The sequence below is a fragment of the Eptatretus burgeri genome, chromosome 12 (assembly GCF_056783735.1).
Source record: "Eptatretus burgeri isolate ZD-2024b chromosome 12, Ebu_testis_v1, whole genome shotgun sequence".
Taxonomy (NCBI): Eukaryota; Metazoa; Chordata; class Myxini; order Myxiniformes; family Myxinidae; genus Eptatretus; species Eptatretus burgeri.
In genome coordinates, this window is record NC_140972.1 from 31,440,162 (window position 1) to 31,567,544 (window position 127,383).

General features: G+C 43.6%; 2 protein-coding genes and 1 pseudogene across 5 annotated transcripts in view; 1 reads left to right on the forward strand and 2 right to left on the reverse strand.

Moving 5' to 3' along the window:
- The window catches only part of LOC147015359 (ADAMTS-like protein 1), a 317,312-nt gene extending 316,221 nt beyond the window's left edge, over positions 1-1,091 (reverse strand). For all 3 annotated transcript variants that reach the window (XM_085850036.1, XM_085850035.1, XM_085850033.1), the window contains exon 1: positions 895-1,091. The gene's annotated coding sequence lies outside the window, so the exon portion shown is untranslated. The remainder of the gene's footprint in view (positions 1-894) is intronic.
- A 47,001-nt stretch (positions 1,092-48,092) lies between these two features.
- Positions 48,093-49,583, forward strand: LOC147015360 (gap junction Cx32.7 protein pseudogene; annotated as a pseudogene).
- Positions 49,584-57,910: 8,327 nt separating this feature from the next.
- Positions 57,911-120,349, reverse strand: LOC147015361 (endophilin-A3-like). 2 transcript variants are annotated; one of them, XM_085850038.1, is made up of 10 exons: positions 120,142-120,349; positions 90,732-90,800; positions 90,517-90,589; positions 88,743-88,874; positions 82,244-82,377; positions 81,881-82,039; positions 75,489-75,592; positions 74,994-75,100; positions 74,602-74,664; positions 57,911-60,256 (listed from the first exon to the last, which is right to left on the reverse strand). In XM_085850038.1, exons 1-10 carry the CDS (start codon positions 120,184-120,186, stop codon positions 60,072-60,074), a joined length of 1,071 nt encoding a protein of 356 aa, XP_085706164.1. In that variant the 5' UTR covers positions 120,187-120,349; the 3' UTR covers positions 57,911-60,071. The 2 variants fall into 2 exon arrangements, with proteins under 2 accessions (XP_085706164.1, XP_085706165.1); XM_085850039.1 differs by lacking the exon at positions 120,142-120,349 and adding an exon at positions 119,885-120,003.
- Between the last annotated feature and the right edge of the window lie 7,034 nt (positions 120,350-127,383).

Below are 127,383 nucleotides of genomic sequence, written 5' to 3' on the forward strand. Positions count from 1 at the left end.
TATATATATATATATATATATATATATATATATATATATATATATATATATACATTGGAGAGAGGGGGGAGAGAGGGAGGGGGAGATAGGGAGGGGAAGAGAGAGAGGGGAGAGAAAGAGAGGGGAAGAGAGAGAGGGGAAGAGAGAGAGGGGAAGAGAGAGAGGGGAAGAGAGAGAGGGGAAGAGAGAGAGAGGGGAAGAGAGAGAGAGGGGAAGAGAGAGAGGGGAAGAGAGAGAGGGAAGAGAGAGAGAGGGGAAGAGAGAGAGGGGAAGAGAAAGAGGGGAAGAGAGAGAGGGGAAGAGAGAGAGGTGGAGAGAGAGAGGGGAGAGAGAGAGGGGGAGAGAGAGAGGGGAGAGAGAGAGGGGAGAGAGAGAAGGGAGAGAGAGGATGAGAGAGAGAGTGAGACGGAGGGAGGGAGGGAGAGAGTGAGAGGGAGAGAGAGGGGTGACAGAGAGAGGGAGAGATAGGGGAGAGAGAGGGAGGGAGGGAGAGAGAGAGAGGGAGAGAGAGGGGAGAGAGAGAGAGGGAGAGAGAGGGGAGAGAGAGGGAGAGAGGGAGAGAGAGAGAGGACAGAGAGGACAAAGAGGACAGAGAGGACAAAGAGGACAGAGAGGAGAGAGGAGAGAGGAGAGAGGAGAGAGGAGAGAGGAGAGAGGACAGCGCGTGCATTGGGTTCACGTGTCCTTTGCACGGCAAGCAATGTCAGCTGTACAAGGTGGGAAAATTGAAAGTGATGTCACCGTTACTGTGACGCCTTCCGGGCATTGCCCCACGGGCACATTGTCCAAAAGAAATTAACAAAAATCTAAAATCACTTGAAGGGACATTTGATAACCTTTCGACCACTGGTCTCACGGGTTACAGCACTTCCACATCAGACAAATATTACAAACTTTGATCGGAGGTTTTCTGCGGAACGTCTTCGATATTGGAGCGCCGGATGTGCAGGTGAGTCGAGGATGGACCACGGGCGCTCACCACCCCCCGCCGCGCTGCCCGAACTCTAATCAGTGACCGAGAGCTCATGGTGCCTGCAAGGAAAGCCCCGCGGGCGGAGGGGAGCGCGGCACGGGGCGTGGGGGAAGGACCAAGTACGGGCCCACCCCAGCTCAAGCCCGTCGTATCCCACCGGCCCCATCCCTTCCCTTCCCAGCACTAGCCCCTTCTTGCCAATCACGCAATGTCAGCTCCCGTGTTCCCTCCGTCGTTGCCCCACAGCTGATGTCCGTCTTGCGAGCAGATGTTCTCCTCCTGATTAGTGCCGGATGTGCGAATTCCACAAATGGATAAACACCGGCATTAAATGTCCCCTATATCTAGCCAACGGAACAAGAAACCGACGAGATTCGGTTCAATTAGTCCCCAATTAGCGGACAGCGATTAATGAAGCAGTATTTCAGCTCAGTGGATCTCAGATTGCACCAAACACAGAGGAATGATCGAACGATTCCGGGAGGATTCCATGATGGAAGCACGACCGAGATCATTTCGGCATCGGACAATGCACCATGATGACCTCGCAAGGACACGCGAGGGGTCGAAACTCAAAACTTATTGGAAGATCACCAGTTCGGACCTTCCTCCGATTTGAAGATCACCAGTTTGGACCTTCCTCCGATTTGAAGATCACCAGTTCGGACCTTCCTCCGATTTGAAGATCACCAGTTTGGACCTTCCTCCGATTTGAAGATCACCAGTTCGGACCTTCCTCCGATTTGAAGATCACCAGTTTGGACCTTCCTCCGATTTGAAGATCACCAGTTCGGACCTTCCTCCGATTTGAAGATCACCAGTTCGGACCTTCCTCCGATTTGAAGATCACCAGTTCGAACCTTCCTCCGATCATGTTGTTTGTTTATTTGTTTGTTTATTTATTTATTTATTTATTCGTGCATGCCAAACTCCTATTGAGCGCGTTTTGCTTTTCAAACATAACTCAGAGGAGAGCAGGTGAGAAGGGAGGGGGCTGGGCAGTCGGCGAATGTAGGCTTCGGTTGGGAGGTAATTAATAAATGGTGTTGATATTTGCTTTCGATTCATATTTTAAATCCAAATTGTGTTTTCATACTCAGTTGCAAATGTAATATTTTCCTGACTTCTGCAGCGAACACGCTGAACAATTCGGACGAGGCTTGGTGGCCCAAACTAAAGGCTGTCTCCCCCTCGTGGATTAATCCGCAACTGCAGCCACGTGTCAGGAAAAGCGCGGGAAACACGAAGGATTTTTGGGGGGGGTTAACAGGAAGTGGTACTTAACGTGTGCACCACCACAGTAACACATAACAAGTGGTGCCAGGCACAACAAATCCCGCCCATTTAAGGCATAAAGTTATTTTGGGGATCAAATTTAAATTTGATATATCCTTAACCTGAATGTTGATTATAAGGAACAGAATAAGGAATATTTTAGTCTTAGTTTGAAGTCAATTAAACCATTTTGGACGAAGTTATGAGCGAAAAATTTTTTGACCTTTTCGTGACCTGACCTTGACCTTTGACCTAATTGGACCCAAAAGTTAATGGGGTCGTCCGAGGTTCATTACCCACCTGTGGATACAATTTGACAGTGTTTGAGCCAGCCGTTTTCCCATAAAGTTGTATTTTCGTAACCATGTTTTAGTTTTAATGGAAAATTTGTAATTTTGACCGATGGCCATGACCCCCAAAACTTCGGACCCCACCGATCTTCACAAATATGCATTTTTCACTATAGGAATGGGTAGGATTATAAGTGACAAATAGATTAAGGTTCACTATCTTAGTTTGAAGTAAATCAGATCATTTTTGACGAAGTTATGAGCGAAAAACGATTTTGATCTTTTCGTGACCTTGGCCTTTGATCCAATTGGACCCAAAAGTCAATGGGGTCGTCCAAGGTTCATTGCCCACCTGTGGATTAAATTCGATAGTGTTTGCTAAAGCCGTTTTGCCGTAAAGTTGCTAACAGACAGACAAACAAACAAACAGACAAACAAACCGGACGATTACAATATCCCGCTCCCTCCCTCCGGGAGGGGGCGGGATAATAAATATAATCATCATGATTTCGTGTTGCTGGGAGTGGGGCTGTGCTGCTGATGCAGTGCCCCATGCAGTTGAGAGCAAGAATTCGTAGTTTGTTCAAGGGGCTGGCAATAGCTCGCCTACTCTTCGGGAAGGACACTGTGGGATCTTTAACATCCACCAACTCATGCTGCCAGGAGGGCACCTGGCTTAACGTCCGGTCCTAACCTGGATGTTAAGCCAGCCGTTCCACCTGCCAGCATATCACCTATACTGTATCACAAGGACACACAAGGATACTCAAGAAAGTTAGAAGATACACAAGGAATAAAAACAATATGCTGAAACAGAAAATATTCACATCAGAGGAGCTAATAATGAGATGAACAAACTGACGAGGCAATAAGAAATGACTGGTCATCTATAAGTGGCGACCGACCAACAATGCCACAATGGAATGATGGGACATATGTTTGGGATGACATTCCCAGAGTACAAACTCCCAAAGAAAAGAAACAACCATCAGAAGTTACTGGTGCTACACAGAAAATACAACAAAGAGGAAAACTGAAACAGATGAGATTTCAAATTTAATCACAACAGAAACAGAAATTGGGACACAGATAGGATAATTGAATCACCTCTCCTACTGTCCTGGCTGGAGTTCCTCAAGGCAGTATTCTGGACCCTGTTCGTTTTTCAGGTTTTCATCAATGATCTCTTTGACTCTCTGGAACATCCTCTTTATCTCTTTGCTGATGACTCCACCATCTGTCATCCCTCAGATCAGCAATCAGCAGTCTCTTCGCTCTCTGCAGATCTGGATAAAATCACAAGCTGGTCCAACACGTGGAACATGTCTTTCAATCCTGACAATCCACATTCTCACCATGTCTCTCCGAAAGGACTGTCTGGAACCCCCCCTCCCCCACCCTCCCATCTTCTTTCTCAACAATCCTCTTGAAAAAGTCCTTTCATTCAAGCTTCTGGGTTTCACTATCTGCCATGATCTTTCCTCGGAAAGCCACATTTCAGAGCTGGCCTCCGAAGCCAGTCACCAACTGGACATCCTCCGTCATCCAAAGTCCTTCCTCGGCACACCTGACCTCCTGACCACATACAAAGCTTTGGTCCACAGCCTGATGGAGTACTGTTCTCCCCTCTGGGCTGGTGGTCCTGCCTCTCACCTTTCTCGGCTTCACGCTGTGGAAACCAAGGTATTTAGGATCATTGGTATCTCCCGCAATGAGACTGAGTTTTTGGGTCTCTTACTCTGTCACCACGGGGAGGTCGGTTGTCTTTCTGTCTTCTACAGTCTCCTCTCCAGCCTTGTCCCCCCTGCTCTGTCTGAGATATGTCCCCCCCCCCACCCCATATTTTCGCAGGGCGCTCAAGGTCCACCAGCAACCCCCTTCTGATAAAACTATCAAACTCACGAATCACTGCTCACCTTCACTCTTTCATTCGTTTGTTTCCCGCATTTGGAACAAACTCCCACACTCTCCTCAATCCCACTTTTCCCTCCAGGTCTTCAAAACAGCTCTTCACCACCATCTCTTATCTTCCCCCATCCAAAACCACAATCTTTTCTACCCCCGTTAATCTACCCCAAACCCACGTCCTTCAAATTCCAGGCTTTCCTTCACGAAAGTTGCTGTGGTGTCCATCTTGTTTATCCTATGTACCCTTGTTGTTTATCCTATGTTTATCCTATGTACCATCCTATGTTTATTCTATGTATCCTAGAACCCATCCCTCTCCCTTCCACAGATCTCTTCACGTCTTTGTTCCCCACTGTTTTTTTCCTTCCTTCTCCCACCCCTCTTGTCTAATGCCCCCCTCGTGTGTTTCTGTGTGTTAGCTCCAATATGAGCCTCGACAGTGTATACAAAAAAAAGAAACAAAATTAAAAACTCCACAACAGGACCAGAGAATGAAAAAGAGGAAATGCTGCAGTAGCACCCCCAGATAAATATCTCAAAACTAGAAAGGCACTCGGTAGAGCGCATACCTCTACCTCCACCATGCAATGCCTGATCCATGAGAACATATTGGGCCCAATACATTTTAGAAATATCATTCTATATATCGTTTTTGGCCCTATCCCTCAAGGGTGAAGAATCACTTTAAGATTTATCAGATCCAGATCCGGATCCGGATGTTCACAAAAAATTGAAACAATTCTTCCTTGTCACACACCCAACATGTCCACCACGTTTCATCAGAATCTGTCAACAACGTTTTGAGATATCATTCTATATATCATTTTTGGCCCCATCTCTCAATGGTGAAGAATCACTTTCAAAAATTCTCGTACAGTATTTGGATCTGGATCCCAATCTTCACCAAAATCTCATCAGTTCAACTTTGTCACATACCCAACCTGTCGACAAAATTTCTTCCGGATTAGTGGACAACTTTTTGAGATGTCCTGCACACAAAAACAAACAGACAGACAGAAAGGAGTGAAAACATAACTTCCTTCACCTTCGGTAGTGGGGGTAAAAAAAAGGAAAGTTACAAAAAGAAATATCAGCAGATATACTCTGAGAAATGGGAGAATGCCAAAGAGCAGGACAATTTGAAAAAAAAGATCTTGACAGGACAGGGATTGACAAGGAAGGCTCTTTAGAATGGCTAAGAAGAGGTCAAATTAGTTGGGACAAAGAAAGATTCATCATCAATGCCCAAGACTAAGGACACTACACTAATGCCTTTAAGAAAATGGTGGGATTGAGCCAATCGGACATATGCAGGTTTTGTGGAGTTGAAACAGAAAGTCCCAGTCACCTCCTTTTGGGATGTAAAAAAACTCATGTCAGAACAGCTGTACCCAGAAAGACCTGACAGCATGTGCAGAGTAATCCACTGACACATCTGAAAATATTTCAACACCCTGGTCCCAGAACAATCAAGGAAACACAAACCAGAGCTGATCTTTGAAAATGAACAAGTAATGCTGATGTGTGACATGATGATCCCGTCAAGTCCGGACATGGTGCTTAAACACAAAAAGGAAAAGTCAGCATTGTTGATTTAGGTTTCAGTTCCCAATGACTTTGGACGAACTGCTTCCGAAATCAGGAAAATGACCAAATACCAGGATCTAAAAAAATGAAGTCAAGAGGACTTGGAAATTGAAAAAACCTAAAATTGTTCCAGTGATAGAACTACAGGAGTGCGAAGGAAACCCCTCACTGAGGACTTAAAAATAATTCCGGGGAATATCACTCCAAACGAGCTCCAAGTGGAAGCTCTTAGAAGTTCAGTGAAGGTTTTGTAAAGAGTCTTTGGAACAAGGTTGTGAGAATGAAACTTCACAGTTTCGTCCATGAATCATGATCCTTTACAAAAAAATAGGTCTTCCTCTACCCTCTCTACTTCCTTTACTGTTTTCTCAGAGGAAACAATAAGACATCAGATGTGCAGCTACAGAGTAGTCAGCTGTACTAAATTCGTCCAATTGGCACAGCTACGTGCCATGATTGGGCTGAAAAGAGGACCAATCAGCATGAGGTTTTGGGACAGATTTCATAAAGAGAGTAGGTTTGGAGGATGGAGTTGCTTCCAGTTCGGGTGCTTGAGTTATCGGTTTGGTGTCATGCATTTCATATCTGCCCCAGGTTTGGGTATCGGGCTTGACCATCACACCCACAGGTGAGGGGTGTGGGCGATTTCGTAATCCTGGATAGGCAGCATGAAGGTCTACATGATGGCTAATTGATCGTGTGCCCGAAAACCATGCTTCGAGAATCTCCAGGCTGGCCCGGCCGGGTGCCAAGGTTTTAACTACCATGTTTTCCCACGTGAAGTTGTGTTGTAGGTTATAACAAGATGCCACAACGAGCGATAGCTTGTCTCCGCATGCTACTGCTTGCAGGTGCAACGTCAACCGTGTCGCGAGCCGCTTGGACATCTGGTCGACATAATTGGCATCACAGTCTCAACAGGGGATTTCGTAGACGACGTTCATCTTGTGGAATCTATTCACCCTGTCTTTGGGCTTAGAAAGCTGCACGTGGAGTGGTGACTGAGGTTTATGCACGACCTGGATTCTGAATGATTGCAACATTTGGTTGGCCTTCTCCGAAGTATTACAGATGTATGGTAATAATCCTGTTTTGACCGGTTCCTCAGGTCACAATGTGAGTTGAGGGAAATGAGAGCTCTCATTGAGGAAGACCAAAAAGAAAGCTCATTTGGCTGAAAGCTTGTCACGATAAACATCGTCCAGAATCTTCGTCTGTGACTCATTTAATTTCTTCCTGTTATGTACTTTATTCAAATGAGGCAATTTCCATAGCGTTTCCACTCTTTCCATAGAGTTTCTGCCATTTCTCCCCATATATATATATATATGCATATATTACTTAAACTCTCATCTTGTATGTATCTTTGTATGTATGTACCCAAAATACAGCCAAAACGGAACACAATAGCGCAAACATTTTCGGCCCTCCTTACTTACCATTCTCCTGTGGTGTGAAGTATCAAGTTTCGTTAAAATCGGGCAACGAAAAAAATATTACAAAATCAATTCCCGTTTCAGTCAAGTACTCTTCGGGAGAATTTGATGAATGCAAACAACCTCAGCGGTATAGTTCGCTGGAGCTATCTTTTTTGTTTTCTCTTTTTTGAAATGATTTTTTTTTATATCAACCGCTGTCATAACAGGAACCCAACGTGTTCACGGGTCTTCTAAAAAAAATATATATATATATATATATATATATATATATATATATATATATATATATATATATATATATATATATATATATATATATATATATATATATATCTCTTTCTAACCAGTGACTGTTGACTGACAGTAAAGATCGGTGCCTTCCATGTTTGAGTCAAAGGGCGGAGGAGCTCCTTGTGAGTCAATGGCCATCCATATCTAGCGCTCAACTGTGTCTGTGCACGTCCTGCATTTGGATTACTTCTTATTTGGACGTTGGTGGCAGGATTTGCACTTCGGCCACCGTAAAACCCTTCATTCCGCAAAACATTCTCGAAGCATAAAAAAATATGAAAAACCAATCCATGGGAATACCTCCTGTGCAGCTTCCCTTTACAGGAGGGAAACCATGGGGTAACATTCCCGGGTCAGATTGCGGGGGTGGGGGGGGGGGTCGCAGTAGTGCTGAGGTGTCATCCACCAGGTGGTGGTTTCCTTGGGTTAACCTGAGAGGGTCCCTTTGGGTAGGTGCCTAGAATTTCCTATCCCTAAGAGAGGATGATCACCTGTCTCTGTTATCATCTGAGCTCAAGCGTTTGGACATTAGTATTGCAGCACTCTCTGAGGTTCGGAGACCGGATTGCGGCGAGATCATGGTGGGTCGTTACACCTACCATTGGTCTGGTTGCTCTGATGGTTACCATGCCCAAGGAGTTGCTGTAGCTGTGTCCAATAAGCTGACTCCAATGATAATTGAGGTAACACCAGTCAACGAGCGTATTATGAAACGAAGCATTCATCACTCCTTGGGTGTCATTTCCCTGGTCTCTGTTTATGCTCCGACTGAGGCGAGTGATCTCACCGTGAAGGATGCATTCTATGCCGCGCTCGAGTTTGTGGTTGATCAGTGCCCCAGACGAGATACATTTCCAGTCTTGGGGGATTTCAATGCATCGAATGGAACTGATGGTTATGGTTCTGGATGGTTATGAGATGTGTGTTGATCCCCATGGGTCTGGAACTGTGAACCAGAATAGCACTAAGTTCCTTGACTTTGCAAGAAGTCATGGACTGAGGGTGGCCGGTTCATGGTTTAAGCGCCCACAACGTCATCGCTGGACTTGGTATTCCAACGCTGGCGGTGTGGCAAAGGAGATTGACCATGTCCTCGTTGATGTTCGCTGGAGGATGATCCAGAACTGCAGGGTCTACCGGAGTGCTCAGTTCCTCAATACTGGCCACCGGCTTGTTGTAGCAACTCGTAAGTTGCACCTTAAATCCAGGAGAATGGTACCATCCTAGCCTAGGCTGGATGTTGGCAAGCTCAAGGATGAGAGGGTAGCTGAGGAGTTTGCGAACAAGCTGAGTGGAGATTTGGGGGGTCTGGGTGCTTTGGGAGATCCTGAGGAGTTGTAGATTGCCTTTTAGACCATCATCCTTGATGTTGCCGGTGGGTGTCGTGGAGCTCACCGCAGGGCGAAGAAGAATTTTATCTCTCAAGCGACACGGGATACCATTGACCAGAGTCGCAGGGCCAGACTGAATGGCAGAGCTGAGCTGTTCAGGGAGCTGAGGCGTAAAACTGTACGTGCGCTGAGGGTGGACAAGAGGGCTTATGAGCGAGGAATCTGTGAGGGGGTGGAGCATCACCTGTGTTCAAGTGAATCTCGTCCTGCTGACAAGGGAATTTGCACATTGCATTCATCCAAGCCCATCCCTGGTGTACTGCAGTTAGAGCAGAGGGTGGTAGGCTCTTGACAGAGGAGTCTGAAGTGAAGGCCCGCTGGTCCGGTTACTTTGAGTGGTTGTACCAGGCTGATCCACCAGTTGTCGAGTTGGATGTCAGCGGTGTTACAATCAGTTGCTGACCCTCCAATCAACTGTGGTCCACCTTCGTTTGTGGAAACAGGCTGCGGTGAACCGATTGAAACGGGGTAAAGCTCCAGGGATCTGTGGCATCCATGCTGAACTTCTCAAGGCTGGTGGAAATGCTGCACTCGTGTCGTTGCATGCAGTTTTGTGCTCTGCCTGGAACACAGGCATCATCCCAACTGACTGGAAGAGGGGCCTTGTTGTCCCGCTCTGGAAAGGGAAGGGTGATCACCAAGACTGCAACAACTACTGAGGGGTGACTCTGCTCTCAGTGCCGGGCAAGGTCTTTGCTCAGATAATTCTTAATAGGGTTCGCCACCTTCTGCTTGAACACCAGCATCCAGTGCAGTCAGGCTTTACACCAAAGAGGTCAACGATTGACCGTATCCTTGCTCTTTGGGTCCTCACCGAAAGCAGACGAGAATTTCAGCAGGGGCTGCTTGCAGCCTATGTTGATCTCTGCAAAGTGTTTGATTCAGTGAATCGGGATTCCCTCTGGAGGATCCTTCATCTTCGTGGGGTGCCACCAAAACTGAACGATCTGTTGTCTGAAGTATACTCTGGTACTGAGAGTGCTGTGAGATGTGGTGGTACCATCTCTGACTTTTTTTCAGTTGTTACTGGAGTTTGTCAGGGGTGTGTGCTGGCCCCCGTACTTTTCAGCACTTGTATGGACTGGATTCTGGGGAGGATGTCAGAGAGATCAACCTGTGGTGCATCATTTGGGAAAGTCAAGGTCTGACCTTGATTTCGCAGATGATGCAGTCATCTTTGCAGAGACTTTGGATATTCTTTTGGGGGCCCTAGAGGTGCTGAATGTGGAGTCGGAGCTGCTGGGATTATGGGTTTCCTGGGTCAAAACTAAGATCCAGGCTTTCAATAATATCTTGGATGCTGCCGTCCTGTCTGTGTCTGTTTGTGGTGAGAATGTTGAGGTCGTGGAGAGATTCACTTACCTTGGTAGTGATATTCATGTCTCTGCCGGCTGTGAGTCAGAGGTCAATAGACCTCTGGGTCGGGACTGGGGAGTCATGGATTCACTGGATAATGGGGTGTGGCGCTGCCGGTACCTGTGCGGGAGGATGAAAGTTTGAGTCTTCAGATCCTTGGTGCTTCCAGTCTTGTTCTATGGATGTGAGACTTGGACTCTGACCAGGGATCTGAGATGGAGACTTAATTCCTTTGGTACCAGATCTCTTCGGAGAATCCTGGGCTATCGCTGATCGGAATTTGTGTCCAACGAGCGGTTGCTGAGAGAGACTCGGATGAGATTTATTACCTGCATTGTCCGTGAAAGTCAGCTGCGGCTATATGGGTGTGTGTCTCGTTTTCCTGACGCTGATCCTGCTAACCATATTCTCTCAAAGAGAGAGCCCCGTGAGTGGAGGAGGCCAATGGGCTGACCAAGTGCCTCGTGGTTGCAGCAGGTTGATCGGCATCTCAAGGAGATGGGGATAGGCCAGGCATCTGCCTGGGGGATGGCCAGACGGAGCCCCCTGGAGTACTGGCAGAAAGTGGACGCAGCGATGCGCTGCTCTGGTGTATGCTTCCATACCTGACCTGACTTGACCTTCCAGCTAACGTAGAAAGCTAAAATGTGGCATGCCGACGGACATTGAAGCCGATACACCAGGAAAAATCACAGAAATGTCGGAAAGGATCCGTAAATGAAAATAGAAATATAAATAAATACATAAAAAAAGAAAAAACGAATGCAGGTGAGTGACCTGAGACAATGGGGAAGCACAGTTTGTATATTTACAGAATGTGTAAGCACACCCCGTGAGTATATAGATATATATGTGCATAAACCTATATATATATATATATATATATATATATATATATATATATATATATATATATATATATATATATATATATATATATATATATATATATATATATATATATATATATATATATATATATACACATTTCAACAATAACAGAGACATGCCAAAGCTTTTCGATCTGCTCTCATCAGGGACAAAAACGCAAACAGAATGAATCGGGAACATAATACGTTTTATACACACAGAGTGATAAGGTCAATGCCCATTGATTGATATAATCAACCCAACAGGATAGGAGGATGTTCACCAATATTTGTCCACAGAGTTGGCATGGTCAAAACAGATACAATGGCCGCTCAAAATTCCTTTTGTCGACAAAGTACAGGATCTTTTGACATGATAAATGTTTCCTCCATTATCCAGAAGTGTGAGACACTGCGTGCCTTGCTCAGGGTTCGGAACCAGCTTACATTTCATTCATCTGCACACTGAGGATTACTCAATACATGAGATTCAATTGCCGAAACACAGGGACACAGCAGCCATACTTTGTGCATTGCTGCATGTCCATCGTGGTTGTCTTTGTCCGGTTAGTAAATGTTGTCGGACAGTCAAAGGGACATGCTGTTTAATGCATTCCGTCAATCCTAAAGATGTACAGCTCACGTACCGAGCTCCACATCGGCACTTAAACTCATAAACAACATTGCTAGATTGAATGGGAGGCAGTACATCCTTACGGATAGACAGAAGCAGCCTGCGAGTGGTGAAAATTACTCGTGGTTGAACAGCATATAGTGTAGTAGATAGTAGAAAAATCGTGCAAATTATGATACAAGCATCAAATTTGGCATTTCTGTTCTGCAGGGGTTTCTGATCAAATCTGCCTGAACGGCCATTTGGAAATCCAAATTTTGAAAAATTTGGATTTTCAAATGGTAAATCAGGCAGATTTGATTAGAATCCCCTGGAGAACAAATGTGCCAAATTTGATGCTTGTATCATTTGCACAATTCCTCTCAAAAATTGCTGTCATCTGCCCCACTAATGGTAGGAATTGCACACAGTATGCTCAATTAGATTCTCAAAACATCGAGACATTTTTCCTTTCCAGGGTAGCTGCAGGTACACCGGACAGATTCTATCAGGTCCTACTGTTCTTTTATTTTTGACGGACTCAGGAACTTGTGTATCTGTTATTGACTTGCTCGGGATATCCATTATCAAGGAGGATCATCCTAATGGCCAGGACTTCATTAAGGAGTTTGCCTGCTGAGCAAATCTTCATTGCTCTGTTGACCAGATTACAAATCAGTCCATTCTTGTAGTTGGTGGAACTGTAAGAGTCCCATCTCGTGTACTGCCCTGTAAATATTGGTTTGTGGTCGACTGTTGGCTTGAACGTGCACGACGACTTCTTCACCAGCACATCCAGAATTGGAGTAAACATGAGGGTTCCATCTCTGAGCTGAATTGCAATGATGGATGGAGGGTATCCAAGTGAACATCTTCGTCGACCATCATGAAAAACGTACTTTTACCAATTTACATTCTGCAATTTCAGAATCAATCCATGATGTGAACTGTCCCCAATGGATCTCAACGGTGTCGCCACCACACCACTCTCAACGCTTCTGAGGAAGAGAACTAGTTTGTTCTTGAAATGTCAACCTTTTAAAATATAATATTAATTTTAATTATTTTATTGCTCAGTGTGCTACTTCTTTCTTTTACCAATATTCACTCAGTGTACAAAACATTAGGAATACCTCCTCTTTCCATAAAATAGACTGATCAGGTGAATTCAGGTGAACGCTATGATCCATTATTGGCTGCACCTGTTAAATCCACTTCAATCAGTGTAGATGAAGGGAAGGAGACAGGTTAAAGAAGTAATTTTTAAGCCTTGAGACGATTGAGACATGGATTGCATATGTGTGCTATTTAGAGAGTACAGTAAATGGGCAAGACAAAAGATTTAAGTGCCTATGAACGGGGGATGGTAGTAGGGGCCATGTGCACCGGTTTGAGTGTGTCAAGAACTGCAGTGCTGCTGTGTTTTTCACACTCAACAGTTTCCCGTGTATATCAAGAATGGTCCACAACCCAAAGGTCTCGAGAAAAGAAAGAAAGAAAGAAAGAAATAAACCATCCCCTCGAGGAAAGAAAAACGAAACCTCTTTATGATGTTAATATTCGCTAAATAAACTCGTTTGACAGCAAAGTGGTGCAAGTATGATTTGAAACTTGTGCCATGATGTCATAATGGCCTGAACTTCAAGCACTACCTGCAACGTACTGAAGCTACTGCCTTACCTTCCCACATGGGCTGTTTGCCTCAGATATTTGCAGGAAATGACACGATTGCACATCCGAGGGTTGATCAGCAAGTCCGTGGCCTAACACACAAATAGAAAAGAAAACTGTTGCAAACCAGAAGGGCACTCGGTGGAGCGCATACCTCCGCCACGTCATGCCTGATCCACAAGAACATATCGAGCCCAATACGATTTTGAAATTTCATGCTATACAGTACTCTATCGTTTTTGAGCCTTATCTCTGAATGGTGAAGACTCACTTGAAAAAGGAATATCCAGATCCGGATAGTCATCAAAATGTAATAATTTCATCCTCGTCGCACACCCAACCCGTCCACAACATTTCATCCGGATCGGTCCACAACTTTTTGAGATATCCTGCACACAGACAGACAGACAGACAAATAGACAGAAAAAGAGGGGTGAAAACATAACCTGTTTCACCTTCACCTTTCAATTATGGTGGAGAAATAACTTTCTTCTGGACAAATATAGTGGAATGGGACGGACCCTCGACATTAAGGCACCAGGTGAATAACACATTAAATCCATAATGTTTCTGGCATTTATGCAAAACAAACCTACAAACCAGTGTGTAACAATTTGTCGGAGTTAACCTTCATCAATGTAGTTCTTTTTATGAGGAATTCCCTCGAATACAAGTTTGTGACTCCTTGCACCAACTGGTCTGGTTTTGTGCTGGACACTAAAATGTTGGTTATAATGAAAAGGTCAACACCATTCAACATCTCCATCAGCAAATTAATGAACGTCATCTCAACTGAGAGCGATGGACAGACAAGATAGGTTAGAGTTACGCACACTCACCTTTGAGTTGTCTCGCCTGGGTTCGAATCCTGACCCAGTTATAAACTGACACCCGAGTGTTTCCAATGCAGAGCGATTGGGACATCGATGTGTGGGCAGTCTATTGGAAAGGTGTTAAGCCGGATGGCCAGTCTGCCAGCACTGCTCGTTGGTGGACGTTAGAGATCTCACGGGGTCTTTCACGAAGAGTACCGCAGGAGAGTTTGCATTACAGTAGCGCACACTCTTCAGTCGTGATCAGGTCATCAATAAGCTAGCAACTTAATTGCCAAATGGAAACCAGGGATGTGTTCCATTACTAATCAACTTGTAGAGTGCTCACCAAGTGGCTTAAGCACTCCAACGAAACGGTTGCATGGGAACGGCTAGCTTGGCAAGCGAGATCAAGCTGATTGGTAATGGAACACATCCCAGGTCAAACAACACAAGTGGAAATGAATTGATCATTACAGTATATATCAACCCACATATACAGGGTGTCTGTCTCAAAAGTCTGGACTCAGAGGGAAACACAGGCTTTATATTCATAAAGTTAAACAAACATTTGTAATGTCGGTTTTACTTATTTCAGGAATAAACACACCTTGATGGATCACTATACCTAAACGATCAAAAGAAGGTGGAACTGCTGTTATTACAAGTTTCCGGAGGAAGCCAGAGGAAGGCATGTGAGTTATCCCGAGAAGTCAAAGCCAGTTCAACGATCCGTTGGGAAAGTGTTCCAACGATTAAAAGATCCTGGAATTGTTGCTGATAGAACTGGTACTGGTCGTCCTTGCTTCTCTACAGATGAAACACACAGTGAAAATGTTCACTTCTGCAAGGTGGTTGCTATGAGTTCTTCCCTGTGAGTCCAGACGTCTCAGAAGACACCCTGGATATGCACGTCACCCCATTGATTGTTGGATGTAATTGGTGGTGAATGTACAGTAACTATTGCTGTTAGTGGTTAAACAGCCCATGCAGGTTGCAAAGATAATTTTGTTTTCTGATCACCTGCTTTCCCACACGTCAACCCACTCCCACTCCAAAGGTCACACACATTCATCGACCGACCAACCTACGTATTCCTTCTTCACCTCCGAAAAAAAATTTAAAACTTCTGCTTACCTTTACTTTCTTGCTCATCATCTCGAACTCACCCTTTTTGAGTTCATCTCTGATGTCTACCTGCAATCTTCCATCTATTCTCAACAGTGCACGTCCACCTATTTTACCCTCCGTTCAAATTTCGAGAAACAAACTTTCCATCAGTATCCTTAAACTATTCCAAGAACCTGGGCTATCGCAGTGACAAATAATTATATAAACATACGACTTGGCTCTCGCCCAAAGAAAAAAACTCAAATAAAACTCCGAGTAGAATATTTCAGAATGTTGGATTCCAAAAGTGATTTTTTTTTCCCCAGCAATTTCTGTCGCCCGTATCTGGAGCATTGCATCTGACAGCATTTCAAAGTGATTTGGGGTATTTAATTTTTTTGTGATCTTCATGGTGAGCGAGAAAGATAGATTTGAAAAGTGCGTCTCCCCCCCACCTCCACGACAAACCACAAAGGATTTTGAAAGTCCCTTTGATCAGCAGTTTTGTAAGAGGAAAAACCCATGGCTTAGCGATCCATGTCTTGATGTCACTTCCAGAAGGATCATTACTGTGCTGGGTCGATGATGCTTCGAGAGGAGAAGAGTGCGATGTTTGGTGTGAAAATAAAAATCGTCCTTCCCATTACAACGATTGTCACGTCTCAGGTCAACATGGCAAATTGAAGCCGACAAGGGTCTGCAGAAAAGCGACTCCAGATGAAGTGGGAAGCTTTTAATCAGGAAATTTTAGAGCTGTTGAGTTCTCAACATGAATCTTTGAGCAACAACACTGAAACCGTCATTTTTTGTTTCATTCATCTTAAATAGATGAACGTTTGCACTATTTCAGCAATTCCGAGTTGTCCCGCAAGTGTTGAAAAGTCAACCACCAAGTGTGGACTTGGACGACGTTTTGGTTACGTCATGTGGAGCAGGCCAGGTGGGTTTTTAATCCCAAGTCGAACATCGACGTGAGAATTCCAATGCTCTGAACAGAAACAACTTTACATTCCCCCAATTCGAAAACAAGAAGATATTGATCTCTTAAACAAAGGTCTGATCATTGTTCAATCGAGTTAATTTTGGGTTCTGCATCAAGACCCTCAGTGGTCTAAACTGAACCTTCCCTAAACTTGGCAGCTATCCTGGAGATGGTGAAAGTGTCTTAAATTTTTAATATCAGATAATTTAGTATATCAGACACACATGGTCTACCAATAACCCTCTTCTTGTTAAACTCCCCAAATCCAGGTTCACTGCTCACCTCCACTCATTTGATTCTTTTTTCTCCCACCTGTGAAACAAACTTCCCGAACATGTTCAGTCCCATTCTTCCCTCAAGGGTTTCAATGCAGCTGCTCACCACTACCATAGGTCATTTTTTTCTTAACAGGATCTAAGGCTCATAGTGGAGTACACACACACACACACACACACACACACACACACACACACACACACACACACACACACACACACACACACACACACACACCTGTACAAGATGAGACAAACAGCCACTGAGTTTGGGGGGGAAGTGCCGACACTTCCAGGGCATTCTGGGTACCAACGACACCACAACAATGACACCGCATTTCTCACCGCACTCAGCAGGGCATTTCTTGAGGAGGAATTTCCTCCTCCCCTTGGATGCCAACCTCCGGGATTGTCCATACTCTTATCCTTTTAAGTCCTCATCCCTATGGATGCTAACCTTGATGTGCACTTATCCATCAAGCAAGGAAGCAGCACATGCCATTTTTGAAGTTTTTGGTATGACAGCTGGGATTCGAACATCCAACATCCCAGACTTGAAGCAGAAGCTCTCACCATCACACCACCACATCTGGGTTTCAATCCAGGTAATTTGGATTTTCCCTCCACCTCCCTCTCCCTCACCCCTTTTCATTTGTTAGTTACCAGGTTGGTTTGCTTCTTTTATGTTTCATCCCTACAGGCGCTGTCACACCTTGACGAATTATCCAGCAATGGCAACGTATAAAAATGTATGTCAAACGTTGGCGTATGCTGAAATGTTGATGTTTTTTAAAGTTTTGGTCATATTCATAACGGGTTGGTCGTATGCATAACATATTAGTAACGGGCACAGAAATTTTCGTTGTCTTATAGACAACTTATACCAACGAATGCTTAGCCTGTTGTCGGCGTTCACAACCTATGCCCAACGATAGTTTAACTTAGGCATAGCGCGCTGCACGTATCGCCGACGAACTCGTGGCGTAGCCTGTTAAAAACCTGCCACACGCCGATTTAAATCATAACCGCCTGAAAATTGAAAGTGTCAACCACACAGTCACACCTTGACGAGTTAGCCAGCGTTTGCCGACCTATGAAAAATTTGCCGAACCAAGCTGGCACACGTCGAATACGTTATGGGTAAGTTGTGTATACGTTAGGGGCACGCTGAAAAACGATGAAGTACGCTGTCATATTTCGTGGTACGTCTCGTACGTCGTGAAATTTCAAGCATGCTGAAAATTTTACGACGTAGTCACCGTATGGCTCACAAGTTCTGCATACGCTGGGAATAAGTTGTAGGCACGATATGCGATCGTTGACACATGTCGAGGTAATGTTTAGCGTACCCGAAACTTATTTTCTCCGTCAAGGCACATTTTCTTTTTTTCTCCTTGGCTCCGTGAAGGCACGTGACGAAATATCTGAAGTTGTTGTGTTGTTGTTGTTGTTGTTTTTTTTTATTAGTCTATCACGAATTTTAAAATATAATCGGACATTTGCTTTTAAGTTTCGACATCGACGTGACAATATCCTCAAACAGAAAATATTCAGAGGAGGAACTAAGAATAAGACATGAGCAAACTGAAGAGGCAATCGGTCATGACGTAACGGCACGTGACGAAATATCGGAAGTTATTGTCGTTTGTTTATTTTTTTTTAAACGCTGCCAATACGCCATTATATGGGAGCTGTAAATTAGAAACACGTTCAGTAAGTTCTGTGGTCGTCCGGAAGACGTCAATCAAATACGTCCACATACGTCAATATGCGTTGGAGGTACGTTACACATAGGTTCAAAGCACGTTACTCATAGGTTAGAAATAAGTTTTGGGTACACTAAGCATTACCTCGACGCATTTCGACTTATGAGTAACTTACAAGTAACGTGCCTCGACGTGTGTCAACGATCGCATAACGTGCCGCCACGTGTGTCAACGATCGTGTAACGTGCCGACAACACGTTACTCATAGGTTAGAAATAAGTTTTGGGTACGCTAATCATTACCTCGACGTGTTTCGACTTATGAGTAACTTACAAGTAACGTGTGTCGACATGTGTCAATGATCGCATAACGTGCCTACAACTTATGGCCAGCATAGCGGAACTTGTGAGTCATACGCTGGCATACGTCGTAAAATTTCAAGCATGCTAAAATTTGAGGACAACCGCAAAGTACAATGATGAAAGCCAGCGTACTACGACATATGGCAGTGTTTTTCAGCATGCTCTTAATGTATACAAAACTTACCCATAATGTATTCGATGTGTGCCGGCGTTTTAGACAAATTTTTCTTCAGTCGGCATACGCTGGCTAAATCGTCAAGGTGTGACAGCGCCTTACCTTCCCCTTCTAGCTGTGTTTCATTCAGCTTGTCTGCAGCTTGGACGCTCCCATGTGTCATCCTTCTCACCCTCCCCTGGATTTAACTCTCAGTTCTACTCTGCTGTTGACGTTACCCCCTTTCCATTTTGTTCCCTTCCACTCTACTCCAGCTCTTCCATGAGTCTCGATAAATGCATACAATAAAGTGAAGAACAGTAAACAGTTTCTGATGTCATTGTTGAAGGCCCTGTCACACCTTGACGTTTAAGCCAGCATATGCCGACGTATGAAAAATTTGTCTAAAACGCTGGCGTACGTTGAATACGTTATGGGTAAGTTTGGTATACGTTAAGAGCACGCTGAAGCACGCTGAAATACGTCGTAGTACGCCGAGCTCGTCGACAAATTTTAAGCTTGCTCAAAAATTTTCGACGTATGCCAGCGTATGACTCACACGTTCAGCATACACTGGCCATAATTTGTAGGCGCGTTATGCGATCGTTGACACACGTTACTTGTAAGTTACTCATAAGTCGAAACACGTCGAGGTAATGTTTAGCGTACCCGAAACTTATTTCTAACATATGAGTAACGTGCTTTGAACCTATGTGTAACGTATCTCCAACGCATATTGACGTATATAGACGTATTTGATTGACGTCTTCCGGATGACCACAGAACTTACTGAACATGTTTCTAACTCACAGCTACCATATAATGGCGTATTGACAGCGTTTAGGGGAATTGGTATATAAAAATGGGCTTCACAGGAGGAACCCGTCAGCGTTTCAGACTCCATGTTGAGTCGATGTCCATGTCAGTAGTATCAGTTGTAGTAGGTGAGCATGTCAGTAGTAGTAGTAGTAGGTCCATGTCAGTAGTAGTAGGTGAGCATGATGGGGAGGGTGTGGGTGATGATGGATCCTCCTCGCACCCACGTCCACCTCCACGGCCAGGAGACTTCTTTGTAGCATTCTTCAAAGTTTTCTTCGGCATTTTTTTTATGTTTTTCTACGCTGAACTATTAATGTTTTTCAGTTTTGGGCGTATTCACAACGAGTTGGACGTATGCATAACGTATTAGGAACGTACACAGAACAATTCGATAACTCATAGATAACTTATACCAACGAATGCTTAGCGTGTTGTCGGCGTTCACAAAGTATGGCCAACGATAGTCTAACGCAGGGGTCGGGAATGTGTGGCTCTTTTGATGATTGCATCTGGCTCGCAGATAAAATTGGAGTTTGAAACTTTGAAAGCCCAATATTTCTCGCAGAAGCTTTACCTATAGTTTGAATGGTGTCGTGCTTCATTCACGTGCAGGGGTGAACTTGGCAGAAGGAGAGAAGAAAAAAACACCTCCGAATTGGCTGAAGCGGTTTTTGTTTCATCCAGTCATGCGGCCGAGGTGACTAGTGATTTTGGTTCCTCCAATGACGTGCCAACGCCGAGACGCGTCACAGAATTCATCTCGACCAATCACGCGCCACCGCTGAGGCGACAGCATCCCAGAGTCGGCCGGCCGTGCCACACCTCTCGAGTATATAAGCCCGTGCGCAGGCCAGCCAGACTCGCTATTTGCCAAGCCTAAGTTGGGTCAACATCTCCCTCTCTCTCATTTTCTCAAAGCTAACCCTTCGACGAAGAAGATGGCGAAAAGAAAAAAAAGATGAGGAGTATCGTACATTTCAGGACGAATGGGCCGAAGAATTCACCTTTGTGGAGAGAGCAGGTTCTGTGGTGTGTCTAATTTGCAATGACAAAATTGCATCGATGAAACGGTCGAATATAAAGCGGCACTTCAACACATGCCATGCGAACTTTGCATCAAAATACCCTGCGGGAGACAGCAGAAAGAAAGCGTGCCAAGAGCTACTGAGCAGGGTGCAAGCCAGCCAGCAGGAACTCCGCGTATGGACCCGGCAAGGTGACTATAATTCCGCTCGCTTTGCTGGATCTTTAGCAATAGTGAGGAATGGAAAACCATTCAGAGATGGCGAGTATGCTGAAACGTTCATGCTGGATGGAGCCAATGAACTTTTTGATGATCTTCCAAACAAAGACAAGATAATCAAACGGATACAAGACATGCCTCTGTCGGCAAGAACTGTTCATGATCGTACCATCATGATGGCAAACCAAGTGGAGGAAACGCAAGTGAAGGACATAAATACAGCGCCGTTCTTTTCCCTGGCTTTGGATGAGTCAACAGACATAAGCCATTTGTCACAGTTCAGTGTGATTGCAAGATATGCTGCTGGTGATACACTGCGCGAAGAAAGTCTTGCTGTTCTGCCAATAAAAGGGTCCACAAGAGGCGAGTATTTATTCAAGTCTTTCATGGAGTTCGCTCAAGAAAAAATCTACCTATGGATAAACTTATCTCAGTGTGTACTGATGGTGCTCCATGTATGGTGGGGAAAAATAAAGGATTTGTGGGGCTTCTCCGTGAACATGAAAATAGACCCATCCTAAGTTTCCATTGCATTCTATATGAGGAGGCACTTTGTGCTCAGATGTGTGATTGGCAGCTTGGCGAAGTGATGTCACTGGTCATTCGTGTGATCAACTTTATTGTTGCCCGAGCCTTAAATGGTCGCTAGTTTAAAACGCTACTGGATGAAGTTGGAAATAACTATCACGGTCTGCTTTTGCACAGCAATGTGCGTTGGTTGTCAAGAGGGAAGGTGCTTCGCCGTTTTGCGGCTTGCCTGAACGAAATCCGGACTTTCCTTGGAATGAAAGGGATTGAGCATCCTGAGCTAGCCGAAACTGAGTGGCTCCTCAAGTTTTACTATCTCGTGGATATAACTGAACATCTGAACGAGCTCAACGTGAAAATGCAAGGCATTGGAAATACAGTGTTATCCCTTCAACAAGCCGTGTTTGCTTTTGAAAACAAGCTGGAGCTCTTTATCATGGATCTTGAAACAGGTCGTTTACTACATTTTGAAAAACTGAGACAATTTAAAGATGCATGCACAGCAAGTGAGCCCACTCAAAACTTTGATCTCCACCAATTAGCTGGCTTCACATCCAGTCTCCTACAGTCATTCAAAGCATGCTTTGGAGAATTTCGTGTGCACACTCGTCTTTTTAAGTTCATCACCCATCCAAACGAGTGTTCACTGAACACAGCCGACCTGAGTTACATTCCTGGTGTCTCTGTCAGAGATTTTGAAGGAGAAGTGGCTGACCTGAAGGCCTCAGACATGTGGGTGAATAAATTCAAGTAACTGAATGAAGATTTGGAAAGAATCGCACGACAGAAAGCGGAGTTGGCGAGCAAGCACATGTGGACAGAAATGAAAAAACTTCAACCCGAAGACCAGCTGATTATCAAAACTTGGAACGCGCTTCCTGTCACATACCACACACTGCAGCGTGTGAGTATTGCTGTATTGACCTTGTTTGGATCTACGTATGCATGTGAGCAGTCATTCTCACATCTTAAAAACATCAAGTCCAACCTACGATCACGTCTAACGGATGAAAGCCTCAACGCTTGCATGAAGCTTAACCTCACCAAGTACCAACCAGACGACAAAGCCATCAACAAATCCATGCAGCACCAGAAGTCCCATTAATGGTGAGTATTATAACAACATTATTTAAAATAATAAATTCAGAGGCTTATTATACTCACATTTAGTTGAATTCAGTCTTAAAATATATTATATGGCTCTCACTGAAATAGATTTCCAAATATTTTGCTTTCATGGCAGAGTCAAAAACGTTCCCGACCCCTGGTCTTACGTATGCATCGCACGCGGCAGCGTATCGCCGACGATCACGTGGCGAAGCCTATTTATAGGCTGTCGCTCAACGATTTAAATCAGAACCAAGCTAGACATCGAAGTGTCAACATGCCGAGGAAACATTCGAAGAATGCTGCCAAGAAGTCTCCTGGCCGTGGACGCGGACACAAGGAGGATCCATCATCACCCACACCCTCCCCATCACGCTCACCTACGACTACCGACATGGACCGACGACTACTACTGCAACTGCTACTACCACTACTACGACTACTGATAGTACTGACATGGACATCTACTCAACATGGAGTCTGAAACACTGACTGGTTCCTCCTGTGAAGCCCATTTTTATATACAAATTCCCCTAAACGCTGCCAATATGCCATTATACGGAAGCTGAAAGTTAGAAACACGTTCAGTAAGTTCTGTGGTCGTCCGGAAGACGTCAATCAAATACATCTACATAAGTCAATATGCGTTGGAGATACGTTATACATAGGTTCAAAGCACGTTACTCGTAGGTTAGAAATAAGTTTCGGGTACGCTAAACATTACCTCGACGTGTTTCGACTTATGAATAACTTACAAGTAACGTGTGTCGATGTGCGTCAACGATCGCATAACGTGCCTACAACTTATGGCCAGCGTATGCGGAACGTGTGAGTCATACGCTGGCATACGTCAAAACATTTTGACCATGCTTAAAATTTGTCAACGAGCTCAGCGTACTACGACGTATGCCAGCGTGCTTCAGCGTGCTCTTCACGTATACAAAACTTACCCATAACGTATTCGAAGTGTGCCAGCGTATTCGGCAAATTTTTCATACGTCGGCATACGCTGGCTAAAACGTCAAGGTGTGACAGGGCCTGACGGTGATGTTGACACTTCGATGTCTAGTGCGGTTCTGATTTGAATCGTCGAGCGGCAGCCTTTTAATAGGCTACGCCACGTGATCGTCGGCGATACGCTGCCGTGCGCTATGCATAAGTTAGACTATCGTTGGGCATAAGTTGTGAACGCCGACAACACGCTAAGCATTTGTTGGTATATGTTATCTTTAAGTTATCGAAACGTTCTGTGTACGTTACTAATACATTATGCATACGTCCAACTCGTTATGAATATGCCCAAAACTGAAAAAAAACATCAATAGTTCAGCGTATGCCAGCGTTTTACATACATTTTGATACGTTGCCATACGCTGGCTAAAACGTCAAGGTGTGACAGGGGCCTAAGCCATGGAGGCTTCTTCTCTGCAGAACAAACACACCAAAGCTGACATCCACGTTCATTTACAAAGGAAAAACTGGCATTGCCTCGTCAAAAGATAGTACTTGAAGTACTACACATCTTTCTTTGAAGGTCCTCAACATTGTGATACTATTGGCCTTTCAAAGAAAGAAAAGGTCACGTGATGTCGGATCAGGTGAACATGGAGGATCATCGACATTTGCATCCCGGCTCTTTACGATCATCTTAAGCAGTGATGCAGATGCTCAAAATACTCTACTGGCCTTGTATTTGTACATTTGAGGGTCACGTGTGTATACGATTCTCACAACATTGGGGGGAGGAGGCGGGGGGGGGGAGAGAGAAAGAAAGAGAGAGAAAGAAAGAGAGAGAAAGAAAGAAAGAGAGAGAAAGAAAGAGAGAGAAAGAAAGAGAGAGAAAGAAAGAAAGAGAAAGAAAGAGAGAGAAAGAAAGAAAGAGAAAGAAAGAGAGAGAAAGAAAGAGAGAGAAAGAAAGAGAGAGAAAGAAAGAGAGAGAAAGAAAGAGAGAGAAAGAAAGAGAGAGAGAAAGAAAGAGAGAGAAAGAAAGAGAGAGAAAGAAAGAGAGAGAAAGAAAGAGAGACTTGTCCTTTTATTAAAAAAAAGTATAAAGGATAAAAATTCAACACAACAAAGCAAAGGATTATATACAAGAGTGGGAAAAAAAGAAGAGAAGAAACCAATTCAATTTTCAAGTAATCGATAAAGCATTGATAACAGTTTATACACAAGGAACACCCCCAAAAAATACATTAGAGAGAGGAGAAGAAGATGATAAGAAGAGAGAAAGCAACACAGGCTCCACACGTACCGCTTGGGACTGAGCAACAGCCCTTTGCGTTTGCACGTGCGTGCCGAGAGAGCGAGAGCGAGACTTCTCCCCTTTGTTACGAGAAAATTCAAGTTTCACATGGTGAAGTATGTTAGTACAAGCATCAAAATAAATAACCAGGAGAGGAAGGGGTAACAAAGAGGTAATATTAAATTTATAAATTGATTCTTGGAGCACCAACAACCATGCAACATAAGGATTGTTTCACACACCACCGGTTTTTAAATAAAGCAGGATCTTGAGTTTCAAACTCAAAAAGAACACGCGACTTAACCAATGCTTTAAAAATCGTGAAGACGTCATCAGCTAAAACATCAGTGTTTTGGAATTTTCGCTTGCTCGATAAATAAATGGTAGGTTTTGCTTCAGAACACAAAAAGTTTGCTAAAAGACATTCATTTTTACATTGATACAAGATATTAAAACCAAATATAAAAACACAATGTGTAAAACACAAACGGAGCCCCCGGATCACACGTGACATGATTCCAAAAAGCGAGGCCAACCTTTAACATTCAATGAAAATGTGAAAAATGGTCTCCAGGGTGTCGCAAAAGGGCCACAATTCCGAGTTTTCAGTACATATATGGTGGGACAGGACGTTGCAAGGCAGGATGCTGTGCGCCAGCCGCCACTGCAGATCGCCCGAGCGCTTGACAATAGGTTCTCTGTACAACACCTGCCATTTTATTGTAGTGGAACGGTAAGCTTGAAGCAGCGCTCGCCAATGAGCTTGTGGCTCTGCAGGTTTGTCAGGAAAAAGGGTGAGAACACATAGATTGTACACTGAGGATTTCTCCATCCGGTTAAAGGGCATAAAACTTTGAAATAAAATTAACAGATTTGGGAAAGGACATTGGGAAAGATGGAGGGCATCTTCAATGTCTGGGTCCCATATTAACCCGGTTTGCTTAAAGGTCCGTAGGATCACAGAGAAAATTCTGCCAATAACTCTGATGGACCTCACACTGGTGGCCACGGCAATGTCAGCAGCTGGCTTCCATCCATGTACAAGGGGGTTCCTGAGGTGTTCAACTCTGGTAACGCCGACATCAATAAACTTTTGCATGAAAGATCTGTCACTACAGACCCCATTAAAAAAGGATTTAAAAATATTGGTTCCTTTAAAAACATCTGAAGGGAGTAAGCACTGGTATCACGGTGAAAAGAAAACGCCTGCCATGCTTTCAGCATTCTTCGGTAAAAAGGGGGACCGATGTCATAGCCACGTGCTTCGTGTTGAGAAGAAAGAGCTCGTCGCCATAGCCAAGTTTCCCAGCTTGCTTAAGCAAGCAATGGGCAAAGGCTTTCCATGGGACGTCGGAGTATAGAAGCCTTCGTGCTGAGAGGAGGCAGAAAGCCATCACTTTGCTCGTTACCTCCATTTGCCCCTGTCCACCTTCTGTAGTTGGTAGGCTTAGTATTCCTGGCCGGAGCCAGTGCTTCCCCCCCCCCCCCAGAAAAAGTCCACAAAAAGACTTTGAAGATTTTAGGATAAAAGCTGGGGCCTGCAGTGCCTTAAAAACATGCCATAGCATTGATGCCACAAGATAATTATTAATGACTAGAGTAAGACCCCGGTAGGAAAGCTGCTTAAATAGTCAGCTCCATTTTGTTAACCGCTGCTCGGTTTTGGTAATCAGCGATTCCCAGTTTTTTGAAATAAAAACTGGAATTCCAAGAAAGACACTGAGGTAGTGTATTCCTTCATTGGTCCATTCAAGCTGCCCTGGCAGGGTTGGAAGGGGAGTCTCATTCTGTGGACCTAAATAAAAAGCTTTGCTCTTTTCCATATTAACTTAAGTCGAGCAAGCCAGGCTAAATTCCTTGACAGACTCAACCAAAGCACGGACATCGTCATCTGAGTGCACAATTGCACAGAGATCATCCGCAAAAGCAATGGTTTTTATGGGATTTTCGAACAGCAGAGGATAAAACCCTTGTAGCCGTGTGTGTAAATGATGCAGTGAAGGTTCAATTGATAGGGAGTATAGAAGGCCAGACAGGGAGCACCCTTGACAGATACCTCTGGTAACAGGGAAAGGCTGACAAGATGTTATTTACTTTAAGCACACTAAAATATTATTATACAATAGTTTGACATAGCAGTATCCCTGTGTCGTAAGAGGCGACCAGGGTTGCGTCAGGAAGGGCATCCGGCGTAAAACATGTGCCAAATCACTATGCGGATCATACGAATGATCCGCTGTGGCGACCCCTAATGGGAGCAGCCGAAAGAAGAAGAAGAGAAGTTTGACATAGCAAGTAAAATTTTCCTTAAAACCAAACCCCCGTAAAACAGCAAAGAGATAAGAATGATCAATTGTGTCGAAAGCTTTTTCTTGGTCTAAAAACACCAGACCAACATTTCTATGTTCAGCAATACAAATATCGATCATGTCACAGACAATAAAATACTATCGTGTATTGCCCTTTTAGGAATGCAATAAGATTGATCGGGTGTACAATCTCCTCAATCAAAGGTTTGAGGCGGTTGGCAAGAACTTTCGAGAAAATCTTGTAGTCCGTGCAGAGGAGCGAAATGGGACGCCAATTTTTTAAGTTGCTGGAGGTCTCCTTTCTTAGGTATGAGAGTGAGTGTGGCTCTGTGACAGCTAAGTGGTAACAAGCCTGACCGTAGGCTATCAACCAGGAGGTCAAGCAGCTCAGGTCCCAACAAATCCCAGAAGGCTTTGTAAAACTCTGCAGGGATTCCATCAAGTCCAGAAGCTTTACCTGTGGGCAAAGTTTGCAAAGCAATAGAAAGTTCGTCAAGAGTCACTTCCTTGTCAAGTTTTTTACATGCAGATTCAGACAAGATGGGCAAAGAGGTGGTTAAGGAACGAATCATGTCTTCCTTAGTGTTTCTGGCACAATACAAGTCAGAGAAGTATTGTTTGGTCAAGCTCCTAATGTCTTTTGGATCGTGTATTGCTCGGCCTCCTGGTGCCCGCAGCGAAGTTATTTGCTGGTTTCTCTTTTTTTGCGCTTCTAACGCAAAAAAAAAACTTGGAAGGAGTATCGATAAAGCTGTAGTTCTCCATTCGCAGCCTTATTAGAGCCCTTCTGGCTTGTTTTGTACAGAGTTGAGTGAGGAGGGCTTTCTTCGTTGTTAGTAGAAAACTAACTAGTCCTTTCAGCACTGGGAGTTTGAAGGCTTGACTGGAGAGACAATATTTCTTTCGCAATTAGAGATTGCAGCGCAGATTCATTCTTGGTACAAAAGGAGCTATATTGCTGGCAAAAGGTCCTGATATGGGTTTTCGCATTGTCCCACAATTGTGCGAGGCAGGAGTAGGAAGGATTCCGTAGTCATAAACCTTCTCAAAAGGCTTGGAAGGCGACAGGAAAAGCGTCATCTTGCAGAAGACTCGCATTGAAGGTCCAATGGGCAGTGCCACGATTTCGAACCGGGGAAAGTATACGAAGAACAACCATGTGATGGTCCGAAAAGCCACTTGGGGTGATGTCAACATGGTCGATGACATTTAAAGAGTCATTATTGATGTAAAATCTGTCTATCCTTGCAAGAGATAGCCGGCCATTTGCACATCGTCACCACGTGTATTGTCGTGCAGATGGGTTCTGGAGTCTCCATACATCCATAAGGGAGAATTTGGACAATGCCCTCTTTAAGGGTGCCGTACTTGGTGGGTGGGGCTTTTCTCCATTACGCTCAAGGGTGGGATACAATGTGCAATTAAAGTCCCCACACAGACAAACAAGACCATCAAAAACAAGGTGTGTGAGGAACATTTCGAACTGTGTAAAGAAAACTAGTCTTTCTGTGCTTGTACTCGGTGAATATACATTTATTAAAGTGTGTTTATAAACATTATAAAGGAAATTAACTGAAACTAAATGCCCTTTAATAAACTCCATGAAAGTGACATTTTCAGGACAGAAAGAAGGATTTAAATAAATAGCCACTCCAGCACTCGGACAGGTCAAGCTACTAAAGAACCATTGTCCTTTCATGCTGCGAGTCCATTCGCTCGAGCACGAAGAGCTACATCTTGTCTCTTGCAAAAGAACAACATCAACATGTTTTTGCTCGACAAGCAACTTTACCTGAGCTTTGCGCAGGGGTGAACGTCCTCCATTTATATTTAAAGTTACAATAGAGAAGATCATAGTGTAGGTAGGGAAGGTTTGTCAGGTAAAGGGAAGTTGGGTTGTGCTTGTAGCTCTTTCCAAGCTTTCAATATACACTTCCTAAGGCGAAATACTTGTGACTCAGTCACACCAAGGTGTTCGGCCTTGAGGAGGAGACGTCTTGAAGAGGTTATAAAGCCAGACAGGTTCGGGAAGAAGGTGATAATCTTAACGTTTTTCTTTCGAAAAATGTCCTGAAGAAACTGGAGAATTTCCATGGGTGATAAACCATCATCACCCTCCAGTTCCTTGGCTATTGCTGGGTCATTCCAGACCTCGCTACCAGCACTAGAGGCAAGCGAGGCCCCATCTGAGTCGTAATCCGAATGGTTTTTATTTTTCTCCTCACACACTGAAGTCGATGCTCTCACAACGGGAAAATCGTCTTCTGCTAAAGGTGTAGCTGTTTCCACAGCGGGAGTTTTAAAGACCGTAACAGGGATTGACGTTTTTGTATCGGAGGCTTCGCACTCTCCCTCTGGGGCTGTTACTTCTTCCTCCTCCATTACCTCAGACACTCCGTCCTCAGCAGGACGCGCAACGAGAGCAGGTTTGTGGTTCTTGATTTTAATGTCAGTGACTGGGGTGGTGACCACAACATCTTGGGGCGTTGCGCTCGGTCCTTGTTCGTGAGAGGAATGAACGGAAACGTCTCCTCCCTTTTTAGCGAACACACTGAACCTATTCTGCAGCAGAGGACCAGCTGGAGGAGCTTGTTTCTAGGATAGAAACATTGCGTTCATTCGACGACGCTATCTTTTCCGAACAGTTCGCCTGTGTGTTCTCACTTCCGCTTCCTCTTTTATAATTCCTCTTGGAGGACACGATGATAAAACCCGCGTCATCAGCCGGGGAATTATCGGTTTCCGCGCTCGAATGTGAAGGTCGATCTCCCGTTGCAGACGCGCCATTATTATTACTAATATCGACTCTAGATGTGCCACTAGGATCGGCGCTTGTTCCTAACTGTCTAGATGTGCCACCGGATATATACTTCGGGCAAGCACCTTTTAAATGTCCTAAGGCACCACACGTGAAACACGTCATTGTCTCTGTTGCGATGTACATTCGATAATTTCGATTTTTAACTCCCAACGTAGCTGAAGCATTGAGCGATTGAGCGTTGTTTTTTACCACCATGTAACAGTGCCGCCGGAAGGTCATGATATGGCGGACTGTGGAATCCGAACGCAAACCAAAAGGAATCATGGAGATTTTTGACACCACCGTGCCAAACTGTTTTAAAACGGACAAGATCTGCTCGCTTTTAACGAAAGGCGGCAAATTTGATAAAGTGATTTTCACCGCCGGTGAGTCCAACATACTAACGCTGACGAAAATATCTGGCGGTAAAGACAAACCGGTTTCAACCGCCTGAGCGACGTCGCGCTCCTCGGAAAGGAAAACAACAACTCGCTGGTTCATCTTTGAAGCTGCGAACACATTTTCGAAACCAACGAGTTCTCCCAAACCCATCACGACGTCATCGACCCGAACCCCGTCGGGTGGACTAACTATCACCACATTTTTGCGAGTAAGTGACTCGTAAACGCCATTCTGTAAACGACTGTTCGCCAGAGCTGAAAACAAAGGAAGCAAAGACCTGTCACGAGCAGAATTCGCAGGCGAAGGTAAAATAAAATAAAAAAAATGAAAATACAAGGAAAAAGAAGAAGAATAGAAGGAAGAAGTTAAATCACCGATAAACGGTAGGCCTATGAAAAGTAAGCCCGGAAACCGAAGGTTTCAAGGAAAACCCACAAAGCACCTACCGTGCGTGCTCTCCCTATCTCTCGTCTCAGCAGGAAGGGAAACAGTGGGGGGGAGGGAAACAGTGGGGGGAGGGAAACAGTGGGGGGGAGGGAAACAGTGGGGGGAGGGAAACAGTGGGGGGAGGGAAACAGTGGGGGAGGGAAACAGTGGGGGAGGGAAACAGTGGGGGGAGGGAAACAGTGGGGGGGGGGGAGGGAAACAGTGGGGGGAGGGAAACAGTGGGGGAGGGAAACAGTAGGGGGGAACCTCCACAAACACGAACAGTTATACAGAGGAAAGCGAAACGGGGATAGGAACGACAACACAACACAGTACTCACAGCTGCACACACGAAGCCGCCATGACACAACACCCACGCACGACTCACCAACGACCAGGAAAAAGAGAGAGAGAGAGAGAGAGAGAGAGAGAGAGAGAGAGAGAGAGAGAGAGAGAGAGAGAGAGAGAGAGAGAGAGAGAGAGAGAGAGAGAGAGAGAGAGAGTCAGATAGAGAGAGAGAGAGAGAGAGAGAGTCAGAGAGCGTCAGAGAGAGCACAGAGCCACTGGCTCATAATGCAGATGAACCCAGGCTCAAATCCCACATACCACTTGTTTGTTCATTGCCTACTAATTAATGTCCTTGTAATTCATGTGAATGAGTACGGAACCTGCAGGGTGATTGCATCACCCCCTCCCCTCCTCGAACAGTGACACATAACCTATTTTACCACACTTACTGTTAAACCCACACAGGCAATTCTGACAACTCAACAAAAAAGCCTCAACCTCCCCCTCCCAAACTCTGTCCCATCTTTGCTCTACCCTACCACCCCACCCACGCCAACCCTAAGTTCTCAGCCTTCCCCTCCCAACCCTTACCTTTTGATCCCCGACCCACACTCAAGCCTTTACCAGCTCCATCAGCATGGTAAACATGAGTGGGCTGCCCTGCCTCAAACCGATGTTCACGCTGAACTCCTGACATCCCATGACCAACCAAAACTCTTCCCTTCGTTCCCTTGTACATGCCTTCCACTAACCGGACTTCTACTTCTGGCACTCCCATCCATCTCAGTGTTGCCATCACCATCTCTCTCGGGACAGTGTCGTAGACCTTCTTCAGGCCCGCAAATCCCAATGCCATCCCACCTTGCACCTCCAACCTCTTCTCCACCAGCTGTCTCAGGGTGAACATCCCATCTGCCATCCCCTTTCAAAACCCCTCCTGCTCTTCTTCGATTTCCATCTCCACACCCTTATCCTCCTGTCCAGAATCCTCTCCAGCACCTTCATTACATGATTTAGGAATGTAATGCCCCTGCACTTCCCAGGATCTTGAACATCACCCTTCCCCTCCGTATCAGCACAATTAACCCTGTCTGCCAATCCTCTGGAATTGAACCCTCGCTCATACATATATTCAACAGCCTCTGTCAGACTGACTCCGACTTCTTCTGCTGTAATTATCTTTCTACACACCTCGCCAATACCTGGAGCTCTTCCCTTCTTTATCCTTTTCAATGACGTCCACACTTCCTCCTCTGTGATCGCCACTTTCCCCTCTACATAACATGGTAGCTCAAGCTCGCTGTTGCTTCCTTTCCGGTTCAACAGCTGTTTGAAATATTCTTCTCACACCTACAACCCTGCCCCCTCTCTGTCACGAGCCCCCACCACCACCCTTAATCACTGCCCCCCTCTCACCCTTCATGTCCTCACCATCCCCATCCTGAGCCAATTTATATTTTATATATCATCTTCCTCCCACCATCCTCTTCCAACTTGTTGTGCACTTCCAATTCCATATTATTTCTCACCTTATCCAGAGCTCTCCTTGTGGCTTTCTTCTTCTGCCCATCCAAGTGCAGCAACCCCACATCTGGCTGCCTCCCCTATCCTTGATCTCCTCTCTCCTCTTCCAAGTCTCCTTCTTTTCATCAACTACCATCGCTACCTCCTCCATCAACCATACATGGTTTCTATCCCCAGACGATAAACACTTTCTTGACGTACTTCCACACAACTTCTGCAATTCCCCTAAACGTCTCTCCATACTTCTTACACCACTCCTCCAAACCTTCCACTTCCCCACCGAGTTGCTCATACCTGGCCCTTATCCTCTCCTTGTATTCTACGAGGACGTTTCCCCTCCACTTCCCACACCTAACAATCTTCCGACCACTGCTCTTCACCTCCCTCTTTTCTACACCCATACCACAAACACCACAGGCTTGTGCTGGGTGGTAACATGCTCTCCTGTCACTGCCTTACAATCCTTACCCCTCCAAAAATGTCACTTCCTTATCACCACCAAATACAATTCTGTTCTATGTTGTACACTCCTTCAAGTAATATAGGTAATTTGAAAGAATGAACCAGCTATGGGCATCCCATTCTTCACCACCAGTTCTCGACCCACTCTACTCCTCGTTCCACACAAAAAGTTACCAACACATTCCTCTTCACCCGGCTCCACTACTCCCACGTGAAAGTCCCTTGCAATGTACAGCATCACCTCCAGCTCAACCACCCCATTATCTTTTCCAATGCGTCCCTGAATTCCTGCTTCTCTGTCCCAGTCCGTCCCGTCGAAAGTTGTCTTTTCCCACTTTCCTCACTCATGTTATCGAATGCCTGTTCATCATAGCTACGAATCGCTGGGTATATTGCAGTGCTTATAAACACCTGGAGATGTCAGCATTCATGGCTTTATTTCATTTGCGTGTATGAATAACCGAGAGAATCTCTTAAACTAAGCATTGTTACAAAATGTAAGCTCCAGATTTGAAAGTATCAGGAGTTCCGACTCTGAAAAAGTGTTGATTTGTCTAATTCGGACATTGCACGGGCGTTTCCAGGTGCAGAGTTTTATCGACGGCAATTGGTAATCGCTTGCCAAGCCAGGCGTTCCGTTGGAGTGTTTGCTTGAGTGCTTAGGCCACTTACCCAGCTGTACAGTTCACGTGAGGTCCAGTTTCGTGTCGAGATCGGGATGTATAGTCGACAGTTACTACAAGGTAGAGGTACGTATACAGCATACATAGACGTGGTACATATGGGAAGATTTGGATCTCCGCGGGTGTGTGGACATGCATTCCAGAAGCCCAGAAGGTTTATTCAAGTGAAAAGCGCCGGAACGTTTGACCTCATGGGCTGATGGGGTCATCCACCGACATCACAAAAATGCATTGCTGCCGGGTCTGACCCATGGCTTTCCCCCCCGAAATCACTCAATTAGTGACGCCATTACCGATAAACCTATTTTGCTCAATATCTGGAAAAATATGCATGATAATATAACGAATAAGGTGTCTACACCTATGTTGTCATGGTCAATCATTACCCTGACACCCGTATTATTGCTAGAAAATGTATAGTTTACCGTGTAAATGTTTAGTTCACCCACTCAGTTAGCAACGCCATTGCGGAAAAACCCATTTTCATTAACATCTGAAAAACACTGCATGATAATATCACATATAAGGTGTCTATACCCATGTTTTTATGGTGAAATATTACAATGCCAACTCAAGTGCTTGAAAATGTTGAGTTCACCCTGAAAGTTGCCTACTGGAGTCGTACCATCTCTGTCTTTTGTTATAATGTGGCAAATAATGCATTGGTCTCTGTCCCTTTTTGTTATTTGCAGATCATGGCAAATGATGCCCCCGTTTGGCAAAGATTTGCAAAGAAAGAGGAGAAAAGAAACGTGCCCTGAAGTGTTTCAATTCCAGGAACTGGGAAACAGCCAAAAATGCTGCAAGACGGTGAAAGGCAATTCAAAGTGAAAATGTTGAACTTTGCTGCAGAGAATGTGAAGCAATCTAAGACCGCAACACGAACAGCGAATGCGGCAGAGAGTGTCAGGGATGTCTTTGGACGAATCTTTGCTGTTGCTGCCAAGACAAGCGATGCACTTGATCTGCATCACATTCTAAGCTACCCGGTTACTGAAGTACCACTTTCTCTTGCTCATAGCGATGGAACTCCCCTGAAGACGGACAAGGCATCTCTCACAAAGAAACTTGAAAGCAGACAGGAAGTGTTTCTCGATGACAACAGTCTTCCCCCAATAACAGCTGCAGTAATTGATGGCGGTATTATCCTCCATGAAACCATGCTGCAGCACAGCAAGTCCACATATGCAACCATGGCAAAGGATCTTTTGGCAAAAGTATGTTTGTAGCGTGGGGAGCAAATCCATTTAGTGCTCGACAAGTACCAATCACCATCAATCAAAGATACCGAGCGAAACCTACATCGTTTAACTACTCCTCAATCATTCATTCATCATTACTGGACCTGACCAGGCTCAGCGACAGAGTGGCACAGAGTTACTCAAAAGTGGATCATTCAAGGAAGAGTTTGCCCAGTTTGTAATGGAGGAATGGAAGAAGCTCCAATATGGTTCAATTCTTGGAAGAAAAACACTATGTTTCACATGGTGGGGTGTGGATGGAGATGAAGAACAACGAGGATGATGTGCTGCAAATAGAGGAACCGAATCACCTCCAATGTCGACATGAAGAAGCTGACACACTCATTGCTTTCCACTGGTAACATTCTAGTAAGGTCCACTGATACGGACGTCTTCATCATTCTGCTTGGGCTTTCTGGAAGGTCGGAAGGGATCAACATCATCATGGACAATGGATCTGACAACCACCGAAGGTACATTGATGTCACTAAACTAGCTGACATTCTTGAGAAGAAACAGACTGGTATCACTGAAGCACTAATCGGCCTTCATGCATTGACTGGCCGTGATTTCACATCGTGTTTCTTCAGAAATGGCGAAGTGAAGCTCTTCCAGCGGATGGAGTCAGATGCAGCTCATGTGATGGCATTGCGATCTCTAACAGCTGAGGAGGTAGACGTCCAAGCTGTTACATCTTTTGTCTGCGTGCTGTATGGCTTCAAAACCTCTGACAAGAATGAAGCCAGATACAAGGCGTCCATGCGAATGGGTGGTGGTGACGAAAAGGAGCCCCTTGCCAGAATAAAGAAGATAAACTGTGCCTCTCTTCCCCCATACGCCAAGGCACTTGGTAATCATATGAAAAGGGCGCACTATGTCGCAAGAATCTGGAGGAGAGCTGATCAGACAGATCCAACTGGTGGGGCGAGTCCAACAGACTATGGATGGAAGTCTCAAAACTGCTTTGAACCAGATTGGTATCCAGGAAGTTCAGTTCCAGAGTCCCTCACAGGCCCACATGAAGATGATGGGGATGGCGTGGAAGATAATTCAGTAGATGAGGAAGAGTCAGATAATGCTTGGAGTGAGGACAGTGATGAGAGTGACGAAAGTGACAGAGAAGACTTGTAATGCCAAGAGGACATCAAGTTAATTATGTGAACTGCACATTTGCAAGTTTTCCATATATCGTCGTTCGGTAATGGCGTCGCTTAATGAGCGGGTGGGCTCCACATTTACATGGTAAACTACACATTTCCCAGTAATAACATAGGTATCAGGGTAATGATTGACCATAACAATATCAGTATAGACACCGTATTTGTGATATTATCACGCACAGTTTTTCAGATAGTGAGGTTTCGGTAATGGCATCATTAATTTAGTGGATGAACCATGCATTTACGTGGTAAACTATACATTTTCTAGCAATATGCATAGCATCAGGGTAATGATTGACCATGAAAACATAGGTATGGGCACCTTCTTCGTTATATTATCATGCATAGTTTGCTAGATATTGAGGAAATTAGGTTTTTCGGTAATGGCGTCACTAATTGAGTGATTTCGGGGGGAAAGCCACAGGTCAGACCCGGCAGCGATGCATTTTTGTGATGTCCGTGGATGACCCCATCCGCCCATGAGGTCAAACGTTCCGGCACTTTTCACTTGAATAAACCTTCTGGCCGCCTGGACGAATGTCATGCCTGTTACGGTGGTGGTAAATCTGATGGAGGTTCTATCAAATTTTCCTTTGTCCTCACACCTGTTTCGAAAGCATTTGGTTATTATCCCCCGCCAACCAACGAAGTTGGCGGGGGATATAGAAATGGGTTCCGTCCGTCCGTCCGTCACATTTTTTTCCGGAGCTTAACTACAAATCCCTTCAATATATATTTATGAAATTTGGTACACATATCAAGCAAGTGGGGAACTGGTGCCTTTTGATATTTAGAGATTTCCTCCAAAAAAATTTCTGTCACTTTCCATGGAAACTTTGTTGTCAGGTCAGGTTCGATCTGTGACCTGCTACAGGTACCATGTAAACCTGTACTAACCTGTTCCATGGTCGGGTTGTCGGCGACTAAACCGTCTCCCCCACCAGGTTTTCTGGTGAGGAGGGTGTTTGGATATGGACACCCAGCAGGATTAAAAACAAAACCTGTCAAAGGGCGGAGGAGCTCCTTGTGAGCCAACGGCCATCCATATCTAGTGCCCAACTGTGTCTGCGGACGTCCTCCTGCAATTTACTTCTTATTAGGAGGTTGGTGGCAGGATTTGCACTCCGGCCACCGTAAAACCCTTCATTCCGCAAAAAAATCTGAAAACCCACTCCGTGGGAGTACCTCCTGTGCAGCTTCCCTTCGCAGGGCAGCTCACCGGATGACGGGATTGGGGCAAAGCCTTCGGGACCCCCAATCTTTGATAGGAGGGAAACCACAGGGTAACATCCCTAGGTCAGATTGCGGGAGAGTGTGTCGGAGTGGTGCTGAGGTGTCGTCCACCAGACGGCGGTCTCCTTGGGTTAACCTGAGGCGGTCCCTTCGGGTGGGTGCCTGGAATGTCCTATTCCTAAGAGAGGATGATCACCTGTCTCTGTTATCATCTGAGCTCAAGCGTTTGGACATCGGGATTGCAGCTCTCTCTGAGGTTCGGAGACCGGATTGCGGCGAGATAATGGTGGGTGGTTACACCTACTATTGGTCTGGTCGCTCTGATGGTTACCATACCCAAGGAGTTGCTGTAGCTGTGTCCAATAAGCTGACCCCAATGATAATTGAGGTAACACCGGTCAACGAGCGTATTATGAGATTAAGGATTCATCACTCCTTAGGTGTCATTTCCCTGGTCTCTGTTTATGCTCCGACTGAGGCGAGTGATCTCACCGTGAAGGATGCATTCTACGCCACACTCGAGTCTGTGGTTGATCAGTGCCCCAGACGAGATACACTTCTAGTCTTGGGGGATTTCAATGCATCGACTGGAACTGATAGGGACGGTTATGAGGTGTGTGTTGGTCCCCATGGGTCAGGAACTATGAACCAGAATAGCACTAAGTTCCTTGACTTTGCAAGAAGTCATGAACTTAGGGTGGCTGGTTCATGGTTTCAGCGCCCACAAGCTCATCGCTGGACTTGGTATTCCAACGCTGGCGGTGTGGCAAAGGAGATTGACCATGTCCTCATTGACGGTCGTTGGAGGATGATCCAGAACTGCAGGGTCTACCGGAGTGCTCAGTTCCTCAATACTGACCACAGGCTTGTTGTAGCAACTCTAAAGCTGCACCTTAAATCCTGGAGAATGGTACCATCCCAGCCGAGGCTGGATGTTGCCAAGCTCAGGGATGAGAGAGTAGCTGAGGAGTTTGCGAACAGGCTGAGTGGACACTTGGGGGTCTGGGTGCTTTGGGGGGTCCTGAAGAGTTGTGGAGCGCCTTCAAGACCACCGTCCTTGATGTTGCCAGTGGATGCCTTGGAGCTCACCGCAGGGCAAAGAAGAATTTTGTCTCTCAAGGGACACTGGATACCATTGACCAGAGTCGCAGGGCCAGGCTGAATGGCAGAGCTGAGCTGTTCAGGGAGCTGAGGCGTAAAACTGTACGTGCACTGAGGGTGGACAAGGAGGCCAATGTGCGAGGAATCTGTGAGGGGGTAGAGCATCACCTGTGGACAGGTGATTCTCGTCCCGCTTACAGGGGAATTCGCGCATTACGTTCATCCAAGCCCATCCCTCGGAGCACTACAGTTTGAGCAGAGAGTGGTAGGCTCTTGACAGAGGAGTCTGAAGTGAAGGCCCGCTGGGCCGGTTACTTTGAGCGGTTGTACCAGGCTGATCCCCCAACTGTCGAGTTGGACGTCAAGGGTGTTACAATCCCTGTTGCTGACCCTCGAATCAACTGTGGTCCACCTACGCTTGTGGAAACACGGGCTGCGGTGAACCAGTTGAAACGGGGCAAAGCTCCAGGGATCTGTGGCATCCATGCCGAACTTCTCAAGGCTGGTGGAAATGCTGCACTCGTGTCGTTGCATGCAGTTTTGTGCTCTGCCTGGAACACAGGCATCATCGCAACTGACTGGAAGAGGGGCCTTGTTGTCCCTCTCTGGAAAGGGAAGGGTGATCGCCAAGACTGCAACAACTACCGAGGGGTGACGCTGCTCTCAGTGCCGGGCAAGGTCTTTGCTCGGATAATTCTCGATAGGGTTCGTCACCATCTGCTTGAGCACCAGCATCCAGGGCAGTCAGGCTTTACACCAAAGAGGTCAACGATTGACCGTATCCTTGCACTTCGTGTCCTCACCGAACGCAGACGAGAGTTTCGGCAGGGGCTGCTGGCAGCCTATGTTGATCTCTGTAAAGCGTTCGATTCAGTGAATCGGGATGTCCTCTGGAGGATTCTTGGTCTTCGTGGGGTGCCACCAAAACTGATCGATCTGATGTCTGAACTCTACTCTGGTACTGAGAGTGCTGTGAAGTGTGGTGGTACCATCTCTGACTTGTTTCCAGTTGTTACTGGAGTTCGTCAGGGATGTGTACTTGCCCCCACACTTTTCAGCACTTGTATGGACTGGATTCTAGGGAGGATGTCGGAGAGATCAAGTTGCGGTGCGTCATTTGGGAATGTCAAGATCTCGGACCTTGACTTTGCAGATGATGCAGTCATCTTTGCGGAGACTTTAGACATCCTCTTGGGGGCCCTCGAGGTGCTGAATGAGGAGTCGGAGCCGTTGGGATTACGGGTTTCTTGGGTCAAAACTAAGATCCAGGCTTTCGGTGACATCTTGGATGCTGCTATCCTGTCTGTGTCTGTTTGTGGTGAGGATGTTGAGGTCGTGGAGAGATTCACTTACCTTGGCAGTGATATTCATGTCTCTGCTGGCTGCGAGTCAGAGGTCAATAGACGTCTGGGTCGGGCCTGGGGAGTCATGGATTCACTGGATCACGGGGTGTGGCGCTGCCGGTACCTGTGCGGGAGGACGAAAGTCCGAGTCTTCAGGTCCCTGGTACTTCCAGTCTTGCTCTATGGGTGCGAGACTTGGACTCTGACCAAGGATCTGAGATGGAGACTTAATTCCTTTGGTACCAGGTCTCTTCGGAGAATCCTTGGCTATCGCTGGTCGGATTTTGTGTCCAACGAGCGGTTGCTGAGAGAGACTCGGATGAGATTTGTTACCTGCATAGTCCGTGAGCGTCAGTTGCGGCTGTATGGACATGTGGCTCGTTTTCCTGACTCTGTTCCTGCTCACCAGATTCTCTCAGCGAGGGAGTCTCATGAGTGGAGGAGGCCAGTGGGTCGACCACGTGCCTCATGGTTGCAACAGGTTGACCATCATCTCAAGGAGATGGGGATGGGCCTGGCATCTGCCTGGGGGATGGCCAGACGGAGGCCCCTGGAGTACCGGCGGAAAGTGGACGCAGCGACGTGCTGTTCTGGCACATGCTCCCATACCTGACCTGACCTAAGTTGGGTATTAAGAAATAATTGAGGTTAACCTTTGTTTCCAGACCATAGTTGCAAAACTCTGAACTATTTCTTCATGAAATTTGGGACACACATCAAGAATAAATTGAACTGGTGCCTTTTGCTACTTGTCCTCATTTACTATGGCGGGGGATATCGAAGACTTTGTCTTCAACGGATGTTAGTTGGAATTGCTTTAAAAAAGGTTAAATGTTTCTCTTTATGAGTTTCAAAGCAAAATATATTTGATACACCCGATTTCCGAGACGTTTGCGTATAAACATATTTTCTAAATTACCGAGTCAATTTTTTTTCCACCTATCGCAGGCAGCTGTTTATAAAGATTCATGTTTGTGATCATCTCCCTGAAACGGCGATGTAAATGTGACGTTGTTTTTCGTTGAAAGATACTCAAGGTTTCTGGGTTGTATACAGTAAGTACTGTGGTCAATAATCACACTTACTCCAACCTGCTGATTCCCGAAAAATTGCCGATATCAGCCGTGTGTGTGTGTGTGTGTGTGTGTGTGTGTGTGTGTGTGTGTGTGTGTGTGTGTGTGTGTGTGTGTGTGTGTGTGTGTGTGTGTCGGGGGGGGGGGGAGGGTGCACTCGACACATTTGCCCAAGGGCAAATCAGACCTATATGGGTGTGGTTAACAATGGAATATTATCAGGGTTGTGTCTATAAAGTACATACTATGAAGACATGCACGACAAATAAGTTAGGTACATACAAATAATACACATGGATGAACTATTGGGGATGCCTCTGTGTGTTGGTTGTACCCCCCCCCCCCCCGAAAGGAAGTCGGCAGCCAAATCGTCCCTGCTGCCCAGATTCATCAGGGAAGTGCGGTCACAATCAATGCACCGACTGGTCCCCATGAACTGAGTCATTTCCTCCACCCACTCTTCATCCTCTTTTCCCCCCACCCTCCCCCATTTCACTTTCTCTCTCCGCCATCGCACCTCCTCTTTCTTTCTCCCACCACCCTGCCCCACTCCTCGTCCTCTCTCTCCCCCATCCCCCCCCCCCCAAAAAAAAAATTCCGTGCAAAAGCAATGCCATTCTCCAGCATGTAAACTTATTTCGAAAACTAGAAGGGCAGTCGGTGGAGCGCATACCTCCGCCTGATCCACGAGAACATATCAGGTGCAATACATTTTTGAGATATTGTGCTATATATCGTTTTTGGCCCCATCGCTCAATGGTGAAGAATCACTTATGAGAATTAAATAATTCTCGTATCCGGATCCGGATTCGGACCTTGACCAAAGTAGAATCAATTCGTTCTTGAGAAACACCCAACGTGGCCACCAAGTTTCGTCCGAATCCATACACAACTTTTTGAGCTATCATGTTATCTATCGGTTTAGCCCAATCTCTCAATGGCGAGGAATCACTTAAAAATTCAAGTCGTCGGATCCGGATCCGGATCTTCACCAACATCTAATCAGTTCGTCCTTGTCACACACCCGAACCTATCCACAAAATTTCATCTGGATCCGTCCACAACTTTTTGAGATATCCTGCACACAAAACAAATATACAAACAAGAAGAAGACGTCATGCAGAGCACGATACTTGCAAAATCTATAAAACAAATTTGACCTCAAAAGTAATTGGTGGTTGAATTAAATGACCAAATATGCAACTCCCCTTCAAATTTCAAGTCAATCGGATAAAAAAAGACAATTTTAGAAATTCGGCCTGTATTGACCTAAAAAAAAACAATTGGCTGGTTGAATTCAACGACCTGAAATATAAATAGTCTTCAAATTTCAAGCCAATCGGATGAAAATTGAGGATTTTAGACATCTCACCGAAGTTGTTGACCTTTGGCCTATGTTGACGTTTTGGTCTATGGTGACCTCAAAAAAATACTTGGCTAGTTGAATTCAGTGACCTGAAATATAAATCCTCTTCAAATTTCAAGTCAATTAGATGAATATTGACAATTTTAAAAATCCAGTCTATGTTGACCTTTTGGCCGATTGTACCTCAAAAATAATTGGTGGTTTAATTCAACGACCTGAAATATAAATAGTCTTCAAATTTCAAGCCAATCGGATGAAAAATGAGGATTTTAGAAATCTCACCGAAGTTGTTGACCTTTGGCCTATGTTGACCTTTTGGTCGATGGTGACCTCCAAATAATGCTTAGCTAGTTGAATTCAGTGACCTGAAATATAAATCGTCTTCAAATTTCAATTCAAACGTATGGAAATTGAGGATTTTAGAAAAACCACCTTTCGTTGTTGACCTTGGGCCGATGTTGACCTTTTCATCTGGAAAACAATAGGCTTCTTCCTTATGACAAACTCTACCATGTGGTGAAGTTCAGTGAAGCTCGGTATAAAATTGTGACCTTTCGGAGATGAACATAGACAGACAGACAGACAAACAGACAAACAAAATCGACAAACCAATATACTTCAAAAATCTTCGATTTTTCAAGTAACAAAGAAGCAGAGAGGGGTGAAAACATAACCTTCACCTTCAGGTGGTGGAGGCAATAAGTTCACTCTTTCTCATTTAAAATGCATCCCACATAATTAACCCTCAGGTGTCACCAGGACCTTTTATCCACGCAAACCAAAATGAATGTTTCATCCTTGGCTGTGGCAGACCTCACCTGGCATTTAAAAGGACGTTGCAAATTGTACCAATTCCACAACACCCTACATTTAACTCTATCTTAATTGCAAACCTCAAAATATTTTTTTTTTTAACAGAAAGTAAGAACCATATTCAATTGGAATTCATTGATTTTCCGAAAGCCCGGGACATCAGCTGGGCTTTATTTCCCCCTCCCCCCCCCCAAGAGGTTTCTACCCTTTCAGCCCAGAAACTCTCCAAACGGTGGGTCAACATCAGAAAATCCATGACCTCAGTTGTACCCAGTCAACCCCGGCAATGCAACCTCGCTGTTCAAACCTTCTACTGGCGCGTGCCCACGGAGAGGCATATCCGGAAATAAAATAAAAATTGGTTCATTTATTTTATTCCTGATTATATATATATCTACACTGAGATATTGAAAAATAAGAACGTTGGTGTCTTGGAATATTGCATTTGTTTGTAGAACCTTTTGAACACCCTTCAATGACTTGTGCGAGAGGTTTCCAACTTAGAACGACTACCTTAGCTGGAACGGGCAATATTATCAATGGCTGCTCTCAGTGCTTTTCCAGCACCAAACAGCCCTTAGTTTACAACCACTGTTAAGTCATTGCCAATCATTTTCTTATCCAATAAAACCTCACAAGATCAAGCCAGATACAAAGGATAACTCTATCCAGCAGAGATTTTCTTTTGAGGAAACCCCTTGGGGTCAGAACCATACCTCATTTCCAGGTAACTTTGCCATTGGAATTTTTGCCTCACGTCCTAAAGCTCTTCCAAGAAATACAGTTTAAAGAGGTTTAAATCGATTCATCTGTGCAAGCTTTCCAACACTTAAACAAAACTACTTCACTCCAAGGTGAAAACTTACACAGCAACAACTGGAACCATATGTCGGACAATAAGTTTAACACGCGCGACCATAAGGTAAGGGAGAAATTACATTTTTTTTCCAGCAGTAAACACTTCCTTATTCACAACTATAAAACACATTACTAGCCATAAAAGGCTTTCTCTTCATTATAACTTTAAAGAACATAAAATCAGTTAAAGTTTAAAATCATTGCAAGGTGAAACCTGCAGCTTATTCAGAAATTAATCTGTTTGATTTGTTTTGGAAAAAGTCTGTGTTTGAAGGATTTCATTACAAACTCTGTTTCTTTGTTATGTTGTCCTGAACATACTGTTTTGCCACTGCCCATCAATCGACCACGTAAGCACCCTCTTGATCACAAAATACTGGGTTTTCTTCACCAAATAACTCTGAACAGCTCTTTTAGCCACTGCCAGCGGGGGTCTGCCTTGCCAAATCAAGGTAAGTGAATTTGAAGACAACTTGGTAATTTCTTGGAAAAAAACGTTTCACATTACACGTCATGTAATTCAGACATTTCTCCCCTCAACAGACAGAAGTTGCACAATGACGTCATGGTCAGCAGTTGCACAATAATGGCATCACCTCCCACACCAATGGTCCAACTTCCAACTCCAACACCAATGGACACACACACACACACAACCTTTTCTTCAACAAGAATAGCAATGTTCTGGAACAGTTTACCTATGTATGTTGTTTTACAAAAACTTTTTTCATCGTTTAAATGTGCAGTTGATGCATTGCAGTCTTTTGCACACCCCACCCCTGCCCCCAACCAATAACTACTTGTGACCAGTCATTCTAGTGATCTGCAGTACTCCAGGAAGGGGTTTGAAAGAATTAAAAGCAAAAATATAAGATTCCAATGTGCAAAGCTCCTTCACCTCCAAGCTTCAGAACACGAAGATGAGACGATTCTTCAACTTGGATCGCCACCAGTTACCATCGCTCAAAGCGCATCGTTGGGCAAGGACCACGGCCATGAAGAATTGCACTCAGAAAGGACATGAAATTCTTTAGATATAGAAATGTCAAAAGACCACCAAGACTACAATGTGGGTTCAATTTCCTTTCGAAAGATCCACGAGTCCCCAAAACGGCACCGAGTTGATGCTCCAGCAGATTCACAGGACGGGTGTCACAATATCATCCAACAAAGGCTTTTGAAAGCAAAAGGCACAGATGGTTAAAAAGACAAAGTTATTCTTCTTCAACCTCCCTCTGCGCTTTGGTACACTTTGAAAATAGCTGAGCTCGTTTAAGGATTATGAAATGTGATCCATGAAGTGTGCACCCAACACAGTAATCCCACCTTACATCACTGAAAAGTGCCACTTTTAATATATAGTTCTGTCATAGGGATGGGAAATGCTTTTGTTCATCACCCTGGGTGTTTCATTCCCCCCTCCCCATGCATATCACTTCCAGCAGATGGCACAGAGCGCAAGACTATACCATTAGTTTAGTTTGTTGTTCATGTGGGAAAACCCCGAACGGCCGCAAAATATTTGTATCATATGTGAGTGAGGTTCAAAGTTGATATGCACTTTTTGTTGGACATCATGCAAAGGTAATGGAGTTATATGCTGAACTTTTGTGCTGACATCACCTACTGTGAGCAAGTTAAACAGAAAGTTATCATCACTGGGTTAAATTAGCCAGAATACAAGTGAAACCAAGACGGCGGCCAACATCGTTGCGTGTATTGTGGAACAAAGAGCATCATAAACATATTATCCCAGCACAAGTATTGACATCAAGTTCCTCGTAAAAAAAAAAAGAACACCCAATCAACTAAAATTGACAGGGCACTGTCTGTACAATTTGGTGATGCATGTCCTATTGTCCTTCATGGTGGAGTGCATTTAAACGGTGCAGCCAGTTCAAAGATGAATGCAAATTGGCAAGGGATCTTCAGCATCTCACAAAATTGACAGCCTCCTGTGAATTCACAGCTGAGTGATTATTCCAGCAACCCTTTCCAAGTTAAACTTCCAAAATCGAGGCAATCATCTCCTGGTTAAAGTCTTCAAATCCAGGTGAATTGCCCATTTACACTTTTTTGTTCCTCACTTCTCCAGTACAGTGTGTAGAACATTCTTCAAGAGACTGTTCAGTCTTTTTTTTTCCCCCTTCAGGGCTTCAAGCATTCAGAACACCCTCATCTCATGTAGACCACCCCCATCTTCAGATCTTCAAGCATGAAGACCACCCTTCCCATCTGTACCTGGAATATTATCTACCTCGAGTAACCTTACCGAATCAAACCCGCTCACTTGCAGGTTACTCCCTAATTTACAAAAGGGGAAAAAGAGGAAAGTATGGGAGGAAATGAAATTTCAGGTAACCATTTCCTCCCTTCCTCTCTCCTTTTTGTTCATTTCTTTGTTCTGTTTAATCGTGGCTTCCCCACAGAATCTTCAACGTCCACAAACCTTTCTAGGTTTTCGCCCTGTACTCTTTCCGTGCTTTGTACAAACCCCCACCCCCAGGTTTCAGCAGGTCTCACACGGTCCACCATCAACCCCCTTCTGGTCAAACTCCCAAAATCCAGAAGCACTGCTCAACTCCACTCAAGCTTTTCTCTTTTTTTCCCCCCACCTGTGAAACCAACTTCCACATCCTCTTTAAAGTTATCCTTCTCTCCAGCTCTCAAGACAGCTGTTCACGACTATCTCAGAGTGTTCCAAATCTAAAACCATGCTCTTTTCTATCCCCATTAACCCTCCCCAAGCCTATGTCTTTCCAAATTTCTTGTCTTTCCTTCCTGAGTTTGCTTCTGTATCCATCTTGTCCACCTCGTGCATCCTCACCTACCTCTCATTCTTCCGCAAATCCATTATTTGTCCAAGTCTCCCTCTATTTTGTCCCTGAACCCTGCTGTTGGTGTTTTGCCACCTATTTTTCTGCTATTCCTTTTGTTCTATTACATCCCGATCTTTTTTATGTTCTTGCTCCCCATGAGCCGCGACAATATACAATTTTTTTTTAAACCCCCAAAAACCCCTTAATGCTGACAGTTGGGTCTTCTGGCTTAATGCGACCATTTATAGCTGGGCCCAGATTCAAAACCAGGCTCGGCAGCTCAAAGACGAGTGCACACACTTTTAAGCTATCCTGGCAGCCCCAGAACTATATAAATGACAAATAAAGTCATTTTACAAGTAAATCGTCATTGCATTGAAGGGCAAATTAAATGAGCCTTGAAGCCACGTGATAGTCAGGAAGCCCGGTTGAATCAACTCAGGTGTGACCAATGCACGATTGTACAAAACTGGGCAAATATAAACAAAGAAATGTCGCCAAAAAGAAGAAATACCGGATTTTAAAAAGAGGAATTTGAACTAGAATTACACAGGTACCAGAGGCATTGCAGATATTGGCAAGATGGGTCCTCCAATGGCCTCCTGCGTTGAAGTCCCTTATGAGGATGTCATTAAATGTAGAGTGTGAGAAAGCAGCAAAAAAGCTTTCAACCGAAACAAAAAAAAAAAAAATTTTTTTAACAAGATATCATTTCTTTTCCTTTTATTTATTAATTTTTTTTAAACCTTGGCCATCCTTTAAGAACAATCTTATAAGTCATGGTATTGTGATCAACAAAGTAATAAAATGATAATTTTAAAAGTTTGTTTTGCCAGAGTGACATTCAGTATAAATATTTTTTTCCACTATTTATTATAAGATTTGTGATATCATTTTCAGGTATGCACAAGGCCTCCATGGTATAATATACTGGCCGTGTAGGGTCAACCTTCAGAGTATCATTCTGTTTCTGGAATACCTCACACAAATGTTATCTCTTCTCCTTTTAAGAGAGAGATATAAAGTACTGCTCGCTGCTGAACCTCTCTGCTGCAAGTAAACGAGCAGTTAGCTCAAAGAGGGTCAAGTGGTTGTGCATTAAACAGATCCTACTAAAAGGGACTAATAGGAGATGGGAATGTGGTGTGCTTTGAGAGAGGCAGCGGTGGCTGGCATGCTCATGTCACCCAATAAGGGCAAGGAAACTGGCATGGTGGCAGTGGAACTGCTACTGTGTCTGCAACAAGGACACGTTTATAGCACTATGAGCGAGTGGGGACTCTTCAAACGACTCCTCGATGCCGTTTACCAACACTCCACACTCCCTGGTCGTGTCTGGCTCACAGTCATGCTCGTCTTTCGGCTTCTCCTGCTTGCGGTTGCCAGTGAAGGGGTATATCAGGATGAGCAATCGAGCTTCATCTGCAACACAATGCAGCCGGGATGCACAACAGTGTGCTATGACCGTTTCGCACCGGTCTCTCACCCGCGCTTTTGGGTCTTTCAGATAATCCTCGTTTCAGCTCCGTCGCTTGCCTTCCTCGTTTATATCTGGCATCAGCTACCGACCAGCAGCGTTGTTGAGAGCCAAGAGGTCCAATCCTGCAACAGCACTGATGGTCCAGCACATAATATGGGAGACCAGCAAGGGCATTTTCAAACTGAAGATGTTTTGGCATTCTGCAAGGATGGGCTGAAGATGGTTCCAACGATGGAGAAAATCAAGCAAGCTGGTGATGACGAACGACCGGTGCATAAGCTACCACCTTCCGTCTGGAATTGTTACGTCTTTCACGCAGTCTGCAGGTTACTCTTGGAGGTCGTGTTTTTGTTGGGTCAGTGGTGGCTGTACGGTTTCAGTGTGCCGTTTCGATATGTATGCCATGCTTTCCCATGTCCTCACGTTGTCGACTGCTTTATATCACGCCCGACGGAAAAAAGCATCTTCCTCATGTTCATGTTTAGTGTCGGCGCATTTTGTGTGCTCCTCAACATCGTGGAACTGAGCCATTTGTGTTGGAATAAGTTTATGGTGGTTGCAATCCACGTCGGAACACACAAGCTGAGAAGGAACACGTCTCGATTTTCTCATGACTCGTCCCAAGCTTTGGTAGCGATAGATGCCGAAAATAAAACAGAAACAAGAAGCAGCATTTCAAACTTCTCAAAAAAACATTATGACGACAATGATGTGGTGATCAGCTTGAACAAGGATTTGTCATATTTTAAAAAGGAAGGCAATGAACGGAAAAATGCAAGAGTTATCAGTTGTAAAATGCAGCACATTGGCAATGGGAAGCGATCGTCACAAAATTATACCAAAAACACAGATCTGTGGGTATAGAATACACCTTTGTTTCAAAATGTAGGTGTAAAAAGTTTTGCATTGATAACATGTCAAACTAAAATGTGATGTAAATATATCCAGTAAATCTTTCAGTTGCTGTGGATTGTGTTTAATAACCACGTTCATGAGTGAAAACACTACTTACGACCTTTATCATACAGTATGTACTTTGATGTGGTGAAAACTATTCACATTATTGTGTTTGTTCATCATCATTCTAACCACAAGCTATCACATAATCTACGATATCATTGTTTTTTTTTTATTATATTTTGCATTATGTCACAAAAACGGAAATCAACAAAATTATGTTCACAAACAAAACATTTAAATAAAGGATTGCACAGTTATGTCTTGGAGTTGCCACAATACATGCACTATAACAACAGAGATTAATTACCTTTTCATGAGCAACATAAAAAGGAAATACTCATATTGGAGTATTTATTGTTGACGAAAAAAATAAACATTCAAAGAGATGAAACAGACACAAATATGAAACCTTTCTGGAAGAACTCCATTTATCAAAAACAATTTTTATCATGGTTTTACAATATATATATATATATATATATATATATATATATATATATATATATATATATATATATATATATATATATATATATATATATATATATATATATATATATATATTACACCGAGCATCAGGTGTGCTTGTATCTTCTTTATTAATGACATATCACACAAATGTAAATGAACACTCATTTTACTCTGTGTGCATTACACATCACATGAAGTAAATTTCACCTCCCTGCGCCTTGTATTTATTGTTGTTGTTTTTTAAAGCACTTCTGTACACCGCCATTGAGGCCCAGTTGCAAGTCATCTCGTCTCCATTTCCAAAAGAAGAGAGACATAATTACTCATTAATGGAGAATGTTTTTCAAGTTTTTTTTATCCTGAAAATAATATATACCGTAGTGATCACACAGTCATGTTAAAAGATTGGCCAATGAAACCCTTCATAAATCATCCTTTTGAAAGGGCACATACATCACACAAACAAATGAGGTGCCACGAGGAGGAGTGATGTAAGGGCCACATCGGCCATTTTGGAGTTAATAAAATATAGCACTATTTTAACCCTTCCCCTATCATCTGAGCCTATCATCATCATATTAAAAAATGTCGCTTGCATCACTCCTCATCGCCGGGCCTCAAATACAGTGTTTTATATGGTATATATAGATACATATATATATATATATATATATATATATATATATATATATATATATATATATATACTGGGCGTAGTGGTACCGGGCGGAGAGCCGTGCGCCTGTAATCCGGCTACTCAGAGGCTTGGGTTGGAGGATCGCTTGATGACAGGCGCTCTGCGCTGGGCCACGCTATGAGAGGGTGAAGGGCAGCCCGGAATCATTGCGAAACCCAATCCTTATCCCTGTGTCGTAAGAGGCGACCAGGGTTGCGTCAGGAAGGGCATCAGGCGTAAAACCTATGCCAAATCAGTATGCGGATCATAACGGATAATCTGCTGTGGCGACGCCTAATGGGAGCAGCCTAAAGAAGAAGAAGAAGAAGAAGAAGAAGAAGAAGAAGAAGAAGAAGAAGAAGATACTGGGCGTAGTGGCATGTGCCTGTAATCCGGCTACTCGGGGGCTTGGGTTGGAGGATCGCTTGAGGATGGGGGCTCTTCACTGGGCCACGCTATGAGAGGGTGTAGGGCATCCCAGAATCATGGCGAAACCCAATCCTAATCCCTGTGTCGTAAGAGGCGACCAGGGTTGCGTCAGGAAGGGCATCCGGCATAAAACCTATGCCAAATTAGTATGCGGATCATAACGGATGATCCGGTGTGGCGACCCCTAACAGGAGCAGCTGAAAGACGAACAACATATATACATATACATATATATATATATATATATATATATATATATATATATATATATATATATATATATACACACAAGCTCAATTGAGCTAAGATCCTCGTCCTCTTAATGATGACGTCATAAAAACGAATATGACGTCATTGTGATGTATCAGGTTTGCGATACATTATCTGTGCTAATGCCCGGCTTGATTCCCGCAAACAAAATTTAAACAGCTTTCCTAGTTTCGGCGATAATGGTATTGGAGATTTCCATTAGCGGCGATATTATGACATCAACTTTTTTTCTAGGAAGAATTTCCAAAATCGGAGATGGTTACTGCCTGCGTGTGGGATTTCTGCATATACATGGCAAGTTTCACGAAGATCCGATGAAACCTCTGGGTTGTGAAACAAAAAATGTCAAAAAATAGGAATGACGTCATAAAAATTGATATGACGCATCATATGTGCGGTAATTCATCTCTGCTAATACCCTGTTCGATTCCCGCAAACAGAATTCAAAAAGCTTGCAGAGTTTCGGAGATAATTTTTTAGGTGATTTCTATTAGTGGAGATATTTTGATGTCATAACTTTTTTTCTAGGAGGAATTTTCAAAATCTGGGATGGTTACTGTCTGCGCAGGGTATATTTACATACACAGGGTGAGTCAAAAGTAGCGCTCAATTTCTGTTTTTTCGGCTGTCAGATTCTTTCTGGGAAGTCATGTTGTTAATAATTGTCTTTCAGATTATTAATTTTCGTAATTTATATATTTTTGATTTTGTTTTGCAGGTTATTGCTGCGAGTTTAGAAAGTTACTGAGTTTGCACCAAATTGAACCATGAATTACCTTTCAATGAATCAACGCATTGCGGCCGTGAAACATTACTACAAATGTAATCAACAACCAACGATGGCGGCATGCCGTTTGGCACAGGAATTCAATATTAACCCACCTCAGGGAAGAAACATACGATTGATTGTCGAGAAATTTGAAGCAACAGGGTCGGTAGCCACTGCAAAGAAGTCCGGTCATCCGAAAACGGCGACAAATGTAGCTAAGGCTGAAGAAGCCATCAGAAGACTGGAACAAAGTCCGCAAAAGTCAACTCGCCGTTTATCTGCAGAGTTGGAAGTGAGCCAATCAAGTGTTATCCATATCCTCCACCAGAAAAAATGGAAAGCTTCAATTCCATGCTTACTGCATTCCCTTCATGATGGAGATGACGACGGCAGTCTTCAATTTTGCGTAGAGTTCTTAGCTAAAATTCACGAAGAGGACAATGCGAGCCAACATCTGGTGGTCAGATGAGGCATGTTTTAAGCTTAATGGCACAATTAGCAGACACAATTGTGTCTACTGGGCTGCGAATTACCCAAGAGTGACAGTTGAGGAGGAGGTAAATTTACCTGGAGTGACAGTTTGGGCAGCCATATCTCCATTCGGGATAATTGGACCCTTCTTCTTTGAGGGATCTGTCACTGCAGAAATTTTACCTGGTTATGCTGCAAACCTTCTTTTGGCCCAGGGTACAAGATCAGGACTGTTATTTCCAGCATGATACAGCTCCACCTCAGTATGGACGTTATGTTCGTCAGTGGCTTGATGAAAACTTTCCCAGAAAGTGGATCAGCCGCCACGGTCCGATCGAGTGGCCGGCACACTCCTCAGACCTTACACCTCCAGATTTCTTTATTTGGGGGCTCATGAAAGACCTTGTTTATCGTGAAAAGCCTCGTACCATTCAGGAATTGAAGGCTCAAATCACTGAAAAGTTTGAGGAAATTGATATCGAAATCTGCAGACGTGTGTGCCGCTCTGTGCCTGCTCGGCTGAAATTGTGCAGGCAGGGAAAGTGAAATTGTGCATGAAACAAGGCAGGGCACTTTGAAAATTGCAAGTAAAACAGCTTGGTACAGCTCTGTTATAATTTTTTCTTGAATAAATGGTTAGATAAACATGTCATTCATTTATTTCTACCTTCTTGTACACTGTAATACAAATGGCAAACAAACAATCAACTGACAGAAATTGGGCACGACTTCTGACTCACCCTGTATATGCCAAGTTTCAGGAAGTTTCGATGAAAACTGTAGGCTGTGAAACAAAAAAGTCCACAAGAAGAAGATGAAGAACAACAACGTGAGTAAGACTTAGAGATCCTCCACGAGGACCTACAAACAGATGTACCTGTACCTTGTGCAGAAGGAATTTAAAGTTTAGAAAAAGAGTGCCAGGTACTACATGTATAATTCCAAATAATTCATCACATATAAATTTTGTGGACAATACTATAATAGTAATAATATGATTAATACAATATTTCAAATAAAATAACAGGCCAAAATACAATACAATAAGGCAACACGACACAATAATGACTACTGCAGTGACTCTGGATAGACAACATTTTGAGTCTGGTTGTTGGGTGCCAGAAATGTGAGCTCGGCGATACTGTATTGGCAAGACGATTTGTAATACTGCCAACCACCAGGTGGCGCTATACAATACATATTACCATAGAGAGAATTGAGGTCTTCTCCCCACCCTGATCCCCCTACTCTGAAGGTTTGAAAATGTGTTCTTGCATCTCCATTTGTCAGATGATTCCAAAGGTATGCAATATGATGTGATGGGGTTACTACCGGTGGGGCCGATTCTATCAATGGACAGACAGACAGACAGAAAATACAACTTGATATATACAGTATATTGATTTTTATCTGCTTGGTGACAGCATTTGACCTTGACATATTTGCACTGCTAGTTTTGCAATCATGAAGTCGACAAGACGGGATCATCACGGCGTTTTCTCCAGGTTGGAGAACTTCAATAATCATATTTGTAGAACTCCCGACTGCTAAAAAGAACAGTGATGCCACCTGGTTGTAATTGGTGGGGCACAAGACTGTGTCCAGGTGGCAGATGGCACTTGTTGATTCCAGATACGATCTGGTGTCCTCACCAATCACAATTAGAAGTGCATCATTAACCAAAGATGTGTATATATATATATATATATATATATATATATATATATATATATATATATATATATATATATATATATATATATATATATATATATATATATATATATATATAATCTGCAAAATGGTGCAAATTTTACACTCCCCTCCCTACCCATAAACATCTACACTACCATCACTTTGCATCACACTTGCCCTCCCCCCCCCAAAAAAAAAAAAATCCTCGATCCTCCAAATTTCTCCACAAAATAATATGCTTGTCATGTCTGTCTGCTCTTTCTCAATCACATAGATTCTGTCATCTCACGAGATTGTTAATTAACGTCATTATATAATTTCAACGTTGCATTTATGAATCACCAGTCTCAGTGGCATAATGGTTGGAGCATCCGCTCTTCATCTGGGTGGTCGGTGGTTCAAATCCTGGTCGAGTCATACCAGATGAAAAAAAAAGGTGTGTGTTGGAACCTTGCTTAAGGAGAGGAGATTGGGACCATACTCTGTGCAGAGTGTTGGTGCTGCTTAAGCAGTCTCCTTGGCTATTGGGCACAATCCTGGACAGGTCACCACTCCGACACAGGATACCAGCATGCTGGCACTCATTTTGCTGACCTTGGAAGGATGACAGGTCGAGTTAACCCCTCCTGGTATTAATTGAACAGCTAAGGTGGATTTGAACTCAGGACCCTAGGCCCACCACCCTAACCATTAAGCCAACACCAGACATGTTCAACATTGCTTAAGGTTCAGCATTTAAAAGGATAGAGCAGATAAACAATGCTGGGAAGGCAATGGCAAACCTTTGCCAAAAAAAGTATAACCTTTGCCAAGAGTGCTTTGGCAGCACCAACACTGTGAAGAGTATGGCACAATGTGTCATGAAGAAGGTAATTAATTTTGGATAATTTATTAACACAATTAAGCCAATCACTTGAAAGTGGCAATTCCATGGAATTTCCAAGCGACATATCTGGCGAGCTTGGGAATGGGGACCTGAAAGTAGTTTGGATCATCTGGCCCAAAATACTTGGTGCACATGCAGACAAACCCCAGGAAACTGAAGGATTTGTGGCAAAATAAAATGTATTATGTGTTCAGGATAAAACTGTGACATGGAATGGCTCACCAAGCTTCTGAAAGAAGTAAAAAATACTTGGAAAAGTACCTGAGAGAAAGTGTTGTGCCTCCACACAACGAAAGACTTGGACAACTTTCTCACCTCGCCAAACGGGCAGGTGCAAATATTGCAAACTCCTGAGCATGTGGAATACTACAAAACCCAAGTGGATGGGCGTTTTCTACACAAACCCTTGAGGAATTGCGACCAGTGAATGTAGTCTAACTGGATTTGGTTTTTCTGAACACGAATGGGAATGACATGTCTGGAGCTTGTACATGTACAGGGAAAGTTTAAAATGATATTTACTATTAATCATGTTTGGAAAGGGGGTGGGGTGGGACTGCATCTACTGTATTGCTAAAAGCTGAAGTGTGTGTGTGTGTGTGTGTGTGTGTGTGTGTGTGTGTGTGTGTGTGTGTGTGTGTGTGTGTGTGTGTGTGTGTGTGTGTGTGTGTGTGTGTGTGTGTGTGTGTGTGTACCGCCACCAATGGTAGTCATCTCCACTCGTGAGTCTCCGAGACTGAATGGAGCCTTCCCTGGTGCTGAAGCATCCATCTTCAACCCGACAAGGAACCACCACTCATGGGCCAAGATGTCTCCTTATCCATGCTCCATTTCTCTCTGTTCCAGAAGAGGCAATGATGTAGTGCGACCTCCCGCGTGGCCTCCGGGGTACGCTTAGTCTCGGTCTCATCTCGGTCTTGATCTTCCTTGACGGGATAGAGTTGGCAGAACTCAAAAAGCCACAAGGCAAGGCCACGGCACACCAGGCTGCATCCCAAATGCATGTCAAGCGGCACAACTTCGGGCGTTTTTTTGTGTGGCCATCGGCCTCACCAAAGCTGGTTCTCACTCCCATCAAGGCCGCAATATTTGGCGTGGCCGTTCCCACAAAACTCGGCCTCTCGCCCTCAAAGGGCGTAACTTTGCAAGAGGGTGTCACCAAAGCTTGGGCCTTCTCTACTGGCAGCATGGGGTCAAAAAATCCTGCCCAGCTGCAGGGCCATGGCATGTCACAAACACGTCGAACGGCATGATACCGGGTGTCTCATGCGTGGTTCTCGTTCCCATTGAAGCTGTCGTTTTCAGCTTGGTCTTCACTGCCTTCAAAACCGTTATATTTGACGTGATTCTTGGTCCTTTCCGTCCAGGTGAGAGCGAGGTGGCATAGCATGGGTTAGGGTGGGAGGGGGGGAAGAGAGGGGACAGAAAGGTTGAGGTTTAGTGGGAGGTGAGGGCTTATGGTGGGGGGGTGCAGGTTTTGGGATGGGGAGGGGGTCTGAAGACAGAGTGGGGAGGGAATTAAAGCCTTGAGGTTGGGAAGGGGTGAGGACTTCAGGTTATTTGGGAAGGAGGGTGAGGACTTCAGTTTAGTTGGGAAGGAGAGTGTGGACTTGCGGATGGGAGGAGGGGGCTGAGGATTTGGGTTGGTTGGGAAGGAGGGCAAGGACTTGGAGTTGGGAGGGAGGTGAGGGCTGTGGGTTGGGGAGGTGGGGGTGAGTCCATGGGTGTGGAGTGAGGGGCTGGGGACCTGAGGTTGGGAGCATGGGTGAGGACATGGGGGCGGGAGGGGGCGTGAGAAGGGGGGGTGAGGATTTGGGGTTGTTTCGGAAGGAGGGTGAGGACTTTGGGTTGAGAGCAGAGGTTAAGGACTTCGGATTGGAAAGGGGGTGGGGGGGGTTGAAATCTTGAAGTCACATTTAGGAATTTCTATGGGTACCTGCGAGTTATTAATATTTCCCCACACACCAAAGTCCTCCTTGGGAAACAAAGTAAATATACAGGGTGTATGATAAGTCAATAGCCAATTTTAAATTGTTGTAGCAGCTTTATTTATGAACCGATTTTAATGAAACAAAATGTAAATGATGGAGTGGCCAATAGCATGAAGCCAAAAAGCCTTGATGCAGTGGAGGAGAGAATAGAGAGAATAACCAATGTTCTCACCAACATTCCTGAAATCATGCTGCAATCAGCAGTAGTGAATGTGCTAGTCCGATTAAGGAAATGTGTTGACAGTGCTGGAGCATATGTGGAGATTTAAAGAATTGTGCATAAAGCATCACTTTTTATTTTCAGTTTGACTCTTGAATTTACATTTTGTTTCATTAAAATCAGTTCATAAATAAAACTGCTGCAACAATTTAAATTTTGGTATTGATTTATCACATACACTTTGCTTGTATGTCCAACATAATGGATACTTAGCTGAGCCATCTTCTGGGTTTGATTCCCAACCCGACTATTTATCAGATTGGTGCTTCACAGGAAAGGCATGGCATCACAAAGAGTGCTGTCCCTCGGAATTACGTAAGCTGGCTGTTCCATTTACTAGCTCGAGTTGGTGGACGTCAAATATCTCAATGTGAATTATTGCCTGCACAGTGAACGAATTGCAAACTTCAGCTCCAACTGAACATTAGGCCTGACCAGCTGGTTTGTCGAAGACTTGCCAAGCACACACTCGACTGATCCCAAAAGAAAGGCGAGATTACTTTTTAAAAGTAGTACTCATAAAAGATGTTGCTTGCATGCAATCATAGAATCAGAGAGTGAACAGATGTACCTCTCAAAGTGAAGTAATTAATCAACCACCACCACATTGCTCTCACAATGGCAACTAACATTTGCTCCCCCACTGTATAACGAACAACAGTCAAATACGAGAACGGGGAAAACAAAATTTGTGACACTTGAAATGCAAACAGTTTATTTTATGCATAACCATTCAAAAAACAAAGTGTTACTGTTTTTTTACTTTACCTTTTATACTTTCACCGAATAGTGCAGAAAAGGTTATTGATGCAATCCCATGTAAGCCAAAAGAGGAAAACAAACAAAGAATGCGATCTTCTTTTTCTTGCATATGACAGCAGCTTAACTGCCGGGTAGCTGTCATTTTGTTGGGGCGTGACTATGCCGCTGATGCTGTGCCCCTATACCAGTACAATGGTACTCATTTCACCGACCTTGGAAGGATGACAGGCTGAGTGAACCACATCTTCATGTTAACTCCGTGGCCAACAAGGCTCGAACTCAGCAACCGAAGATCCCAAGCCATCCACCCTAACCACTAAGCCAACACCAGGCTAAAGAATGTGATGAAAACATAGAACTTCAAACAAAAAATAACTTTCAAAATAATCATCAGAACCTTGTTTGATCGTAAACCGATACATAAGTTATAAATCATCACATTTTGACGAACAGTTTGAGACAGTGCATCAAACCTACACAATTTTAACGGAATCACCTCAACCAAACACAAAAAGGAGAAGCTAACATGAGGAAATGTAATTTTATGATAGCCAGGCATTTCCATACCATCTAAAATAGTACAATACAAACTACAGCGAAGTAATCAGGTAGAAGACAAGAGCATTGCAGTTCAAGGTTAAAACAATAAAACTAACCACAGTTCGTGATTTTTCCCTGCGGTAAATATCCAACAAACAATAAAATAATTGTTACGTCGAGGATTCATGAATTTAGTGAATAATCTTTCATCAGAAAAAACAAGTAATTGTGAATTTCAAATGTTATACATGTGTCGAATCATAACATAATAATAGTGAAAGCTAAGCTACCTTATGTCATGCAGAAATACTGTCCATCTGTATAATACACAGCCAACAAAGCTATGATCTAATATTTATTTTGTTCATTTCAGAAATTATGAAAATCAAGAAAAAGCTATCAGGTTCAAAGTTCACTTGTACAACTACTACCTGTTCTTCTTTTGTATGGCGGTAGAACTTTAATGGCCCCAATTATTCATACCTTCTGGTGGCATCAGCCAGGCAATGTTTTTGGTCCAAGTTTTTGGGCCCAAGACACCGTTTTCGGCCCAAATTACCCACATTCGCACACCAGGTAGCCAGGTCTGACATTCAACTGAGGGTGCAGGGATTTGCAACTTGTTCAGGGTGCAGGCAATAACTCACCGACTCTTCATGAAAGACACCATAGGGTCTTTAATGTCCACTAATATCACAGTGTCATCAGACAGAGCCTTTGGGCTCCCGTCCTTCCGATGCACGGCGCATATACTGATATACCACCCCACATGTGAAACAGAATGAGAGTTTAGAGCTGCGTTGTGGTTCGAACCCAGGCTCAGCAGCTCAAAAGTGAGTGTGCATATCTCAAAGCTATCCTGCGAGCCCAGTTTCTAGTTGTACCGAACAAAATGGAATTATACACAGTGAGATAAACTTTGCACTACATTACAGCATTAAACGTAATGGTGATTGCGTTCTAAATAAATCGGGAAAAAGACCAGTGCAGAAAGATGTTTTTAGCTGACATACACGCACAAGCATGGCACTGAGTCTGAACACAATCACTGCTATTATCAGAATGTGAAACAATGAAGCAAAGAAACCGATAAGCATGGAATTTGCAAGGAAATTATTCAAAAAGGCATAGCAGTATGAGAGTATTGGAAGACTAAAAAAAAATTTGGATAAATTTATTCAACAACAACAAAAAGTAAAAAATAGTTACACAAAAAAAAAAAACAACCTTTAAATTTCAAGGTAAATCATGAGGTATAAACATGAATAAAGAGATACAAGACCGTACTTAAGCAAGACATTTCAGCTGAAAACGGAGAAGTTGATGAAAATAAATTAATATGATGCACAATAAATTTTATCAAGAAGTTATGTGATCACACCACCAGAATCAGTTTCAAAGAAAGAACAAAATACTGAAGCACGAAACCTTCACATTTCCAACATCAACAATAGGCTTTAAATATACACGAAGAGACTGATGAAGCAGAAATTGCGAACCAAGCCAATGTCCAACGATTTTTGAGGTTGAGCGTGACCAAACATCACTTAATGTGGAAGAGGTTTCTGGACCTCCACGTAATTGCAGGGGAAGAGGCCCTTCTGTCCACCTAATGATCCCTCAAACCAGTTCTCGTCCACTTTCCGTATCAACGTGATTACGTCATCCTCTTTGAAAGTGAGCTCACCATTATTCTCCGCATCAAAATCGTAAAGGGCACAGCATGTGCCCACTTGGAAGGAGAAAGAATGTGAGGGTTGGGTAGAGAATTGGGAATGGATGGGTTAGTAAGAAGGCAGTGGAGGAAGAAGTTTGGACAAAACAGTGTGAAGGAAAGATACAACATTCAAAATACAGGGTGTCCCTAAAAAAAATGACATTATTTTGTAGTCTAATAACATAGCTAATTCTCACTCAAATGATCTCAAATTTTAACAAAATGTATAAAAACTAACGAAGTTGAATGTTTAATTCTTATCTCAATGAGAATCTACCAGGAAGATGGATTGGTCATGCCAGTGATAATGACAATGTGCTGTTGAAATGGCCACCACGTTCACCTGACTTGACACCTTGTGATTTTTTTCTATGGGGATATGTGAAAGGACTGGTCTATATCCCCCATCTTCCTACAAGCCTAGAGGAACTTAAGCAGAGAATCACTGAGGTGCTGGAGAATGTTACGCAAGACATGCTACAGCGTGTTTGGCAGGAGCTGGACCACTGACTTGACATGTGTCGTGTCACAGGCGGTGTGCATATTGAACGTTTGTGAAGTTTTGAGAAAACGGTTATAAAATCTACATCCCTCTGAATCTCTTGTTCAAATTTTGATAATTAAATCTTTTATTGTTCAACATGAAGCCGATTTACTTTCGTTTGTCCTGGGACATGTAGTTACTTAGATATTCAAGTTTCAAATGATGTCATGTTTTTTAGGGACACCCTGTACATTTACGACATTCCTGATAGCGTTGCCCAAACAAGTGGTTCGTATTTCATTTTGACAAATTACAGAAATATATTAGAAAATTAAAGTTGTGAGCAAAAATTGAAAAAAATAATGAATTACATTATATATAATTAGTTTATCATAATAGATATTCACCTCGAGAGAGGAGTTAAAACATGATATATCAAAGACAATCACACTCACCTGTAATTGGAGGGAACAACCATTATCCTCAGTTGCAGCTCGGTCGGTGATTGGTATATATCTTGCGTGTATCGGCTCGCTACGCTTGCCTCTCCACACATCGTGCCAGATTTGCTGTGTTGTCATGATTTACACCAAACATTTCTTTTGTACAAATTGATTTGTAATATTGGTGATATTATATTTATTTGTAATATAAAATGGTTCAAGTGGTCTAAAACTTTAAATGATCAAGGGACAAAGCTGTCTAATCTGTCTTAATGGTGTTGAGGTCGAAGGGGTCGAAAGGGACTTGAAGGGCTGTAAAGGTCTCAAGCATATAAAAGGTCTAAACGGTGAAGGGCTCTAAAGTTGTCAATTGTTGAAAGGGTCAGAAAGGTAAAAGGTGTCTAAAGGGTCTTAAAGGGTTTTTGGGGTCTTGAGTCCTTGGGAACTTTTGGGTCTTTGGATCTGAGGCATGTTTTGGGTCTCAGGGGTCTTACAGGGTCTTCAATGGTCAAAGGGTGCATTCAAATAGTACGTAATTAATAGGTGTACATGTGTGACGCCACAGTGAAACTGACGGACAAACAGTACATAATAGACAGAGTCACAAGGCTTTACCATGAAAGGTACATTCCAATCGTACAAAATTAACAGACATACGTGAAGGATGCAATCAACGTTCAAACAGTATATAATTAATAAACATATCGTCACACGGCTTAATGGACGACTTCCCAGCTTTACAGATCGTGTGTGCATGTATGTATGTATGTATGTATGTATGTATGTATGCATACACACACACATATACATATACATACATATATATATATATATATACATATACATACATACACATACACACACACACACACACACACACACACACACACACACACACACACACACACACACACACACACACACACACACACACACACACACACACACACACACACACAAACACAAACACACACACTGGCACTCCTCACTTAACGACCAAGTTCCGTTCCTACGACGAGGTCGTTAAGCGAATATATATTTTTAAATGTTTATACAGTAGTGTACTGTATACTGTAATAAACAGAATAGAGGAAATCAGCTCCAACATACATTACTTTGGTTTGCATAAAATACAGGTAATAGTTTTTATTTATTCTGAATAAAGAAAATGTCTAAAGGAAACTCCAACTTGAAAACTGTTTTAATTTGCATAACTCTTACATATTACAGAACATAAAAATACATTCAGCAAAAATTATAAAAAATGATGTACCAAAAAAACATTAAAGTTATAAAAAAAAAAGACATTCAGATTACCATTTTAGTCATTGAATCCTTCAGTGTGGTAGTGGTAGTGAAATGGAAGGACTTGAGATGGCGAGGAAATGACGCTAAGACGCCGCGCTGCTGTTTCCACAACCAAAGTTCTCGTACAGCATACAATACGAACTGGTCGGAGAGCTGATCGTAAGTCCGAGTGGTCGATAACAGGTAGGTCGTTAAGTGAGGAGTGCCTGTATATATATATATATATATATATATATATATATATATATATATATATATATATATATATATATATATATATATATATATATATATATATATATATATATATATATATATATATATATATATACATATAGATATTCGAGGCACCGCGAGAAGGAGTGATGTAAGGGCCACATCGGGCATTTTGGAGTTAATGCCATTTTGCACTATTTTAACCCTTCCCCTATCATCCGAACCTATCATCACCATATCATTAAAAATATGTCGCTTACATCACTCCTCCTTGCCGGACCTCATATATCTATCTATAATTCCAGCAATCTCTGTGTGTCTGTCTGTCTGTCTGTCTGCGACCGCCGTTTCTCGACGACCGCCGGTCCGATCTCATTGAAACTTGCCAGGAATATTGCTGGGGACCTGCGGATGTGCCTTTTCAAGGTTTGATATCGATCGGATGAGCGGTTCCCAAATTACGGCCATTTTACTGCTTTTTTAGTGTTGAAAAGGTGTATATATGGCAGCTGAAGGTGTTCTGTCAGGTCAGGTTCAATCTGTGACCTGCTACAGGTACCATGTAAACCTGTACTAACCTGTTCCATGGTCGGGTTGTCGGCGACTAAACCGTCTCCCCCACCAGGTTTTCTGGTGAGGAGGGTGTTTGGATATGCACACCCAGCAGGATTAAAAACAAAACCTGTCAAAGGGAGGAGGAGCTCCTTGTGAGCCAACGGCCATCCATATCTAGTGCCCAACTGTGTCTGCGGACGTCCTCCTGCAGTTGGGTCACTTCTTATTAGGAGGTTGGTGGCAGGATTTGCACTCTGGCCACCGTAAAACCCTTCATTCCGCAAAAAGCAAAAACGCAAAAAAAATCTGAAAACCCACTCCATGGGAGTACCTCCTGTGCAGCTTCCCTTCGCAGGGCAGCTCACCGGATGACGGGATTGGGGCAAAGCCTTCGGGACCTCCAATCTTTGATGATAGGAGGGAAACCATGGGGTAACATCCCTGGGTCAGATTGCGGGAGAGTGTGTCGGAGTGGTGCTGAGGTGTCGTCCACCAGACGGCGGTCTCCTTGGGTTAACCTGAGGCGGTCCCTTCGGGTGGGTGCCTGGAATGTCCTATCCCTAAGAGAGGATGATCACCTGTCTCTGTTATCATCTGAGCTCAAGCGTTTGGACTTTGGGATTGCAGCTCTCTCTGAGGTTCGGAGACCGGATTGCGGTGGGATAATGGTGGGTGGTTACACCTACTATTGGTCTGGTCGCTCTGATGGTTACCATACCCAAGGAGTTGCTGTAGCTGTGTCCAATAAGCTGACCCCAATGATAATTGAGGTAACACCGGTCAACGAGCGTATTATGAGATTAAGGATTCATCACTCCTTAGGTGTCATTTCCCTGGTCTCTGTTTATGCTCCGACTGAGGCGAGTGATCTCACCGTGAAGGATGCATTCTACGTCGCACTCGAGTCTGTGGTTGATCAGTGCCCCAGACGAGATACACTTCTAGTCTTGGGGGATTTCAATGCATCGACTGGAACTGATAGGGATGGTTATGAGGTGTGTGTTGGTCCCCATGGGTCAGGAACTATGAACCAGAATAGCACTAAGTTCCTTGACTTTGCAAGAAGTCATGGACTTAGGGTGGCTGGTTCATGGTTTCAGCGCCCATAAGCTCATCGCTGGACTTGGTATTCCAACGCTGGCGGTGTGGCAAAGGAGATTGACCATGTCCTCATTGACGGTCGTTGGAGGATGATCCAGAACTGCAGGGTCTACCGGAGTGCTCAGTTCCTCAATACTGACCACAGGCTTGTTGTAGCAACTCTAAAGCTGCACCTTAAATCCTGGAGAATGGTACCATCCCAGCCTAGGCTGGATGTTGCCAAGCTCAGGGATGAGAGAGTAGCTGAGGAGTTTGCGAACAGGCTGAGTGGACACTTGGGGGGTCTGGGTGCTTTGGGGGGTTCTGAAGAGTTGTGGAGCGCCTTCAAGACCACCGTCCTTGATGTTGCCGGTGGATGCCTTGGAGCTCACCGCAGGGCAAAGAAGAATTTTGTCTCTCAAGGGACACTGGATACCATTGACCAGAGTCGCAGGGCCAGGCTGAATGGCAGAGCTGACCTGTTCAGGGAGCTGAGGCGTAAAACTGTACGTGCACTGAGGGTGGACAAGGAGGCCTATGTGCGAGGAATCTGTGAGGGGGTAGAGCATCACCTGTGGACAGGTGATTCTCGTCCCGCTTACAGGGGAATTCGCGCATTACGTTCATCCAAGCCCATCCCTCGGAGCACTGCAGTTCGAGCAGAGAGTGGTAGGCTCATGACAGAGGAGTCTGAAGTGAAGGCCCGCTGGGTCGGTTACTTTGAGCGGTTGTACCAGGCTGATCCCCCAGCTGTCGAGTTGGACGTCAAGGGTGTTACAATCCCTGTTGCTGACCCTCGAATCAACTGTGGTCCACCTTCGCTTGTGGAAACACGGGCTGCGGTGCACCAGTTGAAACGGGGCAAAGCTCCAGGGATCTGTGGCATCCATGCCGAACTTCTCAAGGCTGGTGGAAATGCTGCATTCGTGTCGTTGCATGTAATTTTGTGCTCTGCCTGGAACACAGGCATCATCCCAACTGACTGGAAGAGGGGTCTTGTTGTCCCTCTCTGGAAAGGGAAGGGTGATCGCCAAGACTGCAACAACTACCGAGGGGTGACGCTGCTCTCAGTGCCGGGCAAGGTCTTTGCTCGGATAATTCTTGATAGGGTTCTCCACCATCTGCTTGAGCACCAGCGTCCAGAGCAGTCAGGCTTTACACCAAAGAGGTCAACGATTGACCGTATCCTTGCACTTCGTGTCCTCACCGAACGCAGACGAGAGTTTCGGCAGGGGCTGCTTGCAGCCTATGTTGATCTCTGTAAAGCGTTCGATTCAGTGAATCGGGATGTCCTCTGGAGGATTCCTGGTCTTCGTGGGGTGCCACCAAAACTGATCGATCTGATGTCTGAACTCTAATCTGGTACTGAGAGTGCTGTGAAGTGTGGTGGTACCATCTCTGACTTATTTCCAGTTGTTACTGGAGTTCGTCAGGGATGTGTACTTGCCCCCATACTTTTCAGCACTTGTATGGACTGGATTTTAGGGAGGATGTCGGAGAGATCAAGTAGCGGTGCATCATTTGGGAATGTCAAGATCTCGGACCTTGATTTTGCAGATGATGCAGTCATCTTTGAGGAGACTTTAGACATCCTCTTGGGGGCCCTCAAGGTGCTGAATGAGGAGTCGGAGCCGTTGGGATTACGGGTTTCTTGGGTCAAAACTAAGATCCAGGCTTTCGGTGACATCTTGGATGCTGCTGTCCTGTCTGTGTCTGTTTGTGGTGAGGATGTTGAGGTCGTGGAGAGATTCACTTACCTTGGCAGTGATATTCATGTCTCTGCTGGCTGCGAGTCAGAGGTCAATAGACGTCTGGGTCGGGCCTGGGGAGTCATGGATTCACTGGATCATGGGGTGTGGCGCTGCCGGTACCTGTGCGGGAGGACGAAAGTCCGAGTCTTCAGGTCATTGGTACTTCCAGTCTTGCTCTATGGGTGCGAGACTTGGACTCTGACCAAGGATCTGAGACGGAGACTTAATTCCTTTGGTACCAGGTCTCTTCGGAGAATCCTTGGCTATCGCTGGTCGGATTTTGTGTCCAACGAGCGGTTGCTGAGAGAGACTCGGATGAGATTTGTTACCTGCATAGTTCGTGAGCGTCAGTTGCGGCTGTATGGACATGTGGCTCGTTTTCCTGACGCTGATCCTGCTCACCAGATTCTCTCAGCGAGGGAGTCTCATGAGTGGAGGAGGCGAGTGGGCCGACCACGTGCCTCATGGTTGCAACAGGTTGACCATCATCTCAAGGAGATGGGGATGGGCCTGGCATCTGCCTGGGGGATGGCCAGACGGAGGCCCCTGGAGTACCGGTGGAAAGTGGACGCAGCAACGCGCTGTTCTGGCACATGCTCCCATACCTGACCTGACCTGAAGGTGTCGTTCCACCTTCTCACCTTATCATGCCAATTTTTTCCCAAATTATTAATAACCGGACGACCACTGGTCCGATCGGATTGAAACTTGCCAGGAATATTGCCAGGGATCCACGGATGTGCCTTTTCGAGGTTTGATATCGATCGGACGAGCGGTTCCCAAGTTATGGCCACTTATCTGTCGACCAATGACAGGACACGTTGCTATGACATCACGAATGACGTCACAATTAATGTCTATTTATTTATTTATTATTTATTAATTTTTTTTGCACGATTGACGGTCCGATCTGATTAAAACTTGCCAGGAATATTGCTGGGGACCCGTGGATGTGCCTTTTCAAGGTTTGATATTAATCGGATTAGCAGTACCCAAGTTACGGCCATTTATCTGTCTCACCATAAGAGGGGGGACGGGAGAGGGGGGATGAGAGTGGGGGCAAGAGAGAGGGGCGAGAGAGGAGGGGGAGAGAGGCAGGGCGAGACTAGAGGGGTGGGAGTGGGGACGAGAGAGAGAGCGAGAGAGGGTGACGGGAGAGGGGGTGTGAGAGGGGGGGGTGTGAGAGAGGGGCGAGGGAGAAGGGCGAGAGAGAGAGGCGAGAGAGGAGGGGGAGAGAGGAGGGGGAGAGAGGAGGGGGAGAGAGGAGGGGGAGAGAGGAGGGGGAGAGAGGAGGGGGAGAGAGGAGGGGGAGAGAGGAGGGGGAGAGAGGAGGGGAGAGAGAGGAGGGGGAGAGGAGGGGGGAGACTAGGGGTGAGAGAGGGAGGGAGAGAGAGGGGGGGAGAGAGGGGGCGAGAGAGAGGGGGCGAGAGAGGGGGCGAGAGAGGGGGCGAGAGAGGGGAGGGAGAGAGGGGAGGGAGAGAGGGGAGGGAGAGAGGGGAGGGAGAGAGGGCGGAAAGAGGGGGGTGAGAGAGAGGGGGAATCACAATTCAAGAGAGGGGGAGAGAGGAGGGGGCGAGAGAGAGGGGGCGTCACAATTCTTCTTCATTTGATATGACGTCACAATTGACGCTGGAGACCTGAATATGTTTCCCAGGTGTTTCCCAAGTTATGGCCATTTATGATACGGTTGGTCTGATCTAATTGAAATAATGCCCCAATCCAGTCATCGTTTACGCACCTACGGGCCCGTACTAGTATATATAATTACATATATATATATATATATATATATATATATATATATATATATATATATATATATATATATATATTCATATATAAAACGAAAATCCGACGGTGCTCACTTACACTTCCTCACTCATCAGCGGTCTGTCGGCGACTGACAGCTTCTGCAGGCGGGAAAATATTCACGCATATGGATTAGGATCGCCTACATACATGCACCAAACCACGCCTCCCTCGCTTCATTTGTTTACGCACAAAAAATTAAGGTTGGATACTTTTTAAACACACCTCGTATATACATATATATACACATACATACATATATATATATATATATATATATATATATATATATAAATATATACACACACACACACACATACACACACACACACACACACACACACACACACACACACACACACACACACACACACACACACACACACACACACACACACACACACACACACACACACACACACGTTAAAAGTAGCGCCCGATTTCTATTTTTTCGGCTGTCAGATTCTTTCTGGGAAGTCTTGTCGTTAATAATTGTCTTGCAGATTATTCATTTTCGTAATTAATTGATTTTGATTTTGTTTTGCAAGTTATTGCTGCGAGTTTGGAAAGTTACTGAATTTGCACCAAATTGAACCATGAATTATCTTTCAATGAATCAACGCATTGCGGCCGTGAAACATTACTACAAATGTAATGAACAACCAACGATTGTGGCACGCCGTTTGGCACAGGAATTCGATATTAACCCACCTCAGGGAAGAAACATATGATCGATTGTCAAGAAATTTGAAGCAACAGGGTCGGTAGCCACTGCAAAGTAGTCCGGTCGTCCGAAAACGGCAACGAATGTAGCTAAGGCTGAAGAAGCCATCAGAAGACTAGAAGAAAGTCCGCAAAAGTCAACTCGCCGTTTATCTGCAGAGTTGGAAGTGAGCCAATCAAGTGTTATCCATATCCTTCACGAGAAAAAAATGGAAACCTTACATTCCACGCTTACTGCGTGCCCTTCATGATGGAGATGACGACCGCCATCTTCCAATTTTGCATAGGGTTCTTAGCTAAACTTCACGAAGAGGACACAATGCTAGACAACATCTGGTGGTCAGATGAGGCATGTTTTAAGGTTAATGGCACAATTAACAGACACAATTGAATCTACTGGGCTGCGAATAACCCAAGAGTGACAGTTGAGAAGGATGTAAATTTACCTGGAGTGACAGTTTGGGCAGCCATATCTCCATTAGGGATAATTGGACCCTTTTTTTTGAGGGATCTGTCACTGCAGAAATTTACCTGGATATGCTGCAAACCTTCTTTTGGCCCAGGGTACAAGATTAGGACTGTTATTTCCAGCATGATAAAGCTCCACCTCATTATGGACGTTATGTTCATCAGTGGCTTGATGAAAACTTTCCCAGAAAGGGGATCGGTTGCCGCGGTCCGATCGAGTGGTCGGCACACTCCCCAGACCTTACACCTCCAGATTTCTTTCTTTGGGGGCTCATGAAAGAGCTTGTTTATCGTTAAAAGCCTCGTACCATTCAGGAATTGAAGGCTCAAATCACTGCAAAGTTTGAGGAAATTGATATCGAACTCTGCAGACGTGTGTGCAGCTCTGTGCCTGCTCGGCTGCAATTGTGCATCCAGCACGAGGGAGGGCACTTTGAAAATTACAAGTAAAACAGCTTGGTACAGTTCCGTAATAATTTTTTCTTGAATAAATGGTAAGATAAACATGTCATTCATTTATTTCTACCTTCTTGTACACTGTAATACAAATGGCAAACAAACAATCAACTGACAGAAATCGGGCGCTACTTCTGACTCACTATATATATATATATATATATATATATATATATATATATATATATATATATATATATATATATATATATATATATATATATATATATATATATATATATATATATATATATATATATATATATATATATATATATATATATATATATATATATATATATATATATATATATATATATATATATATATATATATATATATATATATATATATATATATATATATATATATACACATATACATACATATATATACACATATACATACATATATATATATATATATATATATATATATATATATATATATATATATATATATATATATATATATATATATATATATATATACACACACACACACACACACATACACACACACATACAAATACATACTACATACTACACACAACACACACACAACACACACACACACACACACACACACACACACACACACACACACAACACACACACACACACACACACACACACACACACACACACACACACACACACACACACACACACACACACACACACCTGATATGATGGCCTAGAGATACATACCATCACCTCGAAGATGTCTAGCCTGAGTTCAAATCCAGTCCCAGTTATAAACTGTCATCCCAGTGTTTCATCAATGAGTGCCGTCCCTCAGATGGACGTTAAACGGGAATGCCCTCTGTCAGCATTAGTTGGTGGATGTTCGAGATCCCATGGTGTCCTTCGCAAAGAGTACATGAGCTATCGCCAGAAAAATGGCAAATTCCAAATTCCTGCCCCGACTCCTTGCATAGGAATGGTGACCCGACCAGGACTAGGACTATTGAAACTGCCGAGGCAGCCCCTATGCACCTGACGGTGCGGTAATGGAACTGCACACATATATATATATATATATATATATATATATATATATATATATATATATATATATATATATATATATATATATATATATATATATATATATATATACATATATATCACTACTTGGCCAAAACTATGTGGACATCCCTTTAAATTAGTGGATTCGGCTATTTCAGCCACACCCATTACTGACAGGTGTATAAGATCAAGTACACAACTGTGCAATCTCCACAGACAAACATTGGCAGGAGAATGGGCAATACTGAAGAGCTCAGTGACTTTCAACATGGCACCGTCACAGGATGCCACCTTTCCCACAAGTCAGTTTGTCAAATCTCTGTCCTGCTGGAGATGCCCCGGTCAACTGTAAGTGCTGTTATTTTGAAGTGGAAACGTCTCGGAGCAACAACAGCTCAGCTGTGAAGTGGTAGGCCACACAAGCTCACAGAATGGGACCGCCGAGTGCTGAAGCATGGAGCATGGATAAAATATCTGTCGTCGGTTGCAACACTCACTACCGAGTTCCAAACTGTCTCTGGAAGTAATGTCAGTACAAGCACTGTTTGTGGAGAGCTTCATGAAATGGGTTTCCATGACCAAGCGGCCACACACAAACCTAAGTTCACCATGCGCAATGTCAAGCGTCGGCTGGAGTCATGTAAAGCTCACGGCAATTGGACTCTGGAGCAATGGAAACTTGTTCAATTGAGTGAGGAATCACGCTTCACCATCTGGCAATCCGACGGACAAATCTTGGTTTGGTAGATGCCAGGAGACGCTACCTGCCTGAATGCATAGTGTCAACTATAAAGTTTGGTGGTGGAGGAATAATGGTCTGGGGCCGTTTTTCATGGTTCGGGATAGGCCCACAACTAAAATGGCCACCAGTCTACCATTCGGCCATCTTTGATCACATTGCAAAATAAAGTGAGGGGCACATGTGTGCCATCATATACTGTGCTTGTGCCTTGTTTGAACAAAAACTGACCATGCATGTCTGAGAAATGGTTGGGGACACATTTAAGTAACAAAATGGCCACAAGTGAACCATCTTGGATCTGATCTCAAAATAAAATGACGTGCTTATGTCAGCCATCATTCTTTATATGTGTGCCAAGTTTGAATAACATCAGTAAACGTATGCCTGAGAAATGGTTGAGGACGTGTTCAACATCGGGTTTTTTACAACGAAAATGTCCGCCAGTCAACCATCTTGGATCTGACCTCGACATAAAATGACATCCATATGTAAGCCATCATTATTTATCTGTGTACCAGGTTTGAACATCATTAGTAAATGCATGTCCAAGAAATGGTTGAGGACGTGTTGGATGTGTTTTTTTTTTTTATACTGAACAACTAAAATGGTTGCCCAGTCGGCCATCTTGGATCTGAGTCAAAAAAAAATGTCGTAATATGTACACCATCATGCGTTGTCCGTGTCAAGTTTGAATAAAATCAGTCCATACATGTCGGAGATATGGTTGCGGACTCACACACGCACGCGCACTCACGAAAATCGAGACCAAATCCATAAACCCTCGTTTCGGACTAAGTCCAACGGGGGCGAACAATAACAAGTGTCATTTTATAGTATCAGTTAATACGTGATGTGTCCACCCTTTGCCTTCTCAAGTGCCATCGCTCTTTTACCCATGCTTCCTGTATATGACTGAAGCACTCTTCGAGGAATATTGTGCCAAATATCCTGTTGGACATTCCACAGTTATGTAAGGTTACGTAGTTGGATTCCTCTTGTTCCTCTCCATTTTCAGGTAATCCCAAATGGCCTCGATAGGACTCATGTCCTGACTCAGGGAAGACCATTCCAACACTTGGAGCATGCCTGCATTTACCTTGTTCTCCAAACATAGTTTTACAATATTGGAAGTGTGTTTTGGAGCATTCGTTTAGTGGAAAAGGAATCCTCTTCCAAAAAGACAATTTCCACTTAGAACTGCTTGATGCTGCAGTACCTGCGTGGGCGTCTCTTCTCTTTTGTTCGTGTCCCATTGATTTTAACAAGTTTTCCTTCACCAAAAGCTGAAAATCAACCCCAGACAGTGACAAAGCCGCGTTTAACAGGAGGCTGAAAACATTGTGTGTCATAGATTCTCCATGTCTTTGGCGTACGAACTGGCATCTCTTCGATCCAAAAGTTCAAACTTAGATTTGTCAAGCCAGCGTACCCAAGATTCAATTGTTCAGTCACCCAAACTTGTTGCATGGTGCCTTGCATATTTAGGTTTTTCACCTTATTGTGGTCTCAGCCTTGGTTTCTTTGTTGCAACTCTGCCCTGGAGACCTGTTGCAATTAGCCTTCTGTACACAGTGCTGGACGAGATGTTAATATTCAAGCTTGCTCTCCTTTTATGTGTCAGATGCTGACTTGATTTTCTTCTATTGCAGAAGCTGACCAACTTCAAGTGTTATTGTGGTTTCATATATGGGCTGGCAGGTTGGCCTAGGAGGTAAACACATTTGCCTCTAAGTTGTCTAGGCTGGGTTTGAATCTCGGACCAGCTATAAACTGTCACCCCAGTATTTCACAGGCAGGGCGATTCATTTATGTGTGCCGTCTTCTCAGGTGGACGTTAAAATGTGCGTCCCGTATGTCGGCATTAGTTGGTGGCCTTAAAGATGCAATATTGTCTTTCGTGAAGAGTAGGCGAGCTATTGCCGGCACCCTGGCCAAATTCCAAATTCCTGCCCTAACCTACAGAGGGCATTGCATCAGCAGCACAGCCATGCCCTCAGCCAATGATGCTACCCTGGAGCCTTGTGGTGCATTCGAAAGAAGTAGAAGAAGAATGTGTTTTTTTTGCAGTGTTTCACAGGCAGCGTGATTCATCAATGTGTGTACAGTCTTTCGGATGGACATTAAACTGGGTGTCCTGTCTGCTGGCATTGGTTGGTGGACGACAAAGACCCCATGGCACGAAAAGTAGGCAAATATTGTCAGCATCCTGAACAAATTACAAATTCCTGCCCTGAGTACCACTATGAAGGCAAGGGAAAACTACCCAGTGTAATCCTTTCTCTGACAAGGACAGGTTGAGGGCTGTATCAAAACTACAGGTTCAATGGTTTCTGGAGTTTTCCTGACTTTCATAATACCTTTTTAGGTTTCAAAGTTCACTATTTGACGCTACAGCTGGAAGTCACTGAAAGCTGAAGTTTAATTGGTCAAAACATTGTGCTGCGTCAGTGATCGTCGTAGACAACTGCACGGTGATGCACGACTGTTGCCGACAACTCGTAAAAGTTGAACAACACTTTCAACATTTACAATGATCACCGATTGATCTGAACACCTCGTTGACGATAGTTGTCAACCACTGCAAATTACATGATTATCAAAGACTTTCATAGACTAAACCGTTTGCAGACGGTATAGTTGCATTGCGTTGGTGTGTGGCTGGCTTTACACCACTCACATTTGACCAAAGCCGTTCCATTGCAATGGAAAGTGAAACATTCACATTGGTAGATAAAGAAACTTCATGCTGTTACAATTTGTTTGCTTGCAAAAGGGTTGATAAATTCAGGCTGTTCTGTTTGCCTTATCCAGTCACGTTTAAAACCTTTCTTTCACAAGCGTTGCATTTCTTAACACTCCAAATTGGAGACAGAAAACCCAAGGCGGGTTAACACAAGTGGTTGAAGACTTTGATTTGATTGAATTTGGTCACTTTTGTTGTGGCAAACAAACAAATTTGAAGCTCCATCAGCAAAGCCGAAGGAAACCAACCCTTGGCTGAGTGGTTTAGCATAATATAAACGGAAGGTCCACAAGTCCAGTCTACAGTACTGCATCTGCTACGTAAGAAAAGAGTCCCAATAAAACTGCACATAAATAACTACTATAAATCACCAATTATTTACTGAGTCCTCAATGATGTGTCAAAAATGCATTTGAAGCACACAATGAATAAACCACCAGGGCAGAAAGCCAGAAATCCACAATTGTTCATTTTTGGAATGCAAGGAAATTTGAAATGGAAGAACTACTGGAACAATGGAGTCTGTTCATCCACCAGATAAAATTACTTACTTGTTTCTTTTGGCTTGAAACTCGTGCCGAAGCCCTGTTGCTTTGAATTGGATGTCTTACAAGCTGTTAACATAGCAGTGAAAACTATATCACAATAAACCCTCAAAATCACAATGTACAAATCAAAGGAAGAATTTCCATGTGAAAATCGGTTTAACATCATTGCAAAGCAGATAATTCTGATCAGAGAATTGCCAAGATTAACAATTCAATTTTTCACCCCTCCAACAACCCTAAAATTTGAAATCTCTAAGGAAAAAAAAGGTCATTTACAATCAACCAGGAAAAAAGAAAGCAAAGATGCAAAAACCGCAAGGCAAAACCATCGACAATTATTGCTGCCAACGATGTGTGTTTGCCCAAACAAAAGACCGCTTCTTGTCGCCCCTTACCAGAAGATCCCCAGGGCCCAAATGAAGCCGGCTCTGTGAAAGTATCCCAGCTGTTTCGATCCTTCACAGTAGTGCGCTTGCTCTTCGATTGTGAAGAGTCTTCAACCCTGGAAACACACATCATTTGGCAGTGATCATCGTAAATATCAACGAGGTTTTGTTGATCTTGACCATGGTGGGATTGGATGTGGTTCGTTCGAATTGATGGCACATTGAAACATCAATCCCCACAAACATGTGAAGGGTTTACTGGGATAGCCTGTATTTATTATGTGGAGTGGAGGGAAGAGGGGCAGGCAGGAGGGAGGGAGCAGGGAGAGTGTAACATTTACACCATTTGCATCAAACCAAATAAAAAGATGGCTCCGGAATAAAAAGATGGCTCTTCAGTTCAAAGGCCTTAGCAAAACGAGTGTTCTATTTTTCTTGAATATTTTGGTTTCTTTCTGGGATATATCCTCTCGACCAAATCATCCTCTTGTATTCAGTGTTTACCTTCTCTGCATGCAACATTGTAGCTCTTGAAGGATCGTGACTGCATTTTGGTGGTACTCCAACTGGGCATCAACCAGTGATCTGAGCTGGGAAACTTGCTCAACCTACATGCAGAAGAATGCACAGAGACAAACGCATAGAAACATTGCCTTTGCATTCTCAATTCAAGATGGTCATATGTTATCATCAAGTAATAAGGTACAAAGTAAGAAAATTTAAAAATAAAAGAAGAAGTTTCAAATGCTTCGAACGTGAAAATTTGGTTGGGTGGAAAGTTTGGTTCCACTTTGAGTTTATGGTTCCAATGGCCATTTCATAATACAAATGCCATTACACACCAGGTTTTTCATCAAACAAACAAACAAACAAACAAACATTACACCGCAATTATAAAACATTCATCTAACTAACTCTTACTCCTACTCCCCACCCCGAGAAGATATTTCGAGTCTAATCAAATGACACCTTTTTAAGGAATACCTTCCATTATCCTTTAATGCCATGAATTTCTGTAATCTTATCTCATATATATATATATATATATATATATATATATATATATATATATATATATATATATATATATATATATATATATATATATATATATATATATAAAACTCTTTATAACCACTGACTCACTGACTGATATTAAAGATCGGAACCTTCCGGGTGACGTAGAAAGCTGAAATGTTGCGTGCCGATGGACATCAAAGCCAGTGGACGCCAGGGAAAAAAATTTAAAAAAAAATTCCAAAAATAAATAAATCACAGAATCCCCGAAAAGTGTCCAGAAATGAAAATATAAGTAAAAGAAAAAATAAATGAAAAATCAAATGCAGGTGAGCGACCTGAGACAATAGGGAGGTATGGTTCGTTATTGCTTACAATGTGTAAGCATAACCCGCTCGTATGTTTATACATTTGTTACAAGCAAGGCTGCTCTTAAAGGTGTGCAGCAAAAAAATGTTTTGCATGGCAACTTTTTTTTAACAGAGTTAGTTTTAAAAGTGCACCTAAAGTGTGTGACAAAAATGTATGAAGACTCCCACCTCCCACCACTTCCTCTTTTTAAAAAAAAAAAATCATAATGGTTGAGAACTGATGCCAAAGAGGGCAAAGTTGAATAAGATGGTAACCAAAGTGAAAACGAAGGCTGTTATGTCTTATTCATAAACCCTTATTACTCGAAACATGAACTGCTGCCAACTACACTAAAAGCCTACACCGGATGGTTCTGAGCAGTTGGAAGGTGGTTGTGTTGTGGGAAGTGAAATCAGAACAGGAATCAAGTCAACTGGCCAATGTAATGCTTTCCTCACTAAAATGCAACATTATGTTTTAGCGATTTTGAGGAAACTTGTCAAAGTTGATTCGTGTTTCTTTTAAAAGCGTTGTAGAATACAAGATATAAATATTAAAAAAGGTTATATTTCCTCCCCTTTATCCACTGGATATATAAATGGCAACCACAACTTAAATACTCTTTTGTACAATGTACTATAAGACGCCACACATCAAGCAAAGTCACCGTAAATTTCAAATCGAAGTTTAAGAAAATGGCATCAATTGTGGGACACATCCAATCTTAAAAACGTGACCATAATGCGCTTTCCAGAAGCACAACGGGAACTTTTAATTATATCCACAAATCAAATTGGATTCCTCGGAAAACCAATGTCCTACACAAAAGACAAAGCAAAAAGCTCTGTGCCCATTCTTTGTGTTGCTATTTTTCCAGTTCACAGACCAAATAACGATTCATATATTATGTATGCACTGGTGGGGAGGTGGGATAGCGAGGCCGGTGTATACTTCGAGAGGTGGAAAAAAAGGGTGAAGGTAGGGTCAATTTCTGCTATATATTTGCAGGTAAATATATGACCCCAAACTGGATCACAAATGACGAGATTGTTTGAAATTTTGTATACTTGCAAAAGTCCAAGCAAACTATAAAACTCCATTATTACCTCCACCACCGACGGTGAAGGTGGTCATATGTTTTCACCCCTTTGTCTGTTTGTTTGTTTATTTGTGTGTTTGTGTGCAGGATATCTCAAAAAGTTGTGGACGGATTCGGATAATATTTTGTGGACAGGTTGGGTGTGTGACAAGGACGAACTGATTAGATTTTGGTGAAGATCCGAATCCAGATCTGAATGCGAGGATTATTTAATTTTTTACTGATTCTTCACCATTGAGGGGCGAAAAACGATATCTCAAAAGGTTATGGCTGGACTCCAAAGAAACTTTGTGGGCAGGTTGGGTGTGTGAAAAGGACCAATTGATTCAATTTTGGTGAAGATCCAAATCCGGATCCAGATTTGAGAATGTTTTAAAGTGATTATTCACCGTTGAGAGATGAGGCAAATAACTATGCGTAGCATGACAACTCTAAGTTGTGGACGACTTGTGACAAAACAAGGTGGAAAAGTTGGTTTGGTGACAAGAACAGGCCGATTCGATTTTGGTTAAGGTCCGGATTCAGAACTGACCCATCAGTGGGATACAAAATTTAAACTGTTGAGCCTGGCGGCATTATGCACTCTTCCGAGTGCCGTTCCGTTTCGCCAATTGTCACTCTACAAGTGATTTTTCATTCTCTGTCTGTCTGTCCGTCTGTTGATCAATCCCCTACAGGTCACAATTTTAAACTGATCTTCACGAAACTTCACCACATGGTATTGTTTGTCATCAGCAAGAAACCTCTTGTTTGAGGTCAAAAAGTCAACAAAGGCAAAAGGTCAACAAATTTGTCGGATTTATAGAATCCTCATTTTTCATCCAATCGACTTGAAATTGGAAGAGGATTGATATTTCAGGTCGCTTAATTCAACCAGACAATTATTTTTAAGGTCAACATCGACCAAAAAGTCAATAACTAAGCGGGTATTTCAAAAATCCTCAATTTTCATCCCGTTGACTTGAAATTTAAAGAGGATTTGCAATGTTGTCACTGAATTCAACTACCAATTCTTTTTGAGGTCAACATAAAACAAATTTCTTGAATTGTCAATTTTCATCCGATTGACTTGATATTTGAAAAGGATTTGCATATTTGGTCATTGAATTCAACCACCAATTATTTTTGAGGTAAAATTTGTTTTATGGATTTTGCAAGTGTCGTGCTCTGCATGACGTCTTTTTCTTGTTACAACTTTACTATTCCCATCCTTTAGTCCTACCCAAACCCACTAAGTCACAAGCATTCTTCCATGATCTGCACCTGGTTGCACTCCACAATTCTGAGCTGAATGCTCACCTCTATGCCTTTGTCCTTCTCTTCTCTCATCTGTGGAACATATTGCCTTAATCTGTTATCTCGTACCCCTCTCTCCATTCCATCAAAAGTCGTGTCCATCATCATCTCCTGCTTTCTCTTGTACCAAAAACTGCAGTCTTCCACATTCAATGGCCACATTCACCCACTATGACTCCCACACCACACACTCCAAGCTCCTTTCCTGTCTATCATTTGTGTGTGATGTTCTTGTGTCCCTGTTACCCTTTGATCCCACTAGTTTGTAAACCCTCTGCTATTTAGCTTTCATGAGCCAACATTTCAGCATGTATAAATAAAAGAACAAACCCAAATACAGTAGTTATTGTAACTTCCACCACCGACGGTGGACAGAGGTTATGTTTTCACCCCTATGTGTCTGTTTGTCTTAAGCAGGATATCTCAAAAAGTTGTGAATGGATTTTGACAAAATCCGGTGGATAGGTTGGGTGTGTGACAAGGATGAATGGATTAGATTTTGGTGAAGATCCAAATCCAGATCAGGATACGAGAATTTTTTTTATGTGTTTCTTCACCATTGAGAGTCACACTTTACATCAAGAACTCCATTTCTCACTCTCCATGCAATGCTCTTACACCTCCCAAATCCCAGGTGTACCTCTGGTTGTGACTTCCCCTCCAGTCCCACCTTCCTATTTGTCTGTGTGCTGTCTCATCCTCCAAACAGTGACAACATCTACATCTCTCAAACGACATTGACAAACTTTTAACCACTCTTCCCAACTCTCTCTTCCTCATATGTGGCGATTTCAATTGTCACCATGTTAACTGACTGTGTGTTGGTACTTCTCTCACTAGCCATGGCACTTCTGTGAACTTTCCCCCCTGGATGTCTCCCAAAGGCAAATTTGCCCTTCTGGATTTTGTGATAACTAACTTCCCTGCCTTTCTCGTGCTCTACTCCAATTGGCTCATCTGATCATGTGTTGGTGAAGGTCAGCATCTCTCTGGCCATTCTCGAAGAACAGCCTCAGTGATAGCGAGTCTGGCAGTTCACTTAGGCAAACTGGCAGGGACTGCAAGCAGCCATCACACTTCAGAACAGGTCTCCTATATCTACCACCCATGATTATTAATTCAGCCTGGGAATTGTACCACAGAAACCTGCTCTCTCTTTTGCAAAGATTCAATCCATCTCATCTTCAGTTATCCTAATCATCCTCCCACCCTTGGTACTCTGAATCCTGTGGTGAGGCAGTTGCCTCAAAAAACAACAACTTGCATTCTTCTCCTGGAAAGCAAATCGAACCAAAGGCATCCTTAGATCATTCCACAAAGCCAACAACAAGTGTATATCTACTGTCAGGAGAGCCAAAAAACAGTTCATCAGCCCAGCCTCAAGCTTGAACATTCAAACTTGTCTCCCTCCTCGAAAACCTGGTGGTGCCTTGTCAAGTCTGTCTCTGGTGTATGCTCCACCGACCTGTCTTCCCTCACTTCAAATGGCACCACAACAGACTCCACTCATGAGAAGGCTGAATGCCTCAATTCTGTGTCTCTCCGTCTCCCTCTGTGTGTGTCTCTCCCACCCCTCCCCCCCCCTCTCCACAGTATTACCAAAAATGCTTCTGGAATCTGTGTCTTGGGAGGAGAAGTTTTTGGGAACCCTGGACTCTGACTCTGCAACTGGACCAGACAGCATCAGCTCACGTGTCTTAAAAACCTGTTCTTCTACTTTTGCACTTCCTCTCTTTGTCCTTTTCACCCTATCATTTACCCTTTCACCAGACTTTTTTCTACATCCATTAAACCATCCCCACTCCTCCCAAAATTTTGATTCTTCATCCATATTGTCCAACCATTGCATTCTCCCCTACCCCTCATTAACCTCCGCCATCGAAGATGGACGGAGGTTACTGTTTTCACCCCTGTCTGTTTGTTTGTTTGTTTGTGAACAGTATTACGGAAAAACACCTGGACGGATTTCGACGAAACTTGGTCGTGGGATTAGGTATTGTCCAAGCATCATGCCATTAGATTTTGGACTTGGTCCAAAGTCCAATATGACCGCTATGACGGCCATTTTGAAAAAATATTTGAATTCTTGTTTTTGCATTTCTACATGTTTTAAGTGATTTCCAACCAAAAATAAATAAATTTGTTAGAGAAAAAAAACAACAAAATTTTGCAACTTTTTTTTCCAAAAAAATTCGATTTTATTTTTTTGCCATTTCTACATGCGCGTCGATCTAGTTTAGTTTATTCAATCGTGGTTCAGTAGAGTCTGATCCGTTTTGACCTACAATGAATAGGATATGAGGTTCACTTCAGTGACCCAGCAGTATTGGCGGCGGAGGTTTTGCACTCTACCGAGTGCTTCCCCTCTAGTTATTACCTGCATCCCTTGTTTGTGCGTCTCCATCTATTTTCTCCCTCCACCCTGCTGTTGGTTTCCCCTTTCTCCTGTTGTTGATGTTGATGTTGTTATTTTGCGTCTTGATCCGTTCTGTGCAATAGCTATTCCATGAGCCTTGACTATGCATACAAAAAACAACATTCTTGTTCTTTCGTATGCATCGCAAGCCTGCAGGGTATGCATAGCAAGGCTGCGGGGTAGCATCATTGGCTGAGGGCATGGCTGTACCGCTGATGCAATACCCTCTGTAGGTTAGGGCAGGAAGTTGGAATTTGGCAAGGGTGCTCGTGATAGCTCGCCTACTCTTCACGAAAGACAATATTGCATCTTTAACGGCCACAAAACGAATGTTGGCAGACGGAACGCACAGTTTAACGTCCATTCGAGAAGACAGCACATATTAATGCATCATCCTGCCTGTGAAACACTGGGATGACAGTTTATAGCTGGGCCGAGATTCAAACCCAGGCGAGATAGCTTCAAGGTGAGTGTGTGTACCTTTAGGCCATCCTGCCAGCCCAACTAACCCATTGTTGGACAGATAGAATACCATAAACAAAATCATAACTACTTATGTATTATTGCAAAGACTGCACAGATGATTGTACTCTATCCACCAAGATGACTTGCATTTAAAAAAAAATATATATATTTCTGCAGGACGTTTTACATTTATAAAATCAGTTAATTAATGCAATCACAGCAGGTATGTCAAATTGCAATCTAAAAGCTCACCTCACTGTCAATCAAGTTGTACAAAGCTTCACTTGTCACCTCGTATGACTCCTTGAACTTGTCCTCAGCTGCAGTAACCTCTTCCTCAGGAACCTTACCCTGGCGCTTCTTCTTAAAGTCAAAATCGAGCCGACGACTTTCAAGCTTTTTCAGATTTTGCTGTATGGGACACAAGAGAGGGAGAGAGGGAGAGGGGAGAGAGAGAGAGAGCTACAAAGGTCAAAAGACAGATGGATGATGATGGTGGGGGAGGCAGCAACTGAGGTTTGACCTCACAAAGTTCAAACTAAGGTCAAACCATCCAGAAATCTCAACCTCCAAAAGGTCAAAAGCTGATCAAAATGGTAAAAATGTTTATTTTACCCCAATATCCTTGAGTTCTTTTTCTTGCAAAGCCTGCAGTGGTTCCAAAACATTGTGCTGCACATTTATATCTAGGGAATCCTTGACTTCAGCCAGCTTCTTCATTCCTTCACCAACCTCAGCCATTGCTTTCCCTTGTGTCACAGAAAATGTGAGGACCAGAGTTCAATGTACATCAACAATACAAGAAACTACATACATGTACACAAAGCAGAAGATAAGCATTCCTCAGCTTATAAATAAAGTTAAACACCAAATAAATATACATACTTCCTTTATACTGTTTATGCTAGCAGGGAATTCACTAAACTGTGCATCATTGTCAGAAATTTAATTAATGTAAGGCATGGAAAGGAGTGGAAAGGGAGGGGGGGCATCATCAATCGATGATTCTGTCAACTTCACTCAAAGAAAATGAAAACAAAACGATTGCACCCTTAAGGAGCATTTCTCAAAATGAAAAAAAAAAATTCATTGGTTATGGTGAACCACTCGGTGAATATCAAACTGTCCAGACGAGTGAAAAGCTTCCAAATGCAGTCGAGCTCTGGCCCGATCAATGTGTGGACTTCACCAAAGCACAGGACCATCGCTATTGAATGATTCGTCACAAAATACCCGATTTTAATTGATTTAATCTGCTATTTTGTGAAAGATCATATAATTTATATGAGACATAAAGGAAATCATCAAGTTTTGTTGAACGATAACAAATGTTCCAAACGTCCTCCTCTAATTTCTGCACAATTACGGATATGTCCGGAATAGCTTGCGACTCCAGACTGAAGTGTTTCATGCGAGAATGGAAAAAAACCCTCGCTAAAGCATCTTTGAGTTCAGGAATGTTCATTGGGTTCTCTTTGAAAACATTTTCCTTAAGAGATCCTTACAGAAAAAAAAAATCTAAAAGGTGCAAGGTCAGGAGATGTTGGAGGCTAAGGAAATGTAGATTGGTGGGAAATTAATCTCCCAGGAAAGTGATTATTGAGCCACTGCATGGCCATTGGACAAGCGAGCAGATGTGCATTTACTCTGTCCTACTGAAACCAAGCACCAGGAGCGTTCCTCACACGACTCCAGGTAAACGTGTTCAACGTGTGTACGTAACGTTCGGCATTCACCTCCCACCCCTTCCCCAGTATCCTGATCTTTGAAAAAGTATGGACCGTAAATCTGATGATGACTGAGACCACACCATATCGTTATTTTGGGGGCAGTGGAGAAGTAACTCAACAAAGTGGGCTGGTTTCTCAATATCCCAAAACCGACAATTCTGTTCATTTACCTAAACCATTCAAGTAAACATGACGTTCGTCACTGAAAATTGTGTCTATTTTGATTCATGCTTGATCAATAATACTACAGAACCAAACAAAATTCATAATGCCGATGCTCGTCATCTGAGGTTAACAATATAATTCGGTAAGAGAAAGCCTTCAGATCAGACTTTAACACTCCAACTCCACTGCTTTGAGACACTCCAATTTCATGTGATACGTGCCTTGTTGATTGTTGAGGGCAACGCGCAATCACTTCGCTAATTTTGTTTACGGTCTCTGACAAACATTATTCTTCTGCTATTATTGTGCTATTATTCTGCTATTATTATTCTGCTAAACTGCTATTATTCTTCACAGAGTCTGCCCCCCTCAACTTTGAAACTGGATGATGTATAGTCTTCACGGTTTGGTGCATTCCGTCTGGGGAATCGTCTTATGAAAGCACGCTGCACCCCTATCGTAGATTTCAGCTCTACTTTCTTCTCAACAATGAAGATTCATTCCTCTAATGTTAGTTGTGTCATGGGTAACCTGCAAAATAAACAAATAAATAATAGCAATGTCAAAATACCTTCGCTACAAACAATTTGAATGCTTACCCAACGTAATTTACGATATTTGACACTTCTACCCACTAAGATTTTGTTTTTAATCACATTTTCAAAATGGGTACATTTTTTGTGACTCACCATGGAATTGCACAATAAAGTACTCCATCCCTCATATAGATGTTAAGATGAATGTCCTGTGTGCTAGCACGAGTTAGTGGATGTTAAAGATATATACTCACAGTGTGTTTCGAGAAGTAGTTGAGATATTACCGATGCCATAAACAAATTACAAATCCCTGACACATTCAGTTGAACATTTCCTGTCGCTGGTTGATAAACGACTTTGGTTATAATCTTTACGCGTCTGACCCCACGAGTAGGTGGGAATAATAGGGGTCATTAAAGAAATAGTAGTTATAATCCAGGGATTTGTTAACGTTTTCAATGACGTATATAAAATATCAATTCAATATAAAAGCAAGCTTTTCATTAGAAGTTGGCTACCACTTGAGTAGGCTACCACTTATACCACTGTATAACTGGTCTGCCACAGACTACTTCCAAAGTGTCAAATATTATGTGAACATAAATTTAAATTTGACGAAGAAATGGTGTCAAAATTACCTTTAATCTAAATGAAACAAGATGAAAATTACCCAATTTTTTTACAAGGTAGCATTTGACTAGCATCTGCGTTCACAGCACAGCAGCCACACGCAATGGGTGCGATGTATTGCTCCATGCAAACTTCTTGCATTGTTTTGCGATAGGCCGCAACAATACCAGAAATTGGCAGTGGTAAATTTCACAGTAGAATGCATTGCTGAATGGAGTTTAAAACACCGATTTGTCAGAACAGTCGTGTTTTTTTGCGAGAGGGAGCTGGTGCTGGGTCTGGATTCATTAAACGAGTCAATGTTGATGGATTGGCTGCATTATTGCACCTGTTTGAATTCTGCGCTCAAATAAACTTGCACGCAATTTGCTACAGAGTGCAGAACAGACCACTCACTATACAGAATATGACAGGTTTTTTGCAAAGATACATGGGAAATTTGAAAGATTTGCTTGTCTATTGATTTTTGCTGTCTGCAAGCAAGCTCTGAGCATGGATATCGGATGTTCATACGTTTTATGAACTGCAGCATGCGGTTTCTACTTGATATCTGTCAGAATTCTGTTTTTCAGATTTGTCTGCAAGATGAGCTCATCATATTTCTTCAGTTCACTCTTAAAAATGACAATCACAAATTATGGACAACTTAGTGACGACAAAGACCAAAAACAGCTCACACAGTGGTAACAAGACAAGTTAACAGCTGATAAAGCAAACACGTTTCAGGTCGATTTCACTGAGCATGGAGGAAAGCTATTTTTTTATCTGCCATGCAGGATCCTGTCTCGGCTCATGATCGGCACATTGCACTTGTTGATCACAAGACAAACTCGGCTCTCGCATAATGCAAGGAAGAACATGACGGGAGTGGATGCTGAAAAAGAGCAACGGACTTTAACAAAACTAAACATGTGTTTTTTCTATGTGTAGAGTGCAGCAGTTTGATGGAGTACTGCTCTCCCCTCTGGGCTGGCACCCCTGCCTCACACGTTTCTCAGCTTGATGCCGTGAAAACCAAGGCCTTCTAGATTATCGGAATCTCCCCCATGATGAAGCAGAGTCTATGGGCTTATCACTTCACCAATACAGACAGGTTGGTGGTCTCTCTGTCTTCTACCACCTCCTTTTTGGTCTTGCACCCTCTTTTTATTGTTTGTCCTTCCCTCCTCCACCCCCTGCCCCCCCCCACCCAATCCCCTAGGTTCCTGCAGGGTACACACTTTCCACCAGCAATCCCCTTCTGATAAAACTTCAAAAATCTAGACTCACTGCTCATCTCCACTCATTTGTTCCTCTACTTTTCCACCTCTGGAGCCAATTTTCACTTTCTCTCCAATCTCATTCTTTCCTCCAGGTCTTTGAGACAGCTGCTCACCACCATCTCAGATCACCCCCACCCCCTTCCCCCATCGAAAACCATGATCTTTTCTACCGCCGCTAAATCCTCTCCCCGAACATCTTCCCCCTCCTCCACCCCGAACCCTCCATTCCCCACTACAACCTCAAGCTCACCTCCTTCCAAATTTCCAGTTTTCCCTTCATGAGAGTTTGCTTCTGTTTCCCTATTGTCCACCACCCCCCCCCCCGAGTTTCCTCCATTTCTTGCTTGCATCCCTTGTTTGTTCGTCTCCACCTGTCTTGTCCTTCAGCATTGCTGTTGGTTTCCCCTCTCTCTTTCTGCTTTTCCTTTTGTTCTATTGCATCCTGATCCATTCTGTGTTCTCGCTCTTCCGCAAAGTTTACAGGGCTGGGTATTTACGATTTGACAATGTCACAATTTAGAGAAAGACATCTACTGAGACAGTAAATGTTATAATTGGGTGAAAGTTGGATTAATGGGAACCGACACAGATGCTTTAGAACTAACCCACCACAGATGGTTATCCTCATAATCTCATGAGGCAAAAACAATTGCAAAGGTTAAGCAAAATTAATGGGTTCTTGTTGATTGAAATTTATTTTCTGTCTCACGAGCAGAATTTGTTATCGTTTTATTGGTGGATAAACATCATAGTTGTCAAATGTATCAGTCAGAAATATTCTAAGATAAGTTATGTCACCATGTTTATGGTACATCAAGAGTGGTAGCAAACTTGTCAGTATGAGGTATGGTGATAATAATTTAGATGGCAACCTGAAACTACCTAATCTTCTTTGTGTGCTAAAGTAATATATCTAGGAAATTGCAAATAATGCTTACTTTTATGGACCTCCCAATAACTCAATTGTAGGGCCGAATTTGCTCAGATTGCGTCTCAGAGCTTCTCGATCCAAACAGATTCTGGGGATCAGTCCCCCCCCCCACCCCACCAAATGGGAATATGCTCTGTGTTTATCGTTCTTAGATGCCGACTAAATATGGCACAGACCGCCACTTCAAAAGTCAATGGAAACACTGTAACAATATATTTATGTTCGAAAAAAATTAAAATAATAACCCTGCTCATACTAATTCAATAATTGCATAAACAAACTACACAACTTAAGCTTGGAATTGGTGCCAATAAAAATAAAAAAAATGTTGGATGTGGGGTGCAGCAAACCAGAGTTGTCAATAAGTCACCTGAGCCAAGTCTCAAATAAGTCTCAAATCTTTGAGGGCAAGTATCACTACTCACCTACATTCTTTCATTCCTCTTTTTCCCCCACTTTTGGAAGAAACTCCAACACTCCCTTCAATCCCACTCTTCTCTCCAGGTCTTCAAAACAGCTGTTCACCACCATCTCTTCTCTTCTCTTCTCCCATCCAAAGAGTCAATCTTTTCTACCCCCGTTAATCCACCCCAAATCCAACTCCTTCAATTTCCCTGCTTTACTTCCTGAAAGTGGCTGTAGTGTTCAGCTTGTGTACCCCGTGTACCCCACCCCATCCCTTCCACAGATCTCCTCACGTGTCTATTCCCCACTGTTTTGTGCTTCCTTCTCCTATCCCTCTTGGATCCTGCTCCACTTGTTATACGTTATGTTTGTTAGCTCTTATGCGAGCCTTGAAATTGTATGTTTAAAAAAGTCTCAAGTCTTTGAAGGCAAGGCTCAAGACAAGTTTCAAAATTCTTAAATATTAGCTTTTCATTGCTATTTTTTCCTCTTTGTGCCATTTATTAAAATCACTTGTCCAGCTTATCCTCTGCAAAGATGTGTGAAAAGATCATTTCTGAACTTTCATACTTTATGGAATTTTCAGCCAATTTTGTCACAGCTCTGGACAAAAGTTTTCATGTATTCTTCAAGCTGGAGCTGGCCATCAGCTTGCTTGCCCCTTTCACACTGTAGTGCATAGGCTCTGCAGGTCTAGGTGGGCCCTTTACTTTTTAACAATAATGGAAAAATAAGCATACTTCTCCGGGTGAGGTTTCAGGTGATGAATGAAATTTGACTTTGTTGAAGAGCCATCAGATATTTTTATGCCACCAATGCTAAACTTATTCAGACACCAAAATTCCTTGTAAATAAGGCTAATTGGTGCAATGTAAAAAGGTGGCGCATCTGGTTAATGTTGGGCTCACAGTAATCCTGTTCGGAATGGCTATGGAAAATAAGGAACGGTATGTGGCCCGGCGGCTGGGTGCGCTGCACATGCATACGTACACGGTATAAGTCGTCATTGACCAAACCACGCACACCCAAGACTTAAAATTATTGAACATATATTTTTAACCCTGTTTTAACGACAATGCTTATTCAGCGATTATTTTCCGAGTACTGTTAACATGTCATTAAGCTCAATTCGCAAATCCCATTTCGAGTCTCAAGTCAATTTAGTCAAGTCTGAGTAAAGCTGTAAAAATGTTGCGACTCGAGTCTGAGTCACCAACTTTGCAGCAAACTAAAAAATTCTGGGCCTTGGCTAAAAGTATCTGCACTTTTGTTTAACAATCAAACTGCAGCACAGAGTTGGTTGCTTCTACTTGCACAACATGCTGTTGCAAATATGCCAAATGATAGCATTTACAACAGATTATTATAGGTGGTGGCATGGATTCAACATGGTGCATCCTTTTGGAATCCAGACTGTTTGTGGGATTCTGCAAGATGACTTTGTAGCCACTTACCAAAGCTCGAGTTATTTCCCATCTCATCACCATATTTCAACATGGCATCTCCCAAAATGCCCTCTGGCTGAGGATAACCTGGAGATTTTCCCTGGCCTCGCATTTTTGACACCGTCATCATCATGCGGTTTCCTAAAGACAAGAAACAAGGAAAACAATAAAACAAAAAGGACATCTAGTAATACATGCTAAACAATGATTGGAATTTGAGACTCTACGTTCCTCATCATTTTTCTCTGACCCCCCCCTACCCTTTCCATATTTTATATTCACCCTCCACCACAAACCTCTCCTTGCAACTCCCTTACCAAACATCCAATCCTAAAATCATCTTCCATTGCGTAAATGTATTTTGGTCAATTAAGCACAACTTCTGCACCACATCTTCAGCCTTTCCAGTACATGGTCCCTCACATTAAATGTTGACAAAATAATTCATCATTTAATTTCCAGCCCAGAAAATAAAGTGTTTCAGTTCAAAAATGACCGAATCCCACCTTCCCCTCCACCACAAACACTCCCCCCTCCTTCCCTCCCAATTACTATGCATGAATTTCTCCCATCACAGAATCTTGGTCTTTCAACCACTAAAAGAGGTACTGTGATGAGAGCAATCATTCCATCTTTTATTTCCAAAATGGGAAAAAAAATTAAAGGAGTCATTTCAATTAACATTTTGGTGGATGGATGTTGCATTAACACCACTGGGACTGTCCCAACCCCTTCCAAACAAATAAAAAATAAGGAAATCAAGGGTGTCCCATCACATTCAGAGCATGTAGCCATTATGTAATGCCATGGCATCACCGAACACAATTATACAAACAAATAAATCCACATTTCATCTGCATTTCCAATTTGGCAATCACAGCACTTACCAAACTGGCCAGAGCAGTTTTATTGAATTTTCCACAATGGCAAAATGGATTTAGATTTCTATTCTTTTCCTCAATGTTTTTTTGTTTTTTTTAATAAAAAACATTCGACATGTCACCGTTTGTTATACAGAGCTGGAATTCATTTGTTGATTGTCCAATAATAGTGCAGTACGTTATCATGAGATTGTATTTTTAAAGTGTTCCACATAAACAGGACTTCACCTGAGTTAAAATTATCTCAGAGGCCTGATGTTCCTTACACATGATCCCCTTGTTAGTGGTGCAATTTTCGGTAAAGTGTGAGTGTTGGAGTCTGTTTGTTCCCAAAATCAAATGAGGCATTTGATGCAAAGCTGAACCAACAAAAGTAGAATAAAATCATCAAAGCAAATCTCCAGCATATTTTGACCACATTGTGAATCCATCAGGAAACAAGTATGTGTCCCTTATCACACGTTTCCCTGCCCATGACCCAGAATACGCCAATGATTCATCTCATGTTTGGTGTATTGATGGTCTTACACAGGGAAATGAATCATCTACTGTTAAAATAAAAACCAGGATAATTAAATATTTTCTTATTTTTGGCACCAATTTAGCAAACGCTCCATTCCCTAGAAGTTCAGAATTAATTTAAACCCCCGGAAAAAATCAGAATACAGCCGACGTTAAAACTCAAGTGATCATCATGAAAAATCGTGATAATTACACAAAAAGCTATTGAAAAGATCAAAGGAAAGTTTTTGCCTTGCCCTGAACAGTTGATCTTTTAAAAGAATCATCGCCTTATTACTTCTCATTTCAAAATGGCAGATAATTATCAACACCTAAAACAGGATCTCTATTGGCAAACACAAAAAGGCTCAAACTGTGTTGACAAACATTGAGCACCATACCGAGGTTTGGCTGCAAGTACTCTTGGGTCTTCGTCATGACGTCAGACACAGCTTTGTTGATGACATCATATTTCTAAAAGATAACGCAACTTGGGTCAAATGATTTGCAAACCACTGTTACTGCTTAAACTTTGTGGTCAAAAAAAAAAAAAATGCAGGTAAAAAATATAAAAATAAAAATATATTAAAAAGGGGGGGGGGGAATAAATAATTACCTTTTCGAGGTCGGTGAATTCATCATCAAGTTTTGTTCCTTCTGCTCCACCCACCTTCTCGCTCACATACTGCCCAACAAAACATGACAAAATATGCAGCAATGCAAACTTCACAGCTGGCTTTACATCCTGATCTACATGCACCGGACAACATACACCTGTGAAACCAGATAGATTCCCTGCTGCCTCACACAAAATGGGAGTTACGTCAATAACGAAGCTCCAGAAAAGCCGTAGTATTGATGAACAAGTTACATTCATTCAATATCCCAGGGTATCATTGTGTAACAGTGAGAATTTGTGGCAAAATTTCAAGGGGGGAGAAAGAGAGGGGAGGAGGGAGGGGAGGAGGAGAGAAGGAGCGAGAAGAGGAGAGATCTGAATAATATATTCATCTTACTGACTGCCTTATTGAAAGAACAGACCAGATTATCAGCCAACACAGTCCATTGGAAATTTCAACCCTTCCTGTCCAGAACCCATCTGAATGATGAGCCCAGAGGAGAGAGCAGTGGAGATAGAACACGCAAAACATGAAAACAAAGAAATAGAAACAGAATTTCTGTAAGACCAACAATGAAAAGTAAAAAGAATGAAAGACAATAAAAAGGCTTTCTGCCCACAATCTGCCTTGGTCATGCTGCTTCTTCCATGCCAATAATAGAATGATTTCCTCAATCTCAAACAAGAGCTACAGGCCATCTCAACTAAGCATTTAACATTAATTTCATTGTCTGGCATCTTTCCCTGCATTGCAAACTGTCAGTTAATGGCATCTGAAGTCCTCTCCTACACTGGCCATCAGATTTCCTGCACAACCACAAGGAACAGCTAAAACCTTTGAGTAGATCACATCTCCCTGCTGTCCTTCAAAGCCTACAGTCACTTTTGAAATATCCACAGGGTGTTTCTCTCTCCTATCTGCTACAGATAAAGGTGTTCAAGGCCTTCAAAGGACGTGTCATGTAATACGGCCTGTGCGGATTGGTGTTGCTGCCTCAAATCTTATTCCCTTCGAAGATGTGGAAGCCCTCAGTGTCTATCAATGGTTGTACAGTGGAGGCAAGATTTCCCATGCTCGGCCCTCAGTTAGCCTCACATTGCACAACATAAGGCTGAGTGTCAGGGTTTACGTTTATTGCTCACTGCAGGATGTTTATAGCCTTGATGTCTTTTATCAGTGCTTTTTTTATCCAAAGTCAAGACTCGTGGAAAAGCTAGAACACAAAACAGATCTGGACATAACATAACAAGAGGAACAGCAGAAAGAGAGAGGGGAAACGCCAACAGCAGGGCCGAGGGTTAATTAGACGGAGAAGGAGAATCAAGGGATGTGGGTAAGAATGAGGGGTAGGGTAGAATGCAGGAGGTGGAGAAGGTGGATGCAGAAGTAAACTCTCAGGAAGGAAAAACTGGAAATTTGGGGAGGGTGAGGGTGAGGGTTTTTTGTCCTTCAAACCTTGCCATTAAAATAAAACATTTTTAAGGAAGAAACATTTTATTCAGTGAAGATTCAGTTTGGGGGTATTGAAAATGAGAAGGGGTAGAAAAAAAGAGAGAGGATTCATTTATGACGGATTGAATTCGTGTTTTGCTCTTTTTTTTTTTTTTGGAGTGCAGAAGTTTATTTCTTTGTATTTTATTTTTTTTTTTTTGGAGCAAGGAGAGGAAAAGCATTAAGCTGAGGGGTCAGAGATGACAATATTTGGGAGAAAAGGCGTAACAATGATGCACGTGGGGTCAAAACAGACAGGGGCAACAAGCTGACTTAGCAAGCCATTGAGGAGTAGGCCGGACTAACAGGAACACAAATTTGACAATTAAACACATCGAGGTACAGTTTGGTGTGGAAAATTGGACAAAAACACAAGCAATACAGGGATAAAAAAGAGAACGGCACTCGGTAGAGCTCATACCTCCGCCAGGCTGAACATTTTACAGTTTGTATAATTGTATCCCACCGATAGGCCGGATCTGCATCCAGACCTGAATCAAAATCTAATCAGCTTGTTCTTGTCAGCAAACCAACTCATCCACCTCGTTTGTCATCAGTCGTCCACAACTTTTTGAAACACTATGGTATAAATAGTTTTTGGCCCCGACTCTCAATCGTGAATAATCACTTTTAAAAAATTAAATTTTTCTCGTATCCGAATCCGGATCTTCACAAAAAAACTAATCAGTTTGTCCTCGTCCCATCCAACCTGTCCACAACCTTTTGAGATATCTTGCTCATAGACAGATTACATTCAGACAGATAGACAGGGGTGAAAACATAACCTCCATTCATGTTTGGTGGTGGAGGTAAGAAAACATTAAAACACAACGTATCGGGTCCGGAAAACTTAGCTTGGAGGAACTGGAGGGAGGAACTTATGAACAAATATCACATGTGGAGGAACACTGGTCAATCTGTTCTTACCCTCCCACCACTCTACACCTCCAGATCAAATGCAACATTACATTTACAGGAAGGTATTTAGCACTAAACTTTGGCTGAACTCAAAGATTTCCTCAGTTTAATAGGATCTGAAATCCTGAGGTGAAGGTCAATGACAGGAGTTGCATCGACAGGGGGGAAAAAAACACTTCTTTATCTTCCACCTTCATATGTGCCTCGTCCGTCAGATTTCACATCCTTTTACTCCAAATTGTACCCCACCCTTTCTGCCGGCTGTAAGGCCATCAAGCAATGACCTGCAAAAAAGAAGACCTAAAACCACGACACAATCCCAGCACAAATTAAGGAATTGATCCATAATGTCTTTTAGGGAAGAGAATTACAGCTGCAAGAAACTAGAGGGGGAGCACTCGGGAGAGTGCAAAATCTCCGCCGCCAATACTGCTGGGTCACTCAAGTGAACCTTATATCTTATTCATTAAATATGATGTCAACAGTGCTGACAGAGTTATAGTTCTTTTCTCCAACATTTTTTTTTGTGGGGGGGGGGGGGGTTGGAAATCACTTAAAACATGTAGAAATGCAAAAAAAAGAAATCGAAATGTTGTTGAAAAAAAAGTTGCAAAAATTTTTTTTTCTCTAACAATTTTTTTTTGGGGGGGTTGGAAATCACTTAAAACATGTAGAAATGCAAAAAAAAAACATTTTTTTTTCTCTAATAATTTTTTGGGGGAGGGGGTTGTAAATCACTTAAAACATGTAGAAATGCAAAAAAAAAAAATTCTCTAACAATTTTTTTTTTGGGGGGGGGGGACCAAGTCCAAAATTTAATGGCATGATCCTTGGACCATACCTCACCCCCCCCACCAAGTATCGTCGAAATCCGTCGAGGAGTTTTTCCGTAATACTGATCACAAACAAACAAACAAACAAACAAACAGAAAGGGGTGAAAACAGTAACCTCCATCCATCTTCGAAGATGGCGGAGGTTAATAAACCAAATGTGTCTGTGTGTCTCTTTCTTTCACCATCAGGTGCATAGGGCTGCTGAGGCAGTTTCATTGGCTAGGGAGCATAATCCTGGTTGGGTCTTCACTCTGACACAGGGAGTCAGGGCAGGAATTTGGAATTTGGCCAAGGTGTCAGTGATAGCTTGCCCACCCTACATGAAGGACACCATGGAATATTTAAAGTTCACCAACTAATGCCGGCAGAGGAGATGCCCGCTTAATGTCCCTGTCGGATGGCACACACATTGATGAATCCACCTGCCTGTGAAATATCAGGATGACAGTTTATAGCTGGGCTGACATTCAAACCCAGGGTAAACAGATTGAAGGTGATTATATGTCGGCCATTCTGCGAGCTGACAAAATATATAACACCAAGCTGATTCCAAAAATAGAAATATACAGCAAACAAAATCACGAGGAATTTCAGAACAGCCAAACAAAGCTTCACAACGTCATGTACCCCAGCACACACAAAACGTTCACCAGCGCATGACCTTTTGATTTTACATCATTTGGATTTTGTCCAGCATAATGCTATGCACATCAGACAGCCTACACGCTTGTCGGCAAGCAATCAGAATTGTAAATGCTTATGCTGTTTGAATCTGAACATATCCTTAAATTGTGAAGAAAACATTCAGATGGATATTCAGTGAAAATTGGAATGTTATTATGAAATTTCAAGCAAAGTACTTGATGCCAACAATGCCTTGTATTATTTGCAATAACCAAGTCGTTAAACCTGACAGCATTTTTTCACCATTATACATGTGGGAAGATGCATTTACCCTCCCATTGCAACCACGACCTTAAATAAATTAGACTATAAAAGATGCTGACATATTTCGCCAAAACCTGTCCGACCGGCTCTGCGATAATCAAATCTAAAATTCCTTGTGTTCTAACCTTCTCAATAACTATTCTAGTACAGTATATAAGAAACAAGAAAAAAAAGAAGAAAAAAAAAGGTCTTACGGAGGGACCACAAGCCGAGCAACTTTCCAATAATTTCATTCACTCCGATTGCCAGATGGCTGACAGGATGGCCTCAAGGTATGCACACTCGCCTCAAAGCTGTCCAGTTTGGGTTTGATTCTCAACATGGCTATAAACTGTCAGTCTGGTGTTTTACAGGCAGGGTGATTCATCAATGTTTGTGCCGTCCCTCGGATGGATGTTAAACGGGAGTCCCGTCTTCAAGCATTCATTGGTGGACGTTAAAGATCCCATGGTGTCCTTCGCAAAGAGTAGGCGAGCAATCGCTGGCACCATGGCCAAATTCCAAATTCTTGCTCGAACGAGTCGAACGTCAAGCCTGGTTTGTGAAGACTAGGGCCAAGCTTCCCCTGGCCGACCCCATAAGAAAGGTGGGATAATGGTGGCCATTAAAGAAAAAGAAGTCGTCCAGTTTACAGATGCATACATCAAAGTTGAACCTTGAAGTCAGGTAAATTCAATGTTTCTTTATGGTTTCAGGTCATTTAGGGCCTCCTAAATCAGAAACTGTATGATGCCACTGTCATTGTATATATATATATATATATATATATATATATATATATATATATATATATATATATATATATATATATATATATATATATATATATATATATACACATACAGGGTGTCACAAAAAATATACAACTTTTCATCTGCAAAGAGGATGGTCATAACATACATATATTTTTTTTAAATATATGGCTGGATAGAAAGCTGAAAGGTTGAAGTTTATTGCACCAATGTCAAAATTGCCACCAAAATTAAATTTTGGTAGAGAATCGTCATTTTCTTTTCGACCACATGTTCGACGTAGGCTCCACGTTGTCCGATCACTGCCTGCAAACGTGTTGTCATGTTCTCCATCACTTTGGGAAACGTTTCCTGAGGAATGTTCTGGATTTCTCGGTGGATGTTTTCCGTCAGCTGATCAAGAGTCTGAGGCCGAGGGTTTCCATAGATCCTGTCCTTGAGATACCCCACAATAAGAAGTCTGGGGGAGTAAGGTCAGGGGAATACGGTGGCCACTCAACGTCTTCGTAGAGGGAGATAAAGCGGCCCTCAAAATGTTGGTTGAGAAAATGCCTTGTTTCCCTGGCTGTATGGGGTGGTGCCACCATCCTGCTGGAACCACTGGGTTCTCATCTGGATCAGGTTGTTTCTCCTAGGACCTGAGTACGTAGCTCAGGCAGATAGAATTCCTGAATCATTTTGCGATAGTTCCTCTGGTTTACCGTGCAAGTGCGTCCCTGGTCATCTTCAAAGAAGTATGGACCAATTATCCCACACCAACAAACCGCCACCCACACGGTGACTTCGAGAACAGATCGAGGCACCAGTTCAGTTGATGCATTACCAGGATTTTCAGTTCCCCAGTACCGAAAGTTTTGCTTGTTTACCTCCCCGGACAAGTGAGCATGGCATTCGTCCGTCATGTGAAGTTTTTGGAGGAAGTCTGCATCTTCCTCCAACTTTCCTGAGAACCAATTTGCAAAGTCGAGTTGTTTGCGTTTCTGTTGATCAGTAAGCACCGTTTCCGTTTAAATTTTGTGTGGAAAGGCATGAATGTCTTGGCGAAGGATCCTCTGAACGGTGCTCTTATGAATGTTTGTCTCGGTAGAAAGTCGTCGAATCGATTTTTTTTGGACTCTGAACGACCGTCTGTCTCACCATTTCCACATTTTCTTCACTACGACCTGTCCTCTTCCGACCACTGTGACCCTTGTGAAGGTCACAAATGGTTCTCACATTGGTAAACTTTGCGATGGTGCACTTTATTGTCTGAAAGTTTGGTGCATGGAACAAGTGCAGACCGAAATGTCTCGAGTAAAGACGTTGCACCTGTATGACACTTTTCGTCTGGTGCCAAAGTTCAACAATTTTCGTCCGTTGTTGTACGGTCAGTCTTGGCATTTTTCTGGCGCTTGCTTGGTATCAAAATAAACTGCAAGGTCTCTGCAACAAGTAATGAAGCATTAGTGACAAAACTACTGCTTTTTTAGGATCAAACCAAGTATTTTTAAAGTTGTATATTTTTTTGGGACACCATATATATATATATATATATATATATATATATATATATATATATATATATATATATATATATATATATATATATATATATATGTATACCTTGTTTCATTCTTAAAACGCCTCCTTTTTAAGTGGAAGGAAGAAAATTAAGTCAGGCACAATTCCACATCTTATGCTCTTGTATTCACAATGTTGGTGTAAAATTAATTATATCAACATAAAATAGAAGAACAGTGCACTACAATATAATAGCTTGGCAATAAATTTAATTTACGGGTCTTCAAAAGTAATCTTCCTTGGCAGAATCCCAGAATTGAGTTCGCTAAGTTTTTGGGGTTTTCTCAGTGCATTTTGATTATTGTTCATTGAACAAATACATGTCTATAACATTTATAGCACAAGTCTATCAACTTGTGGTATTTAAGGTGGCTCAAAGTAATTTTTGGTGGAGCCCTGCTTGCTATTGGACGTATGAGTAAAATAATCAATGGAATTCTTGTTTGAGGTCATTGGGGAATATTTTACCAGTGAACATGGGGTGCCAATTATTGTTTAAACGTTTAACAAATAAATATTGAAGATAATATTGGTTATGCATCTACCATGGGAATGCCAAAGCAATGAAAGAAAGGGAGGGGGTCAGAATCTAATTATTTAATGAAAGTTTAAAAAAGTATGTTCAAGAAATATTACAACATAAATAAATGTTTAGATGTAGTGGGTCTTGACCCCCCCCACCTTCCCCACATCCATCCCTCTTCCTGAGGTGACTGAATACTTTAATCTAAGATTGGGCACATAATTTGGTTCGGCAGTCAAAGTGGTATTTGTTGTCCAACCTTGCAGTACAGGTCCCAGTCCCACATGGGATCTTTAATGATTTTGAATCTTCAGATAATGTACAATCAGAATCTCAATGATGAATTGCAAGCTTGAGCGTTTTTGCAGAAATCACTGGTTTCTACGGAAAACCATCTCAGCCAGCTGAGCATTCGTGAATCAAAAATCGTCATGTTGCATCGACCAGTGCTTGGATTTCAGTCATGACTAGAAGGGCAATGGGTAGAGCGCATAGCTCCACCCCAAAATGCTTGATCCACGAGAACATATCGGGCCCAATACATTTTTGAGATATCATGCAACATATTGTTTTTGAGCCCGATCTCTCAATGGTGAAGAACCACTGAAAAAAAATTATAGTAGTCAGATCTGGATCCGGATCTTCACCAAAGTGGAATCAGTTCATCCTTGTCACACACCGAACTTCCCCACAAAATTTCATTTGGATCTGTCCACAACTTTTTGAGATATCCTGTAAACAAACAAACAAATGAAATTGCTCGTTGAGCAAGGAATTGCCAGAATAACTTTGTCATATCTCCATGATCTCTGAAAAAACAAAAACCTGGAAATCAATTTGGTTCTTATAAGTCGATTGTGCTTCTGTTTAATGAGTTATAGCACTTAGTTTGATCATGATCATAACTTGGAAGTCAATCGGACTTGAAATGGCGTTTTTATCGCAATTTGAAATTTTTGACCCAACCCCCCTGACATTCGACCCCCGACCGCTAAGAGGGTGTTGGTGTGACACCCCAATGAGACGTATGTTGGATGCAGTATTGGAAGATGCACATTTTGGATTTGGTTTGAAGTCGATACGACCATTTTAGCGGACGTTATTGCGATAATAAGAATTTCGGTTTTTCGGTGACCTTGACCTTTGACCTAGATTCACCAAAAACGACAAGTGTCTAAGTTGGACCACGGCCGACGTCTGTACCCAGTTTGGTCATGATCGCTGAAACGGTGTGGCTGCTACAGGGTAAACAAACACACAAACAAACAGACAGACAGACAGACAGACAGACACAGAATGACACACACAACCAACCAACATAATTGCCGAAATCCGAAGGATTCCGGCAATTAACAGACAGAAATTGGTGAAAACATAACCTCCTTCACCTTCAGTGGCAGAGATAACAATGTCGATTCATTCGTTTTCTGATATAGGGAATCCATTGAAACCTGTATATTAATGTCTAAGATCATGCTTGTGCAAAACATGGAAGGTCATACCAAAAATTAGCAGAAAATAAATGTTATATTTCTGAGATATAACAGAAAGATGATTAACACACACGCGCACGCACGTTCGTCCTCTTCTTCTGGAGTGTCTTCCATTACAGTTTTGATGCGTTCATTGCAACAATCTAATCCACCTTCACAATCTCAGAACATTGTGCACAGCGACATTGGGGATGAACATCAACATCTTGACTTGCAGTTGCTACAAGTGCATTTGATCTTTTTGCCATCTTTTGGTGCAGCTGCCGCGTCTGGGGGAACCATTACAAGCTGCAAGGATATATTTGTTGTATCCATTGTCCATCCATGGATCGTAGGGTCCATGTGTGGTGGAGTAACTTCTGCATCATGCTTCCAGATGCTGGCTTGCAAGTGAGCCCGCATGACATTCTGTTGAAATGCTTCATTGGTGGGAGGCAGAGACATCAGCTTTGGAGTAGAGATGATATTAGCCTTTGCCGTTTTCAATTTCCATGTCTTGTATCACGACTCGCTCATATTCGAGGCTTGCACATGTCCATAACATGCTGCTATGAATGCAGTACACTCTTGTACAACATCAGCAAGTGCAGCTGTGATGTTCCCGAGTTCTGATGGTTGATGACCAGGTTGAAGTACCTTCACTACTTTCACCTTTCTAATTTCCCAAAACTGAGCCACAGTATCGGATCCTGATAAAGTGTGTGTGGCTAACGGTTGACGAGCAATGTGGTTGTGCAGGTCTGCAGTTGCTTTGATGTCAATACACTTTATGCTTTGGAATGTAGCTTCCGTTGTTACAGGGCACGGGAGTTTTTTTTTTCTGCTAATAGAAATGGACTAACAGTTTGAACACCTCAGTGTCAGCTGAAATGACACTGATGTTAGTGTTCACACCATTCTCCTCCACAATGCTCAACGACTGATGTATGATGATGTCATCAGCCTCCTCTTGAATATTTTTCATGTCTTCATGGATTTCAATAGGAACTGGATCACTGTCTGTCACGACAAGTTTATATTATGGTGTATCCTTCTCAGGTGTTCCCACCGTTCATGTAGAGTCTCGACAATCAAATTGATCATCTGAACTTTGTTGTAGGTCACAGTCAAGGCAATTTCTTGTGGTGGAAGAAGCATCGAGCATGAGAGTTGATGCTGTCTGCTTGCTTCTTTCCCTCTTGCTGAATGAGTGACATCTTTGATGCTATAATCAACATTCCTGTCAAATACTAAGTGGACATTTGTATCCTTTCTCCTTTTTGCAACATATTCAACAAAATTGTCCACAAATTCTTGAACTGTTCCTTGTGATGGTCAGTGAATGACCCACAGCATGGCTGATCCATTGATTATAATATGAGAAGCCTTTGTTGCAGATCTTGTTGTCAGTTCAACTTTTAGGTTGTTTTTGAGCATGGATATATTTGTCACCAATCTCACTTCACCAGTTTTGGTGAATACTGAAGTAGGCATTGGTGCCACCTCGTACGCAATAACATCAACAAGATTCATATCCCTTCCAGAAGCTTGCAGCCCAATGATGCGTGAATAAATGAGATTGATGTCAAATTTTTGCTAATCCCACCTGAATGTGCTTCTTCATTACTTCCAAAGTCTGTACTTGTTTGCAAAGGACATCATGGAAACCTCGAGGCCATGCATTTTCATATTTTACATTTCATCTCCTGGTCTATGAACATTTACGCAGCTTCATGAACATTTATTCCAGGATCAGTTGCTATTCTACCATTTACAATCTGGATGATGGTGTCTTTTGGATGTGTTGATGGGTCAAGTGGATCAACTGATTCTTGCAATTCATCTTTGATTTTGGCTCTGTCTTGAGCATCTGATGTTATTCTGGCCTTCATTTCCTCTTTGTGCAGATGAGCATCATATTTATCCTCTGAAGTCATATTGGAAATGACTTTGACCAGGACACTACAAGTGTGAAGGCTCAGGGCCCATGTCTTCAGGGTGTTGGGTTTTCGTGTGACACCAATGATGCTAATGTGACCCTTTTCATAGTGCATGAATGTTGTCTTAATCATAATATCCATCCACATGCCATTTCCAGTTACCTGGGGTGTGCCAAGTGACATGATCTACATTAATAAACTTTTCAAGAATGTCATGTGGCATTACTTCAACAGAGCACAGATAATAAAAGAAATAGTGGGCATAATTTTGGTGATGAGCAGAAAAGAAAAATGGCATCATGTATCGTAGAGCAAGTAGAAGAAGGGCCCAATGTGCTTCTTTCTCAGCTCGACAAAACAACATCAGAAGAACAGATTTGATCATAACATCTACCCAAAGCTGGGTTGTTCTACTTTGATTGGCTCTACTGTATAAAATGGACATCAGGTCATTTGGGTCATCAATTTGCTGTATCATCATGAGGAAGCTACTCAACAATCATTCGCAGTGCCCAGAAATTTTGTGGAAACTAAATGTCATTTTTTTTGTATGCCTGGTGTTTGCTTAATCTTAATGGTTAGGGTGGTGGCCTTGGGATTCTAAGATCCTGAGTTCAAATCCCTCTTGGCTGTTGAATTAATACCAGGTGGGGTTGACTCTGCCTGTCATCCTTCCGAGGTCGGCAAAATGAGTACCAGCATGCTGGTATCCTGTGTCAGAGTGGCGACCCGTCCAGGATTGTGCCCAAAAGCCAAGGAGTCTGCTTAGGCAGCACTGATGCTCTGTACAGAGTATGGTCCCAATAGATGGATATTTTTTTATAATGTAATTAAGGTAAATAGAGCATAAATATAAATATACAGTGCTCATCAGATTGCCCCAATCAGAAGAAAGAGGAATCTACACTTTAATGAACCAAATACACGAAGAGTTGTTGATATATGCCGAATTTCATATTTTGCCTATGCACCGAGCTGGCTGAGATGGTTACGATAGAAACCAGTGATTTCTGCAATATGCTCATGCGTGCCTACTTGGCATCACTCAGATACTGATTCTACATGGTCTGAATATTTAAAATCAGCAAAGATCCCATGTGGGACCTCTACTGCAAGGTTACCTCAAACTTCCTCTGAACTCTGGACTAATTGTCAGATCAAGGTGTAAACATTTTCTTTCTTTATTGTGGGTGTGACCTGCTGTCATGTCAGAATCTGGGTGCGTATTTCCAAACTGCAAACGGAATAAAGCCCTCATCACTGCAGGTTCAGAGTAAAAAGTGTTATTGATGCCAGTAAGGCAAGGGGAGATAACATTCATCTCACCCCAGAGCAGCATATGAGCTGGGCAGTAAATAAAAGTCGGACAAATCATGAAGAGTGCCCACAATAAGAAAGAGCTGAAAAAAAGTGTTCTGTGCTGGAAATGATTCCCCAAATTTTATACCGGCCTCGGTGAGTCGGTCGGCGGCTCGAACCCCGGCAGAGTCATACCAAAGACTTGTTTTTTTAATGGTACATGCTGCTTCCTTGCTTGATGGTCAGCATTTGAAAGGATAGAGCATGGACAAACAACCATAGGTTGGCAATAATAGCAAAGACTTTGATGGGCCTAATGGCCGACTCCTGCATCAAAAGTTCCTTGTGAAGGACACATATTGTCATTTTGAGGAGTCCCAAAGAAATCCTCACATAGTTAAAACAGTTATTAAGTTGTTGAAGACAACTTCTGTCACTTTGTACAGTTAAGAGTTTGTTTGTTTGTTTGTTTGTTTGTTTGTTTGTTTGTTTGTGTGTGTGTGTGTGTGTGTGTGTGTGTGTGTGTGTGTGTGTGTGTGTGTGTGTGTGTGTGTGTGTGTGTGTTTTTGTCTGTCTGTGCATCGATTTTCTCAGCGGTCCTTGTGTATATGTCCACGAAACATTTTGACATGAAAGATAATCACCCAAGGACTGAACCTATAAATTTGGATGAACCTGGATCAAATGATGACGTCACGAAAAATTTACAAAGTTTCAAAAAATCCCAATCATTTACATGGGACGAAATTTCAAAAAATCATTTCTCCGCCATTTCTTGTTCAATTGCTTAAGGCTCGGTCACACCTTGACGTTTTAGCCAGCGATGGCAACGTATCAAAATGTATCTAAAACGCTGGCTTACGTTGAACTTTTGATGTTTTTTTTTAAAGATTCGGACGTATTCATAGCGACTTGGTCTTATGTATAACGCTAAGTAATGGACACAGAACGTTTCGTTGTGTTATAGATAACTTATACCAACGAATGCTGAACCTGTTGTCGGCCAACACAACCAATGCCCAACGATAGTCTAACTTAGGCATAGCGCGTTGCACGCACGCATCGCCGACGATGTCGTGACATAGCCTATTAAAAGGCTGACGCACAACGATTCGAATCATAACTGCCGTAGAAATGGAAGTGTAAACATCGCGGTCACACCTTGGCGATCTTGCCAGCGTATGCCGACCTAAGAAAAATGTGTCTAAAACGTTGGGGCACGTCAAATACGGTATGAGTAAGTTTGGTATACGTGAGTAGAACGCTAAAGTACGCTATCATACGTCGTAGTAAGTAGAGTACGTCAAGAAATTTTAAACATGTTCAAAATTTTATGACGTACTCGGCGTATGACACACGTTCCGCATGCGATGGGGATAAGTTTTACACACGATATGTGGACGCTTACACACGTCCACAAAGGCTACTTATAAGCTACTCATAAGTCGAAACACGTCGCGGTAATGTCTTTTTTACGCGAAACTTATTTCTAACTTATGTTTGACGTGCTTTTAACCAATTCTTTACGTAGTCCCAACACACATCGACGTATGTAGACGTATTCCAATGACGTCTTCCGGTCGACAAAAAAAATAAATTAACGTGTTTCTAGGTTACAACTGCCATATAAAGACGTGTTCCCAGCGGTTTTGGGAATTGGTATATAAAAATGCTGCTCATAAAAGGGGAACCCAACAGTGTTTTCAAGTCCTTTTTGAGTCGATGTCCATGTCAGCAGTAACAGTATCAGTATTAGTATTAGTATCAGTATTAGTAGTAGTTTGTTCGTGTTGGCAGTAGTAGGTGAGTGTGAGGGGGAGGGTGTGGGTTATGATGGATCGTCCTTGCGTTTAACGATTTAAATGATAAACTCAACGATTTAAATGGCTGCATCTCCACTATTGAAAGTAGACGCTTGCGCTCAACAATTGGATTTTTTTTACACTCAACGACTTTTAAACAGTACCACTCAGCTATTTTCATTGTTTACAATGAACGATTTAAATTGCTGTCACTCGCCTTTGTTTTTTGACACTGGGGTTTGGAAATTTGAAGCGTTTCTTCTGAACGTGTTAAAACGCTCAAACTCGACTATTTTAAATAGACGCTGCCGATGGACAATTGGAATCATAGCCAAGCTAGACATCGAAGTGTGAACATCCTCGTCATGCCGAAGAAAAGTTTGAAGAATGCTGCAAATAAGTGTCCTGGCCGTGGCCGTGGACGCTGACGCAAGGACGATCCATTATACCGACGTCTTTCAGCCTATGAGTAACTTAAAAGTAACGTCTGTCGATGTGTGGCAACGATCGCGTGACGTGCCAACAACACGTTAATCATAGGTTAGAAATAAGTTTCGGGTACGCTAAACATTACCTCGGCGTGTCTCAACTTATGATTAACTTACAAGTAGCATGTGTTGACGTCTGTCAACGATCGCAGACCGTGCATACAACTTGTGGCCAGCGTAGCGGAACGTGTGAGTCATACGCCGGCATACGTCGTGAAATTTCAAGCATGAAAAAATTTGAGGACAACCGAAAAGTACAACGTTTAAAGCCAGTGTACAACGACGTATGGCAGTGTTTTTCAGCGTGCTCTCAATGTTATCAAAACTTACCCATAACGTATTCAACGTGTGCCAGCGTTTTAGAAAAAAAATTCAAAAATCGGCATACGTTGGCTAAAACGTCAAGGTGTGACCGGGCCTTTAGATATTTAATGTGCTTATGTAGGGTCATAATATCTTTCACCCTGCCATGTTTCAAAAGGATCGGATCCAGATTGTGACATCACAAAATGTTTGAAATTTGCATTGAAAAGCCCATTTACATGACAAAAAAATTCTTAAAATTCGAAAGTTTTATATTTTTCGCTCAAACTTTTAGGGAATGTAAAACATACGATTGGCCATTAGTTGATGTAATTTGATCAACTTCCGGTTTGTATTCTGGATCCCATCAGCAAAAATGTGTCATAATTTGGCCATTTTTGAAAGCGCGTATCTCCATCAATTTTTGTGATATGTGGCTCAAACTAGTTGAGAATGTAGTTCAGATATTACTCTTTCATGAGATATCCAGGCCTTCGTTGTGACTGTTCCGGTTCAATAGTTCACCTGACACCGAAAATTCGTCTATCGTGCTCAGGCGCCAATGGCACTATTCTGAAAATGTGATGTATTATTTTGCAGTGCAGGCCAGTTTTATTAACAATGAAAGGCCCTCCACATCGTACCAATCCATTATGACGTTACCATCACGCAGGTGTGTCAATTTTCCATTTTCATTAAGAATTTTGCTTGTTTTTATGCGGAGGAGGTGGAGGTGATGATGGAGTTTTTGACTTAAACCATTGACATCACATTCCACATTCGAATGTTGTTCATGATAGCAACTGACTGAACTGTAAATGCTGTTTCTTGTGCTGTATCCGTGCGACTGCAATGAAGTTATAATAAATTTTCAAACAACTTCGACAACTTCCTCACTCCATGAGTGATTCATTTCATAGTTGGCCTGTTTAGTTTAACTGTCTAAAGTCCATGTTGACAGATATGCGTTGTGATTGTGTCGTGAGAAATTCCATGTCATTTTTCTCATTCTGCATTATTTTCTACAAGCCATCTGCCACACATTTTCCAAACAGCCCCCGTAACCGCTTCAAATCACCTCATGAATGCCTGAGACAAAATATTGCACCAAAACCCGAGGCTGTCACGAGCCCGTTCTCTTCATATGCTCCCTGCAACCACTTTGAACAGGTTTCATGAATGTCTGCGAAAGGATATCACACCAAGACCCAAGCCGAAGGTGGCTCCTTCAACGGACGAGGGGGGAGGGGAACAAGGAAAAAAGAGAAGGGGGTTTTGAGGTTCTATAAAAGGCGGCGTGGACAGCCACTTAAGAGGAAGGAGATAGAAGGACTGGGAGGAACGAAGACTGAGATTCGAAGATTGAGAGGGGTTCCAGACTGTGTTGGGGGCTCGATTATTATTCGCAAAAAATGCAAGGGTTCTCTCTCATCCTTCTCTCTGTCATTCCTTGCACTTTGCTTGCTCTCTCACGCTTTGTCTATTCATTTCTCGCCACACCATTCATTCTTCGTTATTCGTTTTTTTTCCTGCATATTGTCTGTCCTTTTGTTCTCTTCTGTATTTCTTTGTTTTCCACACTTGTGAACCTTCACCTTCAACTGCCCATGTCCACTAGCTGTATCGCTGGACCCTCCGCCTCGACATCAATTGGGCATCCTGGCAAGAAATATGTGCCGCGACTGACGTGACTGGTCCACGAGGAAACGTCAAAGCCATGGCTTACGAAGAGCAGGAGGGGGGCGGAGCATGGAGGGTTCCGGTTTCAGTCAGGATGTGGGAGCCTGATTCAAAAAAAGTGTGAGGTGTGCAGGGGTTCATCCTGTCTCCATCTATTTCTCTGTCCTCATCTCATCTTCTTTGCCAATCATTCATTCCATCATTTTCTGCCAGTCACTCATCTCTCCCTGCCACATACGATAGAGGATACTGGCATATTGTACTATAGTATGTTAAGTCGCTAGGAAGTAAGGTTCGAAAGGTGGGTCTGTCGCGTAGGGGATAATTTGGGAGAGTATAATGTGCTGTGATTAATGGTTGTCCACATGTCATTCAATTGCTTTCTCTCCTTATAAATACTTGTATTTTGATTAGAGGCACTAAAAGCCATTTCCTCAAGAAACTGTGTCCTGACTTATTCTGTCTGTTCTGATGGTGTCATAAGACGTTTGACCAGCACAGATTTGTTATTCAAGTTCGATCCCAGATGCGGTTATGCAACGTTGATTCCGCTCTGCAGACTGACTAAGGTCTGTTGCGTAATCGACGGCATGGTACCCGCTCACACTCGGACTTTTGTGAATGGTGACAAGACTCTGGGTGTGGGATTCCGTGGGAATTTCTGTGGCGACTGGCGATTGTGGTATTTAAAGACACGCCGTTCTCTCTCTCAGTTATCCAGAGGTGAAGTCCGTCACAATATTATGGTGGGGTGAGAGAACAGTGTGTACAACTACGAAGAAGTTGACTGCAACATGACAAGCTATGTGAAGTTCCTCATCATCCAGGGACACAAGCACATCCAAGTAGTGGCTGATGACACAGACACAGTGCCTTCAGAATGTATTCACACCCCTCAACGTTCATCACATTTTGTTGCGTTACATCCGGAATTTAAAATGGATAAATTTTCTTTTTTTTGTCACCGATCTACACAAAATACCCCAAAATGACAAAGTGAAAACATGTTTTTAGAATTTTTTTACAAGTTAATTAAAAATTAAAGGCTGAAATGTCTTATTCCCTTTGATCATCTTTGAAATGTCTACAACTTCATTGGAGTCCACCCGTGGCCAATTCAATTGATGGGACATGATACAAGGTGCTATGTCGGACAGAAACTGAGCACAGCTCATCACCCATCTAAAGGCGCTGTCACACCTTGACGATTTAGCCAGCAATGGCAATGTATCAAAATGTATGTAAAACGTTGGCATACGCTGAAATTTTGATGTTTTTTAAAGTTTTTGGCGTATTCATAACGAGTTGGTCATATGCATAACATATTAGTAACGTACACAGAACGTTTCGTTGTCTTATAGATAACTTATACCAACGAATGATTAGCGTGTTGTCGGCGTTCACAACCTATGCCCAACGATAGTCTAACTTAGGCATAGCGCGCTGCACGTATCGCCGACGATCACGTGGCGTAGCCTATTAAAAAGCTGCCGCACGCCGATTCAAATCATAACCGCCTGAGAATTGGAAGTATCAACATCGCAGTCACACCTTGACGATTTAGCCAGCGTATGCCGACCTCTGAAAAATGTGTTTAAAACGCTGGCACAAGTCGAATACGTTATGGGTAAGTTTGGTTTACGTGAAGAGCACGCTGAAAAACGATGAAGTACGTCTCATACGTCGTGAAATTTCAAGCATGCTGAAAATTTTATGACGTACTCGCCGTATGGCTCACACGTTCCGCTACGCTGGGAATAGGTTGTAGGCACGATATGCGATCGTTGACATAAGTTCCTTGTAAGTTACTCATAAGTCGAAACACGTCAAGGTAATGTTTAGCATACCCGAAACTTATTTTCTCCGTCGAGGCACATTTTTTTTAATTCTCTTTGGCTCCGTGAAGGCATGTGACGAAATATATGAAGTTGTTGTTGTTGTCGTTTTTTTGTTTTTTTTAGTCTATCACGAATTTTAAAATATATCCGGACATTTGCTTTTAAGTTTCGACGTCGACGTGACAATATCCTCAACCAGAAAATATTCACAGAGGAGGAACTAAGAATAAGACATGAGCAAACTGAAGAGGCAATCGGTCATGACGTAACGGCACGTGACGAAATATCGGAAGTTATTGTTGTTTTTTTTATTTTTTTTAAACGCTGCCAATACGCCATTATACGGGAGCTGTAAATTAGAAACACGTTCAGTAAGTTCTGTGGTCGTCCGGAAGACGTCAATCAAATACGTCTACATACGTCAATATGCGTTGGAGGTACGTTACACATAGGTTCAAAGCACGTTACTCATAGGTTAGAAATAAGTTTTGGGTACGCTAAGCATTACCTCGACGCGTTTCGACTTATGAGTAACTTACAAGTAACGTGCCTCGACGTGTGTCAACGATTGCATAACGTGCCTCGACGTGTGTCAACGATCGTGTAACATGCCTACAACACGTTACTCATAGGCTATAAATACGTATCGGGTACGCTAATCATTACCTCGACGTGTTTCGACTAATGAGTAACTTACAAGTAACGTGTGTCGACATGTGTCAATGATCGCATAACGTGCCTACAACTTATGGCCAGCGTAGCGGTACGTGCGAGTCATACGCTGGCATACGTCGTAAAATTTCAAGCACGCGAAAATTTTAGGACAACCGCAAAGTACAATGATGAAAGCCAGCGTACTACGACGTATGGCAGTGTTTTTCAGCATGCTCTTAATGTTATCAAAACTCACCCATAACGTATCGACGTGTGCCAGCGTTTGACAAATTTTTCATAAGTCGGCATACGCTGGCTAAATCGTCAAGGTGTGACAGCGCTTTAACACCATCCCGACAGTGAAGCTATCGGGATGCATCATGCTATGGGGATGCTTTACAGCGGCAGTGACTGGGAGACTTGTCAAACTAATAGGGAACAATGAATGGAGCCAAATAAAGGAAAGTCCTTGAGGAGAACCTGCTTCAGAGTGCAAAAGACCTTAGACTGTGGTGAATATTTACGTTCCATCAGGACAATGACCCCAAGCATACCACGAAGGCAACAATGGAAAGGCTTCAGAACAAGAATGTGAAAGTTTGAGTGGCCCAGCCAAAACCTAGTCTTGAATCCTATTGAGAATCTGTGGGAAGACGTGAAGATTGCTGTTCACCGACGCTCCCCATCCAACTTGACAGAGCTTGAGCATATTTGTAAGGCATCATCGGAGAAAATCCCCAAATCCAGATGTGCAAAGTTGAAACAGATATACCCAAAACGACTTGAAGCCAAAGATGCTTCAAAAGATGTAATCACAGCCAAAGATGCTTCGACAAAGTATTGATTCAAGGGGTTGAATACTTATTGATGCAGGACATTTGAGCATATCATTTTTAAATTCAATACATTTTAAATTCAGGCTGCAACACAACACAACACAACAAAATGTGAAAAAGTCAAGGGGTGTGAATACTTTTTGAAGGCGTTGTATATCTGCATATGTATGTTGCTGGTGTGCATCTTTTGGAAGTGGTAATATAAAACACAGATATCATTGAGGACATATGACATCTGATACACCGAGTGATTGACATAAATGCCACAGCCAAAAAGCTTGGCGACAAGTCACCTCAGCTACTTGCAATGCACGCCATCACAGGCTGTGACACCATCAGATACATATTTTGGAAGGGAAAGGCATCTGCTGTGTCAACCATGATAAAAGCAAGAGATTGGCCTGGAGGTATTTGGAGAACAAGAGGCAAACCGTTCTGATGTCATCACAGCTGGCCATAAATTTCTTATCCTGTACAAGGATATGTACATAAGCTATACATATCCTATACATGGAAAAACAATCTCATACTTCTTTGAACAAAATGAGACGTTCCATCTTCACCGGTAAGAAAGACACTGCCAATATCAAGAGCCTGCCTCCCACCGACACTGCCTTAGATGAGCACATCAATGGAGCCCATCTCCAAACCATGCTGTGGATCGCTGCAAATCAGCTGGAGCCACCCAATGTCAACATCACAGAATTTGGATGGGATATTATGGATGGTGCGACTCGCCCTTCATTGGAGTACTGAAGTGGGTCAAGTGGAGTACTGAAGTGGGTCAAGACAAACACTGGTTTGTCTGAGGTCGCTCTGCCAGCGCTCATGAAGCGCTTTGGCTTGTGGCTGTAGAGTTCAGAATGACTGCTCCAGGAAGAACTGCTCATGCAAGACAGCAGACCTGTGTATCATGCACATTTTCTGTAAATTTATGGCACAAGATAGATGCACCAATCATTACACTTCTGGGTCATTCTACCTCAGTTCACCCAAGGCTTGGTTTGGTTGCATTTTTACGACCTTTGGCCGAAAATATATCAAGAACAAAAAAATACTACCCCTCCAGTTTTTTATGTTATAGTAGACAGTGTGAACTTTCATTTTCATGCAAGGCCAGGTCAAGGTCACGAGGTCTTCAAGGTCAAGGACAAGGTCAAATGTCAGGTCAACAAATAATCCACCCCAACTTAACTAGATCGACAAACCGATGCTGGATTTGCATTCTATGGACAATTACCTTTCCAACGACACCAAAATAATCGAGATAGGGCAAGGGGTTGCTGAGATATGAGCATTTGAATTTTGGTGGAAACACGACATTCGTCGAAAAGGTCAAAAGTTCTCAAGGTCATATCTCGTAAACCCCTAGTCCGATTTAGCTAAAATTTTGTATGTGAACATAGACTATCATATGTAACATACATGCAAAAAAATTAGCCAAATCTGAGGGGGTCGGGTTACAACCCTTGGGTGAACTGAGGTAGAATGACCCTTCTGACAAGCATTCACTCTCTTCAGACATTGACAAAATCACAAGCTGGTCAAACAACATGGAATACGTCTTTCAATGCTGACAAATCTCACACTCTCACCATCTCTCCCCAAAAGAACCGTCTGACAATCCCACTACCCTCCCCCACCCCTCAACCATATTCCTGATATCAGTCTCACGATCAGCCATGATCTTTCTTGGGCAAACCACATTTCAAAGCTCCAAAGCCAGCCACTGACTGGGCATCCTCCATCCTACAAAGTCCTTCCTTGGCACTCCTGAACTCCTATCCACCTACAAGGCCTTCATCCTCAGCTTGATGGAATAATTAGTGCTCTCCACTCTGGGTTGGCTCCCCTGCCTCACAACTTGCCTCTGTGGAAACCAAGACCTTCAAGATTATTGGAATCTCCCACAATGAAGCTGAGTCTATAGGCCTATCACTACGCCATCGTTTCTGAAGGGCACACATGGTCCACCATTAACCCCCTTCTGGTTAAACTATCTAAAACCAGGATCACTGCTCACTTCCACTCATTCGGTTCTCTTTTCTCCTGCCTGTGGAACCAACTTCCACATTTTCTCCAATCTCATTCTTCCCTATGGGTTTTCAAGAAAGCTGTTCAACATAATCTCAAGTCATCCCCATACAAAACCATGATCTTTTCTACACCCATTAAACCACCCCCACCCCTCCGAAAATTTTGCTTATGTATCCATTGTGTCCACCCTTTGCATTCTCACCATCGTCCCTGCATCCCCCATTTGTCCGTCTCCGTCTACTTTCTCTCTCTGCCCTGCTTTTTTCCCTTTCTTCTGTTGTTCTCTTTGTTACGTTGTGACCTGATTTGTTCGTGTCCTAGCTCTTCCACGAGCCTTGACCAAGTTTTTTTTTTTTAAAAGAAGTTTGTGTGTTGTTGGTAGACATGTTACTGATCCACAGTCCTCCATCAAGCTGTGGATGAAAGCTTTGTATGTGGTTAAGAACTCAGGTGTACCAAGGAAGGAATTTTCATGACAGAGGATACCCCAGTCGAATGAGCCATGCGTGGAGATCATGTATGGAATAAAAATTAAAATGCTTCCTTCTCCAACTGTGTGAACAGGAACAGCAGCACCTGTTACATCAATAAAATTATCCTTTAAACTGAACCTTGTACTTGTGAGGTCGTTGGATTTCTTCAGATTTTTGTATGAGGAAGGTGCTACCTTCTGTGTGCCACTCATTAATTACCTTTTCCTTGTGAATAATCTCATTGAATGCTCAAGCATAGTGATTGTGGAAAGCATATCAAGTTGCTTTCACCAGAAGTTTGGAATTCCAACTGGACCAGGGCTTTTGATGCTTGGCATTTTTGCGAGTCGTTCGTTTTCTATTTTTTCTTCATCAAATATGCCTGGGAGCATTTCTTTTAGGTGTTGTATTTTCCTCCCATCCACCTTCTTGTTTTGTGCTTTTGGGTCCTCATAAATTCCTTTCCAGAAATTTTCAAGTCTATCCTCGGGATGACTCGAGACATTTTGCTTTTGTTCCTTCATTCATGGTTGAACCTTTTTGGGTTATTTTCGTCATAGTTTCTTCCTTGCCGGCATTTATATTTTGGGTTATCTTTCAGCAACCATTACCTCCAGTTCTTTGTTTTCAATTTCATATTTGTTTTTTATTTTTATTTTTGGATTATCCTCATATCATGCTTGGTGTTGGCTTCATGGTTAGGGTGGTGGGCTTGGGATCCTAGGATCCTGAGTTCAAATCCCACTCAGCTGTTGAATTAATACCAGGTGGGTTTGACTCTGCCTGTCATCCTTCCAAGGTCGGCAGAATGAGTACCAGCATGCCAGTATACTGTGTTGGAGTGGTGCCCCATCAAAGATTGTGTCCAATAGTCAAGGAGACTGTTTCGGCAGCACCAACACTCTGCACAGAGTATGGCTCAATGGATGGATGGATCCTCATATTAGGTGTGTGTGCGTGCGTGCGTGCGTGCGTGCGTGCGTCAGCTGTACCATGAGCTTGAGATCATGTACAGAATAAAAATTAAAATGCTTGCTTCTCTAAATGTATGACCAGGAACAGCAGCACCTGTTACATCTATAAAATTATCCTTTAAACTGAACCGTGTACTAAATTAGTCAGAATTTAATCAGAGGTAGTGAACATCCTGTTTCTTCTAAACGGTGAACCTAAAGATGTAATATCAAGCAATAAAACACTTGAATAGCAATCAAACCCATTTTCTACAGGAAGTAAAACACCAGGAATTTTTTGTTAAATACATAAATCAAGGTTCATGGAAGAGCCAGAACACCAAACAGATCAGGACGCAACATAACAAAAGGAACAGCAGGAAAAGGGGGAAAACATCAACAGCAGGGCAGAGGGAGAAAATGTATGGAAACTGACAAACAAGGGAGGCAGGTAATGATGAGAGGTAGGGTACACTGCAATGGGTAGACAAGATGGATACAGAAGCTTAATTTTTGGAGGGGTGGGTGGGAGGAGTGGTTTATCTGGTGTAGAAATGCAGAAAAGATAATAGTTTTGGATGGGGGGGTGATTTGAGATGGTGGTGAACAGCTGTCTTAAAGACAAGGAGGGAAGAATGAGATTGAAGTTTGGAAGTTTGTTCCACAGGTGGTAAAAAAAAGAGGAACAAATGAGTGGAGGTGAGAAGTTGTTCTGGATTTTGGCAGTTTCACCAGCAGGGGATTGCAGGCAGACCTTGAGCACCCTGCAGAAATATTAGGGGAACAGAGCACAAACAGAGCAGGGGGTGCAAGGCCGGAAAGGAGCCCTTAGAAGCCAGAAAGACCGCCGACATATCTGCGGTGAGAAAGTGAAAGACCCAAAGACAACTTCATCGTGGGAGAGACATATGATTCTAAAGCCTGTTTCCAGTGTGAAGCCAAGAATGGTGTGAGGCAGGAGCACCAGCCCAGACGGTAGAGAAGTCCTCCATCAAGCTGTGGATGAAAGCTTTGTATGTGGTTCAGAACTCAGGTGTACCAAGGAAGGAATTTTCATGACAGAGGATACCCCAGTCGGCGACAGGCTTCGGAGGTCAGCTTGGAAATGTGGCTTTCCCAGGAAAGGTCATGGCAGATAGTGAGACTCAAAAGCTTGAGTGACAGATCTTCTTCAAGAGGATGATTGAGAAAGTAGATGGGGGGGGGGTGGATAAAGCACAGGGCCTAAAACACTGCCTTGGGGAACTTCAGCTTGGACAAGAAGAGGAGATGGGAGAATTCCATTCAGAGCAATGCGTTGACTATGATGGGAGAGGAAGTCCGTGAACCATGCGTGGAGATTGCCTGGGATACCATAAGAGGAGAGTTTGGTGAGCAGTGCGAGGTGCCAGGTCCGATCGAAAGCTCGCGATATGTCGAGGGAGATGGCTATGATCTCATGTCTGACATTGAGGACCTCCATCCATCATTGGGAAAGCAGAAGCAGCATGTCCAGGGTAAAGTGACCATAGCCGGGTTGCTAACCACAAACCGTTCATAACACCTGACAACACCTGTTTGCGGATCCAATGGTGCAAGGAACAGAGAAAATGGACTGTCAAGCAGTGGAGGAGTGTGATAACATCTGATGAGTCATCCTTTACCATGTTCTTTACTCATGGATGTGTAGACGTGTGGTGACAGCCCAGGGAGCTCTACAGCCCCGAATGCCTTGTTCCAACAGCAAAATATGCTGACGGTTCCATAATGGTGTGGGGTGCATTTTCCTGGCATGGTCTGTGTCCACTCATTTCATGAGAAGGCAGGGTTGATGCCACATGCTACATTACCGTCCTGAGAGATGAACTGCATCACATGATGCAGCATGACAACGTTCCGGTCCACAGGGCACATGTTAGTTACCCATCTTCCATGGCCCTCCCAATCACCAGACCTCAATTCCATAGAGCATTTATGGGACTGTCTGGGGTTTCTGCCTCCATCAAACCGGTGGGAATTGGAGCACTTCATTGTGGAAGAATGGTGCCACATTCCTGCAGAACAGTTCCAGACCCTTGTTGACTCCATGCTATGTCATATCCATGCCGTTCAGGATGCACGTGGTGGCCCAACACCCTATTAAGGGACATTCTGTTGGTGTTTCGATGTTTTTTTTGTTCACTGCAAGTACCTTTTTTGGACACAGAAATTGAGGCTCATAGAAGAGCTAGAACAGAATGTATCATGATGTAACAGAACAAAAGCAACAGTAGCAGAGGGGGAAGCACACCAACAGCAGGATTGTGGGACAAAATAGAGGGAGACTTGGACAAACTAAGGATGTAGGGAAGAATGAGGGGTAGGGGAAGATGCATAAGGTGGACAAGAGAAAGAAAGTCTCAGGAAGGAAAAACTAGAAACTTGGTAAGAAATGGGCTTGGGGTGGGTTAACGAAGGTAGAAAAGATCATGGTTTTGGATTGGGGATGATCTGAGATGGTGGTGAACAGCTGTTTTGAAGATTTGGAGGGAAGACTTAGATTGAAGAGAATGTGGAAGTTGGTTTCACATGTGGGAAAGAGAGAGGAACGAAAGTAGCTTATCAGAATATTGCCATTGCTAAAGAACATGTCTACATGTTCTTCAGTGTAAAAAATTATAATAAAAAAAAGGTTGGTAACCATAACCCAAAAATGCACATATAAACCCCTTCAAAAATATAAATTTCACAGCTCATGTAATAAAATGTTTTAAACAACAAAAAAAAAAACATGAATACAATGTCCTGACCCATGTGAAGTAATTGAAGAACACCCATTAATGTACTCGATTCATCTTCCTCCATCCTATTTTAAATGGTGGAAATGGAGGATCACGAGCAGTTCTGATTGATATACATATACGGTGTCAGTTTTCTCCACAACCGTAATTCCCCCCACTAATCTTTCCTCTAATCCAACCCTTTGACCTGTAGGTTGCAGTGTTTCCTCCCTTCCCTTCCTGTCTCACCTCTTTCCCTGTTTATTTATTCCCTCGCTTATTGTGTCCAAGAGTTGCCCCACTATCAGTTCATACGCTCCATGATAGGATATCCTATGTGTATGTATATATATATGAATAACACACACACACACACACACACACACACACACACACACACACACACACACACACACACACACACACACACACACACACACACACACACACACACACACACACACACACACAAGAATGGCACATGGTAGAGGAGCGCATACCTCTGCCAGGCTGAACAGTTTACGTTTTGTATCCCACTGATGGGCAGGATCTGGATCTGGAGCTGAACAAAAATAAAATCGGCTTGTTCTTGTCACCGAACCAACTCAACCACTAAGTTTTGGCATAACTCATCCACAACTTTCTCAGATATAATGTTTTATATCGTTTTTGGCCCCATCTCTCGATGAAGAATCACTTTAAAAATTCCAGAATCCATATCTGGATCTTCACCAAAATCTCATCAATGTGATCTTGTCACACACCTAACCTGTCCACCAAATTTCATCCAAATCAGGCACCAACTTTTTGAAATATCCTGCTCACAGTCAAACACAGACAGACAGACAGGGGTGAAAACATAACCTCCATCCACCATAGGGTCCGAGGGTCCGATGCAGGGTCTGAGCTCCTCACAGTTTAGAACATCTACCACCCAAAAGTGCGAGTGCTTCAAATTTTGGCCGCACTAATGGGTGGAGATTCCTCTGCCTTTTGCCCAAATCAAATCTGAATAGCACACGGTCCACTTTACGATGGTCTCCGTTCTGTCCCATGATAAAGGAATTGTTTTTCGAAGTGTTGGTTTGCAGATTCAATGCTGTAAATGTGTACAAATCAGAAGTGCCTAATCTACAAACATGCAAAATATATCAGGGTTGAGTGAAACCATGAGGGTGGCAATCATATCCTGGAAGAAAGGATGGAGGAAAGGAGTGAGTGAGGGAGGGACGGAGGGAAAACCCACACGTGATGTGCAAAGCATGTTGATAGTGTACATACAGTACAGCTGACATTAATGCTTTTAAAACTTACTCTCAGTCATGCTGAGTGCTCCATCATCAGATGGAATTGGAACTTCAGATGGAATTATCTTAAAATTATAAGGGAGATAGAAACGTCTTAAATAAAACTCTCACGGCATCTTGTTTTGCGTTTAGTGCAAAAGCCGACACCACCCTATCCACAGAACCCAATTATCAACAACTCTTGGCATTTTCACTTGGACAGTACATTTCAAGCATCTGCACGAAAAACAAGCAAGAACACACCTCCACCCATTTACCCCTTCCACACCCACATTTTCCTGTAACCCAGAACACAACTACACTCGCTGTTGGAGCAATGAGTGCAAACGTTCTACATCCTTGAAATGCACTACACGTGGCAAGTGCGTCTCCGTCCAGCATTCTCACGATTAATGTCGTCACAGCTGCTTCAGAAGCATCGCACGCAGAACCACATACATCCAAGCAGGTGAATCCACAAAGAGGTGAACACAAAGGACCCTTGAGAGACCACAACCCAGCAACCACAACAAAGGACCCTTGAACTCTCCGACCTGTGCTGGCATACTTGGTTCTCAAAAATTGCACAACGTATCGCCTCAACAAAAAGGGGGAGGGAAGACAAATGGGAGACGAGGACGTACAAATCTGAAATAATGTGAAACTTGGGAAGTTGAGTATTAGTTGACCAAGTTAACGAATAATGAACATCGATTGGAAAAGTGACGTCATATTACAAACATGTTGTTTGCTCGATGTACCTGGTGACGATGGAACAGTCAGGCGTGAGAAACATGCAAGCAGTGCATTGAGGGACAATGGTTGTTTTTTTGTGGCTTCACTCAAAGGCATTGTTCGAATACATTGTGGGAACGATGATCATCCTCCCAATGGGAAGTTCGATGAAATAAACAAATAATGTTTATACCATTCATCCTGTCATCCACTCAGATAAGCCTGGTGTTGGCTAAAAGGTTAAGGTGGTCGGCTTAAAATGTTAGGGTCTTGAGTTCGAGCCCCTGTTGAATTAACACCAAGTGGGTTGACTCAGCATGTCATCCTTCTGAGGTCGGCAAAATGAGTACCAGCTTATTGGTAAAAGGGGCACTGCATCAGGGGCACAGCTATACCCCCAGAAAAATGATGAAACCAGCAGCCGCAGGCTTCACGCGAATAAATAAGGCTTCCACTCAGATGCATCTATGATAATGGGTGACTTCAACCAATATCAAAACACACACACACAAACAAACAAACAAACACACACACACACACACACACACACACACACACACACAAACACAGACACACAGACAAACACACGAACTCAGACACACACACAAACAAACAAACACAGACACACACACAAACACAGACACACACAAACAAACAAACACACACACACACACACACAAACGAACAGACACACACACACACAAACACAAACACACCAACACACAAACAGACACACACACACACAAACACAGACACACAAACAAACGAACACACACAAACTCACAAACTCACACACACACACACACACACACACACACACACACACACACACACACACACAAACACACACACACACACAAACACACGAACTCAGACACACACACAAACAAACAAACACAGACACACACACAAACACAGACACAAACAAACAAACACACACACACACACACACACAAACGAACAGACACACACACACAAACACAGACACACAAACAAACACACGAACTCACACACACACACACACACACACACACACACACACACACACACACACACAAACACAGACACACACACAAACACAAACACAGACACACACACAAACACAGACACACACAAACAAACAAACAAACAAACACACACACACACACAGACACACAAACAAACACACGAACTCAGACACACACACACACACAAACACAGACTCACACACACACCAACACAGACACACACACAGACACGCAAACACACACACAAACACAGACACACACAAACACACACACAAACACAGACACACACACAGACACACACACAGACACACACACACACACACAAACACAAACACAGACACACACACACACACACAAACACAGACACACACACACACACACACAAACACAGACACACACACACAAACAAACAAACACACACACACACACACACACACAAACACACACACAAACACAGACACACAAACAAACACAGACACACACACAAACACAGACACACACACAAACAAACACACACACACAAACAAACACACACACACAAACAAACACACACACAAGTTTTCCCCACCACAGGTACCTGACCTTGTTAACTTCACGTAACCGAAGCTGGAATGATCAGATTGATATGGAGACTGAAGCTTGGTGAGAGGACCGAGTACGAGTACGGAAGGAGGTAAGTGGTCATTTTGATTATGGTGTTCGTCGTGATGCGTCAGGTGACTAGTAAGGAATGATAAATAAATAAAAAGAGGTGAGTCAACACGGCTCATTGGAGCGTAAACAAGAGTGCAGGTAATCAATGACGTTCACCATTGCACAGGACAGGTTGTTTAACAGACCTGGCTTGCCTTGTGGAACTGCTTCTTCAGTCCAGCGACCGACATATTGGACCGCAGTCGTTTTAGGGACTCCTGGTTCTGGTCTGCTATTGAAGGCTCTTGTGTCGTTCTCACCTCTTCCTTTTTTTTTTAATGCCCGAGATCCGCAGTCCTGACAAGTCGGCCGTGACGTATTTCCCGCCCTCACCCGTTTTTGCTCCACCTCCACCAGTGATAGCTCCGCCCCTTTTGCATGTCCTTTCACTTCCTTCCTGAGAATGTTATACAGTCCTGTATATTATTTTACATGTGTGCTGAAGCGAAGATTTATACTGGCTTTACGTAGTATTTACTAAAATAAATGCTGCAGGATTGAAAAACAACAACGCTTATACACCGCTCTATAATGTCTACGATTTTAAAGGTAATAACAACAAAAAAATACTGCATCCTCCTGTCGAACACTGTAACAGGTATATCAAACAATATTTGGAATGAATCGGAACCATAAATTAAGAATAAAGCAATGCGCCTTGTGTTTATGGGTGTGGGGTGTTTTTCACCCATCACCTTGTCAGAATGAAGGTATCTTGTGAAGCTGTGGGAAATTCGTATTAGCCCTGCCAATATCCCTGTAGAAATTTCGAAGACGATAAATACAATTCCGACTCATCATTTATAATACTAGTGCGTCCCCGTACGTGCGTGGACGTACGTGCAAAAAAAAAAAAAATAATAAGAATTGTGACGTCAATCGAGATGTCAAAGCACCGTGTCCTGTCATTGGTTCGGTAAATAAATGGCCGTAACTTGGGAACCACTTGTCCGATTAATATCAAACCTTGAAAAGGCACATCTACAGGTCCCCAGAAATATACCTGGCAAGTTTCAATTAGATCGGACCAGTGGTTATCAAGAAACAGCGGTCACAGACGGACATACAGACGGACAGACAGACACACAGACATTGCTGGAATTATCGATGGACGAGTGCGTGCAAAAATAAAAAAAGAAAAAGAAGAATTGTGACGTCAATTGTGATGTCATAGCACCGTGTCCTGTCATTGGTTTGGTAAGTAAATGGCCATAACTTGGGAACCACTTGTCCAATTAATATCAAACCTTGAAAATGCACATCCTCAGGGCCCCAGCAATATACCTGGCAAGTTTCAATTAGATCGGTCCAGTGGTTGTCGAGAAACAGCGGTTACAGACAGACAGACAGACAAGCCGGTCGGCGACATGGGTGGTCGCTATATAATTGCATACGTCATACCGTTTTTGATGGATCGGACTGAAAATTTTTGACAAAGAGGTTGATTATAGTGCGCATAAAGGCGCGGAAGCCAATTTTTGATTTTCGAATGTTTTTTTTTTAGGATTTTTCAAAAATGTCAAAGTCCCGTTGCTAGGCAACGGTGGTGTCCATAGCAACGGTGCTCAAAAGCATACAACTAGAAGAGAACATTGTACTTTACGGTACTTCTACATATCGACGGTCCCCTGTGCCAGTGCACATGCGCAGCCTGAGCCGGAGCCAGGGATGTTGTGGGCGTTTCAACCTGTTCAATACTTGTTTGATTATTGTCGTTCCACGCTAATAAAGTGGTCGAACAAATTGAACTCTGTTCTTATTTATAATCAAACAACTTGATGCAGTCGAGTAAAGATCGTCGGTGCTGAGGAGGACACGACTGGGTGAAAACGGACCACGAGAACGTCGACAGTGAGTTTGGATTTCTCGGGTACTGTACCCAATCTTCGCCCCCAGGACACTGTACACACGTGTGCATCACCGAAAATAGAACGTTTACTCCAGAATAACTGTTCCTATTGCGCCGGTGGAAGCAGAGTGCCCGATCAAGGGTTTTGACTATATGGCTACACACGCAGAGGCGGCAGTGGTGGCGGCCATGTTGAGTATACACGCCACTGTGCACGTCGCCGCCCCCAGGGCGGTGAGCACGAATGCCAAGATGGAGAAACTCAAGCGTCCCTCCATAGCACTGGCCGGAACGGGCGAGGCCTGGTCGTACTTCATAACCCGCTGGGGCGAATACAAAACAGGTACTAAGCTTGTCAGACCCGACATAGTCCCGCAGCTACTGGAGTGCTGTGAGGAGGAGCTGAGAAAGGACCTCACTCGCGCGGCGGGTAGGAGCCTCGTGGGCAGCGATGAAGAAGACGTCCTCACCGCCATGAAGGCGCTCGCCGTCCGGACGGAGAACACGATGGTAGCTCGAGTGGCCCTGTCTAACATGCGGCAGGGACACGAGGAGCCCGTCCGGTCGTTCCACGCCCGCATCAAGGGGCAGGCGGACACGTGCAAGTATGAAATGAAGTGCACCAAGGCGGGGTGCGATCAGGTCAACGACTTCACGGAAGAGATGTTGCGCAACGTGGTTGCCCGTGGCATCGCGGACCAAGCAATACAACTTGACCTACTCGGTGAGAAGAACCAGGACATGCCATTAAAGGACATGATAGAGTATATCGAGGCCAAAGAGTCTGGAAAACGCTCGGCATCGCGCCTGCTTGACACTCAGAGCACGGACGCGATCAGTAGTTCGTATCGGCGGGGAAAGCGACAGGACGTCCACGCCAGAGTAGGAGCCAGGCCGGAAAAACGGAAGGCCAAGCCCGAAGGAGGATGCATCTACTGCGGCGAGGTGGGCCACGGCAAAACGCCTCAATGGCGCGCCAGACGCGCCGAGTGCCCCGGATACGGTAAAAAGTGCTGGAAGTGTGACCGCCAGAATCACCTCGACAAGACGTGCCTGGGCGGCCGATCGGCAAGACCCCCATCTAAGGAGACCGACGGGATGTACGACGAACAGACGGCAGCCTTCGTCGAGCTATGCACGGTCACCATGGCCAGTACAGAGGACGAAATGCGCACGCTTCCCCTCGCTCACCACCTGTATGATGATATGTGCGATAAGTGGATGAAACGCATATCCGACCCGCATCCATACGTCAACCTCACTCTCACCAACAAGCGCGAGGATTACAAAGCGCTGGGTTTTAACCTCCTGAAACACACCCGCGTGGTAACCCTACCCGCTATGGCAGACACGGGGTGCCAGAGCTGCCTGATCGGCATTAAAGTCGTCCAACAAATGGGCCTGAGTACTGAGGACCTCATACCTGTATCCATGACCATGAAGGCCGCAAACAACAAAGGAATTCGTATCCTCGGAGCCGTGGTAGTCAGATTCGCCGGTAACAGTGACGACGCTCGGAGATTGGAGACGCGCCAAATCGCGTACGTGACGGACTCTTCAGACCGCATATTCCTCTCCCGCGCGGCCTGCATGGACCTGGGAATGATCTCGGACAGATTCCCGACACTCGGAGAGGTGAATCTGACGACCTCGGAATTGTGCGACTGCCCGCGACGCGCGGAGCCGCCGACCAAGCCGACCGCACTCCCCATGCCAGCGACCGAGGCCAACAGAGAGGCACTACAGTCACATTTACTCAGGATGTATGCTCAGAGCACATTCAACACGTGCCCACACCAGCCACTACCGAGAATGACCGGCCCGCCACTACGTCTTATGCTCAGTGAGAACGCGACACCGGTTGCCCATCACACTCCCATCTCTGTGGCCATACATTGGCAAGATGAGGTAAAAGCAGGCCTCGACCAGGACGTTCGGCTCGGCGTGTTGGAGGAAGTACCCGTCGGCACGCCGGTGACATGGTGTCACCGCATGGTAATTTGCGCGAAAAAGAATGGCAAGCCGCGACGCACCGTCGACTTTCAGGCCTTGAACAAGCAGACGTTCCGCGAGACCCACCACACCCAATCCCCATTCCACCAGGCGAGACGCGTACCTAACGGGAAGTGCAAGACAGTATTCGACGCATGGAACGGTTACCATAGCATCCGCCTACACGAGGACGACCGCCACAAAACGACCTTCATCACTCCATGGGGGCGCTACCGGTACCTATCTGCCCCACAAGGGTATATGGCATCGGGGGACGGTTACTCACGACCATACGATGAGATCGTCGCGGACATTGGTAACAAGACCAAGTGCGTAGATGACACGCTACTATGGTCAGACACGATTGAGGGGAGCTACTTCCAGGCGGTCCAATGGCTGGATATATGCGGCCGGAATGGAATCATCCTCAACCCGGAGAAGTTTGTCTTCAGCGCACCCACGGTGGACTTCACGGGCTTCACCATCACCATGACCGATGTGCGACCGTGCAGCCGCTACCTGGAAGCAATCCACGATTTCCCACAACCGCGTAACATCACCGACGTCAGATCGTGGTTCGGGCTTGTCAACTAGGTGGCATACGCCTTTAGTATGGCCGAACGAATGCAGCCATTCCGGAAGCTCCTGAAAAGAGGAGAACGCTTCCAGTGGTCCATGGAGTTAGAGGACATATTCCGCGAGTCGAAAGACGTGATCGTACAAGAAATCGAACACTGTGTCCACATATTTGACAAAACTAAGCCAACATGCATCGCCACGGACTGGTCGAAGGAGGGAATCGGATTCTGGTTGCTTCAAAAGCACTGCCGATGCATGCCAGTTAGACCATTCTGCTGCACTGATGGATGGAAAATAACCCTGGTCGGCAGCAGATTTACACACGCGGCAGAATCCAGATACGCGCCCATAGAGGGCGAGGCTCTCGCAGTCGCGGACGCCTTGGACAAGGCGCGCTACTTCGTACTGGGCTGCGAGAACCTGATCGTTGCAGTAGACCACAAGCCACTGCTGAAACTCCTTTCGGACAGAGCACTTGATGACATACCAAACCCCCGCCTCAGGAACCTCAAGGAGAAGACCCTGCGTTATCGCTTCCGCATCATACATATCCCGGGCATGAAGAACAAGGCGGCAGATGCCATGTCGCGCAGGCCGGTCGGCACCACGCGACCTTCACTCATGAACCTTCCAGATGACAATGCCACCATAGCGACCCACCTCCAACCAAGCACGCACACCGACGTCCTGTCTCTCCTACGCCAAACTGAGCCGGAGTATGACGACGACGTCGAGGAGGACAACCTGGCATGGTGCTCCGCGGGCCTCGAATCATTGCGATCAGTAACATGGGATCGCGTCAGGGAAGCCACCAGCAGCGATGGCGATATGCACATATTGGAGGGAATGACAATGAACGGCATCCCCGACTCAAAAATCGAGATGCCAGAGACAATTCGCGACTATCACCAGTACCGCGAGAACATTACATCGACAGATGGAGTGATCCTATACAAGGACCGAGTAGTCATACCACCCTCACTCCGCGGCGATGTGCTGAGCGCCCTACACGCTGCCCACCAGGGCATATCAACGATGACCGCCCGCACAAATCCTCTGTATTCTGGCCAGGCATGTCAGCCGACATCAGCGCCACTCGGAAAAACTGCGAACACTGCCACCGGATGGCACCATCACAGCCTGGAGCGCCACCAACTCCACCTATCCCGGTCGTTTACCCCTTTCAGGCAGTGTGCTCAGACTTTTTTGTACACAGGGGTGCACACTACCTTGTGACGGTGGACAGATACTCGAACTGGCCGATCATCTCAAAGTCGACGGGTGGCGCCGCCGGACTCATAAACCACTTACGTCGTGCCTTCGTGACGTACGGGACACCAGAAGAGCTCGCGTCGGATGGAGGACCGGAGTTCACCTCCACCGAGACCAGGTCATTCCTGCACAGATGGGGCGTACACCACCGCTTGTCATCGGTGGCCTTCCCTCACAGCAACTGTCGCGCGGAGATTGGAGTTAAGACAATGAAACGACTTATCACGGACAACACCAGCCCGCAGGGAGAACTTGACATTGACGCTGTGCAGAAAGCGATACTACAATATCGTAACACGCCTGACCCTGACACGAAGATCTCCCCGGCAATGTGTGTCTTCGGCCGCCCGATACGCGATTTCATCCCAATTATCCCCGGGAAGTACAGACCGCACGACACTTGGCATGAGACCCTGAAAGCGAGGGAGGAGGCCCTCCGCAAACGTCATATCCACACAGCCGACACTTGGGCAGAACACACCAAATGCCTTCCGCCACTTGCTGTAGGGGACCTAGTCCGCGTTCAGAACCAGACAGGATTCCACCCAAAAAAATGGGACAAGACAGGCAGTATCGTGGAGGTACGCCAACACGACCAATACGTGATCAAGATCGACGGCTCGGGCAGAGTCACACTTCGGAACAGGAAATTCCTGCGCAAGTTTAGCCCAGTTCGCAATGACCAGCTGCCACCCCGGTCTATCTATGATGATCTAGCAACCCGCATCACTGTACCTGCACCCGTTGTAACACTGCAACTGCCTGACCTCGACAGCGAACCCGTGACATCTGCGATGCCAACGGGGCCCACGCCGGTACTGACGTCAGTATGCACACCCCGGCGCAAGACGACACCCGTTTCAGACACGCCAGCAGCACCAGGACGAGGCACACCGAGGCGCGCGATCCTTCAGACGCCACCATCGGCCCCTGAAACCCCAAGAGCCCCATCCCCACTGGGGCCCGATGTGACACCACCAGCACCAGCAATAGGTCAATGCCGATCCACCAGAGCGACCAGCGTGCCTGCCTGGCACAAGGACTACTCCATGGAATAGTCACACGATGGGCGAGATAAACTTTTGTTCATTCATTAAACTTAATATTTTCTCAGCCTTTATCTATTAACATAATAAAGACTCGGAGGGAGATAGAGAACATTGTACTTTACGGTACTTCTACATATCGACGGTCCCCTGTGCCAGTGCACATGCGCAGCCTGAGCCGGAGCCAGGGATGTTGTGGGCGTTTCAACCTGTTCAATACTTGTTTGATTATTGTCGTTCCACTCTAATAAAGTGGTCGAACAAATTGAACTCTGTTCTTATTTAACTAGATCCTGGTATGAACCTACCAGTCAAGTTTCATCAAAATCAGTTAGGCGACTGGCATTGTGGGTGCCTCTGGCCTCCAGAGCTGTCCATTGCATACATACAGACAGACAGACGGAAAACCTGAGAATAACGGAAGTCAAGCGACCACCCAACAGACACACAGAGATTGCTGGAATTCTAGATAGATGTAGATTGAAGAAAAGCTGGAATGAGGAAGCATCTGAAAATGCAAAGCCTGTCCCCATCCGCTTTGTGTTCAGACTTCTTCTTCTTCTGTCGGCTAATTCCGTGACGAAAACAGCTGCAATAAAAAAAATGTAAAAATTGACGATTTTAGGCGACCTTGGCCTTTTGACCTCAAA

Excerpts from the sequence above, each read along its gene's own strand:
- LOC147015361 (XM_085850038.1), bottom strand. The coding sequence starts at position 120,186 with ATGTCGGTCGCTGGACTGAAGAAGCAGTTCCACAAGGCAAGCCAG. Across the intron at positions 82,040-82,243 it reads AAGAACTCAAGGATATTGGG|CAAAATCTGAAAAAGCTTGA; the intron begins GTAAAATAAACA and ends TGTCCCATACAG. Across the intron at positions 75,593-81,880 it reads ACAACTTGATTGACAGTGAG|GTTGAGCAAGTTTCCCAGCT; the intron begins GTGAGCTTTTAG and ends TTCTGCATGTAG.